At 55.8% G+C, this 136229-nt stretch overlaps 5 protein-coding genes across 12 annotated transcripts; all 5 read right to left on the reverse strand.

The window, feature by feature from the left end:
• Positions 1-321: 321 nt before the first annotated feature.
• PFKFB4 (6-phosphofructo-2-kinase/fructose-2,6-biphosphatase 4) lies at positions 322-38768 on the reverse strand. Of its 4 annotated transcripts, none has more exons than XM_056129528.1 (14): positions 38683-38768; positions 28997-29113; positions 28773-28869; positions 26486-26552; positions 23950-24024; positions 23578-23634; positions 22828-22949; positions 20130-20337; positions 19459-19605; positions 6332-6436; positions 4540-4669; positions 4372-4434; positions 4015-4079; positions 322-1800 (listed from the first exon to the last, which is right to left on the reverse strand). In XM_056129528.1, exons 1-14 carry the CDS (start codon positions 38744-38746, stop codon positions 1741-1743), a joined length of 1377 nt encoding a protein of 458 aa, XP_055985503.1. In that variant the 5' UTR covers positions 38747-38768; the 3' UTR covers positions 322-1740. The 4 variants fall into 4 exon arrangements, with proteins under 4 accessions (XP_055985503.1, XP_055985504.1, XP_055985505.1 ...); XM_056129529.1 differs by lacking the exon at positions 38683-38768 and adding an exon at positions 35113-35238; XM_056129530.1 differs by lacking the exon at positions 38683-38768 and adding an exon at positions 31691-31829.
• A 2228-nt stretch (positions 38769-40996) lies between these two features.
• On the reverse strand, positions 40997-70738 carry COL7A1 (collagen type VII alpha 1 chain). The gene is made up of 118 exons (XM_056129371.1): positions 70654-70738; positions 70021-70201; positions 69142-69301; positions 68965-69058; positions 68731-68892; positions 68428-68591; positions 68224-68353; positions 68014-68130; positions 67768-67914; positions 67577-67693; positions 67352-67501; positions 67143-67271; positions 66511-66654; positions 66299-66424; positions 66077-66220; positions 64604-64723; positions 64315-64458; positions 63981-64106; positions 63702-63848; positions 63384-63506; positions 62954-63100; positions 62599-62733; positions 62369-62515; positions 62156-62292; positions 61753-61879; positions 61520-61666; positions 61279-61439; positions 61161-61196; positions 61059-61085; positions 60937-60981; positions 60801-60863; positions 60391-60471; positions 60277-60312; positions 60106-60141; positions 59879-59950; positions 59713-59790; positions 59339-59365; positions 59210-59263; positions 59061-59123; positions 58924-58983; positions 58796-58831; positions 58567-58611; positions 58454-58489; positions 58148-58192; positions 58036-58071; positions 57909-57944; positions 57610-57642; positions 57443-57496; positions 57306-57365; positions 57188-57223; positions 57021-57101; positions 56912-56947; positions 56709-56753; positions 56397-56468; positions 55831-55875; positions 55561-55587; positions 55352-55381; positions 55157-55237; positions 55047-55082; positions 54937-54972; positions 54781-54861; positions 54521-54556; positions 54088-54141; positions 53959-54003; positions 53168-53203; positions 52848-52883; positions 52652-52747; positions 52506-52541; positions 52396-52431; positions 52242-52289; positions 51933-51968; positions 51743-51835; positions 51462-51662; positions 51332-51367; positions 51200-51253; positions 51014-51082; positions 50898-50942; positions 50750-50812; positions 50603-50647; positions 50343-50378; positions 50202-50237; positions 50059-50103; positions 49407-49439; positions 49270-49332; positions 49140-49175; positions 48980-49060; positions 48807-48875; positions 48665-48700; positions 48541-48582; positions 48382-48426; positions 48265-48309; positions 47382-47417; positions 47079-47138; positions 46867-46974; positions 46668-46739; positions 46510-46545; positions 46139-46198; positions 46004-46048; positions 45822-45857; positions 45700-45735; positions 45581-45637; positions 45391-45462; positions 45017-45088; positions 44832-44867; positions 44589-44669; positions 44369-44422; positions 44242-44295; positions 44110-44172; positions 43645-43707; positions 43428-43544; positions 43268-43345; positions 43128-43181; positions 42964-43012; positions 42414-42446; positions 42166-42255; positions 41919-42017; positions 41585-41782; positions 40997-41266 (listed from the first exon to the last, which is right to left on the reverse strand). The coding sequence occupies exons 1-118, from the start codon at positions 70736-70738 to the stop codon at positions 41250-41252; spliced, it is 8784 nt and encodes a 2927-aa protein (XP_055985346.1). The 3' UTR covers positions 40997-41249.
• Positions 70739-74536: 3798 nt separating this feature from the next.
• On the reverse strand, positions 74537-85157 carry LOC130037392 (cytochrome b-c1 complex subunit 1, mitochondrial). The gene is made up of 13 exons (XM_056129241.1): positions 85012-85157; positions 84596-84736; positions 81558-81644; positions 79557-79686; positions 79160-79358; positions 78549-78628; positions 76673-76788; positions 76327-76470; positions 76064-76224; positions 75887-75972; positions 75539-75627; positions 75123-75198; positions 74537-74673 (listed from the first exon to the last, which is right to left on the reverse strand). The coding sequence occupies exons 1-13, from the start codon at positions 85078-85080 to the stop codon at positions 74609-74611; spliced, it is 1443 nt and encodes a 480-aa protein (XP_055985216.1). The 5' UTR covers positions 85081-85157; the 3' UTR covers positions 74537-74608.
• Positions 85158-92600: 7443 nt separating this feature from the next.
• Positions 92601-93332, reverse strand: TMEM89 (transmembrane protein 89). Its single transcript, XM_056129688.1, has 2 exons — positions 93045-93332; positions 92601-92780 (listed from the first exon to the last, which is right to left on the reverse strand). Exons 1-2 carry the CDS (start codon positions 93330-93332, stop codon positions 92601-92603), a joined length of 468 nt encoding a protein of 155 aa, XP_055985663.1.
• A 2105-nt stretch (positions 93333-95437) lies between these two features.
• On the reverse strand, positions 95438-131774 carry LOC130037803 (cadherin EGF LAG seven-pass G-type receptor 3). 5 transcript variants are annotated; one of them, XM_056129732.1, is made up of 55 exons: positions 127604-131774; positions 125564-126214; positions 124914-125139; positions 124517-124632; positions 124051-124139; positions 123787-123944; positions 123190-123353; positions 122704-122829; positions 122444-122613; positions 121762-121947; positions 121134-121247; positions 120640-120811; positions 120386-120527; positions 120166-120286; positions 119712-119895; positions 119356-119457; positions 119131-119145; positions 117308-117402; positions 116901-117110; positions 116485-116680; positions 116128-116283; positions 115709-115880; positions 115023-115190; positions 114711-114837; positions 114415-114621; positions 114048-114222; positions 113764-113876; positions 113102-113181; positions 112639-112762; positions 112148-112264; positions 111892-112040; positions 111653-111762; positions 111183-111341; positions 110646-110846; positions 109335-110223; positions 102829-102987; positions 102611-102750; positions 102302-102412; positions 101509-101657; positions 101036-101200; positions 100803-100955; positions 100429-100511; positions 100198-100345; positions 99929-100042; positions 99758-99835; positions 99022-99117; positions 98834-98940; positions 98676-98745; positions 97921-98013; positions 97737-97835; positions 97479-97553; positions 96538-96756; positions 96259-96313; positions 95874-96010; positions 95440-95700 (listed from the first exon to the last, which is right to left on the reverse strand). In XM_056129732.1, exons 1-55 carry the CDS (start codon positions 131679-131681, stop codon positions 95686-95688), a joined length of 12528 nt encoding a protein of 4175 aa, XP_055985707.1. In that variant the 5' UTR covers positions 131682-131774; the 3' UTR covers positions 95440-95685. The 5 variants fall into 5 exon arrangements, with proteins under 5 accessions (XP_055985706.1, XP_055985707.1, XP_055985703.1 ...); XM_056129728.1 differs by lacking the exons at positions 95440-95700; positions 95874-96010; positions 96259-96313; ... (15 more) ...; positions 102611-102750; positions 102829-102987 and adding an exon at positions 106047-107549 and having other exon boundaries at positions 111647-111762; positions 127604-131762; XM_056129730.1 differs by lacking the exons at positions 95440-95700; positions 95874-96010; positions 96259-96313; ... (16 more) ...; positions 102829-102987; positions 119131-119145 and adding an exon at positions 106047-107549 and having other exon boundaries at positions 117308-117417; positions 127604-131764.
• Positions 131775-136229: the final 4455 nt, after the last annotated feature.

Below are 136229 nucleotides of genomic sequence, written 5' to 3' on the forward strand. Positions count from 1 at the left end.
CCATCACCCCCTATCCTCCAGCCGGGACTAGGGGCCTGACTCCCATCCTCAAGAATGCCAACATTCAAACTCTTTGTTTCCAGGAAACCCCGCATTATCTCCGTAATGGAACAGTCTCTTGCTCATGGGTGAGGTCCAGCATCCTAGGTCACCCCAGAGAAAACCTGGGGGCTAGCTTAGGGTCCACTCCAGGGCAAGTCAGTTTCCCCTCCAGAGAGACAGCTGGGGGCTGGACAGAGGACCCCAACTCCCCCAGCCCGTCCCTGCCAGAAAGCACACCCCACAGAGGAGTACAACCTTAGTTATATATCAGAGTATTTATTGCAGAGTGTTGGGCACAGTGCGGGTGTAGCGGAGACTCAATGCCGCCAAGTCCGGGAGAGCAGGAAACCCGTGCAGGGTCTGGGCACCACTGGGCAGAGGCGGAGTACACGGGGCAGCGGGGTGGACCCGCCCTCTAGAAGCCTGACTCCCCCATGCCCCAGCCCAACATGTGCTGGCTGCCGTCTGGGCCCCAGAGAAGGCCCCGAGGTCTTGCCCAGCAGTTCTGGGACCTGGCATCTCTGGCTGAAGGGCCTCAAGAGCAAACATGTCCAGGTGATCAGAAGTCACCCAGACTTGGAGGACACCGAAGCAAAGGTCTCCTCTCAAAGGCTCCAAGTTTATGGGCCTGTGCTCTGACAGGAGGTAAGTGTGGACAGAGAAGCCGGCCCAGCCCTGCCGACAGAGGCAGCCTGGGATGGGGTGTACCGTGAGGGGCACCATCCCCTACAGAACAGTGCTGGGCTCCCCAAGAGCCGGGCATCAAGCTTTCCATGCTTCCCCACTGGCCAGCGCTTGCCTGAAGCCACAGCCCCGCAGCCCCTCAGGCACCAGAGCCTGGGCTGTGGGAGGGCCTGCTCTAAGGCATTTTCAGCAGTTCCGGTGCAGATGAACCAGGACACTGGGCACACCCCCCACCTCCTGCTCGGGTTCAGGCCTTTCCCCCCATCCCTCAGGGCGAGACTGAGGACCAGGGGATAGGACCACCCAGCGTTCCCACCCAGGGTGCTTCCTGGGTGGCCTCAGGGAGTCTGGTGGGTGCAACTAAGCTGGGGTGCGAGACCTGTCCTCATGAGATTCACCGTGACAGCAGCCAGGAAGGGGAGCCCCAGTACTGTGATGGACGGACTTCGCAGTCTCCGAAGGCAGGAGCCTGGGGTTGGCTGACACGCATCACCAGCCCCAATGTGCTCAGCTCCTGGGAGGCAGGAGGCGGGGGGTTCCCACTCTCCTGTGGCCACAGCAGCTGCAGATGCTGAAAAGGCCTGGCCTCAGGCTCAGGTGCAGAGGACAGCAGGGCCCTGCAGGGGTCTCCCTGACCACCCCCCACAGCTCTGTCGCCCAGGGGGACAGTCTAGCAAGTGCTTTGTCTTCCACATTTTAGGGTCCTTCTTCTACACCGGCCGCAGTCTGTCACTGCCTATCCTTGTCTGTCGTGCGCTGTCACCGTTTGTCCCCGTCTGTTGGTCACTGTCCCTGTCTGTAGTCTGGCCACAGTTTTTCAGCAGGCTGAGCACCAGGTGTGACCCCACTGCTGACCATTGATAGAGAAGCAGGTGGTCTGAGGTGGTGTCCTGGGGGCCACTGGCCATGCCTGACTCAGAGGGTGTTCCTTCACGGTGATTGTCACATGGACGGGAAGGTCTGGTGTAAACTTGTCAACAGATGGACGCCGGCCCAGAGTGACGTGAGGCATGGTCACTGGTGGGCAGGGACCGTGACGAGCGCCTCCTCAGGAGGTCTTGAGATGTCCACATTCTGCATAAAGGGAAACAATGAGACCGGGATAAGGAGGGTGCATGCCCTGTTGGGGTTCAGCCTCGCCCCGTGAGTTCCTGCATGACCCCCCAGACCCTGACCTTCCTTAGGAGCTCAGGAGCAGGGCCTGGACAGAGGCCTGGCATGCAGGAGTCCCTGGGGTCAATCGCAGCACCGCCAGGGTCTGACAGCCCCCCCTAGCCTGAGCACAGGACTATGATCCCACAACATCGGGCACAGATGGCCAGGATAGCCCCAAGCCCACCAGCCCTTGGTGTGGCCCCTACTCAAAAAGGGAAAAAAGAGCTTGAAATCAAGAGATTCAGGGCATGGGGGGGGGGGGGAGGGAGGACACACAAGAACAAAGAACAAAGCTGAGGCAGGACACCTGTTCCCACTTGCTTGACACAGGCAGGCCAGGGTTAAACTGTCCCATCTTTTGCCTCAGGTCTACCAAGGAGGGACATGGGCTTGGGCGGACGCATCTTGGGCAGCTGCAGGCAGGATAGAGCGACAAGTGTCAGCATCTGGGGCCTCTCTCTCAGAGCTGCCCCAGGCACCCAACCCTTGCAGGCCTCAACAGACACCCACAAAGAGCTGGGCACAGTGGCCTGGGCAGCGCCGTGCGTGTGGGCCTGCCCAGTGGGCGGGGATGTCAGGAACCAGCACCAACAACCAGTTACTTGGGGCCCTGTATCATCCAGGCTCCCCTCAGCACAAAGGATGCCTATCGGGGGGGCTCAGGGTGGTAAAGTGGCACAGCTCCCACCTTACATGTGAAGCCCCAACTTCGATCCCCAGTACTACACGACATTACTGGTGCCTGCAATGGGAGGACACACACACACACACACACACACACACACACACACACACACGCACACACATGCACACACACACATACACTCAGAGGTCGTGCCCTTCCCAGTAGTGTCCAGGTGCCAGACAGGCCTGCTGGCAGGTCCTGGAGAGAGACAGCAACCTTGGGGGTAAGAGGACACAAAGCTGTCGCGAGCCTCAAAGGCAGGAGAGCAGTCCCAGTCTGCCCTGCCACGGGACCCAATACTGCAGGATGACAGGTGTCGGGACTCTGCAGACACAGCCTCAAAAGGCATCGGTGGCTTTCTGCATGGCCCTCGAGGGAGAGGAAACTTCACTTAGGCTCTAGGAATGGTTCCTAGCAACACTGAGCTTTCTGTTTTGTTTTTATTTGGGGGGGGGGGGGACAACTGATAGTACTCAGGGATCACTCTTGGTGATCCTCATGGGACCATTTGGGGTGCTGGGGCTTGCATGCAGATTGTCTGTATCAAGGCAAGCTTGTGTACTATCTCTCTGGTTCCAAGACCTGAAGGTTTTTTTGTTTTTTCATTGTTTTTTTTTTTTTTTTTTTTGCTTTTTGGGTCACACTCAGTGATGTTCAGGGGTTACTCCTGGCTCTGCACTCAGGAATTACTCCTAGTGGTGCTTGGGGGACCATATGGGATGTTGGGGATTGAACCCAGGTCAGCCGTGTGCAAAGCAAATGCCCTACCCGCTGTACTATCGCTCCGACCTCTGAGCGTTTTTTTTTTCCAGTTTTTTTGGGTCACACCTGACGACACTCAGGGGTTACTCCTGGCTCTGCACTCAGAAATTACACCTGGAGATGCTCAGGGGACCATATGGGATGCCAGGGATTGAACCTGGGTCAGTCACATGCAAGGCAAGTGCCCTCCCTGTGGTGTTATCACTCTGGTCCCAACACCTGAAGCTTTTAACTTAAACAGGCCCCTGTTTAACAGAGGGCCACCGTGGAACCTATTACTCTTCCATAGGAGAATTTTTCTGGGGCTGAGACAGCCCGTCAGCCTCAGCATGGCCCTCCAACACTGCATCACTTGGTTAAGATGGCCGGGTGGAAAAGGTGCTGAAGAGGCCAGGCAGGGTATGGAGGAGCCCACTTAGGCTCACTTACTCAACCCTCAACCTCCAGCCTCCTCAGACTGTGCAGGGCTGCAAGGGAGCCCTGGGGCCCCTCAAGTCCTGGGCCCTCCCCCTGCCATGTCCTGTGCTCCCCAGCTCCAGGGCAATCCCTCAGGAAGGTCCTCACAGGACGACACTCAGAGCCATGGCCTCGCCCTGAGCGAAGAATGGCCTGGACAAAGAGATCAGCCCCTTGGGGCTGGACACCTGGGGAGCAGCTGCCACCCTTGGCGGAGACCCCGTCGCTACCTGAGGCCTGTCCCGGTGTGTGTTCACGGCCGCCACGTTCAGGAATATGGACTCCACTTTACAACCTGCCGAGGGGAAGAGGCGGATTGTTCTCAGCCACAGGGCAGGGGGCTCCTTTCAGGGGGGCTGGGTGACGATGGAAGAAAACAGGGGTCCCACCCAAGGAGCTCTGGAGAGTCTTCTGACAAGGGACAGAGGTCCCGGTGTGGCCCGTGGCATCCTCTGCCCATGAGGCATCTACATGGCCAGGTAGGGCTGCCCCAAGAACCCAGCTGCCCGCTGATGGGCCCAGGGCCAGCTGAGGATCGCAGGCAGAGGGGACGAGGGTGGGAAAGTGGGCACCGGGGGGTGTCTTACCGTAGGCCACGGGAGTCAGCTTCAGGACTGTGTGTAGCGGGCACCTGAGGTAGGGGAGCTCTTCTGTGGACACAGATAGAGCAGGCTGGCATGCCCAGGGCTGCCCGGCAGACAGCCCCTCTCCCCCTCCCTCCCCTGGCCCCCCACCTCCCGGGGGCAGGCCCGCACCTGCCGCCTTGTCCAGGAAGTAGGCTAAGAGGCAGCGCATCACAGCCTGGTGGCAGACGACCAGCACGTTCTCTTGCCGCTCCAGCTCCATGATGACTGGCTCCAGCCGCTGCACCAGGTCCTCATAGGACTGCAAGGCAAGCGAAGGGCATCCCTCAGGGGGAGAGCTGGAGTTTGGGGGGCCCACTCCTTCGTGAACTCAGCCTCTGCCTGTGGAGCACATGGTTAGCTCAGAGCTGCGACAGGCAAAGGCCAGCCAAGAGAGAAGCTGGGCTGGGGAGGACTGGCAGCCTGGGAAAGGGGTCACCTGCCCCGTTCCGGGCGGCTGCCCAGGTGGGGCTGGGTACTAGGCGGTCACCCAAAGGAGCTCCTTTATGCCCACCCAGGAGCCCGTCCTAGAACCCTCAGGTGCTGGATTCACAGGCTAGCAACAACACAGGTGCGAAGACTTGGCTCCCTTCTGAAAGGCCGCAGCATAGCAGGCCGCAGGGTGCGGACAGAGGCCCCACAACTTCCCCAAGACCACACATAGGGCCCATAGTTGAGCCCCTGTGAGAGCGCTTCACCAGCCCAGACTCGGACCCCTGCCTCTTGCATCCCTGGATTTCCAACTAAGCAGCTCTTCAAAAAGAGAAGTTCTAGGCCAGAGCAATAGTACAGCAGGCAGGCACTTGCCTTGTATGCAGCCCACCCACATATGCCCCCCCCCCCAAGCTTGCCAGGAATGATCCCTGAGCACAGAGCCAGGAGTAAGCCCTGAGCATCACTGGGTGTGGCCTAAAAACCAAAAATAACAAAACAAAACCATCACAAATGTCTTGGTTTGATCCCTGGCACTGCAGATCTGATTTCTCCTGAGCATAGAGGCAGGGGGACTATCCCCTGAGCACTCCAGGGTGAGGTTAAAGATTCCCCTCAAAAGAAAAACAAACCAAAAAAAAAGAAAAAAGAAAAAGAAAAAGAATCCCAGAAAGTGGAACTGAATTCACCCAGGGCTGGGTTGGGAGTCACTGTGACATCAGCGAGGGGGCCCCGACAGTGCTGGGAAGCCCCGAGAGACCCTCTCTGGGAATGAATGTGCCTGCCAGTGCAGCCGGAGTTGGGGTCTGTGCAGCAGCTACTCTCTTTTGCTGTCTGTCTGTCTGTCTGTCTGTCTGTCTGTCTGTCTCTCTCTCTCTCTCTCTCTCTGCCACTCTCTGGGCTGCTCCTGAATCCAGGCACTTCCCTGAACTGAGGTGGCAGACGGTGAGTGTTGGGGGTGGGGGTGGGGCGGAACAGCACAGGATGTCCCTGTGTGTCCCTGGCTGTGTGCAGACGTGAATGCCCGTGGGGGGTATTCTCATATGGCCACAGCTCCAGGCCAGCTTCTGGCTCCCAGATGTGGGGACCCACATAAGTCAGAGGGGTCCCTCCTTCTGACCCAGGGCCTGGGCTGAGGAGGCGTCTGTCTGCAGGAAGGTGACACATGGAGGTGGCCCAGAGTGGTCACAATTCTCCGAAGGTCACTCTGGGTCTGGATTCAGGGTTGGGTATTCAGAGCTCTGGGGAAGACAGGAGCCAGAGGAACTCTGGGGAGCAGCGGTCCAATCCATTCCAGGGCTGCAACACAGTCCACCCCAAGGAAGGGCCTGCAGCCAGTCCACTGGGATGCACCCCAGGCTCACCTACCTCTAAGACCAGTGCCTCCCTGCTGCAGCCCACTCTGCCTCCACAGAACCTTTGGGCCCTCGGCTATGGGCAGGCCTCCCAGTGGACAGTGAGTAAGCACGACAAAGCCCCCAGCCCCACTTACCTCCCCCTTAGGGTACCGGTACCGGTATTTGTCCTGGTCCCGCAGGGCAAACTCCAGAGGGTAGTGGTCCTGAATCTCCTCGTAGGTCATTTCCTCACATACACCCTAAGGAGACAGCCGGATGTCATCAGGGCCTCAGCCCCTCCCAGCCTCCTGAGCCGCCCATCTGGGAAACACTGAATTGGTATGAGAAAAAGCTTCCCCACCTGCCCATAATTCCTCCCCTTATGCCCTAAAAACAAGACCAAGCATTCACAAATTATTACAGTGAAGCGCCTTGTTTTCCATGCTGTGGCAATACAACTTCTGCAGATTATTATACAAGCCCTAGAGCAAGTGTGTGGGTCATTACCCACCACAGACACGGAACATGGGTCACTTGGCACAAGTGCTATGAAATCTTTCTGGAAACAGCTGTACAGAATTCTGGTTGAGAGCACAACTGTTGCGTCAGGACAGAGCACATTCCTCCGGCATCATAAAATGAGCTGCGAGTAGCCTGAGGATCCCACAGAGGGAGCAGGGTTAGGGGCCACTGCTCAGTAACCTCTGGGGAACAACACCTCCTGTCACCCCCTCCTCTGTCCTGAGGCCATCCTGAAGCACCCAGGCCCCCAGAAAGCAACAATAAAAAGTCCCTTATTAGTTACCCCCTCTCCGAGCTTTATGCTACAATTTCTTTTCTTTTTAAAATTTTTTAAAAGATGTTTTTGTTTGGGGTCACATTGAGCAATATTCAGGGGTTACTCCTGGCTTTACACGAAGGAGTTACTCCTGCTGGGGCTCAGGGGTCAGCATATGGGATGCTGGAGATCACACCTGGATTGGCTGCATGCAAGGCAAATGCCCTACCAGGTGTACTATCGCTCCAGCCCACTGAGATTTTTGTTTTATTTTGTATTGTTTTGCTTTTTGGGTCACACCCAGTGATGCACAGGGGTTACTCCTGGCTCATGCACTCAGGAATTACTCCAGGTGGTCCTCGGGGGACCATGTGGGATGCTGGAAATCAAACCTGGGTTGGCCGTGTGCATAGCAAACACCCTACCCACTGTGCTACTGCTCCAGCCCCAAGCCCACTAAGATTTTTTCTAGATCCCGGCAAGCTACTGAGAGTATTCGATATGCCAGACACAGTAACAACAAAGTCTCCAATGGAGACGTTACTGGGCCCGCTCGAGCAAATCGATGATCGACGGGAGGGCCTTTACTTTACTTACTTACTTACTTAGTATCTTAGGGGAAAGTTGTCCATTATTGTACAGGAGCAAGCAGGGGCTGGAGAGATAGTACAGTAGAAAGGGTGCCTGCCTTGCACACAGATAACCCAGGTTTGGTCCCAAGACTCCCCCACCCCACCCACCAAATAAATAATAAATAAATATAAAGGAAAAGTAGGAGCCGGAACAATAGTAAAGCGGGTAATGTGCTTGCCTTGCATGTGTCTGACTTAGGTTCAATCCCCGACACTATATGGTCCCCCACGTCCTACCAGGAGTGATCCCTGAGTGCAGCTCATTCAATAAGTCCTGAGCATCATGAGGTGTGGCCCCCAAATAAAACAAGCAAACAAAAAGGTTGCCAGTCATCTATTCTGTATCCCAGTGGTCAGTGTGAAGCCTGGCCTCCCTGCCCAGGCTCTCTCACCCATTGATCACTGCTCCTTCTCTGTCTTGACTTCTAGGATCTCTATGTTTACAGAGCACCAACCAGGAGCCAAGCAGACAGATGTCCTGCCCTCAGGTGGATGCGATTCCTTGGCCCAGAACCTATCCCTGAGGCTGTAAACCTGAGGTCATCCTGGAGGCTTTTCTCCTTTTCACCCCGCACTATGTTCAGGCACTTCCCAGATCCCAGCCTCCAGCCCATGTCCACTTCCTGGCCCAGGACAGCTCACATCAATGCCAATGCACGATTAAGACATGGCCAGCATGGGGCCAGAATGATAGTACAGTGGGTAGGGCGCGGCTGACCCAGGTTTGATCTCTGGCATACCATATGGTCCTCTGAGCACTGCCAATAGTGATTCCTGAGTACAGAGCCAGGAGTAAGCCCTGAGCATCGCTGGGTGTGGCCCCAAAACAAACAACAACGAAGACACAGACTACCACACACTGATCCACCTGCTTCTCTCTCACTGCTACTGCCCCTGTTCTAGTACTGTCCAACAGGCCACTGCAGCCACCTCTGTTCTCCCTCCTCCAGCTTGCTCCCTACTTCCACCAACATCCTTTTTGTTTACTTTTCTTCTTTCTCTCTCTCTCTCTTCCTTCCTTCCTTCCTTCCTTCCTTCCTTCCTTCTTTCTTTTGGTGGGGCACACACTTGGCAGTGATCAGGGCTTACTCCTGGCTCTGCACTCAGAAATCACTTCTGATGGTGCTCAGAGGACCATATGGGATGCCGGAGATGAAACCCGGGTCGGCCGCATACAAGGCAAACACATTCCCCGCTGCACTATCTCTCTGGCCCCACAACATCCTTTCTATGCCAGTTGGGATAATCTCTCTAGTTCAGATTCAAATCTTGCATTTAGAGAGTTCCACTGCAGCTATTTCACATGAACCTTTCACAGAGAGAAACTAGAAATGCTGAACGAAAAAAAAAATTAAACTTGTTTGATATCATCACAGAGCTCTCCAGGCAGAAGGGGTGTGAGGGATGAGGGTTTGAGGGATGACATGATCTGGGAGCAAATGAAAATATAGAGTGAACCTACCTGCACTTGGCCACCAGACCCATGAAGAAGTGCTCACTCGCCATGATTATCAGGAAAATGCAAGACAAAGAGGTATCACCTCACCTTGTATGTAAGCAAGCCCTAGAGACTCTATCCATTGACTGGTTAAAGAAACTTTGGTACATCTACACAATGGAGTACTATGTAGCTGTTAGAAAAGATGAAGTCATGAAATTTACATACAAGTGGTACAATATGGAAAGTATCATGCTAAGCGAAATGAGTCAGAAAGAGAGGGATAGACATAGAAAGATTGCATTCATCTGGGGGATATAAAGTAACAAAGTATGAGATTAATACCCAAGAATAGCTGAGATCAGCACCAGGAGGATTACTCCATAACTTAGAGGCCAGCCAGGTATCCTAGAGGAAAGGGCAGTTCAGATAGAGAAGGGAGCACCAAATAAAGGATGTTTGGAGGATCCTCCCAGGAGGGGAGATGCATGTCGAAAGTAGACTATGGACTGAACATGTTTGCCACTCAATGCCTCTTTTGCAGACCACAACACCCAAAAGGAGAGAGAGAACACAGGGGATTGCCCTGCCACAGAGACAGGGGGGATGGGGGGATGGGGGTGGGAGGGATATTATCCATGGTGGTGGAAAATGGGCACTGGTGGAGGGATGGGTATCTGATCATTGTATAATTGAAACCAAAGCACAAAAAATTGTAAATTTACAACTGTAAAAAAAAATAAAATAAAATAAAGGGGAAAAAAAAAAAGAGACTCTATCCATTCACCACAAAGGTAATTTTCTTTTGCAAATGTATTTCTTACAACTGTCTACTCTCCCTGAGCTTTCCCTGCCTCTGGGTCTTAAAAAAGTTTCTTGCTCTGTGTTGATGTGGAACTAGGGCCAGTTACAGATGGAGGGAGAAGAGCAAAGATCTGGCCCTCTGACAAGCCCCCTGGAGCTTATCATGCCCAAGGACTCCTTGTACCCTTGCAGAAGGGCACACACAGGCCCTCTGAACAGAGCCCAGAGCTTATCAGATTCCTTCCTCCTACTGACCTACTGCCATGGTTTTCTGCTAAGGTTCATTCCCACCAGCCCCGTATAAACCACTTATCCAACCGTGAGAGCAAGAATACATTTGGGTACAAATCTGCCAACTTCTCGGTCAGCCAATCCCTGAATAAACCTGTGTTTCTCATGACAACTCTCTTTTCAAGTGGCACGCACCTGAACTTAAGTCCAATAACAGACTTTAGCAGCAAGAGCCAGGAGGAACTGAGGATCCCAGATGGCTCGGCCCTCCTGGTTCCCAACAGTTGGTGGGAGTAGATGGCTGCAGCTGCACACCACAGCTTCCCCAAGCATGTTACAGGTGCAGTGACAGACATCGGGCATGTGCCAGCCACTCATGGTTAGCTGACCCCATGGCGGAAACTTTGGGGGTTCCCCGCAACTGAAGACGCCATTTGTCTTAGGGACTCTCCCTTCCCTTCCCCTTGCAAGTGGCACCAATGTCCCAAGGGTTCCGCTGTCAGGGCTTTCATAATTTAATTCCTTATCCCTTGTGGTCCTCCATGTACCCCCAGGAGCAACTTCTGAATACAGAACAGGGAGTAACCCTTCAGCACCAGTGGATGTGGACCAATACACATTAAACTTATTTTCTACTGTATCACTGCAAGACCTAAGTATGTGCCAGACTCTTCTTTATTTGGTCTCTAAATTCCTGTTCAGTGTTACAATTAGAATAACTCTGGTCATTGCTCTTCTTCAATGTAGTTTTGGAAGTCCCTGGTACAGCCATCAGACAAGAAAAAGGTACCGAAGGGAGAGGGGCAGAGAGATAGTACAAAGGGAAGGGCACATGCCTTGCACATAGCCGATCCAGAGTCAACCCCAGCCTCCCATATGGTCCCCTGAGCACTGCCGAGAATAATTCCTGAGTGCAGAGCTAGGAGTAACCCCTGAGCATTGCCAGGTATAACTCCTACCCTCCCAAAAAAGCTTATGCATAGTAAAAGAAACTCAAGCTCTAATAAAAAGGCACCCTACTGAATGGAAGGAAATATTTGTACGCAATACTTCTGGTATTCAAAAGCAATAGCACACTCACTAAACCTACCAACAAAAGAGTCCAATAAATCCATCCATAAATGGGGTAAGGAGATAAACAGACACTTCATCAAAAAAGATATATGGATGGCCAACAGGCATATGAAAAACTGCTCGTTGTCACTCATAGAGAAAAGCAAATCAAAACAATAGTGAGATACTATCTCACACTCATAAGCGCACATATCAAAAAAGTCTAGAAATACTGTTGGTTGTGTGGTAAAAAATGAACCCTCCTCCACTGTGGGAACATCACGTAGTTCAGTCTCTATGAAATAAATATGGAGATCTCTCAAAAAAAATAGAAATAGAACTACCATATGACCCAGCAATACCACTTCTTGGCATCTATCTCCAAAACACAAAAACATTAATTTGAAAAAACACATACACGCCTATGCTTAGTACAATAGTCAAGATATGGAAACAACACAAATGTCCAAGTACAGATGAATGAATCAAGAAGTGATCATATACATACACAATGGAATACTATGCAACTCTGGAGCAATAACACAGTAGATATGGAGATTGCCTGGCACGCTGCTGACTCAGGTTCAGCCCTGGTACCCCAGATAGTTTTGAGTCCCACCAGGAGTAAGCCCTGAGCCCTCAACACTGTTGGCAGTGACCCCAAAACAAAACAAAACGAAAATCAAGGAGCTGGAGAGATCTACAGCAGGTAGGGAACTTGCCTTGGACATTGCCAATCAGGTTTCATCCTCTGCACCCCATATGGTCCCCCAAACCTGCCAAGAGTGATCCAAGCTCAGAGCAGGAGTAAGCCCTGGGCACAGCGGTGTGGCCCAAAACCAAAGCAAACACACACACACACAAACAAAAATCAAAATTCGGCTAACGCTAACTTATGCCCATGAAGTTATTCTGACACACATAGTATCTTTGTCTTTTCAGCAGATTATTATTATTATTATTATTGCTTTTTTGGGGTCACACCCGGTCATGTTCAGGGGTTACTCCTGATTCTGCACTCAGTAATTACTCCTGGCGGTGCTCAGGGGAGCATATGGGATGCCGGGATTGAACCCGGATCGGCTGTGTGCAAGACAAACGCCCTACCTGCTGTGCTATCTCTGGCCCCTATTAAAAGGTTTTAAATTGTCTGTTTGGGGGCCATACTCAACAGTGCTCAGGCCAGACCCCTAGCTCTATGTTCAGGGGTAATTCTTGATGGGTTTGGGGGTCCAGAAAGGGTGCCAAGGAACAAAGCTGAGTTAGTTGTGTGCAAGGCAAACACCCTATCTACTGTACTATGACTCCAGCCTCTGTATGAAAGTTTTAAATATTGTTATTATCTCTGAAAAAACTTATTGGAAATAAAAATTTTAAGAAAATAATTTAGTCAATTTTGTAAAAGAAAAATATGAAAAGCCTTAGAAGTGCTCCTAAGGCACCCCAAAATAATTGTTCTTATCCTTATATATGGATCAGGTTTACATGGTTCATGAAGCTGAAGCTTCAATGAAAAATTCTATTGCATAGCGTGTTTAATCTTCTTAACATATATGCAAATATTCTGTTAATATACTGTGCAGATTCTAGAACAAAGAATAACATTTTATGAAATTTCTGAAGGTCTATGTTCTGGCCAACATAGACCAATAACATATTATTGAGTCTTATTTAGAATGTGGTGAGTCAGAAGGTAGGGTAAACACTGTATTTGTTCATGGGAATGTTGATTATGGTCATTTTGTATCTGCCTTTTGTACATGTTGTTTGCTCAGTGCTTTGTGTTTAGAAGGATTCACAGGAAAGAACTTGAGCAAATGCTATAGCATAAGGCTGTATCATGAAAGTAAAGGAGAAAGGTTTCAGAACTTAAAAAAACCTGAATTCTTAAAAATTGAAAGAAATTGGGGCCAGAGCACAGAGTACAGAGGGTAGGGTGTTTTCTTGCATGCAGTTGACCCAGCTTTGATCCCTGCCATCCCACCATACAATCCCCTGAGCACCTCCAAAGAGTGATTCCTGAGCACAAAGCCAGAAAGCCAGAAGTAAACCCTGAGCACCGCTGCGTGTGGCTAATACAAAAAATTGCAAGAAATTGAAATTTCCTACAAGGAACTATAGACAACTGAGGATCAATACAATATTTTTGTTGTTGTTGGTTTCAAACTATATGTTTTACATTTTGCAGATTTCAACACACCCTTTCTGAGCTGTAACCCCCAGCAGGAACTTGAAAGAGTTCATCTTTCTGTGGTAGAACTCAAACATGTGCATTCCTCGCTATCTAGCACCATCAAAGTATTTTTAAAACGCCCCCAGGCACCACTAGGTATAGCCCTGCAGGTCCCCATCCAAGGGGAGTGGCAGATAATCCCTCACACCACAGGGCCCAAAGAGAAGCACTTGAGTCCTTGGATTGTGCTGCTGGGGGCCTTGGCCTCCTGAGCGCTAGTTGTAAATAACACCTCCCCCCAAACACATATTTTCAGTATATATGTAATGAGTACATACTTTGAAAATACATATTTAATATTTCAGTAACTATTCTTTTTAGCTGTTGTTTTGAGGGCCACCCCTGGTGGTGCTCAGGGAACCATATGCAGTGATAGGACTAGAAATAGTGTCCTGGACACAGATGCAGGCAAGTGTGAGGCAAGTACCTTAATCTTGATACTATCTCTGCCCCCCTCTCCCCAGTTATTTCTTTTTTAAAGGTAACATGTTTGTATAAATTCAGGAAGAAGTTCTGGTTCTGGAGATATATATATATATCCAGCTACACACACACACACACACACACACACACACACACACACACACACACACACACCTCCCACAGATGCATAATAATGATTTAGAAAATGTTTGTAGTACTGGGGCTTTGACTAGAATAGTGGAGACCATATTGCTTCAGGATTTAAGACTGACTTAAGGCTAAAAAAGAGAAAAACAGCTGCACCTTGCTTTAATCTTTTAGTAAGTATTCTTTTTTGTTGTTGTTTTAAGGGTCATACCCAACTGCATTTCAGGGTTCCATTCTACTAAGAGGACAATGAAGTAATCCTTAGGCAGGATTAGTATCCTAAGATTTTTTTTTTTTTTTTTTTTTTGCTTTTTGGGTCACACCCGGCGATGCTCAGGGGTTACTCCTGGCTCATGCACTCAGGAATTGCTCCTGGCAGTGCTCGGGGGACCATATGGGATGCTGGGAATCGAACCTGTGTCGGCCATGTTGGCTGCGTGCAAGGCAAACGCCCTACCCACTGTACTATCGCTCCAGTCCCATCCTAAGATATTTTGGCCACCTTAAAAATTAAATCCAGGGACCAGAGCAATAGAACCACAGATATGGTGCTTGCCTTGCATGTGGCCAACCCATATTTGATCCCTGGCATCCCATATGGTCCCCTGAGTATTGCCAGGAGTGATTCCTGAGTACAGAGCCAGGAGTAAGCCTTGAACATCATCAGGTGTGGCACAAAAAAAAAAAAAACCCAGAAAAAACTTAACTCCAAAAATATAGGTGTTATAAGTGAATCATGATGGTGAACAAAATGTTTTCTGTTTTGTTTTGTATTTGATTTGGCCTGAGACCCAGCAGTGCTCAGGGGCTATTTCCAATACAATGCTCGGTAGATCAAGGGGCATCAGAGATCAAATCCAGGCTTTCCACATGCAAAGCATGGACACTAGCCCTTTGAGCTATTTTTCCCAGTCCCAAAATGTTTTTTTATGAAGTCCTGGGTCATTGTCACATATGCCGAGACTATACTTCAGTTGCCCAACAATGGTCTGGACATGAGCTCCCCAAGGGGCCTGAATAGATCTGATACACACCACCACATTACTCCAGCCTTAACACAGGAAGACCTGAGGAGCTAAAATTAATCAAGGGATAGTTAGTCAGGAGCATGTTCTCTGGGGCAGGCTCTGATGGGAAAAAAAAGTGAGAGAGAGAGAGAGAGAGAGAGAGAGAGAGAGAGAGAGAGAGAGAGAGAGAGAGAGAAGTTAGAAAAATAGTAAAATAGTACTGGGGTTTAGGTGTATTCTTGCACACAATCCCAATTTGATCTCCAGCACACTTTTGTTCCCCTGAGTATTGCCAGTAGTAATCCCTAAGCAAAGAGTCAAGATTAAGCCCTGAGAATTATCACAAGGGTGTGGGGGATGGAGGGTAGTTAAGATAGAGGAGGGTCCATTTATGACAATACTAGTGGGAATGGTCACTCTGGACAAGAATTAAGTGTTGAATGTAGGTAAAGGGATATACATGATAACCTTTCAGCATCTGTATTGCAAACCATAATGCCTAAAATGAGACACAGAAAGAGAAAGAGAGAGAGAAGTGAGATGCCTGCCATAAAGGCAGGCAGGGGTGGGGGTGGCTTGAAGGGGTGCGAGGGAAACTGGGGACACTGGTGCTGAAAAATTACACTGGTGGAGGGATGGGTGTTGGAACACTGTATGACTGAAACACAATCATGAACAGCTTTGTAATGCCCTATCGCACAGTGATTCAATAAAAAATAAATAAATAAAATAAAAAGAATATTGTAAACCTGATCAATAAAAATTTTTGATCAATAAAAATTTTAAATAAAAAATTTAATTTAAAAAAGAGTAAGCACTGAGCACAGCTAAAAAAAAATCCCAAGCAATGTCAATAATAATCTCCCTTCTTCCCCTAAAAACTTGGACTCTCTCATGTTAAGAAAACTAAAATAGAGGGACAAGACAAATAGTACAGTGGGTAAGGCACTTGCCTTGCATGCAGTCAATCCAGGTTCAAACCCTGGTCTCCCATATAGTCCCTGAGCCTGCATTCCTGAGTGCAGAGCCAGGAGGAATGCCTGAGAGCACCGAATCCTAACCACTAGACTACCAGGGAATGACAGGAGGAATCCCTGAGCATTGCTTACCGTGGCCCCAAAACAAAAAAGAAAACTAAAATAGGGATCAGGGAGATGGCTCAAAGGGTGAGAGCACACGTTTTGCCTTGGGAAAACCTCAGTTCAGTTGGTCTCCAAGAGCCAGATGGTCCCCCAAGAACTGCCAGTAATGTGGCCAAAGACATTTGGAAAAGAAGAAAAAGTATTCCTGCATTTTGCTATCACCTGGATGGAACAAGAAGGTGTCATGTTAAGGTTAAGCAGAATAAATCAGGAGAGAGCAAACATCAGATGACCTCGCTCATAGATGGCATATAAAGAAACATAGAGAGTGCAGCCAACGAAAACCAACCCTTGGACTCTGGCAACAGAATGAGGACACCAAGCAGGGGTGGGGGTGGGACAGACTGCAGCAGCTTCATGGTGGAGGATGTGTAGCACTTTGTACACCAAAACATTAATAAGCATTAATGCTATTGTAAAAAAATAAAAGATTTTTTTTCAAATAATAAAGAGTAAACCTGAGGAAAGTGACTTCAAGTTCGATTCCCAGCACCTAGCACCAGCACTGTACCAGCACTGACAAGCCGAGTACCTGGACTGTGATCCTCAGAGCTCCTCAATCAATTGTATGTAGCGCCCCCCTCCCCCCATGAACCCTACCTCACCTCCCACAACAACAACAACAACAACAACAAAGGAAAGGCAAGAGGGGGAAATAGTGGACGTGTACCCAACAACAGTCCTCTCCCAGAAGTTTTGCTGACTTGAAAGTATAGTTAAAGGAAGGGAGTGGGGAGCTGCATATACAATATTAAGAACATTTTGTTTGTTTGGGGATAGTTTGCTCAGGGCTTATTCCCAGCTCTGTACTCAGGAATTACTCCTGGCAGTGCTCAGGAGACCATGTGGGATGCCAGAGATTGAACTCAGTTTGGCCACATGCAAGGCAATTGCCCTACCCATTGTAGCACTGCTCCAATCCCAATATTAAGGACATTTTTTTTCTATTTGTGTTCAAGCCACATGGGATGGTGCTCAGGAACTATTTTTGAACTCAGGGATCACTCCTGATAGTGATGGGGACCATATGCAGTGCCAGGGATTGAACAAGTGTTGGCAGGATGCAAGGCAAGCTCCCCCGCCCCCTGTACTATCTCTCTAGCCCCATCAGTTATATTTAAATGACTTGATGGGTGGAGAGGGCTGTAGCGATAACACAGCAGTAGGGCATTTGCCTTGCACGCAGCCAACACAGCTAATTCGAGTTTAATTCCTCTGCCCCTCTCGGAGAGCCCGGCAAGCTACTGAGAGTATCTCACCTGCACGGCAAAGCCTGGCAAGCTACCTGTGACATATTTAATATGCCAAACACAGTAACAAGTCTCACAATGTTACTGGACCCGCTCAATCAAAATCGATGAACAACGGGAGGTCAGTGACAGTGACAGTGAGGGGTGGAGGGAGATGAGACTATTCAGAAAGAGGAAGCAGATGGAGTGGGCATAAGTTTGGCAAAATCGTCAGCAATCTTGGGCAGAGGAGACAAGTCAGAACCTTAAAATCCAAGGTCTAAGGGCTGTGGAGAGAGCTCAAATGTTTTGTATGTTCAAGGTTATAAGATCAACCCATGGCACCACTGTCCTCAAGCACCCCTGGGTATAGCCCATGTCACCATACCCCACCCCCCAAGCACCACCAGAGTTGCCCTGGGGTTCCCAAGCAGCACCATATCACCAGAAATGGCCCCCAGCTCCTAAGCACCACGGAATCTCCTCAAACCCCCCACAGAAAACCTCACACTCTTTAGGAACCAAAACACTAAGAAGTCTCCACAAATATCAAAATGCATTTTTAAAGCTTCTCTATCCTTAGCTCAGCTAATAGCATCTGCCCCAATTGCCTCTGGAGATAGAGAATATTAACCAGAACCTGAAATGATCCAATGCTCTTTGTACAAAATGTCATGCACTCAATTAAAAATTAACAGGTGTGGACTGGTGAGATAACACAGCACGTAAGACACTTGCCTTACACAAGGCTGACCCAGGTTCAATCCCCAGTACCCCGTATGGTCCCCAGAGCATGAACAGGAATGACCTCAGAGTACACAGCCTGGAGTTAGCCCTAGGCATCACTGGGTGTGGCCCAAAACACTTCCCCCAAATTAACAGGTATGTTTCATGTCTAGAATATATCAAGAACTAACAACAACAATAAAAACCAGAAAGGTAAAAACATGTGCAAAAGACCTCATAAAATCTACCCAAATGGCAAAAAACAAAGAAGCAAACAAAACAAGCACCACAGTTTTAAGCTGCTCTATGGACAGGAAGATATCTTAAAGAACTGATCCTTTGCATCTAGGAAGCCTGGGTTCAATTCCCTGAGCACCTCCCAGTGTGGCCCAGAAATCAAAAACCTGCTATAACTGACCAGAGATATGGCTCAGCAGTAAAATCTGTGCTTTGTATGTATGATGTTCTGGGTTTGATCCCCTGCTTCCCAAAAAATAAAAAACAATATGGGGCTGGAGTAATAGTACAGTGGGTAAGACACTTACTTTGTACATGGACAAACCAGGTTTGATCCCAGCACTCCCATATTGTTCCCCCATCCCTTCTAGGAAGGATCCCTGAGTGCAGAGTCAGAAGTAAGCCCTGAACATCCCAAAAAAAGGTCAAATCAAAAGGAACAGAATAGAGGTCACTGAACTATATTCAGGAAATGATCAGATTTAAGGCCTCTGCATCAGCTCAACAAAATTAATTCTGGAGGGTCTGGAGTGATAGCACAGTGGGTAGGGTATTTGCCTTGCACGCAGCCGACCGAGGTTCAATTCCCAGCGTCCTATATGGTCCCCCGAGCACTGCCAGGAGTAATTCCTGAGTCCATGAGCCAAGAGTAACCCCTGTGCATCACCGGGTGTGACCCAAAAAGAAAAAAAAAATTAATTCTGGGGGCCAGAGCTATAGTACTGCAGGTAGGGCATTTGCCTGGCACACAACCAACCAGGGTTCGTAATCTCCAGCATCCCTTATGGTCCCCCGAGCACTGCCAGGAGTAATCCCTGAGCATCACCAGATATGACCCAAGAAAAGAAAAAACAAAAAAACAAAAACAAAAAAAACAACAACAAAAACCAAAATTAATTCTGGTTGGTCTAGATCAGTACTCTTCAATTGCTACTCTAAGATCAGAACTGGCTTATAGAAAGACTGAAAACCCTTGGTCTACTGCCTTGGTTATAATCACTAGTCTGTGGATCAGGACAAATGCTGATCCACAGGTGTATAAAGGTTGAAGAACGCAAGTCAGGGTAGCTAGGTGCTATAGAAGAAAAGGGAGGGAGGGGAGAATCAACAGCCCAGAATACGAAGGAATATTAAGGACAAGGCTCTTTCTGTCTCCCAACACTCCTCTGTGCCCAGGATATGGGGAAAGAGAAGGTAAGTACCGCATCAATCTCATTGAGAACCTTCCATTGCTCATATGGCACCCCTAGGGCCTCAGCCGTCTGGATTGTCCTCTTCATCTGGCTCGTCCAGACCTTCAGATCCTTGATGTTCTGGTCACTGATGAACTGCGCCAGACTCTTAGCAAACTGAAACACAGCACAAAAAAAAATTCAGATCCACAGCCCCTGGGGCACCCTCAGAGGATCCCACGGGGTTGCTGGGGACGGGCTCAGCCTCAGAGAACAGAGGTTTAGTGAAAATCTAACCTTGGGGGGACCCTCTCATGACAGCCCCCCACAAGTGCTATGGAGGTATGTCTTCAGTGGCCCCTGGCCTCCCCACTGAAGCTTTAGTGTCTCCCCTGAGTGTGGTCAGACATTAGCTATACTTTAGGGACTCAGATCATCCCCAGAAGGGGAGCCTCCGCCACCATCACCCCCACTGGCACCCCATGAAAGGAACTCAGTGGGTGTTTGCTTAAAGCCAAAGCTCCAGGTGTTTGCTTAGAGCTAGATGACCGTCCCTACACAACGGGAACATTCTAGATGGAATGAAGTTCATCCACCTCACAGCACATCAGCCCAATGCAGTACACACACACACACACACACACACACACACGCATAAGCAGCCACATAAACCACAGAGTAGAAACCACACACACACTGACCTCCCTGCCCCGGGGGGATAGTCCCGGGTCCCCACCGATCCGGCCCTTGAGGTTGAGCTCGCTCTCGCCATGACGGCAGAGGTAGATGGAGCGGGGGGTCACATGGATGTTCATGAGGTAATACACAATGCGGCTCTGGATGTGGTCAGCCACACGGTTCACCACGTAGCTCTGCCCCACATCCATGATCTTGATGTAGGACAGGTCCCTGTCCGGAGAGAAGGCAGGGACAGGCTGTGATCGGGATGAGCCCAGCAACAGGGCTTCATGTCTCCAACCACTAGGCTGGACCTCACAACACAGACAGTCCCCTGCCAGGGAGGGGTACAACACTTGTTATGCTTCCAAAGGGTGTTATGGAAAGCCAGGAGGGGTCAAAAGCAGATGGCAGTTCCTAAAGCAGGCTTGTTTACTGCTGTGTATAGCAGTGGGGTGCAGGGGGGGGAAAGGCGAGGTTTCTCTGCCTTTTTCTGGTTCATACCAGTTTCCCTGAATGTTTTCATTTGGGTCCTCACTGGCTGAAACAGAGGCTTCAGTTTCCAGGATGTCATACGGAAGCCGCCAATAGAAACAGGAGCCAATTTTGGACTTGTGACTGACCAGTCCAATAGGAGCTGCTGTCCTCTCCTCCCCATGTGGCCCAAGAGCCAGGAGGGAAAACAGTCTGTCCCAGAGACCAGGGAAACAAAGAAACCATGGCGAGGGGCCCTTGAACTCCAAGAGGCCTGGGCTAGAGCCGGGGTGCAGAGCCGCTCAGCCCTCCAGGAACAGTTCCAGAAACCATCCCTCCGACATTGGCTTCTTCTCAGTTTGGATGTGGTATGTGTTATATCAAAGTAACAGAGCCAAGTCCAAGTTTATATTCCAACCTTTCCTCTTACTGATGCCGAACACCTCTGTCCCTGTGTCTCTCCAAGCTGATGTAGAAGGACTCTAAGACTTGACCAAGGCGCTACACTGTCATTTACTCAACTGCTGTCCCCATTTATGCTGGTAGACAGGAGTTGACTATGGCCAGCAAGTCAAAAGCAGCCCTGGTCTGTTTCGCAAACAAGGTTTTGTTGGAATCCAGTCATGCCCATTTATTTGTACGTTGCCTGTTTTTCTTTGATACTACAATAGCAGAATTGACTATGCCCCTAAAGCCTAAAATATTTACTAGCCCTTTTCAGAAAAAGTTTACTGACCCCTGCTGCAGGAACTTGGCTAACTGCCCCTTAGGGGCTTGAAGTATATGTTCCACCCACACTCACTGCTGTGGGACCTGCCATTTCAGCAAGAGACTCCTAGAACTACAAGCTCTAACCTGAGCCACTGTTCACGGATGGGGTTTGGAACACCTCTCTTTAAATACAGACTGTGAGGTCAAGGAAATAGCATACAGAGCTGGAACACAAGCTTTACATGCTGGAACCCTACCCCAACACATGGTTCCATGCAGCGAGAGCCATGCTGGGAACTGGGTGACGGTCCAGTACGAAACAAAAGTGAAAAGAAAAATGCAAGGTGCATGCTTCAAGATCTTAATATTTGTGACCAAGCATAAGAACCTCAAGGATTATATCCTAAATGAAATATGTTAGATGGAGAAAACATCATATGGACTCACATATATGGTAGGACGCAAAAACAGAAACAAAACACAACCAAAATTCATAGATACAGATAATATATTGGGAGTTACAAAGGGATAGGAAATTGGGGGTACAGAAATGGGTGGAGAGGACCAGGATACAAATGTCCTCAAACAGGGACCTAGAGAAGAAGCTCAGCAGAAGGCAGTAGCCTTGCCTGTGTGAGGCCCTGGGTTCTTTCCCAGGCACCACACATACAATAAAAGGTAAAGAAGTGAACAAATATCCACAAATAAAGTCACAAGGACATAGCACACAGGACAGGGTCCAAAGACAGCCGGCTGTGTTGCAAACATGAAAGTTGCTAAGACCATATGGAAGATAGACTTACTACAGAGATCACCTTGCATCACAAACAAATGGCAGGTCATTATGTTGTCCACCTGAATCTATCATCATGCTGTATGTCAAACAGAGTTCAGAGCCTGCGCAATAGTACAATAGTACAGCTTGTTTTGCGCTCCATACGGTCCCCCGTGCCCACCAGGAGTGATCCTGAGTTCAGAGCCAGGAGAAAGCCCCTGAGCACTGCTGGGTGTAGCCCAAAAACAAAACAGAAAACCAAAAAAACATGAAAAATAGAATTCAGGGTCCAGAGACACACTAAAGGGGTTAAGGCATTTGCCTTGCAAATGGCAGACCTCAGTTTGACCCCTGGCACCAAATATGGTCCCCTGGTTATATCAGGAATGATCCCTGAGCACAGTCAGGTACAGTCCCAAAAGCAAATATGCATCTCCATGTGTATATAAATAAATTATCTGATAAATACATTTACTAAAAAGAAATTAAAAAACACGTGATGGCTGTAAATACTTTGTGAAAAGACACTCTATCTAAAAATAACGCTTGATTTTATGATGAACTCATAGTAAACTGACTCAGACATTCAAATAAGGCAGCAGAGATTCTGCAAGTCACCTCTGGCCCATAATTTTGGCCCTAGTGAAAGAAACAAAACAAAAGCCCAACCATCCATGCCCGCTCAGCCACCAGCATAAGGAGCCAAGAAGAGCAGACAAGCAGGACCCCCGCTGCCCAGCCATCAGTGCCTCCTCGCTCACCTGTCCAAGTCCTCATCCAGGGACTCGTATGAATTCTCATAGCACTCAATGCGCCGCATGAAATCCTCGGTGGCCTCATCACTGTCACGATTGACATAGTCGGGGCTGCCCAGCTTCACTTGCTGTCAGAGAAAGGACACAGTTGGGCTGGAGGCCGGGCAGGGAGACACTGGGGAGAGGCTGGGGAAGATGCTGGGTAGAAGCTGGGGAGATGCTGGGGAGATACAGGGGTGATGCTGGGGAGACACTGGGGAGACTCTGGGGAGATGCTGGGGTCATGTTGGGGAGATGCTGGGGAGATGTTGGGGTGATGCTGGGGAGATGTTGGGGTGATGCTGGGGAGATGCTGGGCAGAAGCTGGTGGCCAAGCTTGGGGGGTGGGGGGTGAGTCCCATTAGGAAGAGCCCAGGGGCTCTTAGACTTTAGCCCTTTTCCCTGGGCATTTTGAGGATGAATGACTGCCAGGATCCCAAATACCAAATACCAAAAAAAAAAAAAAAAAAAAGAAAAAATAGAGTTCAGGGTCCAGTTAATTGTTTGGAAGTCAGGAAATCAGGAAATTAAAGAGGTTGAAGGTATTTCAGGCAGAGGAGCCCCAGTGATTCAGTGTTACTTTGGTCCGCAAGTAACTTTGGAGGCCCTCAGGGCTCCAGGAACACTTGGCCTGGCCTTCTAGATCTTTCTCTCCACAGAGCACCAAGAGGACCAAAGGAAGGCCAGCACAGGTGCCAGCCCAGAAGTACTACTCACCACAATGTTTGCGGCTATGACCTCAGGGTCCACACAGATGGACTCAACGAAGAAGGTCTGCAGCATGGAGGTGGGGGTACAGACACGTGACACATTAGACCTCTGGATGACACTTCTCTGAGCCCTTTTCCCAGACCCAGGGTACATGGACTCTAGCAGGCACCTTCCTGGCCAAGCCTCTCCCCCCAGGCCCCCACCTCCTTGCAAAGAGAGCTTCAGAGCAGCCCCCATCACCCCAAACTTCTCATGAGTTAGTTACATGCAATATCCCATCCACATCAGGTGGCCCAGACAAGGGTCCTGGGGAGCCAGAATGTGCCACAGCCCAGCCAAAGAGACAAGCCAGGGGATAAGGGAGCCAGGGGACCTCACCTTGTATCCATTCTGTTCCCCAAAATTAAAGATGGTTGCTCTTCGTTCGCGTGTGGTATTAGTTGCATCAAAAACCTAGGACCAAACCAGGGTTAACTGGGCCTCTGGGACTGAGAAGGAAGTTCAGCTCGCAAGTGAGGTGGGCTGGGCTGGCCTCACCATGGGAGGAGGTTCCCAGGAAGCAGGGGGGCATCTGTGCCTGGCGCGGGCAGCTCTCTAGCCTGCATTCTGCCCTGCCCTGCATACAGTGGACACTCAGTAGATGTCTGACCATGAAACCTTCCAGGGAGGGTCAGGGATGTGGCTCAGAGGCAGAGCACTTGCCAGGCCTGGAGTTTGAGCCCAACATCACAGAAAAGAGTTCTAACGTTTGAAGATTTTTAGTGAAACCAGTTAGGCTTGGAGAAAGGAACACAACTTTTCTTTCTTCCTTCCTCTCTTTGATGAAGCAAGATAGCTTTTATTGAATGAAACTTAGAAAAATGTGAGGGGAGAGAAAGAAATTCGTGTTTAAGAGAGAACATGGACTTCTCCAAGTGGAAAAAAGCAAGCAAAAAGACAGCGACACACGTTCAAGGGAGAACACGGGTTTATAGAGCAAGCCTCAAATTTATTTTCCTCTACCCTGACACCCTAGTAAAATGGAACAGAAGAATAGAAAGAGCAGGAGAGAGAAAGGAAGGGGCTGGGAGATGGGAACATTTTTGTAAAGCACACACATGCTGGGTCACAGAAACAGAGACACCGAGCCACGCCCTCGCCAGCCAGGACACAGCAGAGGTGGGCACCAGCAAGGACACGAGCATCTCTGAAATAAGAACAAGGTCGGGAAGGGGAGCAGTGCTAGGGTTTCAATGAAGAACAGGAGGAATCTCAGAGCTCCCAACCCAACGGGGCTCCTCCTGCAGTGTTGGCCTGACAAGTCCCCTGGGTGCAGCCCACTCACCAGTACATCCAAACAGCATTTAGAGTATGGCCTTCTTAGTTGGGAGTTTGTTTGGGGGCCATACCTGGCTGTGCTCAGGGCTTACTCCTGGCTCTGTGTTCCAGGGTCATTCCTGGTGGGTCTCAGGGGACCATATGCAGTGCTTGGGTTTGAACCTGGCTTGGCTACAAGTGCAGCAAGCACCTTTTTCCTGTGCTACCTCTCCAGCTTGAGCACTGCCTTATTAAAAAGGCATTCAGGGGACCAGAGAATTCAACAGGTCAGCTATTTGCCTTGCATGCAGCCAGCCCGGGTGCAAACCTTGGCACTACATATGGTCTCATGGGCCCTGTCAGGAGTGATCCCTGATCTCCACTAGGTGTGGTCCAAAAGACTTCCTATGCCCCCCACAAAAGACTACAGGACCAGAGATATGTCCGACACATGCCTTGAATATGTAAAATCTTATGCTCAATTCTTTGCACCACAAAAGCAAATAAATAAAATGAAAAGAATTTCTCTGACCTGATAGAATCTTCCTGTGGAAAGTAAGTGCCCTCACCCTCACTCCAACCCAGCCTGCTATACCCACCCCAACATACATTATCCTGAAGATGCTAAAGCCCTCCCCGAGGAAGGGGATTGAGGCACTTCCAGCATCACCCAAGAGATGAAACTTTGACGAGTGCATCAGAACAACGGCAGGCTTCTTCACAGTCATGTTAGAAATCATGGAGCCACGCCGGGAAATTCTATGGGCAAGTACTTTCTGCTTCAAACCCTACCTAAGCATCAATGGTGAGGAGGGGGGAGAGAAAGAGGAGCACTGGGAGCTGGGAGATGGATCAAGTGCTAGAGCACAAGCCTTGCACGTGTGAGGTAATGGGTTCCATCCCTGGTGTCACATCACCCAGGGCACCATTAGGTGTGACCTGAGTGGTCCCTGAGCACCACTGGGGGTGTCCTCCCCCCTGCCACCTCCATAAAACCTAGATATTTGTGACTCAGAGCTCAGGCTCCTTTCTCAGCAATCTTTCGGGGGATGACAAAGAAAGTTAGCAAGCCAGGACCACGAGGAGCAGGACCCAGCATGTGACACTCAGTCTGGGAGGGAGCAGACGGGAATCCCCAGGTTCACAAGTGTGCCAGAGACCTAGTCAAGATGGAGCTGGGACCGCAGACCAGCCAGAGTCTCTCCCAGATGGAAAAAATATCCTGAAGGCAGAGAAGGGTCCCTCCCCCAGGTCCCTTGCTCAGCTCTGCCCGACCCCATCTAGCCAGAGGGATGAAAAAGCACAGGAGGAATTCCCTGAGCCAGGATCCAAGTGGCTCCTAAAGCAGCAGTGTTCATCTCACACCTGGAGAGACTGTGGGGGTTACAAGATAGGGCACAATTAGAGTATTAGGAAGTCCTTCCGGGTCAACAGTGACCATCGCCCAGAGGTCAGGAAAATGCCTGGCCTACCCCCATTCCTCCTGCAAACTGGCAAAGACTTCCTCCCCAGGGCTGGCACCCATAGTCTTTCCCTGGACCACACAGCTGTCTTCCCCTCCTCAGCACAGAAGGACATGTGTGGCCTCCCACATGACACTCCCCGGCGTCACACTCACCGCCACATGTCCTCCCTCCTCGCTGAGGAAACGCCGGACATCACAGAGGGCTGCCAGGGCACACTGCCTTCAGGAGAGAGAACAGGGTCAACCCCAAGGCAAGGTGGGGCACATCCTGCCCTGGACCAGAGCGGAACAGCCGCGCCCCTTCTTTCTCCAGTATCTCTGTCTTTCCTTGGGAGAGGGGGACATTCAGTTTTGCTAACTCTCTACCAGTATATGTTCTAGGCCACTGCAAATATTCTTCAAAATAATTTTCATACTTCCCCCCTTTTCAGCTCATTGTGTATAAATCAGGCTGCTGTCTGGCCATAGCTGTGATTTCTAATGTTACACATTTTCCCAGAGTAGCAAGGTACTTTTCTATTCCTTGGCTTTGGTACATGTAGCACTCAGGGGCTTCTCCCAGCCCATGCTGCGGGACTCTTCTGGGGATGCTCCGGGAACCATGTAATGCTGGGAGTCGGATCCAAGGCTCTCTCACACAAAGCACATGTTCCATCGTTTGAGCTACAAATCAGGTCAAAAAGAACTGTTTTAAGAGGGGACCAGAGAGACAGTACAGTAGGCAATGTGCTTGTCTTGCACACAGCTGACCTGGATTCAACCCCAGGCACTGCAAATGGTTCCCTGAGCCCTGCCAAGCCAGGAGTGAGCCCTGAGCACAACACAGCTGGGTGTGCCCTACCACCAAAAAAAAAAAAAAAAGAGAGAATGGTTTTTAGTGGATTAGATTCAAGTAAAGTAACTTGTAAGATTCCTAAGGCTCAGTCTCCTCATCTGTAGAACGAACATGGGGTGGGGGCGGGGGGTGCCAACATTCAATATATAGCAGAAATTTCACAATCTGTCTTCATCCTTTTCATTTGCCTTATAAAGAACAGAGGGTTAGATCTAGAGTCTGACCCACAGCTGGGCCTTAGAGGCTTAGAGGCCTGACTGTCCGTGGTTTCCCTTGGTACAGCCTGACCCAGTCCCTTGATCCACCGAAGGACCCCATTTCTCCAGGTGAGGAGGTCCTGCCCCCTGGTGGCAAGAGAAGGGGTCAGGCAGCTTAACAGCCAGACACCTGCAGAGGCCCAGAGGCTTGATCTGATGATGACAGCTGGGCCAATGCCCAACCGCAGTGGGTCAGCTACACAGAGCTGATGAACCTTCCAGTTTGTTTTGGAGTCACACCAGTGGTGCTGAGGATACTCTCAGTGGGGTGCTCAGGGGCTCCCTCCTGGCAATGGAGTGCCAGGGGTTGAATGAGGGGTCCCACATGTAAATTGTGTGTTCCGGCCCTTTGAGCCATCTCTGGCCACAGCCACCCTGGGCAATGGGGAGCTATATCTCCCTGGAGGAACTGCCCCCTTCAGATCTGAACCATACAGATACCCATCTCCCAAGTGAACCAGCCTCTGCAAACACTTAAAAGCAATGCCAAGTCCTACCCCACACAGCCAACAACCTGCCAAATATCCTTTAAATATACAAGAGTCATCCTGGGCCAAGAGGGAAAGTCCCCAGTTCCTAGCAGGATCCTGCTGGTTGGTGACCACCTGCCAGGGTGTGCCCATCTCTGAGGCCTCTATACCCCACCCACTTGGGCTTCCACCTGCTCAGAGGCCATGCCCATGAAGCATATGTGGAACCTTTGCCCTGAGCTGGCCAAGCCACCTTCATTTCCCCAAAGGCCCTCTTTCCCCACCTCAGGACACTGTGACCAAGGCTCAAGGACACCAAGGCAGGACAGGCCAACCAGCAAAAGGCCATCTCCACCTGTCCCCCACCACTTTCTCATCTTGAGAAACCAAGCAGGACCAGGTCTGGGCTCAGAAGTTGCCCTAATATACAACATCTGCACTGTGGGAATTTCTCCTTAAATAGACACACATATTCATATACATACACATACATACATATACATACACACACATATTCATATACATCTGAACCGTACAGATAGCCATCTCCCAAATGAACCAGCTCCCTGCAACCACTTAAAAGCAATGCCAAGTCCTAACCCACATGGCCAACAACCTGCCAAATATCCTTTAAATATATGAGGGTCATCCTGGGCCAAGGGGGAAAGTCCCCAGTTCCTAGCAGGATCCTGCTGGTTGGTGACCACCTGCCAGAGTGTGTCCATCCGGGATCTTCTCCATAAACCCACACACAAACACACATTCATATACATCTGGGATCTTCCCCATAAACACACATACACACATTCACATACATATCCGGGATCTTCTCCATAAACACACACACACACACACACACACACACACCACATACTTACTTCCGGATCTTTAAGCCCTCTTCATTGTCTGGAAGAAAAAACTCAAAAGATTTGTAGGTCTTGACCATGTCCCGGCGATACTGGCCCACGTTAAATTCTGTGGGGGAAGGAAGGAGAACCTCAGTTTCCAGACCATCCGCAGGCCCAGCCCAGGCCCTGCCCACAGTCCCACCTTTTCTCCTCTCCTCCCCCCCACCCCACAAAGCAATGGGTCCATGGCTCACCCCGCGTGGGCACACCAATCCAGTTCAGGTAGCGAGTGAGCTTCTTGGAGATGTAGGTCTTGCCCCGGGCAGGCAGGCCCACCATGACAATGAGCGTGGGGCAGTTGGTCATGCAGACTGGAAGGGAAGAGTACAGGTCAGGGCTGGACACAGCCTCGTGCGAGGCCATGGGTGGCATCCTAGGCACCACACAGCCACCCAGGCACCGATGGGGGCAACTCACAATAAAGTGACTAAAAAATAAAGCCTTGTCCTTCAAGCCCGTGTTCTCCCTTAAACACGGATCTTTTGGGCTCTCTTGGCCTGCATGCTTGCTCTCCAAGCCCATGTCTTCCCTTGAACAGTTTATTTGACTCTTTGCTTACTCTTTCAAGCTCTTGAACATGCATTCCTTTCCTTCTCCCCCATCCCTGCATCTTCCAATGAAAAAAAAAAATCTTGCTTCACACACACACACACACACACACACACACACACACACACACACACAGTGGCCAAATAAAAGGAAAGCATAGAAGCAACAGTTATTGGAACATTGCATGACTGAAACCCAATCATGAACAACTTTGTAACTGTGTATCTCACTGTGATTCAACTTTTAAAAAGGAAAGCACAGAATCACTCAAGGACAGTGACCCCTCCTGGAACCCTCCCGGGGTACCCCCAGTGGGGTACCCTGCTGTCCTGCAGTGGGGGAACAGGACGAACAAGCGAGGTCGTGCCAGACTCATCATAGCACACAGCTCCCTGAGTGCCCCTTGCTGGTACCCCCAGAGACCTGTCTAGGTGCCAGCCTGACCCTGCGGCTGACCAGCAGCCCAGAGTTGGCCCAATCTTATCCTGACTCGACACTGCTAGGAGTCCCAGCACCCACAGGACAGAGCTGGAGGCCACGGGGACGTCAGGGCGCAATATAACCCACCCGACAGTCAGCTGTGGTCCCTGCGGTCCCGACTCAGCCTCCCCTGGTAAACTTCTCTTCAAACTCAGCCCTGCTCCAACACTGCTTCTTCAGTGTGTCTGCTCCACCCACCTGCCGCCCCTCTCCCCATCCTCTCACCAGTGAGTCTCTGCCCTCTTCCCATGGCCTGGGTCAGCCCTGCAGTGCTGTGGCCATTCGGGCTCCTGCATCCGGGCACGAAGGTGGTGCTCAAATGTTAGGAGCAAGGGAAGTGGGGCAGGGGGAATCTGAGCCCTGGCACCCCGGGTCTGCAACCAGAGAGGAGCCCTTCTGACGTCACCCCTGCCAGCGAGTGCTGCCAGGTCAGAGTGACAGCCAGAGCAGCTGCAAAGGCTGGCGGGGGGTAAGGAGCTGGACTCGGTCCTCGCCTGCTGGGACAGACACAGGGGCAGCAGAAAGCTGGACTCGGGGGAGTGGCTGGTGCTCGGGGTGGAGGCCCCTCACAGGCACCCCTCTCATTAGCTGCAGGACCCGGGCCAGGGACAAACTCAGGAAACTACAAGTGGGCAGGGGTGGGCACTGTTCATGCCCCTCATCTGTCCGTATGCTTTGCCCGTAATGTCACTTGGTGGCCTCCTTGCATGGACTGTGAGCCCTGCCCCTCAGCTTACTTCCCTCACTGCAGTAGGGTGGCAGCCTCAAGTCCAGCAGGCCTGGGCTCTGATCCTCTCACACTCACCAGCCTTGGTGGCCTCACCTGTAAAATGGGCTGGTAAGTCCTCAGCAAGGCCACATATTTCTCTGTGGCAGTGCCATCGCACTTCCTGGAGGCTATGCTCTCTGACAGCACCTCAGCACCCAAAGCCTCTGGACAGAGGGTGCAGAAACACCTCCCTGTCTCCAGAGAGGCCCTGCAGGGAATCAGAGCACCCTGCATGCCAGTGAGGGTGTCATGTCTCTCAAGCACGGCCTTTGCTAAGCTGTCAGGCCCAGAGGAAGGAAAGGCCCCCGGAACACAGGCTGACAAATACAAGAGAGAGGAAACTTGCAGGAAACCATCAGCAGTAGTCAAAGCAAGAGAAAATTCAGTTCAGTAAGACCCTGCCAGTGCCTCTGGGTCAACCCTAACACAGGGACCTGCATGCACCCTACTCCCCTGACAAGGTCACCCCTTCCCACTGCCCCTGAAAGTCCTCCTACAGCCTCATGATTCAGGTTCTACCTCCCCCTTCACATTTTCCATCTCTCCAGAGACACCCCGGCCCCTCCCAAGGACACCCATGCACCCCCAGATTGGGCTAGCTGCACACCAGGGCCAGGCACAACAGGAGAGCAATAAATGACCCATTACCTCTGGGCTTCAAGATAAACTTCCAAGAAAAGGCCCCCAAACAGAGAGCAAAGTACAAGCATCTGCATAACAGCTCTGCTAACGGCAGCAAAACTCAGAGACCAGCCCCACAACGGGGAAACAGCAAACGGACAGCGACAGTGGGGGAAGCACAGGACCGGAGCAGGCAGACACGCAGGCGCATCACTGTGACCGGTTCTGGCCTCTAGTACCCTGATGTTGAGCAACAGAACTGCAGCGCACCCCGCTTTGGACACTACATGTGTGGAAGGAAATCAGAAGCCGGGGCACTCAGCATTGCACAAGCTCCTGTTCCTGTCTCCGTGCTCCGGGCCCCAGGGCCCAAGGACAAGTGACGGTGTGCTAGAGAGGAATTTCCAGTAGTGCCACAACTGGGGGCGGCCACAGGTTCCTGGAATGGGTTCCAGAACTGCATCCTGACCTGCTTCTGTGGGCCTGGTTGGGCCAGAAGGGCTCTTTCAGAGACAGCAGCCACAGCTGGGCTGGCTCAGTGGCAGGGTGCACACTTTGCAGGAATGAAGACCTAGGTTTGATCCCTAGTGCCACACACACAGAAAAATAAACCCATTAAAAAAATAATAAAAGGAGAGCCAGAGCGAGAGCACAGCAAGTAAGACATTTGCCTTGCATGTGGCTGATCCAGGTTGGATCCCATTTGGTCCCCAAGCACTACCAGGAGTGATTCCTGAGTGCAGAGCCAGGAGTAAGCCCTGAGCACCACCGGGTGTGATCCCCAAAAATGAGAGAGAGAGAGAAAGAAAGAAAGAAAGAAAGAAAGAAAGAAAGAAGGGGGCTGGAGAGATAGCACAGTGGGTAGGGCGTTTGCCTTGCACGTGGTCGACCCGAGTTCAATTCCCAGCATCCCATATGGTCCCCTGAGCACCGCCAGGAGTAACTCCTGAGTGCAGAGCCAGGAGTAACCCCTGAGCATCACCAGGTGTGACCCAAAAAGCAAAAAAAAAAAAAATGAAATAAAATAAAAGAAAGAAAGAAAGAAAAAAGAAAAGAAATAAAGAAGGAAGGAAGGAAGGAAGGAAGGAGAGAGAAAGGAAGGAAGGAAGGAAGGAAGGAAGGAAGGAAGGAAGGAAATACAGAGTGGAAAAGAGGGCTGGAATGCAAAAACCATTCTATCTATATGTATAATAAAGCAACCTGGACCTGGCATCACTGTCCTCGGAGGGGACAGAAAGTTGAATCCAGCAATCCTGCACATTCACCAGTAGTGTTCCCCAAGAGGAGTCTTGGCACCTTTATTTTAAGCTAAGAAGCACTTTCATGGTTCTCTCTCCTGAGGTCCCTCTTTTCACCCAGAGTTTCTCCAGGTCTGAACCGAAGGGTCAATGAGGAGAAGGAAAAAGCACCCAAGCAAGTCCTCTTGTAGCTCCAACATTTACCAAAAGATGGAATTCCTAAGGTCGAATCAAATAGAGGGGAGCTTCTCAGCCCCTGGAAACCCAGAGATGCCCACTATCTCACTGCAACCCTGGGACCTCTTCTTTCCACAGTCCTGAGTTTGAGCCGCCCATTGCCACCGTCCACCCTCTGGCCTGCCCTGTCCTGTGGTTCGACTGAGTCATAAGCCTGTGTGTCTCGGGCAGAAGTCGTGCAGACTCTGGTCCTGGATGTGGGGGTGGGGGTGTGCACAGACAGTTACTGTGCCTGTGCTGCCTCTCACTCCCGCTGCCAATGCCAGAACTCTGCCCAGGGCCCAAACCCTACACTAGTTGCTCGATTTATCTTTGGCCTCTTGACTGCCATCTCTTCTAGGAAACCTTCTGTGCTGAGTCAGCCCACAGCCCACCCAGGGTGACATCAAAGAGTGTGACAACAAAAGCCCCTCTGCTTAGGTCAGATTCACATTTCAGTTATTTGTTTGTGTCTGTGTGTTGGGAAGGTCACAATCAGTGATGCTCAGGGGCTATTCCTGGCTCTGTGCTTAGAAGGGACTCCTGGTGATGCTTAGGCTGGAGGCTGGGGGTCCAGGCAGTGCCAGGGAGCAGAACCCGGGTCAGCAGCTTGCAAGATTGCACCTTGCCTCCTCTTCTATCTCTCCCGCCCCAGGGCCACATTTTAGTGGCATACTTGGAGCTGAAGAGACACAGCTCCTGGGCTGGGGATATGGCTCAAGAGGTGGGACACAAACCTACCAGGTTCAAGGTCCTGAGTTTGATCCCCAGCACCACATGAGCCCCCTCCCTCTTCCCCCAGCCCTGCCAGATGCAGGCCAAGTGGTCTCCAGGCACCCAGTCACCAGGCCTGTCTGCACATCAGGGCTTTCAGTCACTGTGAGTGCTGCACTCCCTCCCCAGTCCCTCTAAAAACAAACTCACAAAAAACAAACCCAAAGTTCTCTGTGAAAAAAGAAAGTAACAGGGCCTGCCCCAGGGACTTTGAGATCCAGGCAGGTCCCGCCCCTCTGGGCCTCAGCTGCCCGCAACCAGGATTGGGTCAAAGCTGATGCTTCAAATTCCCACTTGGGCGGAGCAAGAAGCAGAGTGGGAGTGACGAAATTACAAAGTCACCCGCTACCACCTAAAGAGCACCCCCACATACACAAACATCCTCTGGCCTGCCCTGTCCTGTGGTTTTGGGGAGCGGAAGTCCTTAGGTGAGGGGCAACGCTCAGGCGAAAACCCACACCAGCTTCCTGGAGCAGAGAAGCCAACACCTGCATCCCACAGATGGGGCCTGGGAAGCTGGGTGTGGCCTAGAGCTCAGATGCTCAGTGCTTGCCCCTCTGCAGCCTCCTCCCCTCACCCTCCCCCCGCCCCCCATGCCATGAGACCACACAGCTCTTGCGGACTGGAGGGGACCAGGACTGCAACAGTATGGTCCAAGTCTCAGCCTGTTGCCTTTGGGGGGTAGGGGGGTGGGGAGTGGGGAGGAAATAGGGGGGAAATAAATCGTGGTCAGTGCCATGGCCTACCATAAAGTCTGGCTGAAACTAACGGTCACACCCCACCAGGACCACAGTGTGGCAAGAGACACACCTGGCTCTCGTGCCAAGCCATGACCCCAGGCTGGCCTCAAAGCACCCAAGTACCGAGCACTCTCCCCTCGCTTATCATGCCCAGGCAGAGCTCAGAGAGCCCAGTCTCATCTCCGTGTCCACATCTGCACCACTAATCGGACCAGACGTTCTCTGAGTTCCTTGCCAATCATCCTGCTGTTTCAGTTACTCCTAAAGCTCATTCTTTTGCCTGGTAATAAAAGGAGACAGACTCTTAAGAAGAAGTAGAAAATCAAGGCAGTAGATTAATCCCTCCAGGACCCCTGAAAGGATAATCCCAGTGAGCACTTCTTACACTTTCTTCTCCTTGCTATTTCCATCTGTCGGCCAGTTCCACCGACCACCCACAGCCCCACCCAAATGCTGCCAGTCCTCGGGCACAACGACAGGCCCATATGGCAGTGTTCTGTCTGTGGGTCATTTCAACACTTCCGTGAAATTCTTCCCCAAACTCGGGGGAGGGAGGCCAAGAGGTGAGGTGCACGTCCTAGCATTGGGGGCCTTGCCCACCCACCCCAGGGTCTTGGGGCAGAGAAAGCCCAGCGATTCCCCTAGAGACAGACAGCCAGAGCGGTTCCTAGCACCCGGTCCGCGCTCCGGGGCCAGCGGAACGCAGGCTCTGGGGCTCCCGGATCCGAGGTGCTGGAGAGAGTGGGGTGTGAAGGGGCGTGGCCTGCGCGAGGTGATGGTGGCCAGACCCGACGCCCACCAAACCCAACCGCCGCCGCAGTAACAGTCCCCGCCCCCTGCTCGCCACACCTGTTCCCAGCCCCTACCTGCTCCTGCTCGCCTCCCCCCGGCCCCGGCAGCTCCACCTGGTCCCGGTCCCCCACCTGTCCCGGGTGGGCTCTCCATGAGAGAGCCCTGCCCGGATGGCCCGTCCGGATGCACCGCCCTGTCCTTTCCCCGCGGACCCCGCCTCACCACCGCGCGGGCAGGCGTGCAGGGCGGGCCGCCCATTGCTGTAAGGCATCCAGATCTTCTTCAGAGGGTTCTGAGTCAATTCTCGCGGAGACGCCATCCCGGGGCCGGGAGGAGCCGGACTGCGCCGCTGGGGACCCAGCACCCGGGCCACCTCGGGCCACCGAGGCCCCGCCCCGCGCCCCGCCCCGCCGCGATGACGCCATCCAGCTCCCCGCAGGCCCCGCCCCTGGGCCAGGAGGCCCCGCCCCGCCCTCCACGCATGCGCAGCCCGCCACTCCTGCTCCCTGAGAACTAAGAGGTGCGCCCGTGGGGGCCGGGATCGGGGGCACTGGTCTGCCTCTCTCTGGCGCTGGCTCCGGAGGTTGACGGGCCCCGAGTGCACGAGTCCTGCACAGCGAACCGAACAGCGCTGGTCTGCAGAGACCTCACCCGAGGCCTTTCCCAGGGTTGGCACCCAGGGCGCTCGAAACCCGGACTTCTCTCTTTGTTACTTGAACCTCAGGATCTCTGGAGGGTGGTGTTTACAGGCACTGGGGACTTCAGGGCCTCAGGAGGTGGGGTTTACGTGCAGTGGGGCAGCGTCTACGTGAGTGCCTGGTTGGGCAGATCAGCCAGGGGCCCATCTCATAATTCTAATTGCTGTCCTTCTTTCTCGACTGTCAACTCCACCGCTTCCTGCTGACCTTGTGCCCCAATCTGCTAGTTGGTTCTGAGCCTCTGGCCCCAACCAATCTGAAAAAAACTCCTTAATTTCTGAAAGGAATTAGGACAAATTTTGCAATTGATCGTGTTTCTCTCTTTCCTGTGGCTGCTGAGGAGGTCCGGCTAAATCCCAATGGACTTGAGCACTTGAGCCTATGAGCAGGTCCTTGAAACCAAACTGGCCTGGGACTCATCAAGTCCTGGCAGTATTCACCTTCTGAGGTTTCGTGTCCCCCACTTATTTATTTTTAGGTGTAGGGATCAAACCCAGGTCCTCACACATGCCAAGCACGTGCTGTATCACTGACATTTTAAATTATATGTTTTCATGCTTTTTTTTTTTTAATGAGCCTCTGTCTCTTCATCAGGAAAATGGAATGTGCACGTCATCAGTCTCAGAAGGTTCTGGCAGAGATTAAATATGTCAGTGTCTGAAAAAGTTATTCGAAAGCACATTAGTGTTTTATCATTTATCAGAGTATTGATCTACCTCTTATCTCTAGAAATGCAGTAATGGCAAGCATTTAGAAAAAGAAAGATCCAGAAGTTCAAGAATGTCCTACTCTCTTCTCAGCCCTCTCTCTTCATCCCCAGCTCCCATCCACACAGCCAGAATCTGGGTCACACAACCTTCTCCCTCACCATGCTCTGTCTTCCACCACACCCATTGACCAAATCACTATACCTTCTACGCACTATACCCAGCTGGATGCCAAGGCCATAGAGAACAAGGCTCCACCCAGTGCACCACAGGTACTGTGCCCTATTATCCCTCTACCTGCTTAAACCCCCCAAGTCACAGTCTGTAAAGGACTGGACCCGTAAAATGACTTCAGGTCTTGAAAAAAAAATCCTCCAAATACTCAATCTTGCCCATTTGACAGGAAATAAAGGTTCAGAGGTCAAAGAGGTAGCACAAAGGTTCAGTCGGCACTTGTCAAGCATGCAGCTGTGGCCTGGCCATGGTTTGAATCCCAGCACCACATATGGTCCCCCCAATACCACATCATCCTTAAACACAGAGCCAGGAGTGGCAGGTGTGACCCAAAAGAACTTCCCCCAAATAAATAAAAATAAAGGGTCAGGAGTTTACATTCTGGAACCACCTAGATGTTCCCTTAATCAGCTCTAACTGCCTCCCTGGGTGTTCCCCCCGTATCCCTCACCACCTCGTGCCCACCCACCTGCTTCACACCACTTCTGTGACTCCTGTCCACTCCCGCTGCAGGCAGAGGCAGCCCTGGTCATCACATGCTCATGCCTTATTCACCTGCCAGCGCCACAGCAAAACTGCTTCCTCTAGCACTCACAGGAACCCATTGCTCCCTCGAGGGTAGGCAAGTCTGGAGTCGACAGCCAGGGAGGGGCAGGCAGCCAGGGCCCTTTTGGGAAACCATCCCTACACACCGATAGTCAGAGCCCCACTTCTCAGGAACAGAGAAGGCTCCCAGACATCCCAATGGCAGGGAGACCAGAGGTCAACTGCAGAATGTGGGTCCCTCCCCAAGGCCAGAGTCTACACAGCTATCAGGAAGCTCCCCTTCTCCATCTCTCCGGTATGAAACTGAAGATGGGAAGACAGATCCATCTACAGTGCAGGGTGAACTCAGCTCAGTTCTCAGCCTCCCGAACCCCAGCGCCCACCACACGTTCCACCTTTTCCCGCAGGCATTTGCTTGTCCCCACAAATGCCTTGTGTGGAACAGAACTGACCTGGAGGCCTTTTCACCCCAAAATGGGTCAGCTTTCCTGGGTGACTGGGAACCATGCTGGGGTATAGCGTGCACTCAGTTGAGCAGGTCCTGCTAGCTCCCTGCCACCAAGAACTGCCAGGCTTGGCCTTTGTGGGCTCCAGTGGTGCCCTCCACACTAAGCACTGTCCCTCCTCCCAGCATCCCAGGCTCCCAGCTGTGGTGCGGCTGTGTCCTCAGTCCTTGGTTCCCAGTCACCAAACTACCCCTAGGCAGCATAAAGCCTCCGTGCTTACCACAAAGACCCACACAGCAACCCACTCACATGCCCTAACAAATCCTATGTCCGTTCTTGGTACGGCCCCCCACCAGGTACCTCTTTGCTCCCTCCAGGTGCCTCCTTCCCCCTCATGCTGCCCCTGGAGGTTTCTGAGAGTTCCAGCAGTTTCCTCTGCTGTTACTCGCCTAAGTACTTTCTTTGGTCTCTCCTAGGGCCTGAAGCTCAAGAGGAGGATGAGGCTCCAACTCAGGCTACGCAGCCTGTGAGCTCGTGGGGGGACCAACCTGGCCCGGGGCCCACAGAAGATGCTCAGAGGACCCTGGAGCAGCCAGGGGTCCCCGGGTTTACCAGCAAGGCAGAGCATGCAATAGGCGCTGAGAGCAGCTCGGACTGGCCCAAACACACAGTAGGCACTCTAGATATGTGGCAGGAAGGAAAACTTGCCCAGTGAGCCCTCTGGACCTCCCCAAACTGGTGTGCACCCCAGTGGGGGGGACTGGCTGATTGTGACCCCTGAGAGGCCAGCAAAGGGCAGAGAGGAGGGCCTGGCCAGCTCCAGCTGGCGGAGGCTCCCCCTGGCTGGAGGGAGAAGCTATTTATAGTTCCCCCTTGGCCCAGCCCCCTCTGCCCTGCAAGGCAGCGGTGCTCCCCCTCCCCTGGGCCACTGACAGACACTTGCTCCCCGGTCCCAGCACCCCTCTACCTGGAGATACCCCAGCACCACCCTCAAGCCCCATCCAGCGCTAACCCCACTAAGCCCAGGGCTCTTCCCCTCTCCCCCAGCTCTCCGAGCGGGCTGTGCCTACCCTGGCAGCTGCTCCCCGACCCCGGGTCTGTCAGGGAGCTGCCTCCTTCCGGGCCTCTGTCCATCCTGCACCGGGACTGGCCTTGGCAGCCGCCCCCTGCAGCTTGGAGGGCAACCCCGCCCTCCCGGCCCAGCAGAGCCCCAGCCCACTGGGCGCCGCCTCCCGGGCCCGCCTCCGGCCCGCCCCCCAGGGCTACCGCCTGTCCAGATGGCTCCAGTGCCCCCACCCCAAGCTGCCAGATTCCCAGCCTGGGTTGTCTCTCTCTCTAGCCATGACCCTTTGGCCCAGTGTCCACGCTGCCCAGAGGACCCTGGTCCACATACTCTCCAGAAAGTCAGCTCCATGTCCAGCTGCTGGCTGGGCACCAGAAGGCAAAACCCACCCTCTGCACATCAAACCTGGCGTGAAATGGGGGTAAGAGGGCAGCTAAGACTCTGGTCCTGTATTAGGGACTGGGTGCATGCCACGTGATTCTCCAGCTTGGTCTCTAAGTAGCCCTTTTATTGAGCACGTCCCACATGCAGGAACCTCAACCTGCTGCTTGCAGGAAGTCTGCTGGCATCGCTTGCTTGGCTGGGCAGAGGAGGGTGTGAGGCTTCGGAGAGTGAGCTGGTTTGCTCCGGACAGTTCCGTGAGTGTGGAGCAGAGTTGGACTGTAGAGTTGGACCTCGCCCGTCTCTCCCCTCCAAGGACTGAGGGGAGGGGCCAGAGGAGGGTGGTGACCTGCAGGTCTGGAGTTGGCCTGGGCTGCCTGCCGTGTGGGTCTGACGTTGAGGTCCCTGACAGGGGTGTGACTGGGGCCACAGGTGGCAGTGTCCCAATGCTCTGTCATCGCAGGGCGGCCGGATGTGGTAAGACCCCACGTGACAGGGCCCTCCCTCCCATGGCCACGTCCGGGTGTCCAGGCACAGAGTGTGTCTGTGGGGTGCTCTGCGGGATGGCGGCCCTGCAGGGTGTTGTCCAGGCGGTGCAGACACTGAGTGTACATGGCACTCAGCTGTCAAAGTCCCAGGCAGAGATTCAGATGCAGGATCATGTCCCTGTGCCGGATCCTGCTCTCCGCGGATGGCCCACACACAGGCAGCCCGTGGGCTCAGCGGCGGCCCACGTGGGCCAGGATGTGAGCATTGGCAGCAGCCTGCTCCCTCGTGGCCCTGGCCCGGGCCTGTTCCAGTAAGATCTGCAGGAGGCCCATGGGGACATCCAGCGAGAGGGTGATGTGGGCGCCAGGGCGGGGGCCAGGGTGGGGATGACCTGAGAGGGCGCTGGAGTTGCTCGTTGAGGCCACAGGGTCGGGAGTGCCCTGGGTGAAGCTCTGCGGGAGGAGCTGCAAGGCTGGCACAGGGGTTGCTGTGCCAAGCGGGCCCCTGCCCAAGATCTGGAAGGTCAGCACCAGGAGAACCCACTTGGTCATTGTGAGGTCAGGCTGTGAGGAGAAAAGAGGTTGAGGGAGGGGCTCCAGCCTGCTCTGACTCCCGGACAGAGATTGGGAAAAGCAGAACAGAGACGGGGCTATAGCGAGGAGGCTCGGGAAGACAGGCGAGGCTCAGAGAGTAACAGAGATGGGAAAACTGATGAGAACCAGAGCAAGAGAACATCAGCATAGAGCCGGGGAGCAAGGTGGAAACACAGAAAGAGAGGGACAAAAAGCAGGACAGAATGAGGGATCTTCACACACGGAGAGAGGGGAAGAGGCAGCTGAACATGCTGGGGACAGAGCACAGAGGGAGAGAAACAGGAAGCACTAGGAGGGAGCATGGGGGAGGCTGCATGCAAGGGGCCCCAGCCAGGGGAAGAAGCAGCCCCAGAACCCAGAGCCCCCTAAGACCTAGAGACCCCCAATAACCCAAGTCCCAGAGTCACCCCAAGGCTCTGCCCACCCCACCCAACTCCAATCCTACCAGTACCAGCCTGCCTTGGACGACGGGCTCCGGGGTGCCAGGAATGCAGGGCTGGGCCTGGCAGCACAGTGCTGGGGTGACCCTGAGCCTCCAGAATCCATTTATCCCCCCTCACACCCTGAGGTGGCAGCTGGGGCATGATCCCTGGCATGAAGCAGACCCCCACCTATGACTCACCCCTCCTGGGGGCCATGCAGACACATCCCAGTGCTCCCTCCAACACCACTTTGTATTTCTTTCTGGGAACCAGTTGGGGAATGAGGGTCACCGGCACAGAGGGACTCTGCAGAACAGTGCTGACCTCCCCCTTCCCCCACACACAGTCCCCTGTCTCCAGGCAGTGACAACAGGAGCCTTTTAAAACAGCAGCTTTAATGCCCCCCCAGTCAGCACCACGTCATCACAGGCTGGGGTCCAGGGCGGGTGAGGCACGGCCACACCCGCAGGGCCCACGGCCACCCCTGCACTGAGTCATCTGCCAGGGGCAGCAGCCACAATGGGGATTTGTCCTCGGGGGGAAGGCGAGACCCAGGGACCAAGTCACTGAAATGACAGACAGGCACGTGCGTGTTCGTTGTGCACACAAGCCTCTAGCACCAAGAGAGGACAGCAGGGTCCGACTGAGACAGCTCCACGGGGACACGAACTCCGGCCCATCATCCGGTCTCAGCTCCGGGCAGCACCTGCGGGGCAGGGACCAGTGCCTTCACCCTCTCACTGACTCAGTGTTCAGGCCACAGGGAACCCTGGAAACAGGCCTCGCTGGGCAGGGAGCTGAGGGCAAGGGGAGAGGGCAGCCAGACTCGGGTCTTCAGGGAGGGCTCATGGAGGGGCCCATCTTGGGGACCTCGTAGCTGTCTCTCTGCTTAACCCTTTGTTTGGGAGGGTCTTTCCCAGGGCCCCTCGGGGAGGGGGATTCTGTACCAGGTGTTCCTCACCCAGGGTGGGGTCTGGGAGAGCTCAGAGCCCACGATGTCACACCCAGATGGGGACACCTGTACCTGGTCCCTGGTTCTGGACCACACTGGGAGGACAGCGACGCTCACAGGCCTCTCGGGTTCCAAAACGGTTGGCGTTCCCCCCGCAGCCACCGTAGACAAAAGGGCGACAGGCCTCGGCTCCACTGGCCCCGGCCCGATGGTACCAGCGCAGGGTGTAGGCAGTACAGGAACCCTCATCCAGCGGAAGCGAGCAGGGGTCTGGGCCCAGTAGGGTATGGCGGTGAGCAGGAAACAGCTCGCCCACGCTGACCCCAGCCCCACGCTCACCTCCACCCCGCAGGCTCGGCCCCATGCTCACCCCACACACACCCTGCAGGCCTGGCCCCATGCTCACCCTTGCCATCCCAAGCAGCCTCAGGCTCCTGGTATTCCTCCACGGAATATTCAGAATACTCGGCATACTCATCCTCATCATCCTCAGGGGGCAGCCGTCCTGCGCACAGGGCAGGGTACACTGAGGGCGGCCACAAGTGTGCGCCAGGACGCCAGCACACGCCCGGTGTGCATCATGTCCCTGCACACGAGTCCCCCCTGCCTGCTGTGTGCCCACCCACATGGGCCGTCCAGGACCTTGTCCTCACCTTCCTCTTCGGCATGCGAGACCCGGAGCACAGGCACAGCTCGGAGCTGGGGGCCAGCGGCCGTGTCCGCAGCATAGCTGGGCAAGGGTCCTGGAGCAGGGAGCAGGGCCCAGGTCTGGGCTTATCATGATGGTGTCCCAAGCCCAGCCCCTGCAGAAGGGACCCCAGGGATGAACCCCCCCCACCCAGGGGAGGAACGGGGCAGGGAGGAAAGTTCTGAGAGCAGAAAGTACCAGAAAACTACTCACGTGATCCAGATGCAATAAACTGGCCCTGACAGGCTGGAAGGATGAGAATGGAGAGGGGTAGGGAGATATACACAGGGAGATACGGGACAGAGACACAGAGACAGAGAGACAGAAAGAGACAGAGACAGACGGAGATGGAGACAAAGACACACGTAGGAATATAAGAGACACAGAGAGAGATGGAGACAGAAAGAGACAGACAGAGACAGATGGAGACAGTGACACAGCAGGCAGACAGAGCAGAGAGGAAGAAGTGTGAGCACAGGACAAAGACAAACAGGTGCACATGAGACAGGCTGATGAGAGGAGATGGGGTCACTAGGACGCCCCTCGGGCCCATCAGCCCCCAAGCGGCCCCATGCCAGGCTCCAGGACACACTGTACCCTTCCCCGCACAGCCACATGGGCCTCCATCTCTGCCCGCAGATGGGGCCTGTCAGCAAGTCTATCCGAGGCTCCCGTGTCCATCTGTCAGCCACCCTTCCGCACCCATAGCCCTGGCGACTGGTCCCTGCGGCTTCTGGGGACCCTGCCTGTCCCGTCTACTCACCACAGTGCTGACTCATCTCCTGACGCACAAAGGCCCGGATATCATCCTCCTGGGGGGCACAAGCCCAGAGGGTGATGTGAGGAGCCCAGGGAGCCAGGAGGGGGTGGTGGTTACGGGGCTTAGGGAGGGACAGCGGGCATCAGGGCCCGCCTGGCCACACTCACCGTCAGCGCCGCGGTTCCCTTTTCTCCCCGGGGGCCTGCGGGCCCTGGGCGCCCCTGTGTGCAAAGTACAGGTCCAGACTGTGAGCACAGGGACACCAGTGGTCACCCCACTCTCACCCCAATGAGGAATCCCCACTCACCTGCTCCCCTCTCTCTCCGGGGGTCCCTGGCACCCCTGGGGCCCCCACCACAGTCTCTCCAGGGGGGCCCCGCTCTCCCTGTGGGGTGCAAGCGAGCGTGTCAGTCAAACAGGTGAGAATCGTGGTCTCTGAGTGCGGGGTCAGGAGCCCCCTGACTTACCTTCTGGCCCTGAAGTCCTTCAGGGCCTTTGGGACCCACAGTGCCTGGTGGCCCAGGGGGACCACTAGAGCCATCATTGCCCCGGGGACCTGGGAAGCCTCCAATTCCTGGGGGCCCCTGGGGAGAGAGAGGGTCGGTGACCAGAGCCCCCAAAAGATGGGCCCATTTCCAGACAGCACAATGACCCCCCAGCCCCCCTAATTTGGTTTCCACATACCCGCTCCCCTTTCTCGCCCTGGTCACCCTTCGGTCCAGGCTGGCCATCGAAGCCTCGGTCCCCCTGGGAACAGAAAGCTGCATGAGATCCTTTACCATGGCCTCCTCAGCACTCCAGGGTCAGTGGCCACGGCCTTCCACCACACAGCTCCTGGGATCTCCCTGACCAGTCGTCTGCTTGCTGCGAGCCCGCGAACCCCAGATCCACTGTAGCACCCCTTGCCTGACTTCATTTATTCCCTTTTCACTGACCCCAACCTCAGCACTGACCCCCCCACTGCAGCCTCTTACCCCGAAGGCACCTGTCCCTGCTGTTCCCCATCCTCACCATTGCCCAGTGCACCCCCAAACCTTCCCACCAGCCCACTCCACACTCTCATGCCCCAGCCTTCCAGTCCCCCTGACCGGGACTCTCACAGCCAACCCTGCCCCCTTGGCTCCCTCCCCCTGCTGAGGGGCCCCGTACCTTGGGACCAATCAGGCCCTCCTTCCCAGGGGCTCCCGACTGCCCCGGAATTCCTGGCTCCCCCTAGACAAGAGAAAGCATGAGCTGAACCCCAGCATCCCCCTCCCCATTCCCGGTGGGCCCCCCACTCACTGCGTCTCCTTTGCGTCCTGCCAGCCCAGGGCGGCCAGGGACACCAGCTTCTCCCTGTGGGCAGGGCAGGGGGTCAGCCTCAGGTCTGGGCCTTCTGCACCCACATCCCAGCACCTGCACCTCATACCTTATCTCCCTTTTCTCCATCCAGGCCGCAGGCACCCTTGATCCCCCGTTCACCCTGAGGGGAAAAATCAGGCAGAAGGTTCTAGAACCCTTCCACCTTGATGCTGAAGCCAGTTCTTCAAGCCGCTGACACCAACATCTGAGCCCAGACACCTGACCTGACCCGAGAATGCCCTCCAACACCATCCAGAATGCTTTCCCTGCCGGGAGGGAGAAACTACCTTGAGGCCCCGGGGGCCCATGAAGCCAGCATCCCCTTTGTCTCCTCGAACACCGGGGACTCCGTCCTTTCCTGGGGGTCCCTGAGGAGAGAGGTCAAGTGACAGGGGTCACCGCAGGGACCAGAAGCCAAGTTGGTGGGAAGACAGGGGCTGGGGACCCCTCAACACGTGGGAGCCCTGGGTCACTCTGAGGTCAGAGGGTACCATGTGGCAAGGGAGAGCTGGGGGGCAGGAGCATCTTACCGGGTCCCCAGGGATCCCTACAGCACCAGGCTCGCCCTGTGGGAAGCAGATAGAGGAGGGTCATGACCGCCCTGTGGGTCTCGGCCACTCTGCTCACGGATGCGGTGAGCACCCACGTAGCGTACAGCCACAGACCACGGAGCCCCAATTTAAAGGACCCCCACTGGGCTCTGATCTCTGCTTGCCTTTGGTCCTGTGAGTCCCCGTGCTCCGAGCGACCCGGCCGAGCCCTTGTCACCAGGCTCTCCCTTGGCGCCCTGAGGGGTGGGGGAGAGGGACAGTGGGGCCAGAGTAGGCTGGGGGCTGGGACCCCGGGGGGCAGGCCCTCAGGTCCAGCCTGCCAGAGAGCGGCTCCCTGTCATCGCAGGACCCCATCACACTCCCTGCCTCATCCCACCAGCCCTACCCCTACCCCATTGCGCCCAACACCCAGGGAGCCCCTTTCTGCTCCTGGGAGTGTCTGAGGCTCCACAGCCCACAGATACTCCCCACTCGCCACAGGCAGCCTCCCTCCAAAGAGCCCCGCAACAGAGAGCCCTTCCTGCATGCTTCCTCCTACCTTGTCTCCAGGGTCCCCACTCTCTCCTCGGGGCCCTTTGTCGCCATCTGTGCCACGAGGCCCGCGTTCGCCCTGAGTCAGGGTCAGAGAAGCTGGGTCGGGGGGGGGGGGGGTCTCGCGCCCTCTGGGGTCTGAGCTCTCAGGGGGCTCTCTCCCCCACACCAGCCTGCACCGGCCCAGTCCCACTCACCATATCCCCCTTGGCACCCGGGATTCCTGGCGGCCCCACGGTCACAGCCGAGTCACCCTGAATGGATAATGGTCAGTGCGAGGAGCCCCCACGGGCCCCCCACCCTGCATCACACTCACCTTGTCACCCTTTGGCCCCACGGCTCCAGCATCACCCTGTGGGGAGGGAGAGAGCAATGTCACCCAGGGGAAGAAGCCCTGAGCCCCCCACAGTACCCCAGGGGCCCTTCCCTTCATCTCACCTTCTCCCCGCGCTCCCCCCGGATGCCTGGGAGCCCCTGAAGGAGAGAAAAACTGTGAGCTTCAGTGACCTGTGAGGGTGAAGTGGTCCTGCGGGGGATGGGGAGATGAAAGGCCACAGAGGAGACCAGGACTGAGGGGACAGAGGGCACTGGCCAGGCACTGGGCCGCCCCCTGCACCTACCATGAGTCCTCGGACTCCCTCCTGACCAGGCCGGCCATCTTCACCCTGTAAAGGACATTAGGGTCACTGACATGGAAGGTGGAAGCCAGGAGGGCCTGGGATGAGGGCCATGACTATAGGTCAGGGTGGACGTACCCGGACACCTGGCTCGCCGCGCTCGCCTCGGGGCCCAGGCTGGCCCACACCGGGGTCTCCCTGGAAATCAACAGGAAAGAGGAGTCATCACTGGGACAGGTCAGGGAGATGAGAGAGAGGCAGGGTGACAGGTCAGTGCGGGTGGGGGTGATGGGTCAGTTGAGGTGGAGGGGTGACGGGTCAGTGGGGGTGGAAGGTTGACAGGTCAGTGGGGTGGAGGAGTGACAAGGGTCAGTTGGGGTGGAAAGATGATAGAGGTCAGTGGAGGTGTGACAGTGGTCAATGGAGTGATGACAGAGGTCAGTGGAGGGCTAAAAGGGGTCAGGAGGGGTGATGGGGTCAGGAGAGGGGCCCAACCTTGTCCCACCTACCCTGTCTCCTTTGAGCCCAGAGGTCCCAGCAGCTCCCTGTGGACAGAACGAGGGGCTGGTTCTGTCCCCTGAAGGTACAGAGCAGCCCACAGTGCCTAGAGGCCCCATCTAGACTGACAACCATGGGGCCGCCCCACCAGCACAGGACTGCTACTCACCGCTGGCCCTGGGGGCCCTGGGGGACCTGAGGCGCCTGGAGGTCCTTCTCTCCCCGGAAGGCCCGCCAGCCCCTGCCAGGAAACAAGGCAAGAGAGGCTGAGGGTGACTTGGGAGACATGTCCCTTCTACCGCACTGGAAGGGGAGCCCAAGTCAGGGTGTGGGCACCCCGCTCAGTCCCCATGACCCAGCACCCTTACCCGTTCTCCACTGGGGCCCGGTTGGCCTGTCTCTCCCCGAGGGCCTGTCTGACCAGGGAACCCCACAGCACCAGGAGGCCCCGGAGGCCCGGCAGGACCTGAGTCTCCCTGGAGCAGAGAGAGCACCTGGAGGTGAGGCCCCACGCACCCAGACACGCTCTTCCTTCGCCCAGCTCCAGCAGGGGCCACCTTGCTGTACCCTGCCAACTCACCTTCAGACCTGGTGAACCAATTGGCCCCGGGGGGCCCTGAAGCCCGACTCCTGGGTCACCCTTGAAGAGAAAAGAGGACACGATCAGGTTCAAGGGCCCAGAGAGATAGTACAGTGGGAGGGACCCAAGTTCAATCCCCGGCATCCCATATGGTCCCCCAAGCCCACCAGGAGTGATTCCCAAGTACAGAGCCAGGAGTAAGCCCTGAGCATCACCGGGTGTGATCCCAAAACCAAAGAAAAAAAATCAGGCTCAGGGGTCTCAGGGACCACAACCTCAAAGGGCACTGAGACCCACACATACCTTGTATCCCTTGAGTCCCGGAGCACCTTTCTGACCCTGGAAATGACAAGTATGGTGGCTGAGTGGTGGGAATGAGAACCTGGGGCCCTAAATGATTCCTGGGGGCTCAGATATGAGTATAGACCAAGGTAAGCCCAGATCCCTGACCAGGGACTGGGCCTACAGCTCAGCCCCAGGTCTCGCGAGAGCCTGGCAGTGGCCTTGGGCTCATCAAACCACAAAGTCATGGAGCTCCAGGCAAGACCACAGGTCCAGGGGCCACAGCCTGGGCATGAACCTGAGACTGCCCCCAGGGATGCGAAGACAGGCACCCATACACAACCATCCTGGGGAGCTGCACTGTAGCACTGTAGCACTGTCCTCCCGTTGTTCATTGATTTGCTCGAGCGGGCCCAGTAACGTCTCCATTGTGAGACTTGTTGTTACTGTGTTTGGCATATCGAATATGTCACAGGGAGCTTGTCAGGCTTTGCCGCGCGGGCGAGATACTCTCGGTAGCTTGCCAGGCTCTCTGAGAGGGGGGCGGAGGAATCGAACCCAGGTTGGCCGGGTCGGCCGCATACAAGGCAAACGCCCTACCCACTTTGCTATCACTCTAGGCCCGGGGAGCTGCACAACCCATGTAAATGCGCCAGCCCATGGCACGGATGGAGGAAGGGGCAATGCAGATGAGACCTAGAGTCCCCAGCATCCTGCCGACAGAGTCTCGGGGTTTGGGAGGGGTCCTCTGTGTCTCAGAGCTGAGACACAGACAGGAGAGGCACAAAGACCAGCCCTGCCACAGTGGCAACGGGGATGGGGCCCACACCAGGCTCACTGTCCTCCCCAGTGCAGGAATGGCCCTCCCCCACCCGGCCTCAGACCTGTCTGAACCCCAACTCACATCTTCTCCAGGATCTCCAGGCTCCCCTGCACGGCCGGCTTCACCCTGCACAGAAAGGCTGGTGAGGGGGTCTAGAGACCCAGTGCCCACCCCGCCTGCTGCTCAGGCCCACCTCACCTTCTCGCCGCGCGGCCCCGGCAGACCACGGTCTCCTTTGGCTCCCTGCAGAGAGGGGGCAGGAGAAACAAGGGGGTCAGGGCCCCAGAGATGAAACTCAGGAGGCCCAGGCGTCAGGCAGGAGGTAGGTGCCCAGCTCAGAGGAGGGTCCACACTCACCGGCTCTCCCAGCAGGTGCCCAGCAAACTCTCCAGGGGCTCCCTGGCCAGAGAGAGGGTCAGGACCATTCCTAGTCATGCCCCGCACCGGGCTCTCCTCCAAGCCTTCCCCTGCCCCCACTTACCTTCTCCCCCTTCACTCCAGGGGGCCCAACCACAGTCTGTGGGGAATGCACAGAGATTCAGCTGTCTCCCCGTTGCTGCCAGTCCCCCTTGGCTGTGAGCAGGAGGAAAGCTCCAGAGGCGGGCACTGGGGCTAACGCTCACCTGTCCAGGGGTCCCCATGGGTCCAGGTTCTCCTTTAGGTCCGACGGGGCCGGGCAGACCCGGTGAGCCCTATGATGGAACAGCTTGAGGAGAGCTGCCCAGAGACACACACGCCCCCCAGCGCTGGGCACAGTGCCCCAAGCTGAACCGCCCTGAGCTCCTCCAGAACGCACCGGCACGCCCGGAGCTCCTCTGTCTCCATCCTTCCCGCCGGTGCCATCACGACCTGGGGCTCCTGGCTTCCCTGTCTCCCCCTGACAGTGACAGAAAGGGCTTGGTCAGCAGCTGCCACCAAGCCTGTCCCCACGACCCAGCCCTGACCCCAGGACTCACCACTTGTCCTGGCAAACCTGGAGGCCCCTGGGGACCCTGAGGAAGACAAAGTGAGATGTCATGGGTATGTGGGAGCAGAGAGAAGGGACACGGGAGAACACTAGGGTTAGGGGACCCTTGTGGGACTCACCACAAGGCCGGAAGGGCCGGGAGGGCCAGGCAGCCCCACAGCTCCAGAAGGCCCAGGCAGGCCCTAGGAAAGAAGAGTGGAGGTAGTGCCGGCCCCACCTGGCTCCCGTGGCTCCACCCACAAGCGGGGCCACTCACCCTTCCTGGCGGTCCTGTCTCTCCAGGCTCCCCCTGCCAAAACCCAGAGAATGTGTGACACCGACCGACAAGAGATTCCTCAGCCCCCAGCCATGAGCAGAGCCCATGTGCAACCCTTTGTGCCAGCCTCGGGGTAGGGCACAGGAATTCTTGTTCCAAAAAAATGACTCCACAGCCTCCCCACACACACACACAAACACACACACACCTGCATGAACACCTGGCACCCATCCACACCTGATACACACACACCCCTGATACCTGCACATACATACACCTGTATAAACACCTGACACACACCTGGCACCCGCACACATCTGACATCCACACACACCTGACACATCTGCATGTACACCTGGCACCCACACACACACATGACACATACACCAGACACACACATATACCTGGCATGCACACATCTGATGCACATACACCTGAAACCCACCCACACCTAATACACATAGCTAATCCACACACCATATTGCACCTGACACCCACACCCGACACACACTGCACACACACACACACACACACACACACACACACACACCTGGCATGCCTGTATACACACCTAGCACTCATACACATCTGACAACACACCCGATGCACATACCTGACAGTCACACATAAACCCATACAATTCTATACTCACCTTCAGACCAGAAGGTCCCTGGGGTCCCGCAGGACCAGCAAGACCCTAGAGCAAAGTGTCAAGGGCAAGGAACAGAGGTCAGAGTTCACAAACACTGTGATATCAACCCCCCGCTGCTTCTGAGTGGTGCACCCCTCACTTACAGGGGCCCCCGCTGGTCCAGGGTCTCCGTGGCTGCCCTATTGGAGAAAGTCTGATGAGGGAAACCAATAACACCCCACGGGGAAACCATGGCAGCACTGTCCATGGTGGGTCCAAAAGGACAAGAATTCCAGGGAACTCACCGCTGGGCCAGGAGCACCCCGTGGACCTTGCAGACCCTGGATAGAGAGGGAAAGTGTTGAACCTCAACCTGGGCTCACCAAGGGGCCCAGTTGCTCAAATTCACCCTCCCAGGTACAGATTGTCCCAAGCCCCTGGTGAGGAACACAGGCGGGTGTACACACACTCACACACTCCGGTGCCCGCACCCCACCTGGGCACACAGGCCTAAGCCCTAGGACCGGCAGGCAGGGCTGGCCAGGCTGCCGCCAGCACCACTCACCGGCTTCCCCTCAGGCCCAGCCACGCCGCGCTCTCCTGGCAGCCCCTGCAGAGAAGACGCTGAGGACACACGGGCCTTGTCCCCTCGCGGCTGCCCTCAAGGTTCCAGGCAGCCCCCGCCGCAGCTGCGCTCAGGACAAGGACTCACCGGAGCGCCAGCGTGACCCCTCTGTCCGGGCTCTCCCTGATCTCCTTTGAGTCCTGGAACTCCCTGAAAGCAGAGTGTCTCCCCTGAGTCCCCAGTCACCTCCATGTGCCACATACATACACCCCGGGATGCCCCCAGGGGTTCTCACTCTGTCGCCTTTCGGGCCTCGGTCGCCTTCACTGCCAGGCTCCCCCTGTAGGAACGACATGTCCAGTCAGGCCCTGGTGCCACAGCATGGGGGGGCTCAGGCCCATCCACACTGACCTTCGCACCCTTGAATCCGGGGGGTCCTTGCTCTCTGGGGAGCCCAGAGCCTGGCTCATCCACGGCCACCTGCAGGTGAAGAAGTGAGGGTGAGCACGTCTGGCACAGGTGCACCGAGGGTCCCAGAGGTGACAAGGGACCCTCCATCCGGAAGACCCCTGGCCAGGGCCGGACAGCAGCAATCACCTTAGGTCCAGGGGGACCTGGGGGGCCAGGGGGCCCTGGGAGGCCGACTCTGCCCTGCAGAGAAGAAAATGGGATGTTGGTAGGGTGTCGGCTGGACTGCAGGCTGTTCCACTGTGAAGCCCCTCAGCTCACCTCTTCTCCTCGGTCTCCCTTCTCTCCCCGTTCTCCCTGAGGAGCAAATAGCGGAGGCACAGTATGTCTGAGGGGAAGCCAGAACCCCAGAACCCCACTCCCTGCCCTCCCTCCCCGCCTTCAGACTCACCCGCTCTCCGGGCCTTCCTGTCTCCCCCACAGCCCCGGCCTGGCCTGGGAGCCCCGGGATGCCGGGTTTCCCTGGCTCGCCAGCTAGACCAGGAGATCCAGGGGGACCCCTCTCCCCCAGAGCCAAGCCCGGTGGGCCCTGAGGGCCAGGGTCCCCACGCTCTCCCTTGAGTCCGCGGTCTCCGGGAAAGCCGATGGGCCCCTGGAAGAACAGGTAAGTGAATGCCGGGGGAGCTATGCAGCTGCATCCTCCCACGCGCCCTCCCAGTTGTCCCCACATACCTCCTTGCCTGGGGCGCCCCGCTCACCGGGGTCCCCCTTGGGGCCACCCCGCCGGTCATCCCAGGTCTCCATAATCTCCCGCAGGGCAGAGGCCTGAAGAGTGCATGGCACATCCTATCACTGCAGGCCCACGCCCCAGGGCGCTGCCCCCGGGCAGCAACCCCAGCCCCCAGGTCCCAAACCAACCAACCTTGATGCCAACGTTTTCCAGCAGCCGCTCCACATTCTGCAACACAGGTCAATTGAGAGACTGCACAGAGAAGCCCCTGCCTCTGCTCGCACTATGTCCCCCACCCCAAACCAGGCCTCTTGGTCTGAGGCCTTTGAGCCTTTGGAGGAGGCAGCTCGGAGCCCCTGGTTCCCCCACCCTGAGTGTCCCCATCACCGGATTCCTCTGATTGTAAGCTACAGGAACGCTGAGCACGGCAAAGGGAAGAAGAGAGAGGGGACCCTCCCCCGCCTCCCCCGCAGGGATGCCAACAGGGCCCAGCCGGCTCACCACCACGCTCCCCGGCTCTCCTCTCAGGCCACGCTCTCCGGGGAGGCCCTGGAAACAGCAAGACATGGGTGGCTGGACTGGCGGGTGGGGTGCACGGGCGCCCAGTGGGTGTGGGGAGGAGCTGCCTGGGTGTGTGGACGAGGTGGAGCCTCACCTGTTCTCCTTTGGGTCCAGTCTCCCCACGGTCACCCTGTACACAGAGCACAGCCAGTCAGGGTCAGCCTGATCAGCCTCCCCCACAGCCCGGCCACCCCAGGAGCTTACCTTGGGGCCTGCACCCCCAGGAAGGCCAGGAAACCCCTGCAGGATGACAGGACAGGAACTCACAGAGGGTCTGGTGCTGGGAGGGTATGGGAGGCATTGAAGGGCTTGAGGGCCTCCCAGGGCCCTGAGATATTGGGCATGCTCACCTGACCAGCAGGGCCAACCTGCCCTGCGGGACCCGGGGGGCCCTGGAAGCCTGGGGACCCAGGAGCTCCACGCTCGCCCTTGGGGCCTTCAGGACCCTGTGGAGGAAGCAACCAGCATGGAGACCGAGAGCGCAGAAGCGGGGTGCGTGGGTCACAGGGGAGGAGCAGGGCTCAGAGACGCACAGCGTTCACTCACTTCTCTCCCGGGGACACCTGCGTCTCCCTTCTCTCCCTAGAAAGATACGGCATGAGACCCGACTCAGAGTTCACCCAACTCCACTCCACCCCCATCCCGCTCCACCCCACTCCCACTCCCCCACCCACTCTTACCCTACCAGCGTCACCCACTCCAGCCCCCACCTCTACCCTACCAACCCCCTCTGCTTCAACACGCCCAACCCTACCCCACCAGTCCCACCACCTCAATTCCCCTCCACCCCTACACTACCCCTCACACCTTACCCTACCCCTCACACCCAATCCATGGGATCCCGAGCACTCCTGTCAAGGCTTTACCTTCCTCCCATCTTCTCCAGGGTCACCAGGTTCTCCCTGTAGGGGGGGACTAGGTTCAGCCCACAGGCCCATGGCCCAGCACCCCCCACCAGATGCCCATGGTGGCTGAGGCATCCCCACAGACCCGAGGGGTGGCCCTGCCCATGCCAGCAAGCAGTCACATCTGCAGCTGTGATGTGAGTCTTCTCACCTCCCTGTCTCACCGCACAGGCAAGCCTGTGCCTCTGGCTCCCTAGGGGACTCAATGTCTCTTCACGCCAGTATGGGGAAGTATGTGTGCCCTGGGAGGGGTGTCCTGCAGGGGCCCCTGCTGGGGTCAGTGTCTGCATGCAGGCAGGACTCACGGGTACACACAGTACAGCCGGCCAGCAGCTGGTCTTGGCCATCTGTGAGTCATGATTGCGTGCAAGACACGGCTCGCAGGACATGTAGCCACATGTGTGTGAGCAACCGGGGACATACAGGCAGGGCAGCGTGACCCAGCAGCTGTGATTTGTCAGAGCCAAATATGGGGTTCTCTCCACACCTCAACACAAGTCCCCGTGTGACCCTGAATCCATGTCTAAGCACCTGGTGAGAATGTCTGGGGGCAGCGGGTCCCTGATTGTCCCTGAATGTGATGTCATGCCCTTGTGTCTGTGCTGCCCATCCCCTAGGGGGCACTTTCGGTGGGGGACCTAAAGGCACTGGGATGGTGTCTGGGGTGTCTGTAGATGTTTACACTAGACTCGCAGCTCAGAGCTGCCCCCTGGGGCCCAGGGGAAGGCGGCCACACTGTGCTGCACACTCACATTTTTCCCACTCAGGCCAGGCTTGCCGTCCTCGCCTGGCTTTCCCTGTGAAAACAGTGCAGCAGGCAGAAGTGAGGATTAGGGCACGGGCAAAAAGCAACCAGGACAGCTTGGAAAACCTCCACTCACCGGAGCTCCCGGGGGCCCTGCAGGGCCGTGTTCTCCTCGGAGACCTGGAAGCCCCTGGGAAAAGTCTTTGCTGGGATTAAGAAGGCCCCAGCTATTCCCTAGGGTACACCCCATGAATCAGGAGGAGCCCCTGAGATCCCCCACACCAGAGTAGCACCCCAATGGGAGGTCTACTGATATCTCCTGAGGCAGAGACCTCCCATGGGTTAGAGGGTCCCCCGCTGAATCTCCCAGGGAAGAACTCCCAAAATTTTGGCGGGGTTGAGACTCCCAAGGCAGAAAAGGCAAGAAACTGGGACTCTGTGAACATCTGCTGCCAGGGACGGATGGGCACTCTGGCAGGATGGGGTTGAATCCACTCCCCCTCCTGCCAACCCCCATTGTCATGCAGGACCCCGGAGCCACCCACCACTGCACCGTGCCCCTCACTCACATCTCTCCCTGGGTCCCCTGCTTTGCCCGTAGTACCCTAAGGAGAAACTCAAGTCAGGGAGCCAGCCATGATCTTGGGGCCAGGGGCACTGCGCACACCACTAACTTCTGGGAACGGGCATCCCACATGGTAGTGACCCCCATGGGTTTTGGGAAAAGACCCGGACACCCTGCAGCCCAGGGTTCACCACCACCCAGGTGACCAGGGAAGGGTCACCACCATCCAGGGAAGGATCCCTGCATGCAGCAACCATGACTCACAGGCAGCCCAGGGGGGCCAAGGGCTCCTGGTTTCCCATCTAGCCCGCTGCGGCCATCCAGTCCAGGGGGCCCTCGGTCACCCTGAGGGAGAGAGAAGAGCCAGATGGGACGGAGTCTGACAGCCCTGCCTCCCCCTGGGAAAGCCCCACCCCTCACCTTCTCTCCTGTCGGACCTCGCACGCCTGGGTCACCCTGCAAGGAACACAGATAGATAAGACAGGGAGCAAGGGGGCGCTGAAGTGGCTGGGGCACAGTGCATCACTTACCTGGAGACCGGGGAGCCCCCGAAGCCCAGCAATGCCCTGAGGACAAGAGGGAGGAAGAAATCAGAGCAGGCTCTCCCAGCCCCATGGCCCGTGGGACCAGCCACACTCACCCTCTCCCCAGAGGCGCCAGGGGGGCCGGGTTCACCCTTGGGTCCTCGAGGACCCTCCTGTCCACGGTCCCCAGGCTCTCCCTATGGCAAAGACAAGTCGATTGGGGGAGCAGTATGGGCACAGGCAGGCCCAAGGCACACCTGTTCCAGGGACACTGTCCCAGTTTATGGGGACACCCCACCACAGGTCAACACCTTCTCTCCAGCTCCGGGTCCTGAGTCCACCTGGAGGGCATGGGCAGGGAGAATTCTGGGTCAGTGACAGGAAGTGGGGGTGGCCACAGTAAGTGAGGTCAGAGGCACTAGGGGATCAGTGCGACTCCAGGGGTGGGAGGCAGTGGGGAGGGAGAGTCCGCGGGCAGGAAGAGGACACCATGGGGGGTCAGAGCCAGTTTAAGCCTTACCAGCCGTCCAGGAGGTCCTGGGGGACCCTGGGAAAGGAAATTACTGAAGTTGACAGGAAAGCCAAGATCCCAGGACACAGTACAGGTGTGTCCTGGGCTCAACCCAGCCCCAAGCTTTCTGCAGCACCCCCAGACCAATTTCAAGAAAGCCAGTCAGGCTGGGAAGTGACCTTCAATGCTCCCCACCTTAAGCTCCAAGCCCCTGAAGTGGGCACTGCAAGACTGAACCCTGGCAGTCCCCATGCCCCCTGGAATGTTGGCTCTACTCACCGGCTCTCCACGGTCGCCCTTGGGGCCAGATGGTCCCGGACTGCCCTGCAGAAAGGGGGTCAAGGCCACTCAGTATAAACAGTGGCTTTGAAGCATTCTGCAAGCACTCTAAGAGCAGTGGCTTGGGGGGGTGTGTGATTCAGGGGTCCGAGGAGATAAGGTTTGGTTATGAGATTTGTGTTGCATGGCTGGACTGGCAAGATGAGGCTTTGGGAATCAGACAGTTAGTGGCTTGGAGGGTTGGGCAGAGGCTCAGAAGGCAAGACACCCAGCCTTGCATGCAGTAGACTCAGATGGAGCCTCAGCACCCCATATCCAACAGTACTGCTGGGAGCAGCCCCCAGGCACCCAGGCAGGAGCAATTCCTGAGAGATGCTGGGTGCAAGCCCCAAAGCAAAAAATATTGCACAAAATAAAGCTGGGATTAGAACTCAGGGGTTATGAGTCCACCAGGAGTGATCCCTGAGAGCAGAGCCAGGAATAACCCCTGAGCACGGGCAAGTATGAACCCCAAACAAAAAAGAAAACAAAAATAAAATGGAAAATAATTCGGGGCTAGTACTCACGTTCCGTCCGTCCTCACCGGGGTCGCCCTGGTCCCCTTTCTCACCCACAGGCCCCCGAGCTCCAGGGGCCCCCTGGGAAGAGCAGCTGGTCTGAGACAGCCCCTCCCAGTATCCTGCAGCTCCCCCAGACCCCTCTATCACTGCAGGCTCTCCAGCACCCCCCAAACATCTCATCAAAGTTTCCACTTGCTCCATGCTTCCCTCCAAATTCCCCGTCACCATTCTCCCCTCAGAGCTTCCTGTCGCCTCTGTGCTCCCTGCCATAGGCCTTTCCCCCCGCCCCGTGCCCTGCCACCACCCCTCCAGACTCACCCGCAGGCCCCGCTCGCCGGCCTTTCCAGGCAGACCTGGGTCGCCCTAAGGAAGAGGAGCCTGGGTGAGAGGGGAGAGGGACATGGGAGCCCAGGCACCAGCTGGATAGAGCAGGGTGATGATCGGGGGGACTGGGGAACCCCCACCCACTGGGGCCACCGCTCAAAGGCAGGGGTGAGAAAGCACAGTGGGAAGGAGCTCACCGGGGACCCTTCGTCACCCTTCTCTCCACCTTCACCCTATGAGACACAAGCGTCAGCCCTGGTCCCAGATGTGCCCAGGAGAGCAGTCTCCCATGCCCCCTGTGCTTACATCTCGTCCTCGGGGACCCACGGGTCCTGGGGAGCCAGGCCGCCCAGGGTCTCCCTTCTCTCCAGGAGCGCCCGAGTCCCCCTGTACAGGAGGCAAGAGTGAGGCTCATCCCTTGGAAGGAGGGGACCCCAGAAATCAGGAACTCGCTCCAGCTCACAGGTACTCACCGGGGGGCCTGTTCTGCCAGTGAGGCCAATGGGACCCTGCAGGGCATGACGGGGGGGTGCAGCACTTTAGTTGGGGCACCCTCCCTCATGCTACCTAGTTCCCATCCTGTATGCTCACCCGCTCTCCAGGCTCTCCCTTAGGGCCAGGGTCTCCAGGAAGCACCAGCCCAGGTGGGCCCTGTGGGAGGCAGGTCAGGGGTCAGGGGCTGCAGCTCCCACCTGCACCCTCTCTTCCCACACTGCCCCTCCACTCACCCGCTCCCCCTTGGCTCCAGCTGCTCCTCTGGGTCCAGTGCTCCCCGTGTCTCCCTGGAGGGACAAAGACCCTCCAGAACAGTCCCAGGCCCCTCTCGGAGGTGCCTGCAGGGCAGTGCCTCTGACCTTGCCCCCAGCCCTGAAACCCTCCCTGCCGTCACACACACCTTCTCTCCCTTGGCTCCTGCACCACCAGGTCCCTGAGAACAAACAGGACAGATACAGCTTGGCCCCGAGGGACCTCAGCACGGCGGGGACTAGGGTTACAGAGAATGGGGTGGGGGGACCACAAGAGGGCCTTACTGGCCGGATGTTCCAGGTCCCCACTGGGAGCAGGGCAGGGGACACAGAACTTCTGACCTGCTGCTGGGGAACCGTGGCAGTCACAGAGCCTGAGCCAGCCGCGGCTTCCCAGGTGCTGGGTCCCAGGAGGGCCCCGCTCTGCTCACTGCCCCTCCTCACTCACCACTGCAGCAGGCTCCCCTGGGCGACCAGGTTCCCCCTGTGGAGAAAGCATGGGGCCAGGTGGGTTCCAAAGTCCCGAGTCCCACCTGTCCCCGCCGCTGGCACCAGGGAGAACACAGAGAACCCACCTTCTCTCCTCGGCGGCCGGCGGGTCCTGCTGGGCCCTGCATATGGAGACACTGTGAGTCCAGGGCGGGGGGCCACTTGCTGGCCCTGCTCTCGTGCCCACTCTGTGCTCACCTCAGGACCCTCGACTCCGGGACGTCCAGCCATTCCCGGCAGCCCCTGGAGAATAGAGGAACGGCCATGGTGACCCCAGAATGGGTAGGGAACACAGCTCAAAGGGCCTTGAGGCCAGGGAGAATGGGGGTATAGGGGCAAGACAGAGACCAGTCCAGTGTGGACCCTTGCCCGTGGTCACTCACAGCAGGTGTCTGAGGTGAAGGGTTAGGGCTGGAAAGTGAGGAAGGGAGCAGGGAGAGGTTATGGGGCGTAAGGGCAAGACATCTAGACCAGGAAGGAGTGCTATTGGGTCAGTATGCTCACCTGGGGTCCCACTGGGCCAGGAGGTCCACGTTCGCCCTGATAAAAGGAATAGATCAGAGCCAAGCCAGGATCACTGGGATGCTGAGGGGTTCTCCAGCCCCCACCTCACTCACCTTCTCTCCAGTCTCACCCACTGTCCCTGGAGGACCCCGTTCACCCTGAGGGGAGCGAAGGAGAGAGGCCTTAGCCTTATCCCTAGACAAGATGCTCCACCTCCCCTGAAACCATAATCATTGACCTGGAGGAAGCCCATCACCTGTCCAAGGGCTCCACCTAATCTTATAGGGAGCCCAGGATTACCCACATACCCACATGCCTGACCCCTCCTAAAATGGCACTTACTTTGGGGCCAACATCTCCCGGAGGTCCCCGCAGGCCCTGGAAGGATGAGTTGGGGGTTCGGAGATGTGAGTTTAGACATAGGGACGGGGAGAGGATGGTATGAGGGTCTGGCAGGGGCTCTCACTTACCCGCTGTCCCGGGCTTCCAGGCTGCCCAGGGAGACCTGGGTCTCCATCTTCACAGTCACCCTAAAGGGGAAGACGGTGGTGGTGCTTGTCCCAGTGTCCAGAGCTTCCCCACTACGGCACACAGAGCTTGGGCCTACCTTTTCTCCTTTCTCTCCAGAGCGGCCAGGTGGGCCTTGGGGTCCGGGATTTCCAGGCAGACCCTAGGGAGAAGCCAGGGAAACGTGAGCCCCCAAGATGTGAGCCCAGCAGCACCCCCTCTTCACATCCCTGAGCCCATGGTCCCTACCGGCAGCCCAGGCTCGCCAGTACCAGTCCCACCAACACCAGGTCCAGGGGGGCCCTGGGAGAGAAGCAAGTCAGGATGGTTGGGAAGTCAGGATCCAGGCCAGTTCCAGGGCCTCTGTCCTTCACTTACCCGTTCCCCACGATCACCTTTGTCACCCTAGAAGATAGATCAGGACCCCATCACTTGGACAGCACCTCCACTCCCCAGGTGCCAGGAGGAATGAGGGTCATGAGGTCAAAGTGCATTATAAGGGTGAGAGCAGAAGACCCAGACCATCCCTTCTGGGGGCAGTAGGCACACCCAGAGGTGCTGGGGGGCTGTGCAGAGCCAGGGATTGAGCCTGGGGCTCCTGCATACATGCTGGCGCCCTGAGTCAGCTCTTGGAGTTAAGGAGACTTGGGTGAGCTCAAGGGGTCACATGGGCTCAGAGCAACCGGAAGAGATGGTGTGGGGTCAGAGGGAATCACAAGGAGGACTTGAGACCATGGGGCACGTGCTGTTACCTTCACGGCTGTGCCAGGAAATCCAGGGGCACCCCGGGGTCCTGGGTCCCCCTGTGGGCCACGAGATCCTGGGGGCCCCTGATGAATAAGACAAAGATAAGGTGAGCCCCACACACCTCCATTCTCACATGATGGTCCCTCCTGAATCAAACAGCCCCGAACCTACCATTGGTCCAGGCTCCCCTTTCCGTCCAGGGAGCCCTAGGCCCTCAGCCCCGGAGACTTGCCCAGGCTCTCCCTGCAGGGATAGAGAAGAGGGCAGGACTCAGAGCGTGGAGTCTCGGGATGGGACGTGGTCCTAGAGGAGGCCCAAGTTCCCGAGCCCTCCGAGTCTGTATGGAGAGCGGCCTGGGACACCCCATTCCCGCCTGGCTGCCACCCTCAGTCACTTACCGGCTCCCCCTTCGGGCCACGAGGCCCTCGCTCTCCCTGAGGACAAAAATACAATGATGTTTGGGCTCAGGAGGAGTCCCTGTGGGACCACACTCTCCCCACAACACCCAGGGGCCCCCACCCTGTGGACAAAACTAGAGGAAGTTACAAAGAGAAAAAAAAACAACTCACAGGTTCTCCTTGAGGGCCAGGCCGCCCCGGAGAGCCCTGAAAATGGAGCCAGAGTCAGGAAGCGTCTGCCGAGCCTGCATCCCAGCAAAGATGGCCAAGGCAAGACTCACTCACCTTCAGGCCAGGCAGGCCAGGGGGGCCGGGTGTCCCAGCGTGGCCGGGCCGACCTGGAGGCCCTTCTGCTCCAGGAAAGCCCTGGGAGAGGAGACACAGAGAGAGGTCCAGGCCTGCCTGTTGGCTGGAGGAACCAGAATATTTCTCTGTCCTCACACTACAGGCCTCAGAGCAGTGGGCCACTGCTGGACAGCATGGACCCCTTTAACCAAGGCATCAGATTCAGACTGGGGCTGTGGGCCACACTCCTTCCCGCCTGCCCCAGTTTCTGTCCCCCAACCCCCATCCCTGAGGCTGCCAGGAAACCCAGGGCTCTGGCTCTGCCTTTCTCTCATTTGTTCTTAGAGCTTCTTCCTCAGACCCCTGTGGAAACTTCCAAACAGTCGAAGGGAACCTCAGGGAAAACTCACTCTTTCTCCCTTGGCAGTGATACTTCCAGGGGGCCCCGGGGGTCCAGGAGCACCTGTCCTGCCCTGGGAGAAGATAGCAGGTGAGGGGGCCACCAGCCAGTCAGGGCATAAAGGCTAGGGCTGGGAAGACACTCACCGGGGGACCAGGGGGGCCAGGAAGCCCAGCTTGTCCTTTCAGGCCCTAGAAAGTAGTGAAAGGTGAGCCAGTGCTACAGTGACCCCAAAATTCCTTCCTCCACCCTCAACAGGGCCACTCACCATCTTTCCAGGCTCCCCCTTCTGCCCCTGGGGGGAAAATGTGGATGTGAGTCTAAAGGACAGTCCCAGGGTGCCCCCCTACCCTCCCTGACACACACTCACCATTGGACAATGCACGGAGCAAGGTTCTGGCCGTGGCTGTGGACAGAATCACCTTGAGGCCCAAGAGCCCACAGCACCCCTCATCCCTACCATCTAAGGCCCCCGGCCTCCTCCAAACCTGAGTGGTCATGGCTATCTGACACAGGGCAGCTGCCAGGCCACTGACTGCCTGGTCCAAGCTTGCTCCATCGTCCACGGCGAAGAAGGTCTGGACGGAGTCCATGTGACGCAGCTGCTCAGGGTCAGCTCCCGCCAGACCCAGTATCACCACTTGGAGACCTAAGGAAGGGTCAGCAGGCCATGTGACAGCCCTGCTGAAGCCAGCCATGGCCCCACACAGTCCCAGACCTCCTCCTCACCAGCAGCCTGGGCGTCGCTGATGCGGTGTGAGATTTCACCACGCAAGGGCTCATCCACCAACAGGACCATCACCCCTGGCACGTGCCGCCGGCGGCCGGGAGCGTCTGGTGCCAACAGGTGCCTGTGAGCTGAGCCCACAGCTGCACCTGGGGAAGGTCACATCGGAAGTCAGGGCCACCGAGTTTCACAGTTCCTGGAAGCCCCCAGAGTCCATGTCGATGGCTGTGCTTACCCACGCTGTTCCCACTCGGGTCAGTGTAGGGGATGTTGCGGATCTTCTGCAGTAACACCCCAGAGTCACGGGAGCTGTTCAGAGGAAACAGGGGTGCAGCGCGATGGTTGTAGGACAGGAGGCCAACCTAGGAGACACACAGGGACTGAAGAGAGGGAACGTAAAGCCCAGGGAATGATGGGGGGAGGGTCGAGGGATATGTCCCTAAATCTGATCAATTAGGGGAGCAGCAAAAAGGGTAGGAGGGGAGCTGGCCATAGGAGAGGGAGCTAGAACCAGGGAAGGGCAGGGGTGGGGGTGGGGTGCAGGAGCAAAGATGGGAAAGGGCAGTGGCGGGAGGGTGTAAGCCTGGGATGGGGAAGGGCAGGGAAAGGTAGGGGCGAGCTGCTGCCTTGAGCCCAACCTGGACCCCCTGTGGCCCAATAGGCCCCAGGGCAGCCACCAGGCGCTCCAGGGCTCGCCTCACAGCCCCTGCGCGGTGAGCGTTGTCGCGTGTGGTGTGCAGCAGGAACGCCACATCCAGCAGGCCCTGGGCACACACTGCGGGAGAGGCAGAGTGACTGGTGGGCACAGCCAGCCCAGCTCCCCCTGTAGGCCCCTGGCAGTGTCCCCAGACCTGTGTTCTGGGTGATAGAGGCCTCGGGACCCCGCACACCCTCGCGGATGGGTGTTAGGGAGAAGCTGTAGGAGACACCGGGCTGGAGTCCCGTCACCCGCTGGGAGCCGGCTGTCCCCGGGAGTGTCTGCGAGCCCCCAGGCAGTTCTGTGAAGGACAACAATCTGTTAGCCAGGAGGCCCTCTGTGGAGCTCCGGCCTCCAGTATACTGCGACATGACCTCCCGTCACCTTGGCCAGGGCCTCGCAGAGGACGCCAGGACAGGATATAGCTGGATGCCCCAGACACTGGGGTCCAGGTCAGAGTCACAGAGTCAATGCCTCTTTCCACCACATGTAGTTCAGTGCTTGCGACCCAAGGTGACTCTGGAGAAATGAAAGAGCAGGAATCAGTCTAAAACCCAAAGGGGAGAGATCAAAGGACAGCCTGGGGCAGGTCCATCTTAGGAATGTAGGTGCCAACAGGGATGATGGTGGGAACACCCCAGTGTCAGGAGTGGTGGAGAGGTGTCTCTCGGGGTGCTGAGGGACAGGACACTGCAGGACAAAGGAGCAAAGTGGGCAAGGATGGAAACTCTGGGCTCACCAGTTAGCGCAGTCGCTTCCGAGGAAGGGCCCTCTCCAGCCGGCCCAAGCACACTCAGCCGCAGGTGGTATCGGGTCCCGGGCTCCAGTCTGTCCAGTTCATAACTGCTGAGCTCGGGCCCCAACACCCGAGACTGCTCATGGCCTCCTGCAACAGACATGGGGGGATGTGGGAAGCATGGGGGGCTCCAACTGGCACCCATGGCCCCCCAACTCACAGGCCCTCACCTCCCTTATTGTGATGACCCTCCTCACTAATATTCCCTGTTCTGACTAACACCGTCCACCTGACTCCCTTCACTGATTCCACCCATCTCCTGGACTGATCCCACAGACACCCCACATTGGTTGACCCTGTCTACTCTCACTGACCCCCACCACACCCCTCTCTCTATGCCCCAGCCCTAAACCCGTCCTGGGGCCGCACTCACCCTCGGGCCTCCAACGAAGGCGGTAGCCAAGTGCACCAGGGACTGGCTGCCAGCGCAGCCTCAGAGAGTGCGGTCCTCGCTGCACTACGTGAAGGGTCTCCAGGGTGGGCGGAGCCTCAGGCGCTGGGGAGAAGAGCTCAGGGTCAAGGAAGCCCCGCCCCATGATCCCTGCACCAATCCCAGATCGCGCCTGCAACACGCCCCGCCCCCAAATACTACTCCCTATCAAACCCTAGCCCCTTTTCCAATTCCAACTGCAAGCCCCGCCCCCAAACAGCTCGGGTCACCACTCCAAGGCTCGCCCCAAGCTCGGCCTACGCGTGGTGACGACAATGGAGACAGGTGCGCCTTCTCGGTCCCCAACAATCGCGGTGACTCTCACGGAGTAGCTGACTCCTCCTTCCAGGCCCCGTATCTCTGCCGTGTCCGTGTCTCCGGGGAGTATCTTGTGTCTCACAGGACCACCTGGCCAGGACGGGCACAGGGGAAAGAGTCAGAGCTGGGGGTGGCTGAGTGGAGGGGGCATTCCCAAACAGGAAGTGGGGTCTCAGACAGCAAGTGAAGGTCTCAAACAAGAGTGGGGTCATGGAATCATACCCTCGCTCTGGCCCCAGGCCAGTCTGTAGGCGGTGGCTCCAGTGACCCCCACCCAGGTGACTCGAAGAACATCGCTGGAAGCATTGAGAATCTGGAGCTTGGACACACTGCCCACCGTCTCAGGGTCTGAGAACAGACATAGAAGAAGGGGTCAGGGGCCTCTGCAAGACTAGCCCAGAACAGGCTGGCCGCTGAGGCATGGTTCCAACAGAAGAGGTCAGGTGAAGTAAGTGTGGACAGGAGGACATCAGGGCCTCAGGGCAGTGTGGGCAGTCAGGAAGATTCAGTGGGGTGTTAGGGTGTGATAATGAGATGTGGTTGGCAGTTGACTCACCAGTCCTGACAACCACAGAGGCAGGGGTCCCATCAGCACCAGCCACATGAGTCCTCACGCTCACTGTGTACTCAGTATTTGGCTCCAGCCCATCCAGATCAGCTACTGTGGCTTCCCCAGAAACCAATTGGGATCTCTCTGGGCCTGAGGGTGGGAAAGGAGACAGCTCTAGGGCTAGCCACACTCTGCTCCCCAATCCCCTCCTGGACCCGTAAGCACTTATTCTATCCAGACCTGGTCTCTACAACCCTCCAAACCTCTGTTCCTGTCCAAAACCCCTGGTCCGCACCATGGTCTGAGTGCCAGGAGATCCTGTATCCTGTGGCACCCGGAACCCTGTTCCAGGCGATGGTGACAGATGAGCTGCTGGTGCGAGTGACATGGACGGTCCTCACTGAGCCCAGGGGGTCTGGAGGGAGAGGCAATGGGGGTTCTGGTGAAGGAAGCAGTTGGAAGGGCTAATAGAGAAGACAGGGTCATCTCAGGGAAGAGGAGATAGGAGTCCAGCAAGAAGCAAGAATCTCAGAGGGAAGGCCATGGATGAGTCAGATATGGGAAGCACTGGCGGTCCCAACAGAGGGGATGTGGTGATATAAGGCCGTAAGTGACAGGAACCTGAGAGAGGAAGATGCAAAGGAGAAGACAGAAGATTTTAAGGGAGGGTATGAGAAAGTCTCCCCCTGCGACTCGGTTCAACAGAAAAGGGCAGGAGGGCCTGAGAAATTAGGTGGTGGAAATTCAAGGGCAATCATAGCGGAGTGTCAGGGGAGAGACAGAGGAATTTAAGGAAGCTGGGGGTGTAGGCCCAAGAGCAACTATAGTGTGTGTCTCCTAATACAGCCTGCAGGGCACTTGTCTTCCCTGTGACTGACCCGGGTCCAGTATCCTGGCACTCCAGATGGTCCCCTGAGCTCACTAGGAGTGATCACTAAACACTGAGCAGGGATAAACCTGAGTACAGTAGGGTATGGGCCGCCACAAAAAGAAAAAAAATGGTAAGGGCTTAAGCGGAGGCAGGGGTGACAGAAGTGGAGGATGGGCTCTGAGGGAGCAGCAGGGGTCTGAGAGGGTGGGCCTGGAGGTCTGCAGGGGCACCAGAGGTCAAGAACCATGGGGCTCCATTCGCCCTCTCCTCTCTGGAAAGAAAGATGGCGGCCACATGGGAGCCTTGTGGACAGCAGGTATGAGCCGGGAGTGTGGGGGCGACTAAAACCTCATGGGAAGGGGGGCGTTTCGCTCCGCCCTTCACGCCCTACCGAGGCCACCAGTTGCCCCCCACGAGCGGCTCTCCAGCACGGCCACGACTCCAGAACACAGAAACCAATTTCTTAACTATCTGACTTTCAGTAGAAATACTTCCAGGGTCAATAGGTAAAATAGCAGAAATCCAAAACCAACATTTAATTCTTGAACCCAGCTGTAGAAAGCAAATCACTTCACAATGCTTTTTCAGCATGTCTGATTTGGGGGGGGGTAAACTCTAAATAATAGTGGCGAATCTTTTATTGAAACAATCTAATCAAAGCGGATAGAGTGTTAACTAGAATTCATCTGCCTCACAGGGACGGGGAGGGGTGGGGGGTGGGGTTTTATTGGGGTTCTTCATGGGAAAAAATAAGTATTGGTAAAGGGAAATGTGTTTGATATTTGCATGACTGAGACATAAACCTGAAAGCTTTGTAACCTTTCCCACAGTGATTCAATAAATAAATTAAAAAAAAAAAAAAAAAAAAAGAACCATGGGGCTGCGCCAGTCCCTGACCAGTTCGAGCCGTGATGACTGCAGGGGACCCTTCTTCTCTCCCTCGAAGTGCTGACACAGCCACCTGGTAGGAGGTTCCAGGCTGCAGACCCACGATGTCCGTACTGGTAGATTCTGAAGACAGCGTCTGGCTGGACACAGCACCTAGGACAGAGCAAGTGTTGGCTTGGCTCCTGCCTTCCCCCTCAGTCCTCCACTCCCCGCCCCCACATCCCAACAGACCATCACTTGTCCTCCAGGTAACCCGAAATCCGCTTGCTCCAGGCACAGGGCCCCAGGCCACCCTCACTCTGGTTGCATCTGATGCCACGACCCTCAGCCCTGGGACAGCAAGTGGGGTGTCCAGTTCTACAGGTGAAGACAGATGTCAAGGGTCAAGAGCAAGACTGGTGTGAGCCAGGTGGCTGTCTCCTAAAACCCCTGGCAGCGCTCACCCCGGTGAACAGTGAGGATGCCGGCACTGCCTTCTCGGGTGCCCACTCGCGCAGACACCCGCACCGTGTAGGTGGGCCCAGCCCACGAGTCATCCCACTCCAGGTTCGTCTGTCTCCCAGAAAGCACCTGGGTCCGCTCAATCCCTAGGGGCAAGGCAGGCACAGTAATAGAGGGACGTGGCCATGTGGCTAGCCACTGATGGGAACATGGCAGGGTCAGTGATGGCGAGACATGTGCAGTGGAGAGGGTGAGGGGTGAGGACAGGCATGAAGAAGCACAAGATCACGAAGGTCGATGGTGAACAGAGACCCGAGGTGACGGGTGAGTGGACAGCAAGGTGAGTCGGCAAATCACAGACAGTGACATGAGTGGGGACATGGACAGTGGTCACCACTAGGGTGATAGGAGAAAAGTAAATGAACTTGTGGTTGTGGTAAACCGTCAAGCAGGGCTGTGGGCAAAGCAGACAGGCCCCGTGTGCGCAGGGTCATCTGGGGAGGCAGCTGGACAGAGAGAGGTAAAGAGGCCATAGGAATGCAGGGATAGAGAGAGACGGGGTGAAGGTACAGTCAGCCCCTGAGGGCTGGAACTTGAGTGTGTGTGTCGGGAGTGCTGGCTGTGTCCATCTCACCCTGGGAACTTCGTACTGTGACACGGTACTCAGTGGCACCAGGAACCGGGCTCCAGGACATTTGCACCCGTCGCCCGGGCAGCTTGGTGGCCTGTAGATCTGTCACAGGACCCACAGGCATCTCTGGCCCTGCAGGACAGGCAACATGAGAGGCAGCATGGGGCCCCCGCGGCTTCCCCCCTCGTGAGGCCAGCCCACAGTGTGCTCACCTGTGGGGACCACGGTGACAGGTGTGGCCACCTCGTGACCCTCCAGCAGAGCATAGAGCTTGAGGTGATACTTGGTATTGGGTTGCAGACCGTCCAGCTGGTGATGGGTCACATCCGAGGACAGCAGCACCTTGTGTGATGACTCCAAGTCTGCAAAGTGACAGGGTCAGTCAGTGGGAGCCAGCAACGCCCCCACCTTCCCACCGAGCCCCAGGATGCACTGACCACTCTCAGGCTGCCACTCTAGCCGATAGCCACGGGCCTTGGGCACCGAGTTCCAGGACAGAAGGATGGACGTGGGGCCCAGGATTACTGCACGCAGGGACTGCTCCAGAGAAGCGTCTGCCCAGGGCACAGGAGACATCACTGGCCCTTGTACCCTATCCTCCCGCCCTGTCTGAAGAAATCTTCCTTACCGGTACGGGCCGTCAGGGAGGCAGTGGGGCCCTCAGTATGGTCAGTCAGGATGCTGACAGTCACCTCATAGTCCGTACCAGGCTCTAGGCCACGTAGTAACACTGACCACTGCCCAGGACCCAGATCCTGCTGCTGTGCAGCCCCACCTGTGTGGGGTACACAGCAGGTTCAGTGGACTGAAGACTGAGCCACCTCAGGACTCTGCAGCCCTGCCCAGGGTCCCCCTCGGCGCCCCTCTTTCTCACCACTGAGCGCACGCCACGTCACACGGTAGCCGGTGGCACCTGGCACACTCCGCCAGGCCACCAGGAGACTGTGGGCTGTGGAGTTCTGGATGGTCAGCTCTGGCCCCTCCAGGGCAGCTAGGGAAAGATCCCGCCGGGGATTAGTGGGGTCAGGAGTGGGGCAGTGACAGGAGGAAGGAGAGAGGGGGCAGGGTCAGTGGAGCTACTCACTGGTCCGAGCCGTCCCGCTCACGGCCTCCCCGATGCTGTTGGCATAGAGGGCTGTGACAGTCACTTGGTACTCGGTCAGTGGCCGAAGACCCTGCAGCCATACACTGGTCTCTTCAGCTGGGACACTCACCTGCCAGGGTCAGAGGTCAACTCACCTTGCTCACCTGAGTCCCCCGCCCTCTCTGCCAGGCCCCACGTCCTCACCTCCCGCCGCTCGCTCGCCAGAGGCTGTCCCAGTCCAGTCAGAGGCGTGTACTGGACCTTATAGCCCGTCACAGGGCCACTGGCCGCTGTCCACTGGACTCGCAGGGATTGGCTACCGGGCTCTGACAGCACCAGGTCTCGGGGGCCAGAGGTTGAGCCATCAGCTGGGAAAGGGGGTTCAGGTGGGAGGGGCAGCACTGAGTGGGGTGAAGGGTCAAGAGCGCATGGGGTGCACTGCTGGAGCAGGTGTGAGGCAGAGGGTCGGGGTGTCAGGGGTGCAGCCACAAGCAGGCAGGCACTCACGGGGCAGGGCCACTGGCACGCCACCAGCCGTTGTACACACTCTCCGGGAAATGAGGGGCAGGAGCGTCCTCAAGATGCTGAAGTCGTTGACAAAGAAGAAGAAATCGCTGGTGGGCTGGGAGGCCACTCGCTTCAGCTCCTCGGGGTCAGCATTCTTGATGCCTGAGGGCAAGTCCTGTCAGCTCCGAGTTCCACACACTGGCCTGGCCCACCTGTCACCAGCTGGGTACTCACCCACCGCAAACAGCTTGACCCCCTGTCCCTTGAGCCTCTGGGCGGCAGAGTCCACGAGGTCCTGGGACCTGCCATCTGTGATAAGGATGCAGACCTGGGCCAGCAGGGACTCAGGTCAGTGCAGCCTGGGGGCAGCAGGGGCTCCTGGACACTGTGGGTGGTGGGGGGGACGGTCACCTTGGGAACGCCGGGGCGGGCTAGCTGGGGCAGGAAAATCTCCTCAGCCACATGCAGAATGGCAGCCCCCGTGCGCGTGTTGCCCCCCTTATAGCTGAGCTCCCTGATGGCGCGCATCACATCCACTCCTGAACCGAGGGCATCCAGGCCAAACTCTGTCCTGTGAGAAAAAGAGGGTGCAAGCCACATGGGCCCAGGTCTGGGCCCTGGTCCCCAAGAGGCCTCCAGGGAACAGGCAGTGAGTATCCTTGAGAGTCCTCTGGGTTGTCTGAGGCCCCCAAGTTAACTACCCTCTCAGGGATGTGTGTGTGTGTGTGTGTGTGTGTGTGTGTATACCACACCCAACAGTGTTCAGGCCTTACTCCTGACTCCACCCTCGTGGATCACTCCTAGTGGGGCTCTGGGGACCACATAGGGTGCCAGGGGTTGAATCTGTGTCAACTGTGCAAGTCAAGTGTCCTACCCTCAGGGATTGCCTTGTGTACTGCCTATGGCTGTGCCTACCACAGGGCAGCATCACAGTCTGGGTGAGATTGGGGTGCAGCATGTCTGGTACTTAACCATGGAAGAAGGAAGGCCCGGTTGTGAAGGGAGGTGGACATTGGCCAAAGGAGGTGGACATTGGCCAAACAGGGAAGCCCCCTGGTGAGTGGACAGATTGAGGGCTCAGAAGGCTGGAACATGGGGAGCACAGGACAGGGCACCTGTTCTGCAGTACCCCTCCCTGTCACAGTGAGTGAGGCCCCTCTCTGTGCTGGCCTGGCTCGACCTCCAGACCCTGCCTGACTGCAGAGGAGGTGGTGGGCAGGGGGTGGGGCGTGCTCCCCAGTCAGCAGAGGAATTCTGGTGGGTTGACGGGTCTCTGGGGCCCCCACTCACCGCGGGTCATCGCTGTACTGCACTGCGGCGAAGCGCACCCCCTGAGCGCTGGCCGCCCCCAAGAAGGGCAGCACCAGCCCCTCCAGGAAGCCGCGCACTTCGCGGAAGTTGCTGCGGCCGATGGACGAGGAGCCGTCGAGCAGGAACACGATGTCCGCGGCGTAGAGGCGCGTGCAGGTCACTGGGGCGAGCGGGAGAGGTGGGCGCCTCTTCTCCGAGGCCAGCCCCCCGCCCCGCCCCGGGGTCCCACGGACTGGGGGGCGGGGGGCGGGGAACCAGCCAGGCCAGGTGCGGCGCGCGCGTCTGGGGGTGCACTGCCGGGAAGCCGAGCACCCCCTCCTGCCCACACTGTAGGGGCGAGATTGTCGCCAGCGCGGATGTGGACCTGGGACTAATTTGGCCTGGAGGGACCGGTGCCGGGTGACAGAGCGGGGGCGCAGCGAGCATGTGAGAGCCAGAACCGGAGTCCGGAAAGGTTCGGAGCGGTTTGGAGGCGACAGTGAGCGCCCCGGGGGATGTGGGGTGAGTTGGGGGGAGACGAGGGGAGGTGGCCAGGGACTGGGGAGAAGGCCAGGGGAGTAGCGGGGCACGCGGCGCAGAGTCCGGGTCGGGGTCCTTCTCTGCCATGCCCACCTCTGTCCGGGTGCTGGGCCCGCGCGCGGGGCACCGCTGCCAGGATCCCCGCGCAGAGCGCGGCCACCAGGAGCCGCAGCCTCATCCTGCGTGCAGGGGCCGGTCAGAGCCCCGCGCCTCTGTCCTTGGGCACTGCCAGCTCCCACCCCAGACCCGATCTTGCCTGCGCGAGTCCGCCGGCTCCTGCAGCCGCCGCTGCAGCCCCCGCCGCCACCGCCAAGAAAAGTCCCAGGTCCCTGGGGGCGGAGCGGCGGGCGGGGACCCAGGCGGCCGCCCCCGCCCACCATCCCAGAGGTCGCCACCCCCGCCCTGTGATCTGACTTCTCTTAAAATGTAAACCCCCCTCCCCCCCCACACTTTCTATCGCTCCAGGAAATCCCCCAGAAGTTCTCTGCGGATAGTCGCGTTAGGGGTCCCCTTCCAAGCCCTGCTGGGGTCAGCTCTCAAGGCTGCCATAGGGTTTCAAAGTGAAGCGCAAATGGGGGCTGGGACTGGAATAGGTTCTTGGGGAAAAAGAGGACAGGATGGTGGGGGGGGGCGTGGGGGGGGCAGCAGCTGGAGATGACTCACAGCCCATCGATGGGGGTGCCCAGACAAGCCCTCAGGCCAAGTGTCCCGCCGCTGGCCATTCCTGTGATTCAGACTTGGCTTGTCTGGGGCCTCCTGGGCCCCACCTAATCCCTCACAGGCCAACAAATGAAGAATTTCGGGGGCTTCTCCCGGAAACCAACGGTCCCTTGGATGGCTTCCAAGTCATGCTCACCTCTCCCCCCTCAGGGCGATCTGGATACCTAAAGGAATCTGTTGTGTTTGTGCCTCCAGGCCCACCCCTGCACCCCAACAGCCCTACCATGCCATAAACGCTGGGATGGGGGGCCAGGGGGCTGTTTGTGTGTGGAGGGGGACCACCCACAGGGACAGCTCATGTCCCAGGAATCCACCTACTCTGTGTCGCCATTGGTGGATCTGGGCTGCTCTGGGCGCACCCCTCTCGAGACCCTTCCTGGGACCTCCTCTTCCTCCGCCCCTGAGTGGTAAGACGCTGGTTTCCAGCTTTACAGATGGGGCAGGTGTCCTCTGTATCTGCAGCCTGATCTTGCCAGAATTCCAACCAGAATTCTGCTTCCATCCTTCACCATACCCTTAACTCCTTTTATCCATTTTTTACTGCCCCACACCCACCCTTTTGAGTGCTTACCACTCTTATGTCCCCTGGCCCCTAAAAGTTTGTTCTTGTTTTCTTTAGTTCCTTTTTGTTTCTTTGTGTCCACATGAGTGAAATCAGTGTTTATCTTTCTCTGCCTTACTTTGATAAACTTAAACTCTTGAGCCTCCCCTTCCACCCAGCCTTCCCCTAGGCCCTCCTAACCCCAGGAACCCCTGAAGTTTCTCCATCACTGCTCTCCGCACCTCCAACGTCCCCTTCTACAAGCCTCTGGAGGAAGGGGTCTACTCCCTGGCTGCACCGGCCAGGAACCCCAGCCAGGAATCCATTGGGTCCAGAGTGTGGTCAACCTCCTTTGCTCTCTGCCCTCCTGGCCCACTTGTAACTTCTGCCTTTTTACTCCTTACTGCCTTTGCTGCATGCCTCTGCCACCCCCGCCCCCAGACTTTACTTCCCATCCCTGTAAACTGTCAGACCCCTTCGTCCCCCAGGGCAGACACCTTTTTGAGTGCATATGTGTTCCTTATAGGTGACACCAAGGTGACATCCTCTCAGAGTCCCAAAATCTGCCACTTCTGGATAATTCTGGGATGCCCAGAGAGTCCATGCATTGAGAACTGCCACCTAGGGACCCCCCAGTTTCCCCTGAGGACTCATGACTGAGTAGGGAGGAATGGGGGTGCTCAGCCCCCAGTTGTGCAGCGCTGAGTGTCTGGTTATGGTCAGAGCTGGGACACTGAGGCACATCCTGCTGTCTCATTGTAGTACAGAGGTTGGTACCCCAGAACAGCCCGTCTTGTATTTGCCTTAGATGGAGCTGTCATCTGCCAGCCTTGGTCTTAGCTGTGTTCCAGGACCCCATCCCCCACCCCATGAACCTTCAGGGAAGGGACACAGAGCTTCCCCCAAGACCCTCATCTCTTGGACAGCAATGGTGGGTGAGAAATAGGCCAAACCAGCAACTATGACCTCGTTCTCATGGGAATGGGGCCAGCCTCTCAGGGATTGGTCAGGCAAACCTCAACAGAGCCATGGGATTCTCCCCAAAGAAAAGGGTGCCAGCCTCCCATCCCAGCAGGCCATGTGGGGCACAACCCATGGCCCCAACTTGTGCCATCTGCAGCCCACCCCAGCTCTTCCTACAGCTCTGACCTCTGCTCTGCCATTGCAGCTCTTCCGGTGCCATAGAAATCCAGCCTAAGGGTCTCGGATGCTCTGAAGTTTCTCCATCACTGCTCTCTGCACCTCCAACGTCCCCTTCTACAAGCCTCTGGAGGAAGGGGTCTACTCCCTGGCTGCACCGGCCAGGAACCCCAGCCAGGAATCCATTGGTTCCAGCAGTCAAGAGCTCTCCTGGGCAGACACACCCCCTGGCTGAGGGCAGGTCTCAGCCTCCAGCTCTAACTCAGGACCACAGTTGGCCCTTGCTGCTCCCCGGCCTTCTGGTCCCCACCTCCCAGTACCCATGGCCAGGCCTGTCAGAGCTCTGCACTCTCCAGTCACCAAACAGAATGACTGAAGGTCCCTGGGCCTGGGTTCTAGAAAGCACTGACAGTTATTTCCTGAACAAGGAAGCAAACACAAGGGACAAAGCTTGGGGTAGAGTAGGAAGGACTTGCAGGGCCAGCATTTTTTCAAACTTTTCCAGCTGTGACCCCCCTTTCCACCTTGTCTCCTTTCTGTGGTCATCCCACCAGTGTGCCTGTCCGGTTTGGTGGCCTACTTGGAGTATCCTGGGAGCCCACATGAGAACTTATGACCCTCCACCATCTGAGAAATGCTGGTTTTAGCTGCTGTGAAGCTGGGGTATTAGGGGGTCTTCTGAATAACCCTCAATCCTTGTCCCAGGACACTACTCGAAATTGCCAGCAAGCACCTTCCTCACACAACTGACTCATTCCCATCTGTACCCTGGCACTCAGGTACCTCTTCACCTTGAAAAAGCTGGGGGCAAGGGGGTTATATCTATTTGCCCACTGACCTTGGGAACAGGACCTAAGGGATCAGACAGCTGAGCTCCATCAAGTCCTGCCCTCCAGAAGATGGAGAAGGAATCACCAGGCTCGCAGCTCAGGACTTGTCAGGGACAGACCTAGTCAAGGGAGGGGGCTCCGGCCCCACTGAGCTCAGGGATATTCTTGGAGCCTGAGTCAGCGACCTAAGAAGGCAAAAGATTCTTGCCCTGCCTGTGCAGGCAGCAGTTATGGAGCAAATGGGAACACTATGCCCCAGGCTACCCTCCTCCCAGAATCCAGAGTATAAACACACACAAAGGGGCCTCAGCAGCCCTTGGCCCTTCCCGCTCCATCCAGGGGTATAAGGACCACAGTGAGTGTTAGCTGGTGTCCAGAGAGAGGGGCTTCCCACCCAGATTCCATGGTTGGAGTCATCCCATGGCTGGAGTCACAGTTCCGATGTGGGGTCCCTCCCACAACCCTCTCAGGACAGACTAAGTGATTAAGTGGAAACATCTGGATTCAGCTTACCAGCATCAAAGGCTTCCGCCTGGTGCGCAGCCCCCGCACTTGCCCCTTGCTGAGGCCACATCAGCCCATAGGAAGGCAGAGCATTCAGGGGTGCAGAATCAAGAGTCCCCGAGCCCCAAACCACTGCCCATAGACTGCATGTCAACCCAAGACAGACAACATGGCTCTGAAGACAAGACTTTATTATTGTGCAGACCCTGCAGCACGGGCTTGGTGTGCTGAGGTGCCGTGGTTTTCATTTTTTTTTTTGGGGGGGGGGAGTGAGTGAACCTGGGCCTCCTTCTTGTCTGCAGAGGCTTCCTGCCTAGAAGCGGAGCCAGAACATGCCACTGCGGATCCGGTTGTAGTCTGGGAGCTGCTCAATGGGGCCTGTAGGGATAGGGCAGGGCGTCAGGGTGGGGCCCCTGGCCTGTGCAGGGACACCTGGCCCTGAGCCACACCCAATTCAGAGCTGCCCAGAGCAGCACAAGACAGGCTTTGAGTGGAAAGAGGGGAGAGAACATTCCCGCAGGGCTGCGAGCCTGTCTCTTCATGCCTGGCCCTGGAAGCCCCACCCCACCTGTGCAGGTATCCGTTACCTGGCGGGTGTGGGGCACCGATGGAGGCACCCTGGCAGGGAGACAGGGAGCTGCTGGGACAGGTTTTCTGAGCAAGAACTCCCTGGCAGCCAGGCTCTTGGGCTGAGCCTCTTGGGGGCCTCAACTTGCTGCCTTCAGAGTGGATGGGGTGGGGGTGGTGGGCAGGTATGGGGCGGGGTGCTGAAGGGGAAGCAGAGATCCTTGCAGAGAGAACAAAGAGCAGACTTGCAGGCCACTCACCGTAGCCCGCTACTGCAGGACACTGGTCGTAGAAGTATTTGGAGCAGACCTCTCGGATCATACTTGCATCCACTTCCTGCAGAGCAGAACAGGACAGTGACTCACGGGCCCCTGGGGAGCCCCAGCCAGCTAATGTCAGTCAGTGGGCCAACAACTTCCACGTGGACCAAGAACTTCCATGTGCACCGTGGTGGAGCCCTCACCCAGAAGGCAGGCTATGAGGCTCTGCCAGCTGGAGACCTCCAAAGCCCCACCCGACGCCAGCCACTAGCCCTGGGCCCCGCCCTCCAATTACACCAGCTCCATGTGTGACGGTTGCTGCCACCAGGGCTGTCTCTGCTGTCAGGCCTCACTCCCCACCCTCTAGCAGTGTGTCAGGTGAAGACCCCAGAACTTTTCCCAGGAGCCCATGTTACCGCAATCCGGCTTTCCCACTCGGCCAGAGGGATGCGGCGGCCATAGGTCAGGATACTGCGTCCGATGTCCTCGCACACGGGAGTTGTGCCTGTCAGGATGAGGACAGGCTTCCAGGTCCACTGGCCCACCCAGAAACCTGCTCTGGTCCCAGCCACTGCCTCCACAAAATAAACAACTGCTCTAACGGGGTTGCTTGTCTGGCCCCCACTTGGCCCTTTAGGGCAGTGCCAGTCCTTGCTGGGCTGTGGGAGTAAGGGAATGGATGGGGGGAGGTGCTGTGACCCGAAGTTGTCCTTTCTAATCTCAGGAACTGGCCCTGAAGGTCCCCACAGGTCCGCAAGACTCACCATCCAGCTGAGACACCAGGGCGTTTCTGAGGATGTTCTTGCCCCGGACCACCTCACTCTCTGTGGCACTGGTGCAAAGACGCATCCTAAAGCAGGGGAGGTTAATGGTGTCACTGTGTTCCATACTGTGGCGTGCCACTGTCCCCCAGGGCCCGGCAATGCCACGCTGACTCTCACCACTGGCCTTGCAGGAAGAACATCATGTCGTCAATGCTCATCCCATCGCAGACAAAGTGCGCGCCCAGCAAGCCGGTGTCTGCGTAGCAGATGTTGAAGGTCTGGAAACTCTGGCAGAGCTTGTTGGCCACAGACACTGAAGCCAGTGGGCTGGACAGGTGCTACCAGAAACAAGGGTACTCAGCATAGCCCCGCGTCCACACTGAATACACAGCACCCCTCTCTGCTAGAGGCAAGGCACATTGCCCAGCCCTCGCACTTACCTTGCCACCCCCATAGGTGCAGTCGTAGTGGCCAATGATGGCATTGGCCACTTGGAGAGTCACGTTATCAGGATTGGCCCAGCCAGGACCCTCCACTGCAATGGCTATATGGGCAAAGGGCAGGGCATCATCCCGGTGGCGGATCTGAAACAGCACATGGCAAGGCTGAAGGAGACAAGACTACCCAGGGAAAGGTCTGGGGGGAAGTGTGTGCGGATGTGGGAGTGCATGTGTGTGTCATGCAGCAGCCCCAGGCCCCTCCCAACAAGCGCTGGAGTTCGAGGGACAAGTTTGCACCAAGGGGTCCTCCCGAAGCACATCCCTGCCTGGCCGCCAGCCTGCCCACCTCGCTACCCGTGAAGCGGCATGGAGTCACGGCGGGGACAGCGTCCTCTGCATATGTCCCAGAGACGCTGCTGAAGTGCTTCTGGGCCAGGTCCAGAAGCTGCCGATGCTCCACTCCTGTCAAGAAAGATGTTTTAGGGGCCGGACAGAGTACAGGAGTGAAAGTGCTGACTGAGGGGGCTGGAGAGATAGCACAGTGAGTAGGGCGTTTGCCTTGCAAGCGGCCGACCTGGGTTCGATTCCCAGCAATCCCATGTGGTCCCCTGAGCACTGCCAGGAGTAACTTCTGAGTGTGGACCCAGGAGTAACTCCTGTGCATCGCTGGGTGTGACCCAAAAAAAGCAAAAAAAAAAAAAAAAGTGCTGACCGAACAGCAGTCATCCCCGTCCCATCCCCGGAACCACTTATGCTGCCTGAGCACACTGGGGTAGAGTACATACTTCATAGGTATAAAGCCTTGGGTTCAATCCTTGCCACCCCTACTTCCCATGAAAAATACAGGCCAGCAGCCTCATGTGCAGTCTGGTGGGAAACATGAGCAAGTCATGACACTGGAGAGGTGAAAGGAGAGGATCCTTCACGGGTCCAGGACCGACCAGCTGCCACCCCTTGGCCAGCGCATCGAGAACAGGGCCGCAGCCCCCTGGGCACTAACTAGGCCACCTGCTCTGCCTTTCCTTGTCCCTCCAGTCCTCAAGCAAATCCTGGCAGCTGCCCTGTAGAGGGTGGTGAGGGAGAGGAGACAAAAAGGTGCTACTGCAGAACTGTGACTCATTCTGGGGTCCACCCCGAGAACTAAAGACTTTTCCAATCTCAGACCCCGAGGAATCTGCGACACCTCTCCTCCTCCTGCCCAGAGGCCACCCCTGCAGCCATTACCCTGGCAGGAGAGCACTGCCCCCTAGGGAAAGTCATCCTGGCAGGAGAGCACTACCCCCTCGGGGACCATCATCCTGGCTGGTGAGCAATGTCCCCTGGGGCTGTCACCCTGGCTTGTGAGCACTGTCCTGGGTGACTGATACTGGTGCCTCAGCCCCTTCTCTCCTTTCCTGAGCTCAGACCTGGTTGGACTCAACAGTCTGACAGATCAGGGCTGAAACTACTCTTGGTCTCCAGGACTGCTGACCTCAAGGGTCCAAACACAGCTCTTTCTCGTCTGCCCCGCTGCCATGGCCGAATAGAGGAGCACCCCTGCCCGCGCCCCATCACAAAGGAGCACCCCAGTTCATGCCTGATCATATAGGAGCACCCCTACCCATGCCCTATCATGGAGGAACACCCCTGCCCGCACCTCACCATGAAGAAATATCCCTGCCCGCACCCCACCACAGAGCCTGCACCCACAACTCGTGGCCCTTCCATGTCTGCTCTCAACAACAGACCTCCATATGGCTGCAGGGCCAGTTTCTGCCCATCAGGTGAGCCATGCTGCTGCCTGCCAGCCCCTCTGGCCTGTAACTAAATCTCCCCACTGTGGGCCTCTTTCCAAACAGTATGTACTCCAAAAGTGCGCCTTCTCTCATCTCCCCCTTGCTGAACACCCCACCCCCTCCCTGCTACTCCCCTCCCTTCTGCCCCAGGCGGCAAATGGTCAGTGTCACACATCTGCGCAACCCAAGCCTAGGTCAGGGAGGGGCCGGGCACTGATAAAGGTCTGGGCCTGAAGAGCCCAGCAGGCCGGCTGAGGTTCACCTACAGCGGGGAACAGCATCCTCATGTGGCCAGTCCCAGAGGCGGCAGTGTAGACTCCTACCTTACCTAGCAAGCACAGGTGAAAGGAGGAGCCCAGCAGGGGACACCTCCTCCCCCCCGTCGTGCTCAGGACCAGGAGACCCAGGATCCGGTGACCCATGGCTGGCAATGCACACTTTCCTCACCTCCAGCCGCCGCCAGCACCATGCGAGGGGCCTTGTAGTGTCTGCCGATGTACTCGGTCAGGTCAGCACGAGACAGCTTCCTGCAAGACAGACAGGGTCCTCACCTCTCCAAACAGTGATTCAATGCTCTCCTCTCAGAGAGTGGGTCTGCGCAGACAGATAGGAAGATAACAGTGTCTCTGGAGAGCCAGGCCCAGAATACCCCTGGTTTCTTCTCCCCTCTCAGATCAGAAGGGCAGCCTGTGTCCACTCTGACACTGGGGGAGTTCTTGACAGCATCCAAGCTCACCCCACCAGAGAACAAGCAGCAGCATAGATGGGGTGCCCAGCTCCCCACTCCAGACTATCAGAAACAGTCTAAAAAAACCCTAATTCCAACAAAAATGTGGCCGTTAAAAGGACTCAAAGGACTGCAGCACATGAGTTACACACAGGAAGCTGAGTTTCCATCCCTGGTGCTGCATGGTCCCCCAGCACTGCCAGGAGTGACCTCTGAACACAGTAGCACACCAGCAACAGCTCCCATCACTAGTGGGTGTGGCCCCCAAACAAATGAAAAGATTCCAACATCCCACAGTATCCCTGAAAATGACAGGCTCCGCACACCTCACCTGACGTTCTCACTCGGCCCTTCCACAGGCTGGGCAAGAGGCGTGCCCTGGAAGGCAGTGGCATGCAGGTAGTCAAAGACCACATTCTGCATAGATGCATCATTCTCCTGCAGCTCCCTCAAGATCACGTCACGCTCCTTCTCAATTTGGGAGTCTTCCAGACTGCAGTTCTGAACGATGTCTGCCAGCAGCTCCACGGCTGGATGCAAGGACAGGTTTGGGCAGCAGGTAAGGCTTGGGAGACCAGTAAAGGCACAAGCCCCCAGCACCTCTTGCTCCAAGTCCACATGTACGCAAGATAGCACCACTCTCTGGCCTGAGCAGGGGCTCTGAGAACCCAAGCTCTACACCCCTAGAGTCTGAGCCCCCCATTCCTGCCCCCTCCTCAGAATGATACCTTTTGGCAGATCCTGGGAGAGCGCCTTGATATAGTATGCTGTGTGCTCCCGGGTGCTGTAGGCGTTCAGATGGGCCCCCATGCTTTCTACCTCCTTTTCCAAGGCATTGCCAGGTCGATTCTTTGTTCCCTGGAACCAGATGATCAAAAAGACCAATCAGGGACATGTGGGAGCCCAGAATCCCCCATCCCCACAGTCTTAAGGTTCCACCAAGGGCCAGAGTTCAACAGACTAGACACAAAAGGCCCAGGTTCACTCGCTAGCACCACCACAGTGCCCTGAACACAGCCAGGCGTGACCCCTGAGCACCACTGGGTGTGGCCCCAAATATCAGGTCATGAGTCTGCTCATCTGGCACCTTAAACTGACCAAGGTTGCACCATCATGTGCCAACAGAACAGGGACAGCCAAGGGATAGGAGATAAAGATACGACCGGACTAAGTGTTTCCTCACAGTCTGTGTATACCAGTATTGCCCCTTCTTTCGTTCTACTGACAGCCAGGACCAGCTCCAGTTTTGCTACCAATGGATGTATCTAGCTGCCTCTTCTCTGAGGCCCAGATCTGGTCCTGCGTGTGTGAGCATGTGTGTGCCCATGTCTGTGTGTGTGTGTGTGTGCGTGTGTGCGTAAGCTGAGCACTGGGGCACACACAAATCTGTGGTTGACATCATCACATCGGTTGGTGAAGCTATAGCTGGCAGGACTGTGTTCCCGCTCCACACCCCACCCACCCCTTCTCTCCTCCACCTACAAGTTCACTCATCAAAAAAGCTCAGTCTCAAAACCTCATGGGCTCATGGGGGGGGGGAGGCATTCCGGCCCATCCTTCACGCCCTACCGAGGTCACCAGTTACCCCCCACAAGCGGCTCTCCGGCATGGCCACGGCCCCAGAAGCACAAGGACTTAATGCAGAAAACCAGCAGTTTGGAGCAGAAAAGCGAAAGGACTATGCGTTAATCCAGGCCATCATGCCTGCCCGGAGGGGAAAGGGTGTTGCCCCCTTCGCCCTCTCCTCTCTGGAAAGAAAGATGGTGGCCGCATGGGGGAGAGCAGGTATGAGCCGAGGGTGGGGCGCGACTGAAACCTCATGGGGGGGCGGGGGGGGGGGCCTTCCGGCCCGTCCTTCACGCCCTACCGAGGTCACCAATTGCCCCCCACGAGCGGCCCTCTGACACAGCCATGACTCCAGAGCACAGAAACCAATCTCTTAATTATCTGACTCTCAGTAGAAATACTTCCAGGGCTAATAAGTAAAATAGCAGAAATCCAAAACCATCATTTCATCATTTAATTCTTGAACCCAGGCGTAGAAAGCAAATCATTTCACAATGCTTTCTCAGCATGGCTGATGGGGGGAGGGGGTAAAGTCTAAATAATAATGGTGCAACTTTTATCGAAACAATGAATCTAGTCAAAGTAGATAGAGTGTTAACTAGAATTCATCTGCCCCACAGGCATGGGGGGGTGGGGGTTTATTGGGGTTCTTCGTGGTGAAAAATAAGTATTGGTAAAGGGAAATGTGACTGATATATGCATGACCGAGACCTAAACCTGAAAGCTTTGTAACTTTTCCCACAGCAATTCAATAAATTAAAAAAATAAATAAATAAAAAGCTCAATCTCCATGACATGGGCTGGCCAAGAGGCCATGGTAGTTGACTGGCCCTATCCTCAAGACAGCTCAGCACTCACTTCTACAACCGAGAGAGGCCCAGGCACGCCACGTTGGTGGGCTTGTCTGTTATGATGCCTGCACACGTCCTTGGCAACTCCACATCACTGCATGCACACAACACAGGCCTGGCCTCTCTGGGGAAGAGGAGGAATCCTCACATATATGCTCAGGCAGAAGATTAAGCCCATATGGCTCCTTCCAGAAGTGCCAGTGGGACTGCCCCCAACAAAGTGCCTGACTCAGGTACAAACTTCTCTGGCCTGCATCATGAGGAGAGAACAGTCACACTAGGCAGGGAAAGGAAAGACATCAGTAGCCTCACCTTGAATGCCAGATGTTCCACAAAGTAGCCAGCTCCATTCTCCTTTTCGGTCTCGCAACGGCTGCCAACGTCAATCCATACTCCCACCTGGATAAGTAGTCATCAATAAAGGTACACACAAAAAGCCCACCCTGAAGCCCCACTCCTACCCCACCCTGAGTAACTCAGCACAAGTCCCAGGCAAAAAGCCCTGGACACTAGGTGGGGAGAGTGTCTCAGCAGGACCCTTATGCAGGACTACAGCTGTGCATTGAGCATAGAGCACCAGAACACTGACCAACAAGGCGGCACCTCTCTTGCTCTGTATCCTGGCTGGTTATCAAAGATGAAAACCTATAGATGTTTCTATGAGGGGGTAGGGGGCAAACCCCCAAGATGTTCAAGGGCTTATTCCTGGCTCTGTGCTTAAGGATCACTTCCAATAGGGTTTAGGAAACCATATGGGGCACCAGGAATCAAACCCAGGTAGGTCACGTGCAAAGCAAGTGGCCTACCCACTGTATCATCTCTGGCCAACATATGAAATTCTTACAGGCTTTTCAGTGACTGTGTGTGTGTGTGTGTGTGTGTGTGTGTGTGTGTGTGTGTGTTTCCCAGGCAAGCAGCACATCATTTGTGAGTTATTTGCTTCTTCTAAAAGCTTTTAGGGTGCTGGGCTGGAGTGATAGTATAGTGCGTAGGGCATTTGTCTTGCATGTGGCCAGGTTCAATCCCTGAAATCCCATATAGTGCCCTAAGCACCACCAGAAATAATTCCTGAGTGCAGAGCCAGGAGCAACTCCTGAATACTGCTGGGTGTGGCCCCAAAACAATAAGTAAATAAAAGCTTTATATGCTGCCTATATTCTGGTGACCAGCTTCCTAAGCATTAAGAAATGAGTCTATCAGCGGAGCCACTGAATTATTTTATCACATCAAAGCGGTGCCACCCAAGGCAGGTGCCCTCACATCTTCATTCACAGCTATGAAAAAAAAAAAGAAAGAAACCAAGGATCACAGAAATAGTACAACAAATAGGGCATTTACTTGGCGTGCAGTAGACACAGGTTCAATCTCTGGACCCCTTAAACACTGCCAGAGGTGATCCGCGAACAGAGCCAGGAGTAAGCCCTCAACACTGCCAGGTGTAGCCCCCCAAAAAACAGACAACAAATACAGAAACACAAATACACACACACACACACAAAATCAGACTTGAAGGGGCTGGAGAGACAGACTGAGCCCAGGTTTTGCTTTGTGAGACCTAGGTTTAATCTCTGGCATCACATGGGCCCCCAAACACCTCTGAGAGTAGCTCCTTAGTACCAATGATGTTATCCCTAAGCCAAAAATCTAAAGGAAAGCACACATGGGCACTCAGGAGCGACCCCTGGTGGTGCTTGACAGCCATATGCAGTACCAGGGATGGAATCTGAGTTGAAACCATATTTGCGTCTAGGAAGGCAAATATGCCTTAAGTCCTGTACAATCTCTCACATATATGTATATAGGTAAAGGTAAAGGCCCTCCCGTTGATCGTTGATTTGCTCGAGCGGGCCCAGTACCGTCTCCATTGGAGACTTTGTTGTTACTGTGTCTGGCATATCGAATACTCTCGGTAGCTTGCCGGGCTCTCCGAGAGGGGCGGAGGAATCGAACTCGGGTCGGCCATGTTGGCCGCTTGTAAGGCGAACGCCCTACCACTATGCTACATATGTATATATGTGTTTATATATATTTATATATACTGGCTCTGCACTCAGGAACCACTCCTGGCAGTGCTCAGGGGACCATATACCGTATAGGATGCCAGGGATCAAACCTAGGTCAGCCGCATGCAAAGGCAAATGCACTGTACTCCGGCCCCTATTTTTTGGGGGGGGGTCAACCCGGCGAAACTTAGGGCTTACTCCCGTCTTATGCACTCAGGATAAGAGTGCTCGGGGGACCATATGAGATGCTGGGAATCAAACCTGGGTCGTCTGCATGCATGGCAAACGCCCCACCTGCTGTGCTTTCGCTTCAGCCCCTCACTATATATATAAATATATATATACACATACACACATATATATTTTTTTCTTTTTGGGTCACACCCGGCGATGCACAGGGGTTACTCCTGGCTCTTCACTCAGAAATCAGTCCTGGTGGTGCTCAGGGGACCATATGGGATGCTGGGAATCGAACCCCGGTCAGCCGCGTGCAAGGCAAACGCCCTACCCACTGTGCTATCGCTCCAGCAGGCTCACCATCTATTTTTACATGGGCACCAAACATCTCAGAAAGCAAATTATATTCTATAACCCGCCAATCCCCACCCCACTCCCTTTTTTGATTTTGGGCCACACCAGAGGCGCTCATACTCCTGGCAGGTTCTAAGGACCATATAGGGTGCTGGGGACTGAACCTTGGTCAGCCGCATGCAAATCAAGTGCCCTACCTGCTGTGCTCTAACTCCACCTTTCTGATTCTAATCAACAGTATTCTGTCTACAGGAAGGGTTTACCAGCGGTGCTCATTACAACCCAGAACATCTGAAAGTGCATCTTCCACCAAGAGCCTTTAACAGGCTTTGGGCAGGTATACACAGCTGACAGATAGTAAGGAAGACTTCAGTCATCTTTTGTCGTTCAGCACCAAATTATACCTGTTCCTTAGAAAATCGAATTTAACAATAAGACCACTTCAAAGGAGGTCTGGGGTGGAAAGAGAAGGATTCTGTCTGTAAAATCTTTGCATCTATTTGCCTATCTAGCAAAATAATAATAGTAATAGTAATAATAATACTACTACATTTTTTTTCCTTCTAAATTCCTGAGTCAATTTTGAGGTCTTCGGGTCTAACCTTCGGGCCCTGAAGGTGGCCACCCCCTCAAGTCCCTGCACCCGCTTTTTCCGCGTCGTCCAGGGGAGGCAGGCTCGCGGGACGTCCAGGAGCGGGGAGGTGGCCGGGTGGGGCCTGGCCGGTGAGGGCCGAGTCGCAGAGCGCAGCGAGGCCTTGAGCCCAAGGTCACCGCCCGTCCCGGGCCAAGATGGAGGCGCCCGCGGCCCCGACTCACCGTGCAGGTGGGCTGCGAGGTCTGCTCGGACGCCACTCGGAGCCCGTTGTCCAGCACGCTGACCTGCGTCTCCGGCAAGCTCTGCAGGACCTGGGCGAGGGTGGCGGCGCCGCGCAGGGCAGGTGCCCTCAGCACGGCCGGCTGCGGAAACGAAGCGGCGGGGCCTGAGCGTGGGGAGGGGGCGGAGCGGGGGTCGCGGTGGGGATGCGACCCCACGACCCCGCGACCCCGCGGCCCCACGGCCCCGCGACCCGCCCCTAGGCCGGCCCCAACACTCCGCTCGGCGGCCCGGGTCGTGACCTTCCCGCGGCCCTGACCTGGCAGCCCGGCCGTGCTCGGCCCACGGCGGCCGCCAGCACGCCCGGCCCCGCCTGCGTCCTCCCGGCCCACGGCCCCGCCGCCGCCCCGCGCCTCACCGAGCGGCGGGCGCGCAGCAGCACTCGCGTCCCGGCGCCGGCAGCCCTGCACACCGCGGAAGCCGCCATCTTCGAGGTCCTGGGTACCCGGGGCCGCCTGAGGCACGCATGCGCAGGACGCGGCCACGCTCGCGGCGCAGGCGCAGTGAGAGAACTGGGCGTTCGGCCGCCCCCTGGCGGAGCTCGCGAGTATTCGCTCCCAGGGAGGGAACGTGTGCTGCGGGCTTCTCTAGCTGCTGCCCCGCTGTTGACCCCTGCGGCTCTACGTGGGGCTGCGGCTTGGGGGAAGGACGGAGGTGAAGGGCAGGGATGAAATTCATCATACTTCACACCCGTAGGACGTGGAGTACGTGACGACGTTTCTCACGAATCGCAGGTTCCCGAGTCCGCAGGGTGGTTTGTTTTTTTTGTTTTTGTTTTTGGGTGTTCTCACGGGCTTGGGAGTGCTCCGGAATGGATTTTGTGGGGCTAAAGCACCAGCGTTGAATCCTGGGGCCCTGGGACATGGCTGAAAGCTATGCTTTCCTCTTTTTAATAAAATTATGTAGGGGGACTACAGACAGTACAGGGGGGAGGGTGCTTGCCTTGCCCAGCTGACCCGGATTCCATCTCTGGCATTGCCATCTGGTCCCCTTAGCTCTGCCAGGAGTGATCCCTAAGTACAGAGTCAGGAGTAGGCCCTGAGCACTGCTGTGTGTACCCAAAAATCAAAGACACAATAACCAAAGAAGTAGAAGACATAAGGAATTAGGGAGCTAGCTCAAAGCAGGTAGGCAAATGCCAACTATGTGAGCCCCAGTATAGTCCCCTAAGCACCACCTGAAAGTAGAGCCCCACCCTCAGCACAATATCATCAGGTTCAGCACCCAAATGGTCAGACCCACTTCCAGGTGGAGCGCAACTTGGTGGTGCCCCTGTAAAAAACTGTAGCAGAGAGGATTGTAGAGACAGTAGGAGGGGTGGATGACTGCAAGACTTGCCTTTCATTTCCCTGAACTCAGTTCTATCCCAGCCGCCACATATGCTCCCCTAGCCCTGTCAGGAGTGATCCCTGAGTGCAGAGCCAGGATTAACTCCTGAGCATAGCCAGGTGTGGTCCCCCCAAACAAACAAAATATGCAGAAGAGAATGTAACTCAGAGCTGGAGAGATAGCCCAATGGCTATAGCCAAGTGGGAGGCCCAGCGTGATAATTGTCACAGCCTGGTCCCCTGAACACTGCCAGAGGAATCCATAGGCCCCATCCTTGCCCAACTGGGTGTGTTCCTGCCCTCCCTCACCCCCCAAAAAAAAGCACAAGATCCTGGATTCTATTCCCCAGCATGGAAAATCAAGAGATTCAGAAGGCTGTGTGTGTGGGTTTAGCAAGTTAAGTGACCTGACCTTTCTAAAGTTCATTTCAGATCTCCACTTTCACAACAGACTCATCTGCACCTATTTGTCGTCTCAGAAATTCAGAAGATCTCCAGTTTCTTTTTTTTTGGGGGGGGGACCACACACAGCAGTACTCAGGGGCTATTCTTGGCTAAGTGTGCAGGGCCTACTCCCAGCTAAGAGTTACATCCAGAGCAGGACTGTGTGATGCCTGGAACCCTACCTCTTTCCCCCCACCTTCCCCAGGTCACTCCAACCGTTTAAACCATCTCTCCAACCATGATTTTCACTTTTATGACAAAAGGTGAAAAACAAAACTGCGTATTTTCCAGGAAACTGATACAGAGGCAGCCAGAGAGCATGGCCAAGCCCTTCCCTTGGGAACCACTGGTATAGCACTGTGCTTCTCCAAGCATTCCCACTTTTCCCAGAGGTTAGTATTACTTTAGGTTTTATGTGTTATTTGGCATGTCTTTATTTGGTGGGGGGGGTGGCTAGGAATTTTAAAAATGTGTGTGTGTGTGTGTGTGTGTGTGTGTGTGTGTGTGTGTGTACATGCTGGACCTCATACAAGCAAAGCATGTCCTCTACTTTGGGTAATTCTAGCCCCTTTTCTGTAAAATTAATGCAATTGTTTCTTCACTTCATCGCCATTTGCTTAGAAAAATTTCATACAATTGTTTAAAATCTTTAGATATCAGGAGAAATCCATGTTAAGGAAAAAAAAAATCAATGTTTGAAGACTAATTTGTGGTGGTGGTGGGGAAATAAAGGCCCTTTGGAAAATATACAAAAGAAAAACATGATTGTCTTAATTTTAGTGTATGACGGGACACATCAGTTACCCACTTGCTCACAACCTCAGCGTCCTCCTCACTCATTTCTCAAATCCACACCCTGTCCTTTCCCAAATCCTATTCCAATAATTTCTACTTCTAGTCACTTATCTCTGCCCCTTCACCTTCCTGGCTGCCAAGGGAGAGAAGGAAAGGTGGGTGAGATAACCAGCACCATGATGTTGACTCAGGGAAGGACAGTCTTAAGGGTGATCTAAAGGACATGGTCCCGAAAGGTCAAGTACAGAACTGGGGATGTGGCTCAGTGGCAGAGCACTTGTACTGCATGTATGAGGCCCTGGGTTCCATCCTTCACACTGAAATAAATAAATAAATAAATAAGATGGTAAATGCTGGCCAGAGAGATAGTACAGGGGTTAAGGCGCTTGCCTTATATCACTGATCCTGGTTCGATCCCCAGCAACCCGTGTGAGCTGAGCTCCACCAAGAGTGATCCCTGAGCACAGCCCAGGTGGTCTAAAAGTTCCTCCTCAAAAAAAAAATTTTAAATAAATAAGACTGTATGTACAGGCAGTAGCTTTTGTGATGATTTGCAAGAATCTTCACAACTCTCTCTTTTAGAATTTATTTAGAAAATGTGGTGATGTGAGATCAAAATATACTTCCCCTTTTAAGCACATTCTGAGGTGCCAGAGAGATAGCACAGTGGGTAGGCACTTGCCTTGCACGTAGCCAACCCCAGTTCAATCTCTGGTATCCCATATGGGATACTCAGTGATTCCTGAGTGCAAAGGCAGGAGTAATCCCTCAACGTTGCCATTTGTGCTCCCAGCAATTTTTTTAAATTACAAACTTTTTTTTTATTTTTTGGGTCACACCTGGCAATGCTCAGGGGTTACTCCGGCTCATGCACTCAGGAATTACTCCTGGCAGTGCTCAAGGGACCATATGGGATGCTGGGAATAGAACCCAGGTCGGCCGCATGCAAGGCAAACGTCCTACCCGCTGTGCTATCACTCCAGTCCCACAAACTATATTTTTTAATTTTTCTTTCTTCTTTCTTTTTTTTTTTTTTTAAATTTTGGGTCAAACTCAGATGTGCTCTGGGTTTACTCCAGGCTCTGCACTTAGGGATCATCCCTGGTGGCTCTGGAGACCAAATTGGGGGGGAAAATAAAGACTCCTTGTTTGGAAAATCACTGTATCACTGTCCTCCCGTTGTTCGTCGATTTGCTCGAGCGGGCCCAGTAAGTCTCCATTGGAGACTTTGTGGTTACTGTGTCTGGCATATCGAATACGTCACGGGGAGCTTGCCAGGCTCTGCCGTGCGGGCGAGATACTCTCGGTAGCTTGCCGGGCTCTCCGAGAGGGGTTTGGAAAATACACAAAAGAAAAACATAATTGTCTTAATTTCAGTGAATGGATACAGACTTCCTGTTTGAAGTGATGCTTCCATTTTGGTAGTTAATAATTGCACCATATCTTGAATAGAATAGATTCCAGAATGACTGTGTGCAAACACCCTGACCACTATACTGTCTCTAGGACCCTCAAACTAAACTCTTTATTTTGGGGGGTCACATCTGGTGGTGCTCAGGAATCACTCCTGACGGGGCTTAGGGGACCATAGATGATGCCGGAGATTGAACCTGGGTTGGCCACATGCAAGGCAAGCGCCCCACCCACTATACTGTTTCTCCAGGCCCTCGAGCTTTCTAACAGGCCTGCTGTCTTTATCCATCTCTGAGGCTCCCATCTTCAACCCTCAGAGATTCTCCAGGCTGTACCAGGCCCATGACTGCCTGGGAGGGATATAACACTCTACTCTGCTAGCTCAATGGTCAATATTCTCATCCACTTATTCTCCTAGATTTTTCCTTTTTCGAAGTTTTATTTTTCATCTTACTTATTGTCCTTGACCCATTCCATGTTTCTGGGGACATCCCTGGCTCCATGTTCAGGGGTCGCTCCCAGCATTGCTTGGGTGACTTACGGTGCTAGGGACCATACAGGGTCTCCAACATGTACTCCAGTCCTTTGAACCATGTCACCAGCTCTTTTTTTTTTTTTTTTGCCACACTGGCAATGCTTGGAGGTTACTCCTGGCTCTACACTCAGGGTTTACTCCTGACAGGGCTCAGGGGACCATATGGGATACCATGAATCAAACCTCGGTCACTTGTGTGCTAGGCAAACACCCTACCGGCTGTACTATTGTTTTAGCACTAACTTTTCTTTAATGTTATTTTTTTCATTTTGTTTAAAATTGTACTGGCATGTATATAAAACCTTGCATCAGAGCTATTTATGTGTGTACAATTCAGTGGTATTAAGTTTATTCACAATTTTATGACCATTACCTCTATTTCCAGAAATTTTTCATCCCCAACAGAAAATCTCTACCCATTAAGCAATAATTCACCATTTCCCCCTTTCCTTCAGTTACTAATAAACTCCATTTTTTTCTTTTCTTTTGGTGGGGAACTTGGGGCTATACCCAGTGTTACTCAGGCCTTACGTCTGTCTCTGTGCTCATGGATCATTCCTGGTAATGCTCAAGAGACCAAATGTAGAGCTGGAGTTAGAACCAAGGTCAATTGCATGCGAAGCAAGTCTCAACCTCTGTGCTGTCTGTCTAGCTTCTCAGTTCTATGTATTTGTTCTATGTATTCTAGGTCTCTCATATAAATGTAATGATAGAATATTTGTCCTTTTAAGTCTGGGTCATTGTACTTACCATAGATTCAAGATTCATCCATGTTATAGCACATATCACAAGTTCATGACTTGTGAAGTCTTTTTTTTTTATTATGGTAAAATATGGAGCGATACCACAGCGGTAGGGCGTTTGCCTTGCGCACAGCCGACCTGGCCAAGCTGGGTTCAATTCCTCTGCCCCTCTCGGAGAGCCCAACAAGCTACCGAGAGTATATCACCCACACGGCAAAGCCTGGCAAGCTACCCGTGACGTATTCGATATGCCAAACACAGTAACAAGTCTCACGATGGAGACATTACTGGGCCCACTCAAGCAAATCGATGAATAACAGGAGGACTGTGACTGTGACAGTGATGGTAAAATATACATTAGAAATGTTAACATCTTAGTTATTATTAAGTGTGCAATTTAGTAACATTAAATATATTCAAGATGTGGTGCAATTACTACCAAAATGGGAGCATCACCCCAAACAGGAAGTCTGTACCCATTCATTTCTGCCAGTCCCTGATTATTCATTTTCATTTCGTTTTCAGTATCTTTTTCATTTTTTTTGTTTGAATCATTGTGAATTACAGTTATTCATAATTGAGTTTTATATGTGCAATGTTCTAACACCAGTTCCTTTACCAGTGTCCATTTCTCCGGCAATGTCCCCAGTTTCCTTATCACCCCAGCCTGCCTCTATGGCAAACCCCCTTTTGAAAAAAAATTTTTTTTTTACTTTTTGGGTCACACCAGGCGACGCTAAGGGATTATTCCTGGCTCCAGAAATTACTCCTGGCAATACTCGGGGATACCAGGGATCAAACCTGGGTGGGCTGCATGCAAGGCAAGCACTCTGCCTGCTGTACTGTTGCTCTGGGCCCATGACAAGCCCTTTTTATCTCCTTTCAGCACTCCATCCTCCTCCAGAGTAACCACTTCCCTCTACCATTTTTCGGTTTTATTTTTGGGCCATACCCAGCAGTGCTCAGGGTTTACTCCTGGCGCTGCACTCAGAAATCCAGGCCACTTTCCTAGATGTCCCAACCATCTGGGTTGCTGGGGATTGAACCTGGGTCAATGTGGGTCAGCTAGGTGGAAGGCGAGCACTCCACCTGCTGCTCTATAGCTCTATAGCACTAAAGCTCTGGGCTTATTTCACATACCCATTTCATTCATTCATCTGTTTAGGAACACTCAAGCTACTTCCATCTTATCTGTTTATTGGTTTGGGAGCCACACCCGAGATTGCTTAAGGGCTTCTCTTGGCTTGTGCTTCAGGGATCCTGCTGTGCCGGGTCTCAGACCCAGCCCTCCAGATATGCACTCTCCAGTCTCGCTGTTTCCATATTGTGTCTATGCTGGAGATCTCATGGCCTCACACATGTTCTGCCACTGAACCAGCTGTGCTGGTTGAATGAACTAATGAACTAAGCATACAAGTGGATACCCTGTTCTCAATGATTTTGGAGTAGAATTCTGTGTCATAGGGAAATTCTGCTTTGCATTTTGTAGGGGGCACACCCAGTGGTGCTAAGGGCTTACTCCTGGCTCTGAATTCAGGAATCACTCAGAAGACCATTTGGGGTACTGCGAATCCAGACCAGATCAGCTGTGTGCAAGGCAAATGACCTACCTGCTGTACTGTATCCTTCTAGACTTTACTTTTACTTTTTGTTTGTTTTTGTTTTGATTCCTGAGTGCCATACCCAGTAATTCTCAGGGGTTACTTATGGCTCTGCACTCAGGAACTACTCCTGGCAGTGTTCAGGGAATGATATGGGATGCCAAGGACTGAACCCGGGCCAGCCATGTGCAAGGCAGGTACTCTGCCCAATACGCTGTCATTCTGGTTCCATGCTTTATTTTTAAATAATCCCCTATACTCTTTACTGTACCGGCTGTGTAGTTTACATTTCCATCAGCAGTGTACAGAGTTATCATTTCTCTACATTTCTATCCATATTTGTTATTTTTCTTTTAAAAAGTAGTATTCTAGGAACTGGAGAGAGAATACAGAGTAAGATGCTTGCCTTGTGCATGGCTGACCCTGGTTCAATCCCCAGCACTGCGTATAGTTCTCTGACCACCTCCAGGAGTGATCCCTGAGCACAGAGCCAGGAGTAAGCCCTGAGCACAGCTAGGTGTGACTCAAAACAATAACAGAACAATAGAATATAAATATTTAATTTTTAGTAATGTATATGCAGTAAGATACAGTTTCATTATTTTTCATGCATGTCCAGTTTTTCCAGTTGGTTTGTTTTTATGTCATACCTGGTGATGCTCAGGACATTCTCCTGACTCTTTGTTCAGGAATCATTCCTGGCAGGGCTCAGGGGACCATATGAGATTCTGGGGATCTACATTCGGGTCAGCCCTGTGCAAGACAAGCATCCTACCTGCTGTATTGTCTCTCCAGCCCCATTTCCCCTTGAAAAGATTATAATTTGGGCACCAACACCAGCAGCCCCAGCTGGGAGCCCAGGCTGGAGCTGACTGTGCTGACTCTGGCTTCTGGCCAGTGCTTCTCCCAGGAGCCCCAGAAGAGCATTTCTCTTTGTGGACAGGAGTTGTGGAGGGTTTGGAGCAGGGCAGCAATGTTTGATAAGCAGCCTGGGCACCGAGCCCCATGGAGAGCTCGCACCCAGCAGGCTCAGCCCGGTCCTGAGCCACAGTCCTCCCCAGCAGGCAGACACGTGAGCTGCGTTACCCTCACTGGGCAGGAATCACTTTTATTTGAGCCTGCCGCTCGGTGGCCAGATGCTGCAGGTGGCACTCGATATGGATCAGGAGGGCATCCAACATATGTAAGACCCTAAGGAGGATTGCGCGGTCGGAGATGGGGACCCGACGTTTCCTGGATGCATTGGGGTCCATGGTCACCTTTGAAAGCTGAGGAGAGGACCAAGAGGCAGACATGAGAGAAGAGGGAGGGGGATGGGGTGGGAAGGGGGGGGACCAAGGCCAGGGTGAGCCCTTGAGGACCTGGAGAGGGCTGGGGTGATCACAGGCCTCATGGGGGCTAGACAAGTAACTGGGACCTCAGAGGGACACAAGGGAACAGGATTCTGGCCATGGGAATGCAGGGGTGGACAGGGTAGCCAGAAGCACAAAGGCAGGGCTAGGAGGCCGGGTGGGCCCGAGGACACATCTCACCTCGCTCTGGGTCTCCGTGTGCCGCCACCACACAGTACGGCTCAGTACCAGCACCACGGAGGTGGCCAAGGTCACCCAGGCTACTGAGCTGATGTGGTTCATCCCCAGGCCCATCCAACGGCCGGGACAGCCCAGGCTGACCTCGCAGCCATCTGCATTGTTGGGCTGGCACCCCCAGGGCTGCAAGTCTAGTCCCACTTGGTACCACGGAGGCCGAGACCAGCTAGAGACAAGGGTGGGCGTCGCCAGTAGGAGCAGAACAGGCAGGCACAAGTGCGTGTGCAACATGGCTGTGGCAGTGCCTGCCGGAACCTGGGTGCCTGGCAACAGGGCAAACAGTCCTCCCCCGGGGGCTTCCGAGGCTGATGTTCCAGCTGGGCCCTTGGTGAGGGGAGACCCGGCTAAAAACACAGACTGGGCAAGGTTCCAGATGAGGGCAAGAGCGCGCTGAGAGCCCTGGGCCAGTCTCCCAGGGAAGCACAGGACACAAAAGGGGAGCCCTTTCCCCTCCCAACTGGACAGCCAACCCACAAAAATCAAAGACCAGCCTTCAAAGCAGCCCCCACAGCCCACGTGGCAGCCAAGTGGGGTTGCTCGGAAGGTGACCTCTTCTCCCAGTAAAGCCTGAAGTTTCCCCCGGCAATGAGGTGTGTGAGCTTCGTTCTCCCAGTGCCCCCGCAGGCCTCTCTGGTGCTGCTGAGTCCTGCGTGGGTCAGAAACACAGCTCCCCATGCCTGGGCGCTTGTGTTACTAGAGCTGTGCTCTAGACAGGCCGGATCCTGAGCCTGGTTTCCAGGACACAGAGGCCAATGCTGTCCCTTCTCTGCCTCTGACGCCATTTTCCTCAAAGCGTGTCTAACCACCTGCAGTTCTTTGTCTGAGGTCTGCCTTCCACTCCTGCCCAGCGTTTGGTCAATATTTACCAGGCACAACCTCATGCCAGGCACCATTCTGGTCTCTGGTTTCTTGAGAAGTTCATGGGGGTGGGGCAGCAGACAAATGGGGGTGGCAGGCACAGAAAGAGCTGACTTCCTTGGCTGAGTAGATTTACAGGTGGATTTACATGAGAGATGTGCAGGGCAACCAAGCCAGGCCCTGAAGAAACCAGAGCAGAGCAAGGGCTGCTCTGTCCAGAGCCCGGTGCCAAGCCCGGCATGGTCAGGAGCATTTCCCGGCCTTGGCTCTTCCAGTGCTCCTGAGCAGACTGCTGGGCACTATCGCTGTTCCGTTCTGTATGCAGGAGGCAAGCTCAGGCTTCAGATTCTGCTGCCCGCTCCCTCAGCTGTCAGCTGTTCTGAGGACCCACTGCTGCCCTCTGAGCTACGTGCCCAGGTGTCAGGGGTTTTATTTTATTTATTTATTTTTTGTTTTGGGGCCACACCCGGTGGTGCTCAGGGCTTACTCCTGGCTCTGGACTTAGGAGTCACTCCTGGCAGTGTTCAGAGGACCATATATATATATATATATATATATATGCGTACCAGGAATCAAACCTGGGTTGGCTGCCTTCAAGGCAAGTGCTTGCTGTACTATCGCTTTAGCCTCCAGATTTTTATGGAGGGACATCACACCCAGAAATTCTCAGGAGTCACTCCTGGTGGTATCAGGGGACTTTAAGGGTGCCAAGGATCCAACTGGGGTCAGCCACGTGCAAGACAAGTGCCTTATCCACTGTAAGGCAGCCCTGAAGCAGATCTTTTTTTTCTGCTTTGGGGCACATACCTGGTGATGCTCAGGGATCACTCCTGGTGGACTCAGAGGGCCATGGGAGGTGCCAGGACTGAACCCGAGTCAACCACATGCTAGGCAAGTGCCCTACCCACTATTCTATCTCTCTGACCTCTGGGCACAGTTGGAAACACAACACCTTCCCAGGCCCCCCTTCGGCTCCTGCTAGGCCGCTGCTTGAGCTAAGGCAGAGACCCAGCTCCCATCGGGGATCTCCCCCAGCTCCTACTCCAACTGTTCAGCTGAGGACACAGGTGCGCTGAGCTGTGCAGGGAGCTGTGATCCTGAACGTCCCCCTCGAGGCCTCAGCCCCGCAGCTCTCCTTTCTGCTCTCTGCTTCCCCACCACCCCAACCTTCAAACCTGCCCCCAGTTTCTGTCTCCAGGGTCCTGCATCAGGGTCAGAAGCAAGTCTGGGTGCTGGAGATAGGGGTAAGGTGCTCCCCTGGCATGTGGTCCATCTCCAGCAAGGCATGGTCCCCTACTCCTGACCACAGAGCCAGAGGTAGGTCCTGAGTATGACCCAAACAAAGTGAAGCCCACCCCCTCCCCCAAACAAAAACAAGAAAACAAAAAACCAGTCAGTTCTGTGCACTGCCATGCCCACCCCCTACCCCCCACCCATCCCTCCCCACCCCAGCCCCAGTGGAGCCTGACATTGGAAAAACAAATCTTTATTCCTGAGGCTGAGAATACGAATACATGGAGTCATGCCCCGGCCAGTGCCTGCCTGGGCCCAGCCCCCTCCCAGGCTTGGATACTGAACTCAAGTCCCACCCCTGTCCCTGAGTTGTGTGTGTATAAGGAGGGGACTCCTCGGTGACTCCTTGGAGGCAGCCCAGGGCTGAGGGGCTCTCGTGAGTGCCCCATCCCGTCTTCTTGCAGGGGGCAGTCTCAGGCAGGTGAAAGCAGGGTCACAGTTTGGTGGCCTGAGTGGGCAGAGGAGGGGAGGCTCTCGTTAGACCCCCGAGGTCATGCCTTCCTGCAGGAGCCGCTTCAGGGAGAGACAAGAGGGGGACAAGGCAGCCCAGGGGGAACTGTGTGGGCTCGCCAGGGCCAGGGCCATGGCGATAGCCCCAAGAAGGGCCTGAGGCTGGCTCACCGCAACTGTGCTGGTAGAGTGTCCCGGTGCGTGTTGGATGGCAAAGAGGACGGCATCGTGGACAGTGGCAAAGAGACGCTGTTTTGTGATGAAGGCATCAAAAAAGTTCCCGGCTTCCAGCTGAGCCACCACCGGGCCTGTGGGCAAAGACACCCCCTGACTCAGGAACCACCAGGAGCCCTAGGTCCAGGCACCAACACCGGCCCTGACCTCTGTCACCCCTGACCTCCAACCCAGAAGCCATAGCCCTAGTCACTATAACACTTGATCCCTTGATCCCAGGATACTGCCCACTTCCAGTTCCAGAGAACGAAGCTTTTCTGTGCTGCCTGGCAGAGTTCTGGGCTGGAGTGGTCCCACCCCGGCCAGTCCCCAGCTCACGCACTGTGGCAGGCAGCCAAGTACACCTCCACCTCAATCTCCCGGAAGTCGTGGAAAATCTGCAGCAGAAAAGGGGGGGGGTTAGACTCAGAGGGAGGCTCCTCCAAGGAGGGGCGCCTGGCAGGGGGCGGGGAAGGTGTTTAGTGAGGGAGCTCGGAGCACGTGTCTGTGCTGAAGGAGCAAGTGGCTCAGTAGCGTTTGGAGTGATGGTGATGGGGTGGCGGCCAGAGGGGCCTTGACCTCCTCCTCCCAGCCCTTTTAGGGGTGCCCTCTTGCCCCTCACATGCTTCAGGCTCTTAAGGCACACAGTGTCCACGAAGGATAGGGTGCTCAGGTCCAGGACGAGGCTGTGGAAGTCCGGCTGAGGCAGGCCCAAGGACTTCAGGGTTGGCACCGTCCAGGCCTTGTCAGCTTTGGCACTGCCAGGCACCATTGAGTCCGAGGGCTCCACAGGCAATGTGGGCTCCGAAGAATCTTGTGTCTCTGTCTCTGGCTGCACCTCCTGGGAAAGCAGACATACTGCCAGGGCTGCCCAGGCAGGTACAGCAAAGGGCAGGGCATGCCAGGTCATTGCCCACATTGATGGGCACAGGGAGCCTCCCGGACGCCACGCAGGAGGGACACAGGGGACACTCAGACAAGCATGCCCCAGTCCAGAGTGTAGCCATCACAGAGATTTGGCTTTTGCCTCCCAGGCCCAACCCCCACAGGGATGTCTGAGGAGGGAAGAGAGCGCAGGGTCTGCACAGCGATGGCTCAGTTGCGGGCACTTGCTTTGCTTGAGATATTCTGGGTCCAACCCATGGTTGGAAAAAAGAAAAAAAATAAAGTGGGGCTGGAGAGAGTACAATGGGTAGGGACTTGTCTTGCATGTGGCTGAATCGCGCATGCACACACACACACACACACACACACACACACACACATCTCAGTTCCCCCCCCACCCCATGTCTCTTACTGAGCCTAGTGCCTCATTTTGTTCCCAGATTTCCTCCCCCATACCCAATCCCTTCCTTCCCATCTACCCATGAACACTGACAGATTTAAGGTGATTGTCTAGATCACAGACAAGAGCTACAAGCAGAATTCTCTGGCCTGTCATCAGAGCTTGCCCTACAGGGTGTCCGCACTATTGCCCTGCTCCTGACACCAGTACAAGCATTGGAAGCCAGACAACTCCCCAGGGGTCATGGGCGTGGGTGCCTCTCCCACCTCCAGCCTTACCTTGGCCTTGGCGCCCTCCACACTGTTATACTCAGTGTCTTCAATGTTGATGTTGGTACTGACATCAAGAGTGCCCTAAGAGACCAGGGAGAGGGGCAAGTCAAAGGCGAGAACTGCCCCAAAGCCAAGGGACAGCCAGATGCACAAACCTCAGGGAGGAAGTGGTGTCCCAAGGGCCCAGGAGAGGGAGAGGCAGAAGTTGAAGGGGGGGGAGGAGGAGGTGCCTGGGGACTGGGGGTGGGAGGGGCCGGGCCCTGCCTGCTCCTGCTGCTTCTCCTGCAGTTGCTTTAGCTTCCGCTTCTCCCTCTTCACCAACTTCTTCTTCCGGTAGATGAGATAGTCGACGTCCACACCACACTGGGGCGAGAGTCAGGGAAGGGATGTGACTGCTCTGGGGAGCTGAGGGGCCCTGTGACACTCCCGGGGGATGCCGCTGCCTCACCCTCTTCTTCAGGGCATCACAGTAGAGCTCAGCGTTGGCAAAGTACAGGGTGACAGAGGACCGAAAGACCTTCACGCCTGGGATCTCCTTCGCCTGGGGACAGACCCAGGATGGCAAGGCTCAGCCCTCCTCTCTCTCGCTGCGTGTGTTCAGTCTTACACTACCTGCATGATGCCCCTGGGCCCACCTGGCAACCCCGGGCTCCCCAGTCCCTAGCACCTTGTCCAGGGCCTCAGCCAGGCCTACAGGGCTCCTCCCGCACCTCTCCTCCATCTGCCACCATCCAAGCCTGGGTTGGGGGCCTTGGGACCTCTTGGGTCTGGAGCCCCTGCACTGGGGGCTATTTCCCAGCAGCAGGGACTCACGTAAGCTGCCTCCCAGCTTCCAGCACATTCAGCACAGAACCCGGGGTGGTAGGGCTGCTCCCTCACGGCCTCTCTCAACCAGGGGCTTGCTTTAGCCTAGATACCCTCTCTGTGCTCATCAGAGGGGAAATGATCAGGGATCTAGGAATGTCAATGTGACCAGACTCAGAAACAGCCTCTGCAGAGCCTGGAGCCTTGTCATCGTGCTTAGATGCAGGTCTGCTCTAAGAGGCAGCTGGGGACACCCGGGCTCCCACACAGACACCTCCCTGCCCATCCCTCCTCCACCCTTGAAATCCCCAGACTCCAGGGCCTATGACAGGTGGGGAAAGGGTCCCCCTGCTCTTATCCACCCTTTGAGGTGTTTTCCCATGAAGATTGGCCACTCACCTCCAAGTACTCAACCATGTCTCTGTAAATATCCGTGTCCGCCACCTGCCCCAGGACAGAGTAATGAGGCCTGGGAGGGAGAGACAGTGTGAGGAAAAGGGGCACTTAGCAGCCTAAGGGGAGCAGGGGGTCCGGGGGTACCCAAAGGGATGACTCACATCTGTGTGCGAATCACCATGAGCATCAGGGAAAAGACGACTGCCACTGCCAGCCCGAGGTCCAGGTTCAGCAGGGTGGTGGCAACAAAGGTCACCAGCCAGATCATCTGCAAATAGAAGGACCAGGAGGTTCCAGGGGGGCCCCTGGGGCTGGGGCTGTCCCCCTACTATGGCCCCAGGACCCTCACCAGATCCACTCGGTTCGTCTTCCAGAGGAAGCAGATGTCATTGAACTGCAGCCACATGCCCTTGAGATTCACAATGATGGCGGCGGCCAGCACGGCCTGGGGAGGAGGGGGACAGGGTCACCAAGGGCTGATAAAAGGTACCCAGAGACTAGCCCACTCTTGCATGAGGGACTCCAGGGAATCACCCCAAACCATGGGAAACAATGCCCACCCCCCAAACAAAGCTTAAACCTCACTCTGAGAGTTGTTTTTTTTTTTTTTTGTTTTGCTTTTTGGGTCATACCTGGTGTTGCAATTACTCCTAGCGGTGCTCGGGGGACCATATGGGATGCTGGGAATCAAACCCGGGTCGGCCACGTACAAGGCAAACACCCTACCGCTGTGCTATCGCGCCAGCAGTACTCTGAGAGGTTTTTGATTTTTTATCTTGTGGGCTTTAGGGCCACACACTGAAAGTGGTTGTGGGAGGGGAGACTCACACATGGTACTAGAAATCGAATTAGGGTCAGCAGCATGCAAGCCACATGTCTGAACCCCTGCATTATGTCTCTGGCTACTGATTCTGAAAGTTTCTAACTCCTAGCCCTTGACACCAAACTTCACTCCAAAGAGCTCCACCTTGTTAAGGAGGCCATGACCTTGTGCGCCGGCTCCCCTATCGGGGGGTGGATCTGCTGCTTTGAGGTCTAGCTGGGGCAGGAGGCGGGTGGGGGACAGAACGGGAGTAGGGGCTCACCTTGGGTAGATCATGGAAGAGTTCTCCAAGTTTGAGTATGACAACAAGCACGAAGAGAGAGGAGAGGGCTCCAGCAACCTGCAGGGGAGAGTGGGAAGGGTGTGGAGTGAGGGGTGGACAGGGGTGAGAGTGCACGGATGCACCCATGGGCTATAGCTGATGCCCACCTACCTGTGTGTTGCCCCCAGTGCCTTCCTGTACCATGCTCCGAGACACAGAACAGCTGATTGGGAAACACTGGAAGAAGCCTCCAACAAAGTTGGAGAGGCCAAGGGCCACCAGCTCCTGGGGGGAGTGGGATTACAAGGAGAGGGACATGAGAAGACCTCCATGGGGGTACCTGTTCCTTAAGGGGCCTACACAGCTCTGACTTCCTTCCCCACTTGATGGCCCCCCAAGACCTGGCACCCCTCTTTACATCCCTCCTGCCACGCCCAGACCTGGTTGCTGTCCACGCGGTAGCCATGCTTCAGGGCGAAGATCTTCCCCAGAGAGATGGCGATGGCGAACCCCACCACAGCGATGGTGAAGGCGTTTCCCAAGAGCTTCACGAATAACTCGGGATTGGGAACCTTTGGGGCTACTAGCCTGCAAGGGGCATCTGTGAGGCCAAACACAGTCCTGGCCCCGCCCCCTCCCAACCCTCCCTGACCTGACAGGCTAGAACTCACCCTATAGGGATTTTGCCCACAATATCCACCTCAAATCTGTCCTTCAGGTTACAGCCATAGGAGATGCCCGTGGCCCCGATGAGCTGAAGGGACAGGAAAGAGTCAGAGGGGGTGGATAAATCACTTTGTGGGGGGAAGAGGGAGGCCTGAACCAAAACTTTCAGAGGGTATGAGGAGATAGCCTCCATAGGGTGAGCAATGGATCCCAACTCATCTGAGGAAACAACACCCATTTCAGAGGGCAGGAAGATACCAACATGGGGCTTCCTTCTGCTTTGGCCTCCCATCCCCAGGTGCCCACTCTAGCTAGCCTCCCAATACTTGGGGATGCCCGCATGGCAGGGGCGAACCCTCCCTGGCCCCCCCGTGCAGACCATGAGCAGCTCCCCAGGGATGGGTACAGGCAGGCGCCCACTCAGCTTGTCGTTCAGCATCTTCACTATCACAAGCACCACCATTGACACAGCAGCAGTGATCACGGTTCCAGGCACGCTGACAGGGAGTTTCTCGAACACCTGGAGCACTGTCTGAGGGGAGATAGGGTCACAGGCTACATGCAAGGTCCAGGGGAACCCCACCTGTCCCTCCCTCCTCCCGCTTCACTCACATAGATGAGGGACAGAGGTCCAGAATGGCTGCTCACATGGATGCCAAACACATATTTGAGTTGTGAGACGAAGACATGAATGGAGGCTGCTGTGGTGTAGCCGCGGACCAGAGGCTCTGACAGGTAAGTGACCACAAAGCCAAATTGGATCAGGCCCAGGAACAACTGTGGGGTAAGCAGGGCAATCAGCAGAGTGGGGGGGGGGGGCTGGAGGGGGTGGGACCAGGGAGAGAGAGAGAGGAAAAGGACTGAACAAGGCAGCGGGGAGGGTGCTTGCCTTGCACGTGACCAACCCAGGTTCAATCCCTGGTATCCCATATGGTTCCCGAAGCCCTCCAGAAGTGGTCCCTGAGTGCAGAGTCAGGAGTAAGCCCTGAGAACTGCTGGGTATGACCCCAAAACAAACAAAAAAGGATGAGGAGGCTCCTCAGAGGAACCAGAAGAGGTTGGGAGCGGGGGGAGGAGGTGCATACCTGGAAGCAGCCCACCAGAATGCAGAGAGTGGAGGCTACCTCCACTCGCTTCATCGTTACTTCGTCACTGATGGTGTTGTTGGAGCTGTTGTCAGGAACCAGGGACTCCGTCAAGCTGCCCACCATCACCGACATGACAGCAAAGGTCCCTGCAGGGTGGGGGTGGATCTAAAGCAGGGAAGACTTCCCACCCCAGAGTCCTGGTCTGAAGGCGACAGCTGGGAAAGACCCAGGTCTTAGGGGGACCTTATTTCTCTTACTGTCATGGGTATCAGAATCACTTGTGCTTGGGGGGCATGTGGTGCTGGGGATTGAACCCTGGGCCTCCTAGAACTCAACCTTATATGGCTCTACCACTTGAGCCACAGCCACAGCAGATGCCCAGTTCCAGTCAAATACCCTCAAACTAGGTTTGTGCAAGTACAGGCTGTGCTGGCCAGTCCTGCACCCTGAGCTCCAAAGTTCTTGAAAGTGACCCCCACCCCACGTCATCTATGCTATTCCAACCTGTATCCACTGGTTCAGGATTCTTTGCCGCATGAAAAGTAGAACGAAAAGGGTATGGTTTGCCTCTAGGACCCTCAAATATCTTCATTCTCCTGGAGACAAGGCTCAAGGGACCCTGGATCTGCAGCTCTGTGATGAGAGGCAAGCCTGGGGCGGGCCTTCCTCAGCCCCTCATCAACGCTGCCTCTTCTGGAATCCCAGCATCGCCTAGCTCAGATCTCTTTCACCCTGTCCTCCACAGGGGTCGCAGGCCCCCTCCCAATAAGACCAAACCTGTTTCACTCACCCACAGAGATGTGTCGGGATGTGCCAAACAGGAAGTAGATGAAGACAGGGTAGAAAGAGCTGTAGAGGCCAAGCACGGGGGGCAGCCCAGCCAGAAGGGCGTAGGCTAGGCCTAGAGATAGAATGGGTGGCAATGTGGGTTTGGAGGTCAAGGCCTTGAAAGAATGAGGGGATCCCAGCCCCAGGACACAGTCATTATGTTCCAGGACCAGAGACCAGGGCTTCAGTTTGGGGGAGGTGGTCATGGACAGCAGGGGATAGGGTCACCCCCCCAAAGCTTGAAGATCTAGGCAGATCAGAGGTGGCTCACCCTGAGGCAGCTGCATGATGCCCACACTCAAGCCAGAGAGTAGGTCTCCCGGGAGCCATTCACGAACAGAATACCGAGGGAGCCAGTTCAAAACTGGGATGCGTCGCAACAGAAGAGCTCGGGCTCGAGCATGCGAACACCTGGGGACACAAGACAGGACTTAGGGACAGCGGCTCCCTCAGTTCTACCAATGTCCTGGGTCTTCCCTCCAGACTCACTGGAACCAGGTTCTCCACTGGAGGGTCTTCTTCACTGGGTGCCAATTCCCCAGCTCATCCAGCTCTTCCTGGTTCAACAGAGGTCGCTCCACATGGTAATCTCGCTTCCTTAGCTCCATTGCATGTGTAGGAGACAACAGGGCCTGTGTGTCCCTCTCTCTGGGGTGTGAAGACACACAGTCAGGGTACTCCTGGCCAAACCTCCCTCACATCTCCGCCTCAGATCAGTAACCCACCTAGCTTTTCCAGTCCCCAGATGGCCTTTGCAGGCCCCACCCCAGGCCAGGGCAGTATCTGAACTTTGGCTGGTGGAAGACTTTCACTGGGCCAAAGTCCCACAGAGAGACAGCGGGATGAGCAGAATCCACACTTCTTATTAGGTGTGGCTGCCCAGCCCTGAATGCTGTCTTGGTCCCAGGGTGAATGCCCTCACCCCATTCCCTCCCCCAGTCAATCTGGGTCCTTCTCCAGCTGCTATGAGTCCAGTACTGGCAGCATGTTCCAAGAAGGGGGTCCTGCATGCCATGCTCGAGCCCGTGGTCCACTATTCAGGCCAGTGTCTCTTTACAAGAGGCCTTCCCCTCTAAGGCAAGTCAAAACTTGGGGCCAAGATGAACCATGAGCCTCCAGGCTCAACTCAACTCAGAGCTAATCTGGCTCAGCCTGGGGGCTGCCTCTTTCCTAGGGATAAAAGGGATCTCACCTGCAGGGAAAGGCTCCCGCCTGGAAAGGGAGCTCCCACCTAACGGGAGGATGTGGGGGGGAGAGGGTGGATTCACCTAGGAACAGGAAACTGGAAGGGGTCTCCCGGATAGCAGGACAGTCAGGACAGTTTCTCCAGCCTGTTCAGTTCTGGCTTGGGGGTGGGGGGCACCTACTACCTGCCCAGAGATTCCCATTGAAGAGAAAGGCAGGATTGGGGGAAACAGGAGCTCTGGAGGAGAGGGGGTCTTGGGCGGGGGCGGAGTTATTCAGGACACAGACCTCACCTGGGCCAGGAGCTCTCACCTGAGGCAAGGTGGGAAGTTTCACCAGATGGGAAAGTTTCCACCCACCAGGGAAAGTTCTGGTCTGTGAGAATTGAGAGAATCTTTACTCTCACCCAAGGGCTGCTGGGCCCCAAGGGAGGTGCCCAGGGATGGGAGAAAGGGCTCCCCTGGGAAGAGATCTGGGGTGGGGGGATCTTACCTGGGGAAAGTGCTCCCCTGCTGGGAAAACTTTCACCTGTCAGGAAAGTTCTGATCTGTGAGAAGCTCTAATCTAGAGGGGAGGATCCCCCGCTGAGAAGCTGGAACTCACCTGGGAAAGTCCTCTAACCTGGATGTCCCTGTTGGAGGGAGTGGACTGTATGCAAGGAAGATCCTCAGAGACTTGGCATCGCGGTGTCTTAAGAAGACCTTTGAGGCCCCTCGCCCCTCCTCCGTGAGTCACTCGGGGCCTTCTTAAAGGGATCCCACGCCCGCACCGAGGGACCCTTGCTTAGAGGGCGGGGCTTCCATTGTTGGCCCCTCCCTCCGGAGGCCACCTGGGCCAGAATGGCCAGATCGCTGATTCCCAGATCAGCTGTATGGCAGAAGGGACCCAGGCCTCCGCTAAGGGCTCTCCTGCAGTGACCTCCCGGCCCCAACAAGCCCTCCGGCCACATCTCCTGGACTAGGGTTCCTGGGGCCGCGGCCACCTCCCTGAGCCCCCCGGCTACCCTTCCCGCGGGGCTCCAGTGACTCCGCACAGCCCTCAGGGGCCGAGGTGTCGCCGGCTCCCGCCCCCTCCCCTCGTTGTAGCTGGGCAGCCGCCTGCAGAAAATTGGCAAAGCGGTATAAGCCGCGGCGTCTGCAGCGCGAAACGTCTCCTCCAAACTTGGCGGTACCCCATCCCAAAGGCTGGGCGCCAACCGGGGACCACGAGGACACGCAAAGCGGACGCAGAGGACTGGGGCCGACCGCTACACTCACCCCGCCGCTTCGGAAAGCCCCATGGCCGATTGGCTGCCCCGCGGCGGACGCACGAGTGCTTCGGAGCTGGGGGGCCGCTAGGGGCCGGGAGGCGGGGCCGCGACTGGGGCAGGGCCTACGGCGCGCTCCCCAGGGCCAATCTCCGGGCAGGGCCGGACCGAACTGGGCCAATCAGCGCTTTGGGGCGGGCCCTAAGTGACGCTCGTGGGGCGGGGCTAGTCCCTAGGAGGAAGATTTAACCCGTCTCTCCCCGATGACCCGGCGCGCGCCTCCCCGCGTGACTCGCCAGAACTACTCCCAGAGCCGGCTAGAGCAGCACGAGAGGGACCTCGGATCTGTGCGGGGCTGGTCAGAGAGACGCCCTGTGATCCCTGAGTGGGACGGAGCTGACCCCACGGTTCTGCTGTCTGCTCAGTGCCCCGGCGGAGAACCGGGTGGCGAGGATTGGACTGGTGCCTGAAGTCTTGGCTACTGACCGGACCGTTAGCCCTATAGGGAGAGAGTTCGGGTTCAGGGAGCTTTCTCTGGCCTGGGCGAGGGCGCCGCCCTCAGGCTTTCCCCTAGAGACTTGCTCCCTAGGCAAGTCTCTGAGGAAAGAAGATCCCCAAGTCTTTCCTAGGACTCTCTGGCCGTCCGAACTTGAAATGAAATGGGGGCTCCTTTCTCGAGCACTGGCCCAGCCCGGCAAGACGCCAGAGGTCTCTGCCTGAGCCTCAGAGGAAGGCGTTGTCCTTGTCAGCTCCGAAGCCAGAAGCAGGTGGGAGTCAGAGCTGACAGTAGGCTGAGGGGTGGGGGAGGCAGTTCCAGGGCTGGTTTGACCCGGGACCTTCACAAATGCCAGAGCAGGGTTGCTGGCCGTGAAGCCTTAGCAAGCCACCGTGCTGCCGCCTTGAAAAGCACATGTTATCACGACTTGTGTGTGTGTGGGGGGCATAACCCCAACCCCCGCTGCCGCCCCATCCCAGGGGTTAGAATTCAGCGGGGGGAACCGCAGAAATTTGAAAATTTCCTAGAAACAAGCTAAAAGTAGCTGAATATTCAGCAGCTGGCTAAAAGCATTTAGATTTCTCCCAAAACTCAGCCTGGCCTTCTGTCATTCACAGTCACCCTCCAACCGTTGCCTCCACCCCCAATAGAAAGAAGCAAGAACCGTTTTTTTATAGAAGTTTATTCCCAAAACAGAGCGCGGCTTCACGGAACAATTTACACAGACAGGGAAAGGGACGACTGGGCTGAAGGGGGGTCCTCCCCGGAGAAGGGACATCTACAGAATCTAGGACGTAGCAAGGACAGAGCTTCTCTCCCCACACAGACCCCTTAACTCTCCAAGGGCTGACGCCCACCATTCTGAGTAAGGAGAGCTGGGGTCCTGGCTGGCGGGATTTGGCACCAGTCAGAAAAGCAGAATTTTCAATTTTCTTGGAAACTGTCCACTGAGTGCAGGGGGAAAAGATGCCTGTACCCCCTCATCCCGCACAGCCGCACACCCACTACTCCCCATGGCAAGATGATGTCTTCTGGGTCTGTGTTCACAGAGGACTCACTGAGGGAACACCACAGTGAGAGAAGAAACTAGGGCCAGGCTTCTCCCACTGGACCCCAAGTCCCTCTCCCACTTTAACTTTCATTTGTAAACAATGGGGGGGGAAAAAACATTCTCAACAGTAAACAAAGTATAAAAGTTCAGAGTTGGAAATTGTAAACAAAGTTGCAAAATGCTCCTGACCTGTAAACAAAGTAACTTAATATAAAAGTTCCCATTTGTGAACATTAAAGTAACAAAAAATGAGTCTTGTGACCAGGGCCCTAACAGTCACGGATCCCTCTGGGAGGGAATAAAAAGAGGGTGGGAGTGAGTCACTTCCTGCAGCCCAGGCTGGGGGCAGGGAGATTTTTGTAAACATGGGAGGTGGTGACACCTACATTCTGTGTCTTCCATTCCCTTCTGCCTGCCCCCTCCACCATCTGCGCCCACCACACCCTGCAGAGTACATGCTAGCAGGGGGGCAGGATGGCACCAAAGACCACTGCTCACAGCAGTCCGGGGGCTGGCCAGTGGCCCCTCCCACCCTTTGAGGCTCTGTAGGACTAGAGGCCTGAGCGCCTCCCCATAGGAGAAAGGGGAGCCCTGCTCTGTAAACATGACCTCTGCTGCTCCCGGAGGCCCACAGCGTCAGTCCTAGGTATAAGGCAGTAAGTGGCAGAGACTCCACATAAGAAACATACATGCCTGGGCGGGCAGTTTCCAAGACCAATCCCCGGTCCCAGAAGTTTGGTCCCTGGGGCATCCAAGAATAAGCAAAGATCAAGTCTGCACTTTGGGGTCCAGACAAGACTCAGATTAATGGGGTGGGGATCTGCCCCTCCTGTCTGACTCACCCCAGTAAGAGGAGAGAAGGAACAGCAGGGTTAGCCAGACACCCAAGGGAGCCAAACTCCACACCTCCTTCCCTCTGTTGCCCTCCCCCTCCCGGCCCAGCCTCAGAACCTGGGAGACAAAAAGCCGAAAAATAACATAAGCATATCTCTCTGGTTACAAAGATACAAAAGGTATAAAAGTCCTCCCCTCAGTCCCCTGTCCTGCACCTGTTTTGTGCATGCTCACATGCCCACAGACAAGCAGGGCACACGGGGGGCAGGCAGGAGGTTGCCTGGGTGCCAGCCGGACTCCCGGAGTCTCGTCTGTTCATCCAATCCTTCATCACCCTCCACTGGTCTCCATCCAGCCGGCCATCTGCCCCTCAGGAGTGACCTTCACTTCTGGGAACTCTGCAGGGTTGAATAGGGAGATCAAAGATGGTTGTAGTAATGGGCAGATGGTGTGGGACTCCCCGCAAGATCTGTCATGAGTCACCTCTCCATCACCTTAGCCTCAGTCCTCAGTCCCCTTATGGCAAAATTGGGTTCCCAGGGTTCTCAGAGCCCTTCACCCATCCTGGACAGCTAGAATCATCAGCAGGGGCTCTGCCCTCCACAGAATAGAGGAGGCCCAGGGCCCATGTCTTTGAACATTAAGCTAGAAACGACTATCCACAGAGGTGATGTTAAGCAAATTTTGCCTAGAAAATCTCCACCCCTAAAGCCCAAGTGATAGTGCCAGGATTAAAGTGCTTGCCTTGCATCCCACTGACCCTGGCACCAAATGTGGTTCCCCAAACACTGCCAGGGGTCATCCCTGAGCACAGAGCCAGAGCATGTCCCTGATCACAATTTGTGTGGCCAACCCTCAATCGCCACCCTCAAATATCCACACAGAATTTGTCACTACAGATACATTGCCAGGTAAGGAAACTGAGGATTAAAGAGGTGAAGTGTAAGCTGGGGATGTGGCTCAGCGGGGAAGCCTGCCTGGCATGTGTGAGGTCCTGGGTTTGATTCCCGACAAGGCAAAAAAAAAAAATCAACTTACATCCTGAACTCCAGCATCCCTCCCCCAACAGCCAGAATCGTGGCATAGAAGACAGGAGGGCCCAGATGATGCCTCCCATGTCCTCTCTGACTCCTGTGACATATCCAGCTGCTGCCTGGGCTCAGGTGCCTTCCCTACCCACATCATCCACCATGGGAGGAACACAATACTGGCTGAATAAATGAGCAAACTCTCCAAGTGAGCTTTGCAGCCTAGCAAAGAAACTGCAAATATTCCATACTACATCTAGACCCTTCTTATCCATTTTACTTCCTAAGAAAGTCTAGGCAAAGTCACCTGGTCTCCCTTCTCCTTCAACATACCCGCTCTCCCCCTGCACTAGTTCAACCCTTTGGAAAACATCCCTATTTCTCTGTAGCTCAGGCAGTACTGGGGTGACTGACCCAAATCACACAGACTGAAAGTCCCTATGAACTATTCCCCATTGCCTGCATACTTTTTCTTTTTTTTTTTTTTTTGGTGTGTGTGCCCCCCACACCCAGTGATGTTCAGGGCTTATTCCTGATTCTGCACTCAGAGATCAATCCTGATGGGGCTAAGGGAACCATATGGGGTTCCAGGGGTTGAGAGATAGGACTCCCTTTCTCTTAAAAAAATTTTTTAGGGGCCGGAGTAATAGTACAGCAGGTAGGGCGTTTGCCTTGCACTTGGCCAACTGGGGTTCAATCCCGGGTATCCCATATGGTCCCCCAAGCACCACCAGGATTAATTCCTGAGAACAGAGCCAGGAGTAACCCCTGAGCATCGCTGGGTTTAACCCAAAAAGCAAAAAAAAAAAAAGTTTGTTTGTTTTTTATCTGAGTCTCAGAATGCTTGGGAACCCGGGGCTATCCCTGGTGCTACCTGGCCCGGCAAAACTGGGTCTTATAAGGTGCTTGTGTTCTGTGGTGCTCCAAACCCCCCAAGAGTGTACAGAGGGCCCCACGGTGCCAAGGATCGAATTTGGGGCCTGGCACCTGCAAGGCCTATTGCTTCAGTCCTGAGCTCTATGTGTCAAACCTGGGGTTGCCCACGACTGTCTGCCAACCAGCACCCCATTTGTCAACCATTGAACACAGGGCAAGGGACACAGGAGACGATCCTGAGCTGATGAGGGTCTGAGCAGATGGCTGCCCCCTGCTTACTCTGAGTCTGGCGACAATTCCGAGATGCTGTGAGATGTAGCAGAGCGGGGCGTGGAGGGCCCAAGTGCAGAGGCCGTGGCAGAAGGCGTGGCTGTGGTGTGAGGGCCCGAGGGTGTGCTGGAGGACTGCACGGAGGAGGAGAGCGCCGAGGAATTGAAGGAAGCGAGGATAGAGGAGAGAATGTCCAGCTGCTCTGTGGAGGGGCCATGGCTTGGGCCACTGGCTGCGTCCTCCCTGACTCTGAGCAGCTGTGGGGGTGGCCCGAGGCCCTCTCGTGAGGGGTGCCGGCTAGGCACAAGGTCTAGTTGCTCCCCTGAGTTCCATCTCTTGCACAGAGAATCCGGGGGCCGGGATGGCAAAAGGGGGTCCCTTGAGAGTTGTCGCTGGGGAGACAGGGGCAGAGTCGGGGGCTGTGGGTCCAGGTCCCGGACACTGTGGGGAGGGGGCAGTGTGCTCAGCCACTCACAAGGGGCGCTTCGGTCCAGGGCATCCCGTGACCCAAAACGGCCGGCCAGAGTGCCAGGGTGTTCCCTGGGGGGCTGCCTTCGTGGGAGGGTGCTGCCCCGGTCCCTGGGCTCCAGACGGCCTGGAGCTGTGTCCAGGTGTTCCTGAGAGCCAGGCCGACTCAGGGGGCGCAGGCTCGGGGTGGGGGCCGCCTCCAGCCGCTCCCGGCTCAACTGCCGCCGGAGGAGCAGGTCCAGCTGTTCTCGGGAGGAGTAGCGACTGGCGGGCTGTGATAGGCTGCCTGTGCCCCCTCCAGCACAAATGCGCCCATAGGAGGCAGCGGGCACAGCACGGTGGCCCAACGTGGCAGCTCGGCACCAGGACAACTCGGGGGCCCCGCGGGTCTGTGGCACCAGCGGGCACTGCAGTCGGTTTTTCAGGATGCCTGTGGGAAGAACCAAGGGGAGGGCAGCATGTGAATGGGGGCGGGAAACAAGAATCCCCTTGGGGAGGCAGTGAGGTGGTAGAAAGGAGTTAGGAGGAGGGGTGGCTCCCTGAGGACGGGCCTTGTCATGTAGGGGCGAGGCAGCATCCCCTTGACTTGACTTGGGTCAGGGACCTCCTGGGGTCTCTGCAGAGCAGGGTTGGGTACAGACATTCTGGGACAGAGCAACAGTCTTGAGAGCTGGTTAATCTAATAGAGCAGTTCCCAGGGCTGGAGCAGGAATGGCCCTGGTGCTGCTGAGGTGCTGCGGGGGTGTGGAGCAAGAAACTCCCAGGTCTGGAAGTGAGGCTCAGGATCTCCATGGGGAGTCTGGGACAGGAAAAGGGCGTCTGGGGGGGGGGCGGGGGGTGCTGCCATCATACCCTTCCTCTGACGCTGGGCCCGGCCCAGCGAGGTCTCATCTCCACTGGTCAGGGCCAGGTCAGGGGCGTTGTTGTTGGCTGCGTCTTTGCTGGCGTCCAGCCCCAGGCGCCTTTCGGAGCCCCAGGTCTGCAGGGCGCAGGGAGTAGCCTCGCATTCCCCCAGTGCTGGCCAGTAGGACAGGAGGTCATTGCCATCCACATCTGCAGGGCCAGACCAAGTGTCAGGGGGGCTCCAGGCTGACCGCCACCCACCCTGTCTGTTGTGGGTAGGACCATGAGGGGCCTTGTAGAGAGCACCCGGGGGTGCCCACTGGGCTGTCTGGACTGGCAGCAGACAGACTTGTCTTGGAGCCCCTGGGGAGCGCTGACTGAACCCCAACCCTCAGGTAACACAAAGGAGGGATGAGTGTAACCCCTGGTCAACCTTCTCATTCTGTTGTCGAGCTGCTGGGGGCAGCAGAGGACCTGGACACGAACCCAGGTTCCCGCTAGGGGCTGCCCTGGCCCAGTGGAAGCTGGTGTCTTGGTGGCCCTCACCTTTGGGGTGGGTGAGGAGCCGCTCACTCTGGGCAGCACGGCGGAGTGGACGCTGGAAACGCCCCCGGCTGCGGCCGTTGTCCTCGCTTTCCGAGGAGGGGATAGACAGGCTCCGCTCCTCCTCCAGGGACAGGTCACTGTCGGAGTCCGAGTCAGCACCTAGAGTGGGGAGGTCAGAAGGAGGAAGGCACGGCAGTGGGTCAGGAAGGAGCAGGACAGTGAGGGGCAGGGAAGAGCCCAGAGTGGAGGGGTGGGTCAGGGTGAGGGGCTGGGGAGTGGGAATTGAAGAAGAAAAAGATGGGACTGGCCCGGGGACAGAACCAGGGCTGGGTCGGGGGTCGTCTTCTGGGCCCGAGAAGAGGGGTGGGCTGATCCCTCCGCTAAGCTGTTCCACCCAGCCTGGTGCAGCAGAAAGGAAAACCAGGGAGAAGCTCTGCCTCCCTCCTCCCTGCCCAGGTCCCCACCTCTACCGGCATCTCGATGGAACATGGCCACGTCCAGGTCAGTGGGGCCAGCATGAGCCTGGAGGCTGTGGTCAGTATGGTCGGCAGCCGAACCATGTCGAGCCAGGACATTGTCCCTAGAATACAGGACCCCAACTCAGAGCATGGAGGGCGCTGCTGGCTGAGGCAGCCCCGCCCAGGATGGGTGAAGCCTCCGCACCAGCACCAGCTGGAACAGGAGCCCTCTGAGCGGTGTGTCTCCTCACCTGAGGTAGCTGCGGCCCCGCTGGCTGTCTTGGTCCTGGGCCCGGCCAGAGCGGGCACTGCTCACGGAGGAGACGGTGGAGGCGCCAAGGGTGATGCGAATCAGGCCGCTCTCCTCGAATAGGGCTGTATTGTTATATGCCGCAGGGCCCTGTGAACGGCAGCACGGAGGGAGGAGGGTGAGACAGCCCTGAGACGCCTCAGCTGCCCATCTCCTGGGGCCCCCAGCCTGCCTCCCCAGCCCCCAGAGCCTCTCACCGTCCCTGGTGCTGGTCTGGCTTCCTCGGGCGCTGCCTTCCTGCCCAGACAGGCTGGAGTCCAGGCAGCTCTGGCATCAGCATTCAGCACGCAGAAGAGCAGCAACACAGCCAGGCCCTGTGGGCAGTGGGGGCAGCGAGGATCAACGGTCAGGAGGAGGAGAAATACGCCAGAAGTGGGTGGAGTAGGACTGCCAAGGGATCAGTCAGGGACAGTGTCAGTGGAATCAGCAAGAGGGGGAATCATGGCAATAGAGGGGGCATCAGTGAGGCCCTCCAGGGGGCCTCCAGGGAGTCAGGACAAAGTGGCCAGCTGAGTAAAGGCAGTTGGACCAGCAAGTAGCCAGGGAACTCTGGGTCTCTGGAGGTCAATGTGTGGATCCACGGCCAGCTTCAGTTTGTCATCCAGGAGGACCAACTTCAGGCCTGGGTCCATGCTGTTGAAGCACCCTTTGGGCAAGGCAGGAAGGTGGGGAGGGGCACCAGAGTTACCTGGAGCCCACAGAGTCCAGCGTGGAGGTAGTGGAAGGCTAGGACGCTGTGGTTGACTGCTAGGAGGCCAAAAACCCAGGAGGCACTGACCAGCAGAAGGAGCAGAAAGGAGCTTCGGAGGGTTCTGCCAAGGGAACATGGAGAGACACCCGGAGGGCACGCATGTGTCACACGGGACACGTGGGATGAAAGAGACTCACAGAAACATGGATTGAGTGAGGGGAGATGGTGGGGACAGCAAGCAGCAGAACAACACTCGGGGGGCCAGGGCAGGACAGAGAGAAACAGGCAGGAGGGGGACGGAAGCTGGGTGGGGATGCACACACAAGGGACAGAGTGAGCCAGCCAGGCCACGACAGACTCGGGAGACCCAGGAGAGTAGGAGGGAGTGCAGGGCAAAGGCATATGTGGGGTCAGAGTATGGTGAGGGTGCAGAGAGGAGCCCCAGGCCTCGCTAACTCACAGCACAGAGGTCTTCTTGGCTTCCCTCTGCCCAGTGGAGCAGGACAGGCGGGCAGCAAGGAGAAACATAGTCCCATTCATCTGGACCCAGAGTCGGAGATGTGGCATGGGGCAGGACAGAGAGAGACAGAGAGTGAGAGGCAGACAGGCCCAGAACCAAAGAGAGGCAGCACCAGGGATAGACACACACTAAAGAGAGTGAAGTCAGAAACAGAGAGCGGGGCAGAGCGAGAGAGCAACAAGGCAAGCCACTCGCTCTACACACAGCTACCTTCAATCTAGCACCGCATATGGTTCCCTGAGCACTTCCTGGAGAGGCTCCTGAACACAGGAGCAGCCCCTGAGTACCACCAGGTATGACCCAAAACACACCCTCCAGAAAGCAGAAAAGAGAAAGAGAATCCTAGAGAGCATCAGAGCCAGGAGCCAGAGAGGAATGAGATGGAGACAGCAGCAGGGTGGGCACGGGCCTCTCCCTCCCCATGTCCCCTGTTTCTGTGCAGGGTGAGGGTGTGGCCACTCTGACTGAAGCACAGAAAGGGAAGCCAAGCCTGGGAAGCTTGTGGGCTGCACCTACCTCCCCTCACCTAGCACCCCACCCTCAGGTGGGCTCCCCCAACACTCCCAGTTGCGCATCAGTGGCCCTGACTCTGGGGCGCTCACCATAATGACAAGGACAACGGGGCCTGCAAAGCTCCAGATGAGGGGTTCGTGAATGGAGATCCAGCAGAAGTCTGGGTTCCCGTAGCCCTCAGGATCCAGGCCCACAGCAAGGCCTGGGAAGAAGGGATAGGAGTGATGGGTGTGTGCGAGAACCGCAGAACCTCACACAGAAGGGGAGAGGCTGGGGCAGAGCAAGCTGGGGAATCAAGATTAAGATTGGGGACAGGGGAAGGGAATAGCCCATAGGATGGGCAGTTGAAATGGCCAGTGAACAGGGCCCTCACCCAGCAGCACAGCAGGGACTCCCCAGCCCAGAGCATGGTAGAAGCGCATGGCACCGCGGTCCACGTTGCGTGGCTCCACCTGCATGCGGTAGAGATGCAGCCCCTGCACCAGAAGCCACGCGAAGGTGCTGAGGAAGAAGTAGTGCAGGAGGATGGCCACGGCAGTGCACAGCAGCTGGGGGCGGCAAGGGGTGTTAGGATGCCTCCAGCCTCTCCTGGACCCTCCCTGGGTGCCAGCCGCTCATCTTTGAGCCCTAAGTCACAGCCCCCTTAGTTCTGGACCCTCCCAAGCCCCAGCTGACACATCTCTGATCTCTGAGCCCAGCCGAGGTCATCAGGACACATGTCCCCTGGTCTTGCCCTGCACCTGGTTGTGGGTCCTGTGGATTCCCAGCAGGAAGAGGAGCTCCGCCACCCCCAAAGCAGCTGCCACATTTGCATGGATGCCACGCGTGTTGGATTTGAGGCTGCGCAGGCTCAGCAGGACAGCTGCTGTTAGCAGCAGCGCAGCCACGGACATGGCCACGGCCACATGAGTAAACACCGCCAGCAGCTCCAGATCTCCTTCCAGCCGCTGAGGGGACAGGAAAGGTTGCTGGGGGGGTTGGAATTTCTACCCTTTGCCCCACTCCCACTTCTTGAGAACTCTGGACACAGCCCCACCTCACGGGGGGAGGCATCCATGAGGACCCCGAAGGTGCCTGTCCGGCTGCAACGACACCGTGCGTGGGACCCATTCCTGTGCACCAGCTCGCAGTCCCGTGCTGTCCACATGCCGTGCTGGTCCGCCCTGTGGCCACAGGGCAGTTAGAGCTGCATACCCAAAGCAGAGGGGCCCAGGGCCAGAAGGAGGGTAGTGAGGTGGGCAGGAGGGGGCCTGAAGTTGGGGAGTAGCGCATGGGCCAGTGCATACAGGGGCAGGCCAGGCCTCCCAGGGGCTGATGGGGCCCAGAGTTTCAGGGTAGAGGTTCTCACGGGCCAGGCGCATCCCACTGCACGCAGATCGCCTTGCTCCGATTGGCCGTCTGCAGCAGACGGAACTCCAGGCTGATGGGGGACTCCAGGACGCCCCTCAGGAAGTTGTGTCCATGGAACACAGCCACGCTGACCACAGGGGAGTTCATCACCGGGTTCTGAGGAAGCCTGAGGAGACACCCCCCAAACCTGACGCAGCCACTTTCTCATGTGCCTGCTGTGCTCTGCTACCACTCGGTGACATGGGGCCGGGGATGCAGGGCTGCCTGAAGACCTAGGCTTTGGGTCCAAAGCCTAGCTGGGGGTGAGTTCAGGAAAAATATGTCACTGGTCAGCTCCTGACCCCCAATCCATACTGGGGTACGAGGCCAGCACAGCCCCTTTGGTCTCCCTCAGCCCCCACCCCCCCACCCACCACTGCCATGAGACTCAGGCAGGCAGCTTCTCTGCACCTGTGTGTGCTCAACTCTGCCCCTGGCCTCTGCCCATCTGAGACTCCACCCACCAGCTACTTTCCCCAGCTCCAGAAAGCATGTGGGCTCATATGGATCCCAGCACAGATGAGCTTCCCTGGAACTAGGCACCTCAGGGTATCTTTGCGACCAGAACACAGGCAAGTGAGGCTGGGGAGAGACGGGCAGAAACCCCAGGGTTAAGCAGTCCAGGAGCCACTTCGCGTGTGGTACCTGGCGCCCCGGCGCTCAGCCTGGAACTGGGCAGGAAGCAGCCCCCCCAAAGTGCGGTAAACGAGGAGGATGACGATGGAGAGCCTGGGCTCAGGCTCAGGCTCCAGAGGGGCTGGTGGGGGCGCCGGACTCGAAGTACTGTTTTCCAAGTCACTGCTACTTGTGGGCAGAACTGTGAGGGGAAGAACAGGAGCCACTGTCAGTGACCTCTGAGCCCCAGCACCCACACACACAAACCAGTTTGAACATGGGGTTCAAAATTAGGGGGTGGGAATGAAAAGGCAATGCCACAAGGAGAGGCCTTTGGTGGCCGGGGAGGGAAAGAGTTGGAAGGTGTGGGCTGAAGGGGGGGATGGGCAGGCCATGACCTGGTGGGCAGCAGTGAGGGAAGAACTGACAGCAGTGACAGGGTATCTCACCTTGAGGGGGTGACGGACGGGGGGACTGGGGAGGCAGTAGCACATGTGTGTGGGGGTCCCAGGCATCCTGGCCCCGGAAGAGGTTGCTGTGGTAACGAGGGTAGCGTCGGGTTCCCCGCGCTGGACTGGGGTGCTCCATACGATCAATGCTGAGCACTGTCCAGGGGGAAAAGGGTAAGACCATGCCGAGGGGCCCACTCTCCCCACCCTCTCCCCAGCCAGAGTCTGGGTCTAAGAGGGGTGTCTGCCCCCACAGAGCACAGAGGGCCAGGCTGGCCGCCCACCTCCAGAGCTCAGCCAGCAGCTCCCAGGCCTCAGCCCTTCCCCAGCCTCCCGTGCCCGCCTCCTGCCACGCACTGATATTTGGCGTCACCAGCCCCACGGGGTTCAGGTACGTGAGTTCCATGTTCCTGGCAAGTGTGGCTGCATATTCCTCAAGATGCTGCACCAGCCCTGCACTGCCAGGGGAGCCCCCAGGGGCCCGCTGCCCCAGCGCTGCCCACAGGGCCCCAGTCTCTGGAGCGAGCAGTGAGGAGCCAGCCCACAGCAGATTCTGGGAGAAAGAAGAGAAGGGGGCTCAGTGCAGAGAGCAGGTGGGAAGGGACAGGAAGTTGAAGGGATCTGGCTGGGTGCTCAAAGCAGCTCCAGCAGGCATGGGTGGGCACAAGAAGGACCAAGGAAGAGGGAGATCTAAGGGCCCTTCCTCCCTTGGGAGAGCAGGGACCTCAGCTGGGAAGCCAGGGTTAGGAGATCCGGAATACAGGGATACCTACCTCGTTGAAGTGGGCATCCTGAGTGGCTGTCAGCCCAAAGCCCTGCTGATGGCTCTCAAAGGCCAGCAGGTGGGCCAGCAGGCGGGCTGTGACTCGGATATCTTGGCTGAAGTAGTGGTCAGTGTGGCCAGTCACCTCCCGTAGCCTCTGCGCCAGCTTCTTGGCCTCCATAGTATCCAGTGCTGTTTTGTTCAGTTCCAGGCCATCCAGCTGCCAGAGCAAAGATAGGGATGTGGGCTCCTCTGGGGTGCCTGGGGCTTCTAAAGCCTCACAGAGTAAAGTTAACTAGGGGAAAAGGCAACTGGGAAGCCCAGGGGGCAAAGTCCAATGTGGGGACCAGCACAGACTAGGGGAGCTAAGGCCAGGTCAGCGGGGCCCGAGCATGGCAGGCATCAGGGTGGTCTTACCAGCAGATTGAGATCTCGAAAGATGGGGGAGGTACAGTTGAAAAGGTCTGGCTCCAGCCACCCCCGGTCCTCATCACAGAGCCGCACGGCAGCACCTGTGGGCAGGCAACCTCTGTCAGACTGGGGTCTGGGCACCCTCATGAGGGGGGAAATCACAGTACCTCCACTTTCTAGGAAAATACTAGAAAGTTGATGTCTGTGTGGATGAATCCTGGGGAATGCACCCCAAGCCCCCAGCTCTGCTACATGCCTAAATTCCTGAGAACCACTCCCACCTTTTCCATCTTTTCTTTCTTTTCTTTCTGCAGTGCAGGGGATCAAACCCAGTGCCTCATACAGGGAGGCACTAACCACTAACTCTAGCCACATCCCTCTACGAAGCATTTGACTTATTCAGGTTTTGTGTTTGCTTGTTTGTTTTGGGACCACATATGACTATGCTTAGGGGCTATTCCCAACAGTGCTTAAGGATGCAAAGGGTTCACTCTCAGCAGTGCTCAGAGGATCATGCTCTGCCAGGGATTGAACCCAGAATGCCTGCATGCAAAGGACACACTCCAGCCTTTTGAGCTCTCTCTCCAATGCTCTATGGACAATTTTATTTTTGGCTTTTTGGGTCACATCCGGCGATGCACAGGGATTCCTCCTGGCTTTGCACTCAGGAATTACTCCTGGCGGTGCTCAAGGGACCATATGGGATACTAGGAATTGAACCCAGGTCAGCCGCGTGCAAGGCAAACGCCCTCCTAACTAGACTATCGCTCTAGCCCCTATGGACAATTTTTTGGTTTGTTTTTGTTTGAAGGCTACACCAGGCAATGCTCAGGACTTACTCCTGGCTCTGCACTCAGGAATTACTCCTGGCAGAGCTTGGGATACCGTATGTAATGGAACCCAGGTTGGCCACGTGCAAGGCAAGTGCCCTACCCAATGTACTATGGCTCCAGTTCCTCTGTAGACATTTTGAATCATCAAGTATAAAAAAGGAGAGCATAGAAGCTGGACGTGTGTGCGTGTGCTGATGTTCACTTCTACACGCACATACATTCCTAGGCCAGGACAAGCACACACAGACATACAGTGTGCTCCTTCTCTCTCTCTCTCTCTCTCTCTCTCTCTCTCTCTCTCACACACACACACACACACACACACACACACACCCGTGCGTGTGTGACAGACTACATACTCCAGGAATGTTTTGGGGCTAAAATTCAGTGGGTGTTGGTTCTCCTACAAGTTTTAACTCTCCCAGTGGTGACTTAACTACTACCTCTCCCTGGTCTGTGGGATTGGGGTGCGGTTCTATGAGAAGTGATCTAGGTCTTAAGGGAATCTGTGGTCATCAGCAGTGAGGACCCTCCCTTAAACCCAGAGTCAGCTTCCCTCCAATACAGACTCGCAGACACGTGCACAGGTGCAAAGAGACACATAAACATGCACACACAGATGATCTGTGCAGCCACAGCAGGGACCACGAGCAGCAGGGAGGCATCTGCGGGGACCTTGGGCAATGCGTGGAGCCTCTGGGGTCTTCAGACAGAAGCTGAAGCGGGGGCTTTAGTGCTCTCGGTGGGGAGAGGCCTGTAGGGATCTCAGGCACTGAGCAGGGGTATGCAGCCTCAGAAAGCAGGGAGGGATCTGCAGGGTCCGCAGACAGTGAGGAGCTGTGTCTGAGGACCCTGAGGGTCCTCAAACTGCAAGAAGGGGTCTCAGGGACTTCAGGCAGTGGGAGGGGCAGTGAGGCCTCAGGCAGCAGGAGGAGTCAGCAAAAGCTCTGGCAGTGGGAGGGCGCAGCGCACCTGAGCAAACACGTACCCCCTTACCTGCACCCCGCAATCCTGCCCAGAAGCCAAGAGAAACAGATGGAGGTGCAATGAGAGTACAAGGAGGGACCCTTGTTCTTAGCAAGTAGTGAGGGACCCACATAAGCCCCTACCCCACTCCCACCTCTTCGCAAGAACAAGATGACCCAACCCAGAAAAAGAGCTGGTCCTGGCAGCGAGAGGTCCCCCTCATCTTCAGCAATGCCCTACCCTCAAGGTACTCACCAAGGGCCCCCCTAGGACAGGGCACTGAGGCCAAGATGCCAAACTTGGTTTGGGGCCACCACACACCAGATCTCAGGGACTTGGGGCAGGCATCATAGAGCACTAAAAAAAGAGACGACTTTAAGCCAGGGGTTCCAGGCTGGAACAAAGGTTAGCACCACCACTGACCCAACCCACCCCAGCACTAGTACCCACCCCCCATCCTGCTAGATTCGGGAGCTGGCTTGTCACAGTCTGTAACACCATCAGAGCACTGGGTCTAAGGGGTTTCCCTTAAGAGCCTCCCAGAGGCAGAGAGCCACGCATGCCACAGCAGTGGTGGCTTCCACATGTGGATCTGGGCAGAGCCTGCTCACCCCGGCAGCCGCTGGCTGTCACCTCTGCAAAAGGACTATCACAGCTGTTGCACTGACGACCAAGGGCTCCTGGGCGGCAGGGGCACTGCCCGCTGTGGGGTGCACATGAACGTGAGGTGGAGCCCACGGGGTAGCAGTCACAAGGCAGGCAGGAATCGCTGCCCCGGGGTCGGTAGTGGAACTCCTGTTGAAGAAGGGTCAGGGGCCCAAGGTCAGAGGTCGGGGGATGGGATCACAGGCATGAGTAGGGTCACAGCAGAGGGCCCAGAGAGGCAGAGGCAGGCTGGACCTCAAATAAAATTTAAGGGAGAAATTTGATGTGGATAACAAGAGAGAGTAGTCAGATCAGAAGAGGTGAGGTCTGGGTCAGGTGAGAGGTCAGCAAGCTGAATAAGGATTGACAAATCATGTCTAGGGAAGAGGTAAAAGGTCAGGTGCTGGGGACCAGGCCCACCTTGCAGTGACACTGCCCATTTGTCTTGTTGCAGTTGGGGTCGAAGCCTTTGTGAACGTCGCAGTTGCAGGGGCCACAGCTTGGGCTCCCCCACCAGCCCCTCGGACACTGCTGGTCCATCCTGGGGGTCAGGGAGCCAAGTGAGGTGCCACCACGATAGATCATTAACCCTCCCAGCTCTTCCCCCTCCCCCATCATCTCAGCCCCACCAGCCCCTTACCTGTGCTCACAGTGGTGCCCAAAATAGCCACCTGGACAGTCACAGGTGTAGCCATGTGGCACTCCTGGAAGGTGCCGGCAGGAGCCCTGGTTCTGACATGGATTCAGGAGGCAGGCATCCACACAGCCTGGGCCATAGTAACCTGCAGGTGGGGTCAGGAAGCTCAGGAGACTGGCCATAAGCACAGGAAGAAGCAGACACCAACCTGGGTCCCACCTGCTCCATTGACCCTCCCACACACACCCAGGCCCCACCTGGCCAGCAGGTGCACGAGAAGGTCTGCCAGAGGTCTCGGCAGTCAGCGTGGGGTGGACACGGCCCAGACGCACAAGCACTGGTCACAGCACAGCCAGGCTCCACATTCACTCGGTGGCTGGGGGGAAGCAGGGCCGGGAACCCCGAAGGCGTGGAGCCGAGCCACACCCCCTATTGACACAGCCAGCAATGGGTGAAACCCATGTCAAAACATCTCAGCCCCAAGTCCTGAAAAGCCAGCCACCCTGACATGCAATCTCCCGCAGAACCCCCAAAACCCAGACCCCAAGTTGGTGCTTCCCAGTGCAGTGCTCCCAAGGATATCAACCATGGCCTCTGAAAATCTCACCTCTAATCTCACAGAAAGGCTGCCCCATCTGACAGCTCTGGGCAACACCCCTCCCCATGGATAGAGCTTCTGAGGACCCCATGCACCCCAATCTCCGACTGCTAATCCTGAAGCTTCGAGTCACTTTCTCAAGTTGACTCTTACCTGAATGCAGCCAACCAGGCCCTGAGGAACCTCATCATTGCCGGGGGGCAGGCCTCCCACATGGAGCCGCTTTACCTTCAGGCCTTGCAGCTCGCTCCCTATTGCCATGGTGTCCTGGAGGAGGGGGACAGACAGCACTGGGAGTTGGAGGCGATGATGAACCCGTGTCCTCACCCTGCACAATCATGTTTTATCTCTCTGTACTAGGAGAAAGGTCAGGAAGGATCTGCTCAGAGGGACAGAGCACTTGCTGGAGCACAGGGGATGACCGGCCAATAGGAAGCTTCTCTCGGGGACCCAACCAACCCTGAAACTACATGATTTTGACCTGGGAAGAATGGGACACAGACCAGAAAGGGCTTCCAGGCATTAAGCCAAGTACTGGCGACAGAAGTACATGCCCTAAGTGCAGGCACAAAATTTGGGCAGCCTCCCTGATAGGAGCAGGGCTTGGGAATAGACCAACCTGGCTGGTGGGATGGGTTCTGAGCTCAGAGCAAGGCTATGAAGAGGAGCTGGAGGGAGCGAGCAGTGGGGGGAGTTGAGGAGTTAGACTAGAGGTGGGGTCAAATGAAGTGAGTCTGGTTGGAAGACTGAGAATGGACGACATCAAGGTCAGAGGTCAGACCTGGAAGAGGCTAAAGTCCAGTGAAACCATGAGGATATGGTGGCCCCGTCGGCCACCTGGCTCCTCCTGCAACTCCAGCCGCAGATCATGCCACCGGCCATCACTGACAGTCACCTGGTCCAGGAGGAGGTGGGCAGTGCGGCCCGAGCCCCTGGTCACCGTCACGGACAGCAACCCCCTATTCAGCTGCAGGAGGAGAAACAGAGCCCTAGAGTCAGATCTCTAAGTTAGCAGGGCACCAGGAGTAGGGTGAGTAGGGTATCAGGAGTTGAGATAAGGGTTCAGAGATTTAAAAAAAAAAAATATATATATATATGGGTAGAAGGCAGGGGGCCGGGGATACAGTTCAGTGGAAGAGCATGGTTGAGGCTTTGGCACCAAAAAAAAAAAAAAAAAAAAAAAAAAAAAACCAGAGGCCAGCAGGAAAGACTCTAACTGGCACACAGGCTGCTGTGCTAGGGGCACTGCAGTTTAAAGTCAGGTCGGAGGTGGAGGTCAGGCCTGGGGACTATGGATAAACCAGCATAAAGAGCTCAGTACTCGTGTCCTTTGCTTGCAATGCCACCATGGTGGGAGAGGGCCATTGTTCAAGTGTCTGATGGGACCACAACTCCACAGCAATGTTGCTGGTGGCACTAGAGATTAGAAGTAGAGGACAGAGGGAGGTTCAGATCATACACACCTGACAGAGGAGCGTGCTATGTGGCCCAGCCTGAACTTGCATCAGGACCCCCTGTGTCGCCCGTGTCCGAAATGCCAGGCCTAGGTACCATGGCACAGACACAACTATGTCGTTTCCAAAGTCCCAGCTAAGTGTCCCATTGCCGTGGAAGCGGTGGGGATGGGCCATGGCTGTGGGGGGTGGGAAAGAAACAAGGTCAGAGGCTCCATCCAGAAGCAACGTTTCCCTGCAGGCCCTCTTGCCCTGAGCTGCGCACTCACTGAGCCGACAGTCTTTGCCCCCAAAGCCCACGGGGCAGTCACAGCTGAAGCCTCCCCAGCGCTCTGAGCAGATGCCGTTGTTTTTGCAGGGGTTTGAGTCACAAAAGTGCAGTTTGGCCTGGCAGCCTGCAAGACAAAGGCACAGGGAGGATGAAAGTACAGGAGGGGCATGGATGCTGGATACAACACAATGGTCCAGAGGGGCTCAGGGCAGGCATGGCCTTACACTCACATTCCTCAAGAGGTGACTTCATAGGAGTCTGGCCCTATAGGCCAGGCCGAGCCAGGGAGATAATATAGGGGACAAGGTGCCTGCCTTACTTTGGCACCACACACAGTCCCCTAAGCACAGCTAGGCCTAACCCCAAAGCATACAAAACCCAAAAAAGCTAAAAGCCAGACAGTGATGTCAGACCATCAAGAGACATCAGACTTAGGGTCACTCATGGAGGCCTTTACCCTCCCTATGACAGGGCTCTGGCCTACCTGCTGTGGTGCCGTTGTTTGCAACAAAGGCCGCCATGTCCACTCTGCGGCCATCTATGTGCAGGTCCCGCATGCAGCCAATGAAGTCCTTGTGGGACACAGGGAAGTTCTCGGGGAGGTTGGGGACACCACCCAGGAGCAGAGGGCCCGTCAAGTCCAGGGACCTGGAGGTCAGGGGTCCAGGTCATTGGCGGGACTGGGACAGGGGAGGGTTGGTCCTAAGAAGTGTGGGGGTAGGACTCAGATAATAAGTTGACTGAAGTGGGAAGGAGGGGAAGGCCAAGCTAGGGAAGATACTAGACACTTACTTCAGTTAGTTATGGGGTACAAAAGAGAGCTCATGATGGACAGTTGATCTGGGGGCAGGCTGAAGGCTGGGATCAAAGGATAAAGCTTCTGGGTGGCTGGAGTAGGGGATGGAGAAGAGTCTAGGGTGGCGTGGGGAATGGGGGTGCTAAAGAGAACTGGGGATAGGGGCTGAGATGGGCTTTCAGCATCCCAGTGGGAGAGAGAAAGCTGGACGTTTGGGCAGGCTGGGGTGTAGGGAGGTATGTAGAGGGCTGGGGAGGGCAGGGGAAGCAGGAGCTGGGGCCTCACTTCTTGGAGCTTGTTTGCATGCCAGCGGCTGCACAGGAGTAGTTGCCAATCTCAGCACCAAACCGCAGGGCTATGGCCACATCACAGTCATCCACGCTCAGCACTGCCACCTTGTCCTTGGAGGGGCCCTGCGCACCCCCTAGAGCATCTGTCCGGGGCTAAAAATCCAGGTACACCACTCAACAGGACCCCCAGGAAACCCCTGAGGGGCAGAACTTGGCATCCAGCTCTCCCACCACACTCCCATGCAAGGGTGGTGCCCACCTTGTTGTAGTATCTCAGATGCACTGTGTGCCACTGCCCGTCACTCAGGCCCCCTGGAACTGTGGGGCTGACCACCGTGTTAGACTCGCCTGTGGGGGGGATGCGTGAGGAGGGTCTCCTGTCTCCTGAAACTGCTTCAGGGCCCCTGCCCTGCCCAAGTAGGCACAGTTCCACCCCCGATGCATCATTCCCCCTGCCAGTGTGGTCACCAGACTCTTCCCACTGATGACCACACGGGTTGGACTGAAGTACTGTGGCCAGACAGGAGAAGTACACACCACTTCTTGGTGGAGAGCGACTATATTTCACAGCGAACAGTCTCTGGGGTGGCGCCTCATGGTGTGTTGGGAAACAAGTGGCGTGTTTGGGTGTGTAATGAGGCAAAGCTCCAGGGATTGTGCTGCCACCCCAGCTCTTACCCATATCCAATCCCCCTCGCCCACCTGCACACTCACGGAGCACCCACCTGTGGAGTAGGTGAGGCGAACTTGTCCGGCCACCAGCTCCAGGGCCAGGAAGTCGTGCTTCTCATTCAGGCGTCCATTGTAGAAGAGAAGCCCGCTCGGCTGCACCGTGGCAAACCTGGGGAGCATGGGCAGGGCGTCATCAGCCAGACACCTCTTACACCCACCACAAGCAAGCAACAGGCAAGTTCTCAGGGCACCCCGCCCCCCCCAGCCTGGGCCGAGGAAGGAAGTGATGGGAGAGGTGCGAGTAGGTGAGGCCAGTTCAGGCACTTGGAACAGCGGTACTCTGAGACACCTAGACAAGGGCGTGGGGGTGGGGGGAAATATCCCCTTCAGGATAGGGGACATGCAGGTGGGCAATGCAGGGACACCCAGAGATACATGGTGGGCACCTACGAGAGGGACAGTGTGAGGTGAAAGCGCTGCCGCAGGCCACGGAACATGACGAAGGAACTGGGCGGGAAGGAGCGTGCTGCCACCTCGCATCGTGGGCCTTCAAAGGCGCCGCCCGCCGGGCACTGGCAGCGGAAACCACCATCAGGTCCATCTGCACAGGTGCCCCCGTTGCGGCAGATGCCAGGCACACAGCGTCCAGCTTCCGTGTCCAGTTCGCAGTCTTCTCCTAGGAGTCAAGCCATGATCAGAGGAGGTAACTTGTAGCTAGACAGCCCCGGCTCCAGTGGACCCACCAGACCAAAGGCTCCTAGACATGCTCCTAGCCCCAAGGGCTTGGCCACGCCCCGGCCACGCCCCTCTGCCACCCCTCCGTGGTGCCACAGCCCAGTCCTGGCCCCGCTGAGCCTTTACCACCTCAGCCGGTATTCTTCGCAAGACCCCAGTGCCATCAGGGTCAAGTTTCTGATCTAAAAGAGCCCGACACAACCACCCACACAACCCGCTCACTTGAGAATGATGCCAAGGCCGCAGATGCAGCTCAACTGTTGAGCACTCCCACCCCACACCCAAACGGAAAAACCAAGCGATGCCCTGGCCTCCCTAGCACACTCTGCCCCGCCGGAGCTCTGCCCAGGCCGAGCACCGCTCACCGGTGAAGCGCGGGCGGCACACACAGGTGTAGCCTCCCTCGCGCCGCGCGCAGGCCCCCCCGTTCCGGCACGGATTGGAGTAGCAGAGGTCCAGCTCTGTCTCGCAGAAGTCTCCGGTGAAGCCAGGTGGGCAGCGGCAGCGAAGACCCGCTATGGGCTGGATGGGCCGGAAGAGCGTGGAGGCCGAGGCCAGGAAGGGCGCGGAGGAGTCAAAGCGCAGCACAGACACGCACTTCATGTAGTTCTCGCAGGGTTCCCGCAAGCACACGTTGTCATCGAAGGGCAGCACGTCCAGGAGCGAGCGGGCGGCTAGCGCTGCGCGGCGCACGTACAGCTGCTCCTGGAGCTCTTCGGAGCTGAACCAGGGCCCCGCAGAGCCGGCCCCGGCCCCACGGGGTGCGAGCGCAGAGAAGCTCACGTTCAGCACAGCGCCGCCCACATCCGTGTCGTTCTGGATGTTGAAGATGAAAACGTCCTCCGCGGGGGTGGCCAGCACGGCAGCCACGCCTTCCAGGAAGTGGCCCAGCAAGGGTGAAAGAAAGCGTTCCTGCCACATGTTCTCCAGGCGCACCGTCAGGCTATTGGCCAATAACTCCTCGGTAATGATCACCACGCGCAGCACACACTGAGCTGTCACGCTGTGCAAGCCATCTGTCAAAAGGGGGTAAAGGCAGTGGTCAGTCTGCAGCCAGTGACTGACCCTCCCTGGGACTCAAGAGGACTGAGTCCAGTGGTTGCCCAGCCCCTTGTATCAAGGTGTTTGCTTTTTTCCTCTCCCCTCCTTCTAATATGTGGGGCCTGACCTGGGATCAGCCACTTACCCAGGCAGTGCTGGTAGGCCAGCAAGTCATTCCCTCAGCAGCACACAAGAAAACCCCTTAGTGGTGAGTAGCCCACCCTCCAGCAAGTTACAACCATCAACAGGTATGTTCTCCTCAGGAGAGAGGTGCCAGTCACGGCCACCCATTTGCCCTTCCCAGCAGAATTGCAGAACTAGCAAAACATCCCCATCAAGAAAAAGGGAAAGTTCCAGGTTAGGGATCCCTTTTCTTCTGGTCAGCAAACTGTTTTCCCATGGCACCAGAAAGGGACCAAAGTCCTATACGCAACCGTGTTCCCCAGAGCTCTGGGTCAGCAAGCTCCTCTCAGCAGGAGGGTCTTGAACCCTAAAACTACCCCCCTCGGTATTCTTAGGTCAGCAAGCTGCTCATCGCCCCAGACCTTGCTCCTGTCATTTCAGTGACTATCCTCACAAATGAGATATTTATAAGCCTTATTCTTGCCTTCCCTCCCCCCGCCACAGTAAGCCAACAATATGGGTTGGTTGTTGAGTAAATGAGAGAAAACTGAAGGTCACGGCTTCCCTGGAAGTGCTGCGAGTGCAGGCTCTAGAATTAGGAGGTAATGCCTGTCTCCTGGCCTCCAGCAGGTAGGATTGCAGAGCCTTTCCCACCTGTATCCTCCTATTGGAGAGGGACTGGTGAAAGCCTGAAAGAGGCAGGAAAGCAGCAAGGGTGCCTCTGGGCATTTTCAAAAAGGGCGGGGCCTTGGTCAGTGCCTTGGAAAGCAGCCTGGATCTGTGGGCCTACTCTGCCGAAGGATGCCAAGGCTCCTAACTACTAGACTATCAGCTTCCCTGTTCTATACAGATGGGATGAGAGTTGCACTTCAGTAGCCTGATTCTCATAAGGAGCCTTCAGCTGAACAATGGTGTGGTGTGGGCTGGCTATTCCTGGAACTGATTACCTTTTGGAATGAGTAGGGGCCATCCTGGGGAATAGAAGATAGTTCTTTACCCTCTTTCTAAGGACTTTTGGATCCCTGAGGATATTGGGGATTCTGTGGAGACTGTCCGAGAACCTAAATTCCTATCTGAACCCAACCTGTTAAGATCCATGGCAGATGGAATACAGAAACCCAGCACATAAGAAGTTCTTAAAAGACTTGGGAGTTCTTCTCTGGTTTGAAGTGCCCTGTAAAGTCCCGAAGAACCTGACAAATAGAAGTCACTAGGTCACTTGCCTTCCCTTTGCCCCTCACCTGTGACAGTCACCAACATGGAAGCCACCAGCGGGCGATTGTTGTCAAGCTTGCGGCTGAGTCGAAGCTCCCCACTGGTCTGGTTGACTACCAGCAGCTGCAGCTCATTGCCCCGTTCAAAGGAGTAGAAGAGGTGGTCGGAGACATCTGGATCATAGGCTGGGATGCGCCCAATAATGCCCGAGGGGAAGGTGTCTGAGCGGTTGGAGACATAATTGTTGAAGAGGATTTGGAAATTGTTGAGCACAGGGCTGTTATCATTCTGGTCAACCAGGCGGACATGCACAGTGGCCCGACTGACCAGAGTGGCCGAGGTGGCTTGTACCACAATCACATATTCCTGACGAGTCTCATAGTCCAGGTCAATGAGTGCTGTCAACTCTCCAGAGAAGATATCCATTTGGAACAGCTCCGGAATGTTCCCCTCCACAATCTGGTACATTATATGGGCATTGGGGCCTTCATCAGGGTCCACTGCAGTGATCTGGGCCACCACTGATCCCACAATGCTATTCTCCTTCACTCGTACCTCAAACTCCTCGGCTGGGAAGATTGGTGCATTGTCGTTCACATCCTGCACAGTCACCTGAATGCTAACTGGAGTCCGCAATGGGGGCATACCCCGGTCCACTGCATAGGCAGTCAGTTCATATACTGGTACTGCCTCCCGATCCAGCCGCCTCACTGTGCGGACAATGCCAGAGGTGGGCTCAATGGTAAAATCTCCATCCCCATCTTCCCCATTCTGGAAAGTATACTGGACCCGGCCATTGGCATGCGCATCACGGTCAGTGGCTGAGATCTGGAGGACACTGGTGAAAGGTGGGGCATCCTCAGAGACCAATCCTGTGTAGTGAGAGGCCACAAACTGAGGAGCATTATCATTCACATCATTGACCATTATTTCCACGTAAGTGGTATCTGCCTTCTGTGGAATGCCATTGTCCCTAGCTGTGATAGCCAGGGTATAGGTCACCTGGTCCTCATAGTCCAGAGGAGCCTGCAGTGTAATGGCTCCTGAGTCTGCATCAATGCGAAACTGAGGCAAATTATCCTCTAGGAGATAAGTGATGCGAGCATTCTCCCCCACATCATCATCAGAGGCACTGATGACCACCACAGTGCTCCCCACAGGCCGATCCTCATTCACACTTACTGAGTAGTGGGCACTTTGGAAGACAGGCCGGTGAGTGTTTGCGTCGGTGATGTTGATGTGCACATAGCAGTGGTCATGAAGGGCACGATCAGACGCCGTTAGCACCAGCTTGAAGTAGCGCTCCTGCTTGTAGTCCAGGGGTAGAGCCAGTGTCACCAGACCCACACCCCCCTGGGTGCTGATGGCAAAGCGATTCCGGGTGTTGCCACCTGTAATCTGATAGCTGATGGCACTATTGGCATCACGGTCTACTGCGGTCACACTGACCACACTGGTGCCCACAGCTGCATCCTCATTCAGCCGTAGGTGGTATTCTTTCATTGTGAATTCAGGTCGATTGTCATTAACATCCAGAACTGTGACTGTGACGCTAGCTGAGGCTGAGAGTGGAGGTGAGCCATGGTCCCTAGCCTCCACACCAAAGTAATAATGCTCTACAGATTCACGGTCCAGGGGACCACTCACAGAGACCCAGCCAGTGGCACTGTTGATCACAAAGGGTGTATCAGGTGCAACACCAGTTAGGGAGTATTCCAATCTGGCATTCTCCCCATGGTCTGCATCCACTGCCTGAATGTGGATAACAGAGTGGCCCAGCGGGGCATTTTCCAGGACAGAAACCTGGAAAGGTGTGCTGACAAAAATAGGAGCGTGGTCATTGATATCCACCACCTGGATGCTGGCCAGGCCCGTGTTGTTGGACAGTGGTGGCCGGCCTGCGTCCTGAGCCCGGATACGCAAGGCATACTCTCGTTCTGCCTCAAAGTCCAGAGGAGCCACCACCTGGATCTCCCCTGTGAGACTGTCGATGGCGAAGTGGCCGCGGCTGTTTCCGCTAATGATGTTGTAATGCACCAGTCCATTGGCATCCTTGTCCCTGTCGGTGGCCGTGACGCGCAGCACCACCGTGTGGGGGCGCACATCCTCCCGCACCTGTGCCACATAGCGCTTCTCACTGAACTGGGGCACGTTGTCATTCTCGTCGAGCACAGTTATGTGCACACGCACGGTAGCAGAGCGAGGCCCAGGCTCCAAACCCTGGTCGCTAGCCTCCACCACCAGCTCATAGCTTTCCATGTGCTCGCGGTCCACGCGGCCGCTGGTACTGATGAGGCCCGAGCGCGGGTCAATTTCGAAGGCTGCAGCAGCTGCGGCGCGCGCGGCCGGAGGTCCCACGAAACGGTAACGCAGGTTGGCATTGGGGGGCGCGTCGCCGTCTGTAGCACGCAACTGTAGTATGGGATAGCCTTCTTCCACGTTCTCGCGTAGTGTTTCCCGGTACTGCGCCTGCTCAAACACAGGCGCGTGGTCGTTGCGGTCAGCCACTGTAACGGCCACCATGGTGGTGGCCGAGAGGCGCGGCGAGCCGTGGTCCTGAGCCGTCACACGCAGGTAGTGGCGCTCTATGCTCTCGCGGTCCAGAGCGGCTTCCGTGCGGATGAGGCCGCTCTGCGGATCGATGCTGAACAGCTCCAGCGAGCGGCTGTTCATGAGCGCAGCCAGCGAGTAGACTAGGCGTCCAGACTCGCCCGCGTCCGGGTCCTGCGCCACCACGCGTAGCACCGAGGTGCCCGCCGCCTCATTCTCGGGCACCAGCGCCTGGTAGTTATACTGAGAAAACTGCGGGTGGCGGTTTGTGGCACGACGGGAACGGACCCGGCTCTCCCGGGACAACCTCCAGTGTTCTGGCAGGACAGGGATTCCCGGGGGGCGCGGCCCGGGGCGTTGCGGGAGGAAGCGGCGGCGGAAGAGCCCGCGGGAGCGCATGCGCTCCGGCACCGGCCCGGGAGCTGTCCGCGACTCGCATGGTGCTGAACCCGGCGCGGGAGCTGTTCTCGCTCTGCGCAGTGCTGAATCGGGCTCGGGACCAGAGGCCCCAGCCCCGGGGGAACAGTCCGGCCGGGAAACTGTCCTCTCCGTTCGGGATGTCACGATTCTCTCACCCTGACCTCTGCTCCCCGTCGGCCACAATTCCCCGCAGCAGCGCATGGGTCCCACTTTGTGGGGAGCGCCCCTACTAGTACTCCTCTGAAAGGACAACAGCTTGGAACCACGGGGCCGAACCAGGAGTTCCGAAGGGAAGGGCGAGCTGCTCCCCGAGCCTGCAACACCTGGGGACAGAGCCTCTGGCGACACACTCTCTCTTCGTGAGGTTCCGGACCGCCCGCAAAAGGAGACTTCCAGGCGCCAGCATAACGGAGACCCGGGTCCCCGTCCGGTCTCACTCCCGCGACTGCCTAATGTCTGAACCCCGTACTCTGGCCCCAACCTCACTTCCGGTGGCTCAGAGGGTCCTGGGCCACCCTGGGCGCTCTGGCCCCCACCTCGGAGCCCCACGAGAACAGGGTCCTTGACCTCCAGCCCAGAATCTCCATCCTCCCGGACGCCGGGAGGGTCGGGACAAAGAGCTAAGGCTCTGCCGCGGATCCGTGCCCCCGGCCCCGTAGCAGCAGCTACCCCCGGGTCCCAACCTTGGCGCCCGCCGCCCCTCAGCTCCTCCCGGCTAAGGGGGAACAAAGAGAGGAGAAGGAGCAGCGGTACCGGAATCGTCGGCCCCCTGAGACCCCACCACGGCGGCCGCCTCGCCATCACCCCCCGCCTCCCCACACGGCCTCCACCACCCTCCACCCCGGTCCAGGCCTTGGGCCCGCCCCGCCACTCGGGCCCCCTCCCCGGCCCCTGCCGCCACCCCTGTCCCCCGCCTCTCGGCCTGTCGCTCCGCTCCGCCACCGCCCTCTGGGCACCATCTACTCTGCGGTCAGAACCCCTCTGGCGTGCGGCCTCAGCTTTTGCCGCCCCCACCACAGCATCTCCGACGCTGCCGCCGCCTCCCGCCGCTCCAACATGGCTTCCGGCCGCTGCAATGGTTCGTTCCACCTCCGCCCCGAAGTCCCGAACCCGTTGGTACAACCTATGACGCATGACAGTTCACGCTGCCGAAGCGGCTGGCGCCATCTTTAGTGAGGGCAGAGCTTAAGTGCTGCCCGCGGTGCTGAATGGGGCGTGTGAGTTTGCCCCTCCTGGATCCCCCCTCCTCGCTCGAAGCCACCGCCCTAACGCGCTGCTTCGTCGTCTTTCGATTTCGCGGGTCTCTTGTTCCCCTCTCTAAGGACTAATGCTGAATTTTGACCTGGATTTTGTTCTAAAAAATTCTGCAATGATGTGCAGAATGCGCATTCTCATTTCATTGCAGATCAGGGTATCCTACGGAATCCTAGGAACGGAGGAAGCTAGGCTGAATGGGGTTTCTCAAGGAGTCAGTAGATTTAAACAATAGCTTTGTTTGACCAGCGACTTTTAATTTAAAAACACGCTGCGACCGTTTGTTTTCAGGGAGCGCCCCTTCGGACAAGGGATGAGAGGTGACCAACCCGAGGCGGGTGCAGAGACCACGCTCTCCCCTTCCTAGCCGTTCCAACAGCTTCCCAGGCCACGGGTCTCGATTGCTCTGGGATGCCAAGTGAAGCCTGGCGTTGCCGCACAGCTGCAGATTCCGCTTCCTCGGAATCCCGCCCCTTGCCAGCCACGACCGCGTCCCTTAACCCCTTGAAGGGACCGACGGAAGCTCAGTCCTCTCGAGATTCAATCGAGCCCTCCCAGGGCTGTACAACTCCTAGCGCCAGCGGTTCCCGGCTGGCCAATGGGTAGGCACAACGGAATAGACGTAACTGTACAGGAGCGGGGTGGGGGTGAACTGGAAGCTTTCCAATTAGAAAGCTAGCTACTATTTCTATTGGTATACTAGGAGGCTCCGCCCCCCACGGCCGACTCATTGTCTGGTAGGGGGGAGGCTCTGCGGGCTGCTGGATAGCGGGAGAGAATACAGGAGGTCCTCCAAGGACCGGCCTGCAAAGACAGCAGCGACAAAGAGCTCGAGCGTCACGTGCAGAGGGCGCGGGCGTCCCGCTAGTGAGGCGTGCCTTAATGAGCTCAACTGAAGACACTCCCAGGGGCGCGGCTGCTGCATGGAACCCCGCTGAGAACTCCCGGCTAGGGCCTTAGGCCAGCCCTAAAAGATACCTATGACATCACCACCAACCAATCAGACGGCGCAGTCTCTCGGCTTTTTCGCTTCCGTGAGGCGGGGCTCCTGTGAGTTTCTCCTCCCCGACGCCCCACGTGTCTACCGAGAACTGGCGGGTGGGCTACAGTGTTGCTCTCAGAATCCGAGGACCGCCACATTTGTTGCAGCCCTGCGACATGGTCTGGGTTTTTTATGAGTGTGAGGATAGAGCATCTGCAGCGACACACCTTTAGGAACCCGCTGGATGGGGGGCCCCCGATCGGTTCTTGGTTAGGGGAAGGAAGCTAGGGGCTTTTTTTTTTTTTTTGACTGTACACCCGTCCCTTTAGGATCCATAGTATAGCTAATGGAAGACACACATTTCTTGACATTGGCGGAACGCCATGGGGAGGGGTGCTGAGTTATCAGAGAGGAACCTGAACCAATTTTAACAATATGAAGCCTGAACAGAGCTTCCAGTGTCCAAGAGGTGGTTAGCAGCTGAAAGGAAAGTGTAGTCCCAAACCTTGGAGGCTGTGTGGACAGTGTGCAAAGGCATTAAGCGTCCCTGCTTCCTCAATGGTCTCAGCTACTACACCATGTGAGCGCCTTTCCTGAACGCCCCTGACTTGTGACTACAGATTCTAAGTAGCTCCCTGCTGCTCCTGCCCCCACTGTTGTCTTCCTTCTGTGGTAACTGCTCCCTGAGGGCCTCCTCATCCTCTCCTAAACTCTTCTCTCTGCCCTACACCTCTGTGGTGGCTTCTAATGCCCCCTGTAAAGACTGAAAAACCAAGTACTGATAATAGTTCCCCCAAGTCCAGCCTGGCCCAGACACTCCAAAACATGGCAAAGATCCCTCCCTCCATATTATTCATCCTTGGTCTTGCCTCATCGGTTTCAAGCCAGAGAGTCTACACAGGGCCCAGAACCTGGACTTGAGGATGCTGTGGAATAGATAGAAAACAGGGCAGGAGACCAGAAGGCAAAGAAACAACGGACAGAAACTGACCTCTACGCCTTGACCTCTTGTCATCTTTATCTCTCCACCCTGTTTTGCCCTCTTCCTCTAGCCAGAGGAATCTTGCTGGGAGGGACATATAATAAAATACCTGGCCAACCCACCTATCTTCCTTCCCTGTGAACAGTTCCTTAATTTCACCAAAGTCTCACCAAGGAATCTATCATTCCTCCCCTCTTCAACTCCACACTGTTGCTCTTAGCTTTTTTTTTTTTTTTACCATACTAGTGCTCAGGACTTACTACTCCGTGAGGCGGGGCTCCTGTGAGTTTCTCCTCCCCAACGCCCCACGTGTCATTGGGCGTTGCTCAATGGGATCAGGGATCATTCCTGGCAGGGAAGTGCTGGGGATTGAACCCTGGTTGGCCACATTTATGGCAAATGCCCTACCCACTGTACGATCTCTGACGCCAACACTAGCCTTATAGAATTTAATGAGCAACAACTCTCCTGCACTCACTGTTCTTATACAAACTTGCTCACTCCATTTAATATAGACTATTTGAGGGGCTGGACAGTACAGGGTCTAAGGTGCTTACCTTACATGCCAGCAACCACAGTTTGAATCCCTAGCACTATATATGATTCTCCAAGCACTGCCAGGCATTGCTCCTGTGGCAGGAATAGTTTCTGAACACTGCTGGATGTGGCCCCCAACATTGTGATTGTGTGTGTGTGTGTGTGTGTGTGTGTGTGTGTTTGTTTGTACTGAGGGCTGGAAAGAAAGTACAGGGGTAAAGGTACTTGCCAAACATGCAGCTGACCAGTACTGCATGGTCCCCTGATCATAGAAGGAATGAGCCCTGAGCATAGAACCAGGAGTTGCCCTTGAGCACCACCAAATTTGGTCCGAAACCCAAAATAAGTAAATTTTAAATTAAATAAAATAGACTTTTCCCCCTCCCTTCTGGAGCATTTGGCATTGCTCGAGAGAAATATGCACGGATGACTACGAGCCTCAGTATTATTTTGGAGTGCCTAGCCAGTTACAATAAGGTATGAAAAGAAGGCATGAGGATTAGAAAGGAAAAAATAATAGGCAACAAGATTGTGTCTATAAAAAATATAAACTAACTTAAAGGTAAGTTATTTAGAATGAGTTAAGCAGTCACCGGGCACAAAGTCAATATACAAAACTCAATATTTTAGGGGCCAGAACAATAGTACAGTGGGTAGGGCATTTGCCCTATACGTGGCTCAGGAGTTCAATCCCTGGCACTTCTGAGCCCTGCCAGGGGTGATTCCTGAGCAGAGAGCCAGGAATAAGCCCTGAGTACTGCTGGGTTTGGCCTCTCACCCCCCCCCCCCCCAAAATGAACTGTAAATTCTACATGTTAAAAACAGTCGGACAAATTATTGTTTTGGGGCCATACCCAGCAGTGCATAGGGGTCACTCCTGGTGGTGGTGTCAAGGATTGAACCCAGAGCTCCTGCATACAAAGTACACACTAAAAAAAAAAATCCTAGTAGATAACTATGTATATATTTATGTATATATGTGTATGTGTGTGTAAATTTACAAACTAGATTCTAAAAATGTATCAGGGTCAAAAATACAATGACTGGGGGCCAGAGTGATAGTACAGTGGATAGCGGAGTTGCCTTGCATGCAGCCAACCGAGGTTTGATCCCTAACATTTCATATGGTCCTCTGAGCCTACCAGCAGTAATTTCTGAGTATAGAGCCAGGAATAATCCCTGAACACTAAAACCAGAAAAAAATAAAAGGATTACAAAGGACAGTGTTGGAGAGATAGAAAAGTAATTAAAGAAAAAAACAAAAAACGGGGCTGTAGTGATAGTACAGTGGGCAGGGCATTTGCTTTGTATGTGTCCGACCTGGGTTTGATCCCCCGCATTCCATATGATCCCTCAAGCACTGCCAGGAGTAATTCCTGAGTGCAGACCCAGGAGTAACCCCTGAGCATCACTGGGTGTGACCCAAAAAGCAAAAAATAAATAAAACAAAATAAAAAAATGAGACATTGTAAAATATAACCCGAACATCACCCTGCATATATACAACAGATTAATAAAATATAGATAACCCAAAGTGATAGTACAGTGGGTAGTAGGGTGTTTGCCTTACATTTGGCCAAACCACAGTCAATTCCTGAACCCTGTATAGTTAGTCCCTTAATGCATCAGGAGTGATCCCTGAGCTCAGAGTCAGGAGTAAGACTTGAGGACTGCTGGGCGTGGTCCCCAAACAAAAACAAACAAGATATTAATAAACCACTGAAAAGATGTTCAAAATTTTTTGTCATCTGGGAAATGTTAATTTAAAAGTAAATACTTGTAATGGGCCAGAGTGGGTACAGTGGGTAGGGCACTTGCCTTGCACACGGCTGACCTGGGCTCAATCCCTGGCATCCCATAAAGTTCCCTGAACCTATCAGGAGTAATGCCTGAGTGCAGAGCCAGGAGTACCCCTGAGGAGTAAGCT

Source organism: Sorex fumeus, unplaced genomic scaffold (genome assembly GCF_029834395.1).
Source record: "Sorex fumeus unplaced genomic scaffold, SorFum_2.1 ptg000072l, whole genome shotgun sequence".
NCBI lineage: Eukaryota > Metazoa > Chordata > Mammalia > Eulipotyphla > Soricidae > Sorex > Sorex fumeus.

Bases quoted from the DNA above. Each gene is read 5' to 3' on its own strand.
- PFKFB4 (XM_056129527.1), bottom strand. From the start codon at position 35,300: ATGGCGTCTCCGCGAGAATTGACTCAGAACCCTCTGAAGAAGATCTGG. The intron at 28,870-28,996 runs GTGAGCCATGGA...CTTCCCCCACAG, and splicing joins GATTGGTGTGCCCACGCGGG to AATTTAACGTGGGCCAGTAT. The intron at 4,435-4,539 runs GTGCGGGCCTGC...CTGTGTCCACAG, and splicing joins CTTCCTGGACAAGGCGGCAG to AAGAGCTCCCCTACCTCAGG.
- COL7A1 (XM_056129371.1), bottom strand. From the start codon at position 70,738: ATGAGGCTGCGGCTCCTGGTGGCCGCGCTCTGCGCGGGGATCCTGGCA. The intron at 62,293-62,368 runs GTCTGGGGACAC...CCTCTCCCGCAG, and splicing joins CTCTATCACCCAGAACACAG to TGTGTGCCCAGGGCCTGCTG. The intron at 57,643-57,908 runs GTGAGTGAGGAG...GTTTGTTCTCAG, and splicing joins CAGGGGAGCCTGCTGCAGTG to GGACCTGGTGGTGCAGGAGC.
- LOC130037392 (XM_056129241.1), bottom strand. From the start codon at position 85,080: ATGGCGGCTTCCGCGGTGTGCAGGGCTGCCGGCGCCGGGACGCGAGTG. The intron at 75,199-75,538 runs GTAACATGGGCT...TCTGCTCTGCAG, and splicing joins AGTGGGAAAGCCGGATTGCG to GAAGTGGATGCAAGTATGAT. The intron at 74,674-75,122 runs GTGAGTGGCCTG...CTATCCCTACAG, and splicing joins TCCTGCAGTAGCGGGCTACG to GCCCCATTGAGCAGCTCCCA.
- TMEM89 (XM_056129688.1), bottom strand. From the start codon at position 93,332: ATGTTGCACACGCACTTGTGCCTGCCTGTTCTGCTCCTACTGGCGACG. The intron at 92,781-93,044 runs GTGAGATGTGTC...TCCTCTCCTCAG, and splicing joins ACACGGAGACCCAGAGCGAG to CTTTCAAAGGTGACCATGGA.
- LOC130037803 (XM_056129732.1), bottom strand. From the start codon at position 131,681: ATGCGTCATAGGTTGTACCAACGGGTTCGGGACTTCGGGGCGGAGGTG. The intron at 120,812-121,133 runs GTAAGAGTCAAC...CTGTGTCAATAG, and splicing joins GCCTGGTTGGCTGCATTCAG to GGGGTGTGGCTCGGCTCCAC. The intron at 119,896-120,165 runs GTGGGCCTGGTC...CTTCTTCAACAG, and splicing joins ATGGGCAGTGTCACTGCAAG to GAGTTCCACTACCGACCCCG.